Below are 144179 nucleotides of genomic sequence, written 5' to 3'. Positions count from 1 at the left end.
TGTAATGATGGATTTGTTCAGAAAAACTGCTTACAATGCCTGATATTTATTACAAACGAGCATTTGAAATTTTGTTATATCATATACATCTTGCACACACATGTGTGTGTGTGCGTGCGTGTGCGTGTGTGTGTGTGTACATAAACAAAAGAGATATCAGGGTGAGTGAGGTTCATGGCCAACCGCTTCACAGAGGCTGCGTTTATTTCAAATCAATCAACTGAATATAATTTTACAAAATATTTTCCATCACATATTGTCAACGTGAGTAACACTGTCAGTTAAATGCATCAATTCATATCATATCTGATACAAAAAAAATACGATAAGCTATGCTTTTATCCAGCCTTCTGATGTATTTGTTTTTAATCACAGCACAATGGTGTCATACAAAGATCATACATTTCAATTAAATGGCATGTAAAAAAATGACACAGTTATAACATTCCAAGCAAACCAGTAAAACAATGCTAGTTTTATTAAAAAAATGGACAGTAACAAGACTATAACAATCAGGATTGGGAGGATTACTTCAAAGAAAGTATTCCAATCCCAGGTGATCATGTATAGACAGTAATGTAATCCAAATAATCTAAAGTACATTAACATGATTACTTTTAGTTACTTTTGCATAAGTGAGTACAAAATGCACGAGTGAAGGCGAGAAAAATGAAATCCCAACAAATCTATATTTAGATATATTCATCTTGCAGGAATGAAGGAGGAAGATGGAGCACCCAATGTTCAAACCCTGAACTTCAGAACTGTGAGACAGACGAGTTAATAAACGTGGTAACGTCATAGCACATCTGTAAAAACATTCACATGATCCAGTGTGTGTCGACAATATATCCACACGTTGCACTGTGAACTCGAAAACGTTGCTGCGCTCACTTGAAAGTGGCCAAGGATCAAGTTAACAACAGGCTTCTCCCTACATTAAAATTGTAATCCTCCAGAATACTGCCTCCCCCACTTTTTAAAATGTAGTCTGATTAAAGGCTTTCTTTCACTCTAGTAGTAATACAGACATCTTTTTTTTTTACCAATCTTAATTACCTAATTCTCTTACAAGTATCCCATCAAGTAACAATATAACTTCTTTAAAATCCATTTAATGGTTACAAATATATCCTGTCTCACAACAGCATTTTTTTTCCTGTGAATTTGGATCATGTGCAAATTGGACAGTAGTTGGAGCGCTTCAGTGTTTTTGACCACATATCTGTATAAAAGATGATATGAAACCCATTAGCTGGCAGACTTTCAGATAAAAAGATTGAACTTTAATCAACTTATTACCTTGTAGCAGTTATTGAGTGTTAGTTGCGTATCATTTTGTGATGGAGTAGCGCAACGGCGCATTTTATTGCTGATCAACTAGATCTTTTGTTTGATTTTTTTGCATTGTTCGGACTCTACTCGAGACCGTATTTTTTGGGTGAAGGCACTTATATAGACGGTTTATTTGTTTATCAAGACTGAGCACTTTTGTTTTATTCCACTTTCAAGGATGGACAGTACTGATAAACAATTTATCTCTATCACTTTTTTTCCCATAAATACTTCAATGAAGTAAAGAGTTATGTTCATTATTTGACTTTTAAAGATTTTTTTTTTTTTATAAAATAAAAATAGATTTGTGATTATTGGACCCCAAGCCAAGTTCTATGCGTTCTTGACCTCGGTACTAAAGCATAAATAATTTTACAATATCAAAGTCCAAACGGTCGAAAGGCACCACATTTTCATTCTTGCAATTGCTTTTGGCAAAACTATACAAGCCGCTTGCTTAAAAATTCCCTTTCAGTAAACTACCAAATATTGGAAGATAGGAATGGACAAACAATGACTCCATGCTGTATGTATCTTGGCTCCAAAGGAGAAAACCAGTTTGTGAATGTCATCTTTGGTTTTGCAAAGCTATTTAAAGTTGTGCATCTAATAAAGGCTAATCCAATCCAATCCAATCCAATCATAGGTTCTACGGACACGCACGTTTTTACAATCCAACGTCTGATTTGATAGTCAGGTGGAGCAGGTCAAGTACTTTGTCTTCTGATTTTGGCGACAGAAGATCTTCAGACGGAGTGCAAAGGATAGTGACCCGCTAGAAAGACAGAATGTTGACTGTTTACTAATATGTGAAAAACATTTTGTGGGGACAGAATTCGTGAACTGGTTTACAATTAACAGAATTGAAAACAAAATTTTACCTGACGAAGTGTCCCGGGAGTGGTAATCAGGCTATACACCATCCATATGGGAACGTTAAGTGTGGAAGACAGAGTGAAAAACCAGCCCAGAGCATAACCCCACCACGGATATTCAATGGTGTTGTTGAACTTCAGAGGTTTGTATTTGACCAAGGAGAAGATAAATGTTCCCTGAAAAAAAATTTGCGAGCATAGAACATCTTTCACTGAACATACATTGGCTCCATCATGGCTGTTGTTTCAACATGGAACCATGAAGTGAATTGATATACAGATAAACCTAAATGTTTGTTAAAATGTGACAAATATTCATGAATTGTCCTTTTAACACATAGCTAACCAGGTGGCTAAACACAGAAACTGGAACTGTTAGCTAGTAGCATTTACTATTAAGGACTACAAAGAAAGGATACAGTACTTTCCACCTTGAAAGATTTTCCGGTATATTTCATTTATACTGCCATCTTCCTCTAGACGGTGCTATCGTCTAGTTCGTGTATTCCAAGCTATTAATTCATGAACTGTTACTGCTCATGGTTTTCATTTAGCAAGGGAGTGAATAATTCGTGACACTCAATGTTTTAATTTATTTATTTAATATTGTTATAGTTAAACTCGTCATATCTATTTTAAAAAGGGTACACTTTTGCTGAGAATAGTTTATGATTGAGTAAGACCATTTTGAAACAGTTGAGGCAAGTGCACACCAGTATTTGGCTACAGTCAGCGGAGTTGCTTCAGATTGGGTTTCAATTAGTTGTCATCTAATTTAAATTTAGCTTTTCTCTTTCAAATTTTTGTGGCAGGTTTTTCTTTCGGGGTGAGCAGGAATCATATTTCTGACACATGGGATCAGATTTAATTCAATCAAATATAACGTTAATGACTAATGTTTATCAAAAGTGTAAGCAATTTGTATTGGGTACATTGTTTTTGCATATGTTTTATTTCAGTGGAGGTGAGGAGGTTGACAATGGTTGCTAACTGAATATTGTGACTGTTTTGGAAGATAACAGAGGAAAAAACGTCAAGAAAACAATATCACCTGGAGACATTATTTTCAACCCGTCGAGCAAAATCATTGCATCTCAAAACATGCCAAACTACAGCAGGCTGTTTTCATCAACTATCTTCAAATAAAGGTCGGTGGAATGACAATAAAGTTAATCTTCAACTGAGTCAACTATTATTTCCTGAAGTAGAGCCTGCATGTCAGATTGAATGTTTACTCACCATGCAGATTACCGGGGTGACATATTTCAAGAGGTGTTTAATTATTGGTAAAGGCCGGTATCCAATCATGTTCTCGATGTTGCCATAGAAACGGTCTGCTCCTGTGATCACATGGCGAAGGGATGGTGAGCAAGTTTGAATGAAGAGTGCAAGAGCTATTGAAACGTGAAATCTACAGACCATAAACCCATCCAATACACACGGACTGAAGTATGGCAAAGAGAAGCAGAGTCATCCCGCTGCAGGCGTAATAGTCAAACACCTGAAAGATGTACAATCCTCCCTATGCATGAAAGAAGAATCACCTTTAGAATAAACACATCTCAGGATACATGAACTGTTTGGAGGAAGCGTAATTTAGCCTTACTTCAGTGACCATTGTCAGGCCGACGAAGAAACAGACGATACTGATAAGCAGGAGAAGTAGTTTGCGTCTATGGCCGACGTGGAAGAAGGAAGGTTTCAGGTCACAAATAGCAGTTGCAAGTGCTTCCAGACCAACAAACTGAAGGAGAGAAATTTTAGGTTACTTAATGTTCACATTTGCAGACACTTTGATGATTTCTTTGATCTGTTCACAACTGATGTCCCCAGACCACTCGGCCCTGATGCACATGCTGATGTTAGGTTCACTTGCAAAACAAATGAGTTCAAACACAAAAGTTATGCTTTTACAAAAACAATTAAACTTGATTGATTATCATTATAAGTGAGGTATTTAAGGTTTTTAATGACAATACGCTTATTGTTGAGATTTAAATGCACCAAATCTGACCTGGGTTTGTTCTTATCACCCCATTAGCATATGTGACTAGCAATGAAAAAGTGCCCAACCTGACTGTCCAATCCAAGGAGGATAATCATGATGAAAAAGAAAATGGCCCAAATCTGTGGAAACGGCATCATAGCCACGGCTCGCGGGTAAGCGATAAAAGCCAGGCCGGGACCTGCGGGGAAAAAAAACAGTCCTTTTGTTTGAGTGTCGACGTAACAGCATCCGCTGTTACCGCATTCACTCACAGGTACAATGTGTGTCATCTTACCCGATTCCGCTACTTTGGATATTTCTGTGTTCTGTTCATAAGCCATGAATCCGAGAACCGAAAAGATGGCAAAACCGGCCACAAAACTGGTCCCGCTGTTCAGGAGGCACAAATAGAGGCAGTCTCTAAAAAGAGCAAAAAGCAAAACAACATGCTGAAAATCATGTTTTGTGGACATGGAGAACAGAGGAAGCATTAATAACCCGCATGCGAAGGGCCGTTGAAGAACGGAGTCGGTGACCCCTGAAGCATGTTTTTAGAACTTGGGGAAGATCAATCAAAGAGAATCTACAGACACACAAAGAAAATATAGAAACTTAAATTCGGTGCCCAGATTCGAACCCTAAAACTAAAAATAGCATTGCAGAGATGCTCGCCGCCAGACTCAAGTACGTACAGACGTGGATAACTTTGGTCATCAAGGGCTGGTATGCTAGATGCTTAATGTCTCCTTACTCCAACATTGATGATGCATGTGAAATTACTCACATAAAATGAGGGTTATTTCGCTATGACATTTGTGGAAAATGTCAAATGTTCACACTACAAATATGTCGTATGATGAAAGAACATTTATGTAGAAGGATGAATGTTGATTTCTTCAACTCAAACAATTCATTGTAACTAAAATTGACAACCATGGTGACTATACAGTAATCCACGGGTGTCAAAGTCAAGGCCCGGCCGGGGGCCAAATCCGGCCCGCCACATCATTTTTTTCCGCCCACGAAACCAAATCAAACGTGTGAAATTTCATGATGCTTGCTAAAATCCTAACCAACATTTAATATTTTTGGATGTAAACCACAATAACAGTCATTATTCTTGACATAAGCTTTGAAAACTAGTTATTCATTAAGTTGTTCTGCGCTCTATATGTAATATGTGGAGGGGATTCAACATTCTAATGGCTTCCTCAAATTCATAACGGCCCTCGAGAGGAAACCATAACTACAATGTGGTCCGCGGCAAAAAATTACTTTCACACCCCTGCAGTAATCCCTTGTTTTTCATGGTTAATTGGGATCAGGATCACCCGCGATAGACAAAAATCCACGAAGTAAGGTTCGTGAACCAATCAAGCTACAGCCATGTACAAAACCTCTGAGTCATTTGAATTTGTTTTCCTCAACAGTCTTTTTTCGTTGCAATGCATCATACGATAATCAAACCGCGAAGTAGTGAGGGATTACTGTACTCACAGAATTTAAATGCAAAACTGTGTTTCTGTGTGATTAGTCTGATTGGCCCTTTTTGCTCAAAGCTGCTTAGTTTTGTTGTTTTTTTTCTTCTTTCACAAAAGAAATCTGTTGCTCTGTTGCCAACCCCCAGAAAAACAGAAGACCCATTCATACTGAAATGCTTTTGATAGGCCGTAAGAACAAATGACAATTGAATTAATTTCCTAGAATGACTCTAAAACTGACGCGACTGGTCTTTTTGCATTGTTTTTCTATACTTTCCTGTGGCTCCTCTGGTTGTTGTTATTGGCTGTTTTCGCTTTTTTCCCATTTCCCTGTTTCCTCTGTGGCATTGTCTTGCTTTTGCAAATTGGGTCATGTTCTGTGGACAGTGCTCTATTGTTGTTTTTTTGTTGCAAAGTTAAGTACGTTCATGCAATAGAACAGCGGCGTGGGTTCACGGAGCGTTTACTTAAACCGCTATGCTAATGTGCAAGGCTTGAAAAAGCCTTTATGATCGCATAGCATTAAGTAAAAGGGTTTTCTGTCAACTTACTTGTAGCAGTTATTGTTATATTTGTTATAACTGCCGAGCGCCATCAAACAGCCAATGCAAATAGCATATGAATAAAATATTTGTGTGCCAGCGTCCATCCAGACCTGAAAGGGAAGGACATCATGAGATATGTGAAAGGAAAATACTCAATAATGGATTCAGTGGAAAATGCTAGTTTGTTTATTTATTTATTAACAGGGAGAAAACAAATGCAGGGTAAGCGCAGTGAGAGAGAATGCAAGTAAACTGAAAAAAAAAAAACAAACGTACTGAATGTTACAACTAAAGTGATTGAAAATTCTGGCCCTTATGAAATTAATTATAAAAGCAAAAACTCAAAATGGGCAGCACAGTGCACTCGTGGTAAGCACTCCTGCCTCTCAGTCAAAAATATTCTGGGTTCTGATCATAGCTGTGGCTGTTTGCATGTTGTCCCGCTCATTCTGTGGCTTTTCTCTTGGTAACCGCCACCCTAATTTTGATAAGCTCTGTCGAAAATACATGTGTAAAAATGAGAAGGTTTCTTCTCATCGATGGACCACTCCTGTACGACTGAGAGCTTACACAGATGTGTAAAAATTCAAAATTCCAACATGAAATGCAACAATCGGTTTATAGCTTTGGTCGTTTGTAAATCAGATTTGAAAAACAAATAAGGGGGGAAAAAATCAGCCTTTACTCTCTGCTACCCTTCAAACCAATCAAAATTCACTTTTAGCTTTGTCATTTATGGTGACTGTGTCTTGATGTTTTACGTCGCATCAAGTTAAATAGATTCAGAGGCTCATACCTGCGGATCAGTGAGGCGAGATGCGTCCGGGTAGAGGTAAAATTTGACCCCATCTATGGCCCCGGGCAGCGTCAGTCCACGGACAAGCAGCACAGCCAACATCACATACGGAAATGTGGCTGTGAAGTACACAACCTGTACAAACAAGTACTCATTCACCATCTTTAGAGTTCAGTATCTATTATTATTTTTTGTGCTCAACATTATCCTAGTCAGTAAAAACCACAAACATACCCCCCGCCCAAAACTAATGACTTGTACACCCGCTTCCATTTAGCAATATGTACAAGTAGAGAAGGAAAACTAGACGATCACACGATGAACGCACATGATGAAAGTGAAAGGAATAATAAGACTGAGTTGTGATGCAAAACTCTCCCCCGGCAGCAGACAGACAGAAAGACATACAGACAGAGATCTACATTGTACCTTTCCTGTGGACTTTACACCTTTCCACACGCAAAAGTAACAGATGATCCAAGACAAAAGTAGACACAAAGCTAACTCCCATCGAACAATGCCCAACTCTTCTACACTTCCGGTCAGGTTCAGAACTCTTCTCCTGTGGATTGTATTTCCATTAACATCAAACACTTTTATTTTGAGATTTTTCTTGTTCTTTTCATTAAACTATTGAACTTACTCCCAAAACTCCCTCACTGGTGATGTTGCATTTTCGGCCACAGTCCAGTTGAGAGCACGTCGTTCACTGAACTCCACACACGTGTCTGGTGCAAAGAGAGGCCGCTTACAGCGTGGATTCAAATATTTTATAATATGAAATCAAAAGTGATATAAAAAAGTGAAATAAATCAAAATCACTCCAAGGTGCCAATTGGTGTCCTTCATTATTGTTGTTCTGTAACACAAGTGTCAAAAAGTCAGCAGTTTTTCTTCCAGATTCTGGAAGAAAAAATGTGAAGACTATCTGGATGATAGAAACATTTTTGGGGTGGCATTATCCTGCCGGTTTGCAGCTAATTCATAAAAAATGACCAAATGGCAGGTTGACCAATTATGTAACTTGAACAATGATTAATATCATTCATGATCATGAAGTTCAAAATATTTTTTTGTGTGAAATGGGGAAGTCTGAGGGGCATCTTATGGTGATATTAACTCAAATAAAAAAATAATGCCTATAGGAATGTTGCAACATTAGAGTTTATGGAAATGATCTAATGCTAAATACGAACACTGTGCAACGAGAATAGTGATGCTGAGAATGCTAATAGAAGCACCAAAAACAAGCGTATGTTCCATAATGCACAGTAAGTTCATTTCCAGAATTTGAAGTGGAAGTGGATGAGAATTCACAATTTCATTGAAGAGATCTTTTCCATGCTTTGGTTGGCGCTTCTGTTTTGGTAACAAATGACTGCTGAGCTGGAGACTTAACTCTTTAATGTCCCTGAATGGCGATGATAGCACCAACAGTATGCACTTGGGTATTCAGTCGGTATTCAAAGCGAATTTGAGGAGATTCGCTCTGTTTCAAGTGAAAGAGATTGAGACATGACATTAAAAAAATAACACAAAACAATACAACACCAAATACTGCATGTATTTTATTTTTTGCTCACGTTAGATTTATTTTTCCTATTTTGATTAGAAGGAAAATAATATATATATATATATATATATATATATATATATATATATATATATATATATATATATATATATATATATATATATATATATATATATATATATATATATATATATATATATATATATATATATATCATATAAGTAAGTCTCGTAATATCGATATAACCGGGACTATCGATATATCCGACCCTGTTTGCATGTAATTTTCTCCGTGCGTGCATAGAAATAGTATCGATATAACCGGGACTATCGATATATCCGATATCGATATAACGAGACTTTACTATATATATATATATATATATATATATACACATATATGTGTGTGTGTGTGTGTGTATGTGTGTGAGTGATCCAAACAACAATAAAAAATTAATGGATTAAATAGCAAATAAAAAAATACAAATCAAAATATATTGTTGTAAAACTACTGGAATTAATTAAAAGTTCGCATTTTCATGAACTGCAATCTGCATTGTTGTTTCGACATCCATGTTACTCTCTACCATTGCCGTAAATGCTATTTTGTGGATGACACTAGCCAAAAAACAGTCTGTTATTGTTGTGAGAGTTAGATTAACCTGTATGCAATATACTTATAATTTTAGTGTATCAAGATAATAGTTTCTTAGTGTGCACGAATTACAAGCCATCTTTGCTGGTCACCCAAAAGTGTGTGTGTTACATACCTGTGTTCCAGCTGTTTTGGCAGCTAGCCCACGGAAGCTCAGAGCTGAAGGAAGAGAAGAGGTACAAGAATGCCCAGGCCAATATGATGATGTAATAGATGCTGGAGTATAAAACTACCACCTGACTTCCATAACCCATTCCTAAGAGATTGGAGAGGAAAAAAAAAACGGAGAAAATGTTGACATTCCAAATTGGCACTCCAAGTGTCTCTTTATTCATTGATTGATGACGCAGAACCAGGAGCAACTGGGTTTGGTATCTTGCTCCAGGACACTTGCGATTAAACCCACAACCTTTGGGTTGAGTCACCCGCACTACGACTGAAGATATGCCGCCATCGGTTGGGGTTCATAAAAAATGCATGGCTTTATTCAAAATGGGGTGTCATAATGTTAAAAAAAAGGCAACAGAAGGCAATTTGTGTGGAACCTAACGTTAAAACATGAAAACTGGGTTGCATTCGTTGTAAATCCTAAAACAAACATCGCTACTAAATAAAATTCTGCTTTTATGAGTTCAATGGAACATCTTAGATTTCTCAGGGTGCAAATAAACAACTTTGTGGACAGAGATGATAGAGCAGATAAATCCAAATATTCTCACTTGATCGATTTTGCCCTACTAATTTCCTGTTTGGCCTGCAAGAGCAATACTGATTGGATGATACAGTCCGTATGTTTGCGGGTGACTTTTGATTGGATGATACTGGCCTATGTTGGCCGTTATTGTCGAAACAGGGAAACGGCCCCTTTTGAATCAGCCCGCTCGGTCATTGGCTCAAAGCTAATGACTTGAGCAAATGATCGAGCAATAAAATGGCGTAAAGAAAAATGACGATTTTTTTTTTTACACTTCAGGACGAATGTGCCGAAGGATTCGCCTTTGTGGAGGGAACAAGTTCCTTTGTGTGTCTAATTTACAAGGACTTTACAACGACACAATACAACATCGATGAAACGGTTGAATGTCAGTGACACTTGGACTCGCCCCATGCTACGATCGCAAGATTTAGCAGAGATGAAGCGTGCAAGCTACTGAGCAGTGTGCAAACCAGCCAACAATAACTTCTCACCTGAACCCAGCAAGCCGGCTTTCATTCCGGTACTTTTGCTGGATTTTTAGCAATCGAAAGGAACCGAAAACAATTTACATTAACGGTGAGTATTACCATAAGATTATTTTAAAGAACACATTCAGACGCGTGTGATACTGTGATTTGTTGATAATCCTCTCAAAATAGAAAGAATCACACACGGTTCTTGTGAAGGTTGTTATTATGCGGCCACAATGCAATTTGGTGACTCGTGAGTGAATATTTACCTCCGAAAAGTGGACATATTTGCCTCCAGCAAGTAATGGAGCCCTGTTTAGTGTACTGGCCGAGAGCAGTCTCCAGCAGAAACAGCGGGATGCCACATGTAAAAAGGAAGAGCACGTAAGGGATAAAGAACACCCCTGGTGGGACAAAAAGAGAGACGTATGTTATTCTATATTCCATATAAAAACAACACAAATAATAAATGTGCAACAGACAGGAGCCCCTCCCACAGCCCGTAATGGGATATGAAATGATTAAAGTCCCTGAAAAAAGTATTCTAAATTTGAATGAATGATTTAGAATTGATGCACACAATACTCTATGTAACTGTTATTGCAATTCAAAGCATCCCAGTAGTTTCTGGCTTTTTATTTTTCTTTATTAACATTTTTTTCTTTGTTGAAATTTAATTTCCATACTCACCACCTCCATTTTTGTAGCACAGGTAAGGAAACCGCCACACGTTTCCAAGTCCAATGATTTGTCCCGCAACTGCTAGGAGGAACTCCATTTTGTTGGACCACTGTCCTCTTGGAACAACAGTGGGACCCACCGAGGTGGTTTCCCTGCTCGCCTTGAACTTGACCTCTTGGTCATTTGGCTTTTCCATGGCACTGCAACAATGTCCCACGGTTAAGATGAGCGGAAGCAAGGCAATCTTTACATTGCGTCTTTTTGCCAAATGTTGGCTATTTTTTACATTTTGCAGGATTGTTTTAGAGCTTTTCAATTTCATTGGTGGTAGCAGGGAGTGATGATCTGAATGGACTAAATCTGGATGATCTGGCTGGACTAAAAGGCTGACTATTCGAAGCTTGGAAATTGAGAATGCGCAAACTTTTGGGAATTCAAAACATTCAAAAGGCCAAAGATGCAAGTAATGCAGTTCAGCATGCATGCGGTACTAGTTGAAAGAAAATAATAATAATAATAATAAAAACACACATTCAACAACTGACAGAACTGGAGCTGGACACATGATAGAGCGTTATAAATATGCTGAAGTACGGTTAGATAAGTGGAAGCAGCTGAGCATGAGGTCAGAAAACTCGAGGGAATAGAAATGACGGCAAATAGCAGCTGACACATGGAAAGCAAAGAGTCCAGCAGCTTTCAGGAAACTGGAACAGGGGCTAAAATCAAACAGCAATTACAGTCTGATGTTCACTAGAAGTAATAAATGACACCTGTATACATATTAAATGAATGTGCACTATAACAATTTAATACGCTTGAAACTTAATTTGTTTTGTTGCTCGTGCTAAAATACTGATTGTTGGCTCCACTGTTTGGCACGTGATTTTCCCAGCTTGAATTTTAACAGCTCTGCTCCAGAATGAACGTTTTTTTTTGTCTTGTTTAGCTGAGAGATGACTAATGCACAGTGTTGTGAGGTAGTTTTGATACTTGCTTTTGGAGAACAGTGACTTCGGTTGAGCCATGGAAATGAAACTTTTTCACACTGTGAACATAACGAGCGCAGTCTTTCTACCGTTGGATTGCATCGCCAGTGGGTCAAGCTGCTCGGCAACAGAGGGACTCTTTCCTCAATGTTGCTTTTGTGTGGCTACTTTGGCTTTAGTGTGGGAGTGTGGCAAATTATCTTGCAAATATGTGCGCGACGATGACAATGCACTGAATGATGTATTTACCACAGTGACCTCATAAGCTACAACAACTAGGTCAGCGGTGGCCTCATAAAGAATACGTGACATCAAATGTGGCTATACCATTGAGGGGTGGGTCAATGTAATGGGATTTAAGGCCTTAGTGTGGCTAAAGTGGTATGAAAAATCAATGAATTAATAAAAAAGCCAATTCCCAATTATTAAAAAAACACATAAACCATCACATTATATTTTACTATTATCATTTCTTAGTGACGATAGTTGTCCATGTTAAATGATTTGTTACAGCTTCTGCTGTTGTTAAAGCGCTGTATAAATAAATATAGTAAGCCCGCAATGCCTTATCTTTTATACTGGGTAGCCTTATTGACACTGCAAGTAAATTCTAATCTCGGCACAACTTCTGTTTCTTATTAAACTGTTTATTCTGCAATAATTGTATTGGCACTTATTCAACATGAAGTACAATTAAAATTAGAAAGCACAACTAACAAGCTGAGAGATTTCCCCTCAGGCTCAACCAAATGCCTCTCATGGTGCATTTGCATGTCAATCATGAAATCTTCCTTACTTGTAACCGGTGAAAAATGTCTCCATACACATCACCATCCCATCATTAGTGTACATTATCATTTTGAAAAGCGGCTGTTTGGATTCCATTTCGGTGCTAATGAAGATGACTACACTACATAGAAAAAATACAACACTTGTTTTACTCATTGTTAAACCGCGACTATGTTAAAGTGTAGTGTCTGGTGTACCATTTTTTTAAAACATTTACATCATTTGATTGGACTCACTTGAACTTGGGTCTTTAATTCTGAGTAAAAAATAAATAAATCTGGGATTATGAATATTAAAGCCTATTTCATAAATGTGGCTTTTAGTTAATTTATTATTCTAGAGCTTTGTTAAGAAATACATTTTTAGTTTATGGTTTTACAGTGGATTTGTACCATATTTTCCACATTAAAAGGTACACTGGATTATGAGGCTCACCCTCAATGTATTCTGCAATATTTTTCATCTATTGGACGCACCACATTAAAAGAAGCAATCGACAATGCAGCCACTAAATGGAGCTACGCTCAAGGAAATGCCAACAGTACGCTACAAGATTCTACACAACACTACAATCGGATTTATATGGCAAAGATCAGATGTCAGCCAAATTTATTTAGCAAAACAGCGACACAACACCGTTCACTGAAAGGACAACCGACGTCTCCGGACAAGTTGTGTCCATAATTTGTAAAATGGCTTCAAATGACTTCTACTGAGCGTATTTTACAAAGGTTCCACCGCATATAGCTATATTTTACGTTTTAAGACTCGCACTGAATATTCCGGAAGTCTTGTTTTTGAGTTGGTGACAACTCCTCACCCTATGTCAATGAAGGAACGCCCCTGACTGAAAAAAGAACACGTTGTAGCAGTCCTTCCATCACGTCAATGCATTTTGCTATACTTGTTTGGTCTGAAAACTTCGTATTGCACCAAAAAGAGGCAGAAGAGGGTGACAAAGCTCCGTGTAAGGAATTAATCAGCCTGTGGAAACGGGCTGATTAATTCCTTACAGGGAGCTTTGTCGCCATTTTCTGCCTCTCTTTTAGTGCTAAATCCCCCCCTATTTCCTCAAAATGGCACGGAATAAATTATTTAATTGATTGCAAACATTTATGCTTTCCTCTTCAGAACTGTTTGAATCATATTCATAACTGGATGAGTAATAAGAAAGCATCTTCTCCGAATCTGAAGCCATTGTTTTGATTCTCGAGCAAGGCAAGACATCTTGGCGTGACATCACTAACAAGGGGGCGGGACCTTCTGAAACTGGCCACTTCCGGGTTCAAGTTGAAGTACTTTTTGGACACTTTAAGTCATTTTTATTGGTGTTTTGCATTTGACTAAAAATATCATCCTGCGTGTTTCGGTATTTTAGATGCTATAAAACGTTTTTCTGATGTCAGTTAGGAAACAAAAAAGTAGTGTCGGTTATCCTTTAAGTTTGAATGGTGTGTTATAAGCATGTCCCTAGAAAGGAGCCATTTTGGGTTTGACTTATTAGCATAATGACCATCCATAAGGTGCATTGGATTTTAAGGCACACTGTCAGCTTTTAAGTAAATGTAATGCTTTTTGGTGTGCCTTTTAGTGCGGAAAACACTCTCAGCACTTTAACTTATTCGAACAAAATGTTTCAGAAATACAGTGAGACCTCAACTTACGAACTTAATTGGTTCCCAGACAGAGTGTGTAAGGTGAAAAGTGTGTATCTAAAAAAAAAATTCCCATAAGAAACCATTAAAATGGGAATAATCCGTTCCCGTGTTTCCATAAAATATACTTTTCAACTAAATAAATCTTAAAACTACACACAACATAGCTTATTCTATGTATAATAAATGTGCTATTGTATTGTAATGAAAGCAATACACTGCATTGTATCATAAAGTCACTTTATTTACATTTGTGATGGTCATTGATGGCTTGATGGAATGGTGTTGGAGGTTGAAGGTCAAAGGGAATTGCTGTTTGGAAAGAGAGGCACATTACATGAGGACTGTAATTAAAGAAATAAACTGTGCTGTAAAATAAAGTTTTATTTACCTTTTTGATGGTCGTTGATGGCTTATGGAAGGAGAATCACCTTCCATAAGGACTGTTGGTAAGTTAACCTCTGGTGTGGCTTCTCTTTTTTTCTTTGGAGACTCCTCTTCATTTTTGCTGATTAAAAACCTCTTAATTGACACCTGTTGCTTTCTGACTTGTAAGGTCTTACGAAGCTGAGGCATCACATTATCGTTCATCATGTTGATGATTGTCATAGCCACAGTCTTTTCTGGATGGAACTGCACATAATTCCACTTTGACAACATTGCCTTTATGAGCTCACTTGATGCTGCAGCCATCTCGTCCTCCTCGCCCTCAGATGTTCTCGAACCATCCGTTACTGGCTTTAAAATCCTCAATAAGCGCCGAACTTCCAGGTTGCCGCATGCCGATATCGGCGTGAATTAGCCGTGCTTTCTCGCATAAAATAGCTTTACTCACGCTGTCGCCGGATAGCTGCTTTTCGTTAATCCAAATTAACAGAAGATTTTCAACTTCTTTGCCCGAGACTGTCGCTTTGTGAGCACAGAAAAACCTTTTGCAACAGACGCCCCTTTGATGGCTTCTCTGTTCCAGAGAATGGTAGCAATGGTTGACTTAGCATAGCCGTGCTCGGCCACTAAATCACACAAACGCACACCTCGTTCGTGTTTTTCAATTATCTCCTTCTTCTCAGCGACGGTGATTTTATTTTGTGTCTTCTTGGGCTGAACATGAGCCTGTGGTGGTTTTTTTTCGGTCCCGTCATCGGCAGATTGACGTGTGCATTCAATGAGAGGGAGTGTGGAAAATAGCGCCGGCTGGAGCGCTGTTCGGTCGTGTGCTTCCGCCGAAGATCACTCCGCCAGCCGTGGTGGGTATTATGAAAATAGTGCTTATGATAAGGTTTAATTTTCATAAATTTGACGTTTGTAAGATAAGGTGTTTGTAAGTTGAGGTCTCACTGTATATATTTTTTTCCGTCAAAATATAACTTCCTAATCGGCTTCAGATAAACAATAATCTATTTAACTCGAGGCTGCTTGTGAAGGAAAATCAATGTGGCTTTTATTTGGTCCACAGAGACTCGGATCTTTTACCCATCGCTGCTCCTTTTAAAAGAAAAAAAATAATACAAATACAGAAAGTTGTCACATCTGGGCACTGCTTTGTTGAGATATCAAAGTGTGCGCCACAGGATTGCAGAGGCAACAGTTTGTCGCAGCTGTGATCCAAAAGGGCAGCTTGAAAAGAACTTTCTCAGAGCAAGCATTTTAATCAGCCGCCTATGCTGTTGACACTTGGCGAGGAGGACGCGACATCCCCTGCTGAGCAGACCCAAAAAAGGACGTTGCAGACACACTTTGAGATGAGAGATGAGTTTCCCTACTTCAGCAGTCGTATCTTTCAGTTCACATTCACAGGGATCACATCCAAAAACCATTTTTGGTATTGTGTTATCATCTTGGTATCATCTTGACGTAATGCACTTAATAATAAACATTAATTATAAACAACAATGTTGGAGTGGGACAAGTATGGTGCGCAGGCCACAAATAGAAACGTCCTTTAATCCGCTCCAGGAGCATGTACATTGTCAAGGGTCCTGTGATATTTAGGAATTTATTGAGCTGTGTGCCCTGAAACTGGTTAGTTAACCCATTTACGCTGAGCGTGTTCATATGAACACAGATAAATTCATTTTCAAATGCATGAATGTTGTTTGAATTATATATAATTATATTATTGTTAAAGGGCAACCGACATCTCCGGACAAGTTGTGTCCATAATTTGTAAAATGGCTTCAAATGACTTCTACTGAGCGTATTTTAATAAGATTCCACCGCATATAGCTATATTTTACGATTTAAGACTCGCTCTGAATATTCCGGAAGTCTTGATTTTGAGTTGGTGACGAGTCCGTACGTGACGTCATGAAAGGACCGCCCCCTGACCGTAAAAAAGACGCGTTGTAGCGTCCTTCCATCACGTCAATGTATTTTGCTGTACATGTTTGGTGTTTGGAGAACCGTGTTGCACCCAAAAGCCGCCAGAAGAGGGAGTCCAAGATCCATATAAGGAATTTATCAGCCTGTGGAAGCGGAGATGGCCACTGAAGGTCGCCATTTTGTGCCTCTTTTCTGATGATCCATTGTTGCCCCCATGTTGCCTCAAAATGGCATGGAATAAATTCTTTAATCGATTGCAAACATGTACGCTTTCCTCTTCAGAACTATTTGAATCATATTCATAACTGGATGTGTAACAAGAAAGCATATTCTCCGAATCTAAAGCCATTGTTTTGATTCTCCAGCAATGCAAGCCGTCTTGGCGTGACGTCACAAACTGGGGGCGGGACTTTCTGAAAATGCCCAATTCGCAGCTCAATTTTTTGTAGATTTTGAACACTTTAAGTCATTTTTATTGGTGTTTTGCATTTGACAAAAAATATCATACTGCATGTTTTGGGTATTTTAGATGCTATCAAACGCTTTTCCGATGTCAGTTAAAAAACAAAAAAGTGACGTCCGTTGTCCTTTAAGTGTATACTGCGTTCGAACCTATTTGAGACTGTTTTAATTTAGATTTTTTTTAAACTGAATTTGTGTTCATATGAACACTATCGCCGTAAATGGGTTAAGATTAATATGTTTTGAATTTGTTTTAATCAATTTACATCATTACCCCAAAAATAAAAGTGAGATTGACAACTTCAAATAAACCACTAGGTGTGCTCATGTCTGGTTTAATGTGCCAAAAATTAGTCACCAAAACTTTGTTTTCTTTGATTTGGAGCAACCTAAATTAATTCATTCACTGCCATTTCAGAATTTATTCGGAAATTGAAAATATGACCTAGAGCGCCATTCCCAAATTCGTTCAGGTTTTGGGTTTTCTTGCTTTGGTGCCGATAAAGCACTGGTCAGAGGTCTCGCAATGTTTTTTTTTCCTTCCACAATGATGAAATGATGAAAGAAGAGAGTCTAAGGTTTCTTACACTGCAATGAATGTTTGTGTCGTACTAAAACTCAATATTCTGTAGGTCTTAGAATTTCAGTGACAATGACACAAACCTTGGCATCTGCAGTGGACACATTTTTGCACATCTGGCAGTGAAAGAGTTAAAGACTATTTGTGATAAGATTTTCTTTGTAAGTCTTCATTTAGTGGACACTTGGTTAGATACAGAAGAACAAACGTGTGTTAGGGTTATGAATGTGCCGATGCTCCATACACATTTCCGCTAAATTTGTTTTGACAGTTTTGAAAGGCCTTTTTAAAAAATAATTTGACAATTATCCAGTCAAATACTTTTCATGACTGAATTACTGTTTTAGTAAATAATCTGCAGGATTAGCAAAAAAGACTCGCTATTGCCTCCAAATGAGTAACTCTGTGTCCCTGTCACTGGTCATGAATTAAAGTTTTCTGTGTGGGTGAAAAACAAGCCAAACAAGAGTCAACAGAGTCTGTCAATACGATGGTCCACTAAGCACGGCAGTCTGTCATCGGGTCTGTATTTCGACCCGCTCATAAATTGGACTTCAAAAACTTGGCATGGCCTGGGATGCTTGGCGCATGCGGTTGGCAAAATGATCCCAATTTTCTCCGACTGTCAAATCACATACGCTATACACAGATGAACAGCTGTTGATCATCTTAGAATAGCATCACTACATCATATTCCAGTGTAGCCAGGAATAAAATATTAATGCCCACCAATCATTACATTTGTACTTTAATCAACGCAACTCTTTCCACAGCAAAGCTTTGTTGCATTCTGTTTGCCGACACATACCGGAGTATGTCCAGCATACTAAAAGGCTCACCAAAAGAATGCACAGGGTGAGATGTTATTTTCAACAAGTGAAATAACTGCTCCCGCTACTGAGTAATCTGTGACCTTTGGCCTACATAATGAGGCAACAAGTGGCAAGAATAAGTGCACAACCACACAAAAGCCCAGCTGCTCCTTAAAACACCCACATTCCTGTCCAAAAATAATGAGAGCAGTGCAAACACATCACACAGAAAAGAACAAAGCATGTGGCCTGAATGAAAAGTCGTTGTTAGTACCTGAAAACGGCGCTCGCAACGTCAACAATCTGTAGTTGCCGGTGGCACTTCATTCATCCTGAGGTGGCCTTTATCTGAGTGAAAAGTAGGTGTAACTGTGAACAGGGGCAAGCCAGTCGGGTGCGCCTTGCACATGTGATTCAGAGAGAAAGCAAGATGGACTGGTTGGGAGACACGAGGAGGGGACAGGGGGGTGGGCATGGTTGTGTTTCAGAGGCTAGACATGAAGGCGGGATCTATTTGACAAGGTCGCATGGTCACAGGAGGGAGCTGGTTTACTTTCTAACCACTTTGGCAGAACTCGTGTATCATTCAACGAGAAATCAAAAAAAACCCAAACATAAGCGAAAAATAAGGAAACTACCACCATGTTATGTTGTCCTTTACAAAGACACGCTACAAAATAATTAAATCCAATGTTAAACAGTGGCTTGAGATACTGCATATTTTACACAAGTGTCAATCATGCAAATTGTTATGGAGTAGAAGGGGCCACAAACAAATCCAATACAATACATATTGATTTATATCGTACTTAACAACAGCTAAAGCTGTAACAAAGCGCTTAACACTGACAACTACACTATGCAGGAAGTAAAGCAGTCAAATAAAAGTAATGAGGTATTCGTTGCATATTACGCAAATAGTTGTGACCATGACATTGAACAGCTGAATTGCAAAAATGTGATGATGGAGAATAATTATGCAACACAAAGCTTTGCATGAAATGGCACAAATTCTCTTCCTATGCGTCATTTACTTAACTCCCGAGTTACAATCTGGGGCCACACAATGATTGAATAATAAAAGAAGAATTAATAATTTTAAATATAACCGTAAAGGACCACAAACAAGAAGAGAAAAACTACAGAATTTGCACTTGATGCCTGCGCCACTGTCAACAAATACTGGCACAACTTTGCGCCGTCTTGTGGACATTTAGAGAATTTCAGACATCGAAACGTCCCTTTGACACATTTTCAGCAAATGAGATTATGACTGTGTAATGTATATATTGTTCTGTATTGTACGTAACTGTCCCCTTTATATTGTGTGATTTATGTATATGTATTTATCAGTGTATGTAGCAGCACATAGGGCCTGTTGTACGAGACAAGTTTTTCCTACCGTAGACCAAATATAAGTCATCTTTTATTTTTATATTCACATTCATTCATTCTCACTCTTTTTAGATCAAGGGTACAAGTATGTCACTGAAAAAAATATTGTGGCACACCACTGTGGTAATAGCTGTGATGTTTTTCTTCTGAAAGCGCTTGACCGGATGTGAGAGCGCAACTGCCAGAGTTAGGTATTCAATAAACTGTTGCCTGCCCCAAAAAAGTGAAGAAAAAAAGGATTGTTGACTATTCAGACTTCTGCTGTTTACAATATTTGCCTCAACAAATATGCCAGTGTTTATTGCTATGTTTTCATGTAAAGTTTTCTAAAGACTTGACATTTTTCATCTGGAAAGGGAGATGTGGTAATAGCTGTCATGCTTTTATACTGATATTGCCTGACCGAATGTGAGACCACGACTGCTAGCTCGAAACAACTGAATCTTGTTTACTCACACTACACTACGACAACCACTATCTGAAAATGTGAAAAAAAAAAAATTCTTAAGAAAAAAAAGTTTTTCTTAACATTAAAGAACATTATAACATTACAAATTGAATAGGAATCAAACATGAAATATTTTATAATCTTTCATATTTATTGTCACTCAGTGTGATAAATAGTTTGGATGGCCACCAATCTGATATCCTCCTAGCAATCGATGAAAAACACAAAGATCTTACTGCAGTACTTCTCACTCTATCTATTTTTTAGTTTTTACAGCAGTCAGGTTATTTCTTGAGCTGCTTTGGGTCCAAACATCTCCTTTACAATGTCTTAGCAGGCGATAAATATGAATTGCTCTGCCACTTGGACTTTTTTTTTTATTCAGGTGATTTAGTTCTATGACATAAGTTGGTTTCGGGCTCTTTCGTTTGCATTTGTGGTCGCTTGTTATTCCGCGTCTTCACGGAGCCGAACAACATATTCCACAGTTTTTGTTTTGAAGTGAATTGGATTGGATTGGATTTGCCTTTATTAGTCTCGCAGTGGAGAAATTTACATTTCACAGCACAGAACACAGAAGGATGTTTTGTTTGGAAATGGTGGCTTTTTAAGGACCATAGCGCTATTATTGGACAACTTTTCACCACATACCAAGCACCGTTACATGTTTGGTAAAAGTGAATCAAGACAGCTTTTGCTGTATTGCTTCGTGCCATGAACTTTGCTTTTCTTGAAGCACAAGGCAATTCGCTTGTTACGACTGCTACCTAGCGTGTGGAAGAATGCTCCACAATGACTCTGCCAGCAGATACATGTTGGCCACACAGTCATACAAATTGGCACACCCAACAATATCTTGTGGCACACTGGTGTGCGGGAGTACAGGGTTTGAAAAATACTGCCTTATCTAAACCGCTTCAAACTGACAGGGGTCTCGGGCGTGCTAGAGCCGATCCAAGATGTCCTCAGGCGAGGGGTGGGGCACACTTCGAATGACTGTTGTAAAAAAAGTAAAACGGCTGCAGTGGGTCTTAAAGTGTTTTGACTATTCAATTCATGTGGTTCCTGAGAATTAAAGTTGAAACGCCTGTTTTATGAATTTATTTGAAACGGTAATAATAATAATAATACATCATTGACAAATGCTCCCTCAGCTATTCACACTTCATTTATGTAACACATAAAATACATCTCCGGTTTCTGCTTAGGAGTCACCCATTTTTTAAGAAATGTTCAGTTGTCTATTGGCGATCTATTGGCTGGGTAGCTAGCTTTTCATCTATTTCAGTAACAGTGAATCTTGTTCCGTACACAAGAGTTGATGCGTGTCATCGTACACAGACTGACCTTTGAAAGGCAGCAGCGTTGGGATTAGAGACCAAGTGAAAGGAGCAATCTTATCTGGTAACTGCATTGCAGTGGTGACTCTTGTCTATTTTTTGGGAGTTAATTGCAGGTTATAAAACCACTCAATGCAAATTGATTGCCCAAAATGTTTTCTGGGTATACATAGAGGATAATGCACAGTGGTGCCTTGAGATGTGAGTGACTTGACTTCTGAATTATCTGTGATATGAGCCATCATTAGACCCGATTTTAGGTCCATCTTGTGAGTGTAAATCTGACATACAAACATGGTTTAGTGGCAGTGAACTCAAGTCAATTCATTCATTTATTTTCTGATTTGCTTTTTCTTACACGGGTCACGGGGGGGTGGGGGTGCCTATACCAGCTCTCTTATACAATTGAGTGCTTTTTTAAAATTGCCCATTGAAAATACAAAAATTGATTCTGCCAAAGTGGTAAGAAAGTAAATCAGCTCCTAACTGTCACCAGATAGGAGCTGGAGTTAATGAACAGTACCTTCAAAGCTTTTATTTTGCTTTTCTGCAGTTTTGCGAAACGATTCGGGCTCTTGGGGGTTTCAGATTTCATCAGGAAGCCCAGACAAAATACAGTCATGAGAATATATGAAGACAATATGATATTGAGAGGTGGAGAGTTACACCTCCATGCAAATCCCGGAAACAAAGAAATTAACATGTCATCTGACTGGAGAACGTTGGCAGTGATGAGGTGAGACCAGAACCACCACATTGCTTTTTTTGTTGTGATGGCAGCAACACAAATACTAGAGACAACAGTTCCACTTTAGATGTTACACGTGTCCTCTGAAGGGGTGCTAAAAGTGTGTATCACAATATGATATACCCTCAATGGCTGACTACATTTTTGCTTGTATGTATGTGTTTGAACTGACCCCAAAAAAAAAAATCACAGTGAGGAATAAATTCCCTAACAACTGCCATGGCAGGGACATCATCAGAAAATCATCTTTTGCGAGATTATTTTTTATAACAACAACGATAAACGAATTAACAGAACCACACAAAGCAGAAATCATAATTTTCTTAGTTTGAGTATGTTGATGATACTTTGATTGGCAAACAAGAGTAAAAAAAACACGAATTTTGCAAGGTCAAATATTTTTGTTGCCTCCAATCAATATAAAAAAGTGTTTATGAAAGCACATTTGTTTTTTTTGTTCTTTCACATTGGCAATTCCCCTATTTAGCATAATGTCAATATGGTTGGGACTCTCTGCCTCAGGAGGCAGCCCTGTTTGGAATACACCTGTTTGCATTCCGAAAGGGTTATTTCACCAACTTTTACAGTAATGACCAACTGCTAATTTTCAAAAAAACCTAAAGGCAAAATAAAGGTTGAGTAATACAGTAGATGGGGATTTCATACAGGAGACATTCTACAGACTGTGGCATATACTGTATTCAACATCCCACACTAATATGAGTTGGGTTTGCATTCTGTGGAATAATAATATAATTCTTTTTTTTTTCTTCCAAGCACACAGACCTAATAAAGATAACCAATACTGTATTGAAAATGGAGGGAAATTTCCTGTTGGAAAACTGGTCATATTGCAGCTCCATGTTGATTTGCAAAGTGTCCGAATAGCATAGCACTGAAGTTTGACATGTTCTCTGCGCTGTGGTTCTCTTCGTGATGAGATGATTTCCTTTCATACGCCGTGCAAAAATGTCTGAAAGTTTTCTTCTTGATTTAATGCATTCCTCGATGCAGGACACAATTCTTTTGCTGGTGTGCACAGAATTTTCAGTCTCTGTGGGGACAAAAGAAACACCTGTTCTTCTCAATTGCCTTACCTGGACAAATAAAAGTCACATGTTCATTTACATGTTTTTCTTTTTAAAGAAAAATTGTAAAAGTAGTACTAAACTTGTCCTGTGGGGAGAATTAACTGCCAGACATGTGGAAAAATGTGTCCACTCCTGTGCCAGCGTTTTTGTCATTGTCACTCGAATTCCAGGACCCAGAGAATGAGTTTTAGGACTACATAAACATTCAATGCAGTGTAAGAAACCTTAGACTCTTTTCTTTCAGCAGAAAAAAATGTTATTTACTAAATTATATGGGTCTGAAGTTATATGAGCTTGAAATGAGGGTGACTGTCCAAAATACAATGCATTACATGCATATTGTTTGATATAGGGCTTTAACAACAGCTGAAGCTGGAACAAAGTACCAACATCGAAAAAAGGGAAATGGTGCCCCCTTGTGGAAGGGAAAACATTGCCAGGGGTCTGACCAGGGCTTTATTGGCACCCAATCAAGAAAAAAACGAAACCCTAACTAATTCGGTAAGAGCGCTCTACGTTATATTTTCAATTCTCAAGTAAATTTGTGAATGGCAGTGAATGATATAAGATTGGTGCATGTAGAAAAACGTAGGGACAAAAATAATAGCTTGAACAGGGGTCACCAGTCTTTTGTGTTCTGATTCATATAAAGGCTTACCAGTTTGACACACAACTTTAAAATACCATATTTGCTCTTATTGCTTTTAAACATATGTTAATTAATTACAATCTTTGCAAACACACTAATCCAGGTAGACGGTTGTCACACATGTCAACATTGATTTAACTAAATAGGGGGAAAAACATACCAATATACAATAGTCAATTTATCGTAAGTGTCTGAAAGTGGTCATAAATAATCATTTCAACATTTCACGTAAATCATAATGTCACATTTTAGAAGAACAATTTTCAGCACAGGCCTTCAGGCGACTCATGTCATTCAATCTGCAGGCAGCATGACGGTAAAAGCTTACCCGTTGACATATCTCAGGAATTTGTTTGCTCACGCCTTCCACATTTTTATTGTGGTGAATGACTTTGGAAATACGCGACACAAACACAATTCACATGAATAAATAATTTAGAGAAATCCAACGATCAAGTCGATGTTGGCTTTGGTAAAAAAAAAAGGGGGTACTGGCCAGATTATCGATTGGGGCATGTGAACACGGATTCATTTTGTTCTTCCCGTGCTCGAGCAATCCATTTCTGGCTTCGTATGCCTTCTCTTCTTCGACAACGATACAACAGCCATTTTTTATTTTATTTTTTGTTTCCCGAACAAGGTCTGTTACCTGTCTTAGAGTTCCAGGAGTGACGCTGATACTATAGAGCATCCTCAACAGCACCATGATGGGTGTCGACAGAGAGAGGAATCCCCCAATGGCATAGCCCCACCACGGATATTCATAAGTGTTGTTGAACTTAAGCGGTGTGTATCGCACCATAGCAAATACCAAAGTGCACTAAAAAAACCAGAAGATGAAAGGTCTGTGTAAGCTCTCAGTCGTACAGGAGTGGTCCATCGATGAGAAGGTTTCTTCAGCCGTCATCTGTACAAAAGTGAAGGTTTCGGACGTTTCGCCTCCTATCCAAGAGGCTTCGTCAGCGAACTAAAGTCTGACTGGTCGTATCGGCCCCATTTATATATCCCTAATGTCCAGACCTGGTGGCGCCGGACACAGCTATGATAGGTCCCTACTCTCAGGTTGGGGGGGGGGGGGCGCGGGATTCCCAGTGGGGCCACAGGGGGAATCCCGCGCCCCCAACCTGAGAGTGGCCGAAATGGGGCCGATACGACCAGTCAGACTTTAGTTCGCTGACGAAGCCTCTTGGATAGGAGGCGAAACGTCCGAAACCTTCACTTTTGTACAGATGACGGCTGAAGAAACCTTCTCATCGACAGAAGATGAAAGATATGCAAAAGAATGTACAAATGGGAACATTTTCATGCGTGTAATGTTGGCATTAATTGCCATATTCCACTCTGAACTATATGTATAAATTACTTTCCAGTCGTTACAATGGCAATTTTAAAATCTGGTTTTCATAATTTCATCCATTATCTGTACTGCGTAATCCTCACTAAAGTCGCAGGGGGTGCTGGAGCCTATCTCAGCCGCCTTTGAGCACTCGGCAGGAGACACCCTGAATTGGTTGCCAGCCAGGGTAAACAGAGACAAACAACCATCCACTCTCACACCTAGGGTCAATTTTGGAGTGTTAAAATCAGCCTGCCATGCATGTGGGAGGAAACTGGATGACCCGGAGAAAACCCACACTGGCAAACTCCACTCACGACCTCTTGAACTGCACTGTGAAGCCGGTGTGCTAACTACCATAATAATTTCACAACAATGTTTGTAATTTGGTCATATTAATGAATTAGAGATCAGGTTCATGTCATGATCTGGTTGGCGACCAACGGGGGGCATTGTCGGCCCCGCCTGCACCTGCACAGGTGCTGGTCGTCCCGATCAGATTGGCGACCAATGGGTAGCGACGTCAGCCCTGCCTGCAGCCTCGCAGGTGCTAGTCGTTATAATCACTGTCACTTAAAAGGACACCCGGCACGACCATCCGGTGTCGGTTCATTGTTTGCTGCTTGTTTGCTGCATGCATTGTGTATGTGTTTGTTTAACCTTGGCGGACTTTTACTCTTGGTCTTCTTTTACTACTTTGTATTTTTTCTGTTCAGATGATTTTGATGGTTTTACATTTTGTTCCTGCTGACCTTTATTTTAATACAATTTGTCAAACAACCTCCTGCTCCCTCCTGCCTGCTTCTTGGTATCCGCACCCGCCATCACCACCTCGCAAAACGTGACAGTTCAGCAAGAGGTGGAATTGTTTTTCTGTCATGTCTAAGATAGAAATTATAATGCGTGGTAAAATGCGTATCACACAAGTTTCCCGCAGTCACATTTAAAACAGAAAATGAAAATATCCTCAAAACGTAATGAACTCGACTGGAAAAAAACGTAAATACATTTTCAAGGAATATACACCCATTAAAATTTGCTGTTTGTTCAGTGTGCATGATTAATTTGCAAGCGTAGCTGGCTTCAGACTCCAAAAATGTGTAGTTACTCAGGACAAAAATAAGTCCTTCTTTCAGAAACAATCGGAGATACCCACCGCCAGTTGAAAAAAAAAATCACAGAGAAATAAAAACGAATACACATTGATAAGTTTAATTCATCACACTTTCACAACCTGTCAGAGTGTTCAGAAAATATTTTCTTTGTCTGTTGGCAACTTGTACAGTATCTACGATAACTTTAGTCTTAACTTCTGCCCAGTCAACGAAAAAAGACAGACCTCGAAAAAAAATTCTGTTTTATCACGTGTTGGGACAAGATTTCAGTGTCGAAAGAAGCCTACCTTCTTTGCTAATACTTACAGTGCAAATAACCGGGGCCAAGTACTTCCAGCAATATTTCATAAAAGGCCGCGGATGATAGCCAATCATGTCCTTTATGTTATCATACAGACGGTCTGCCCCTTCAGGAATGATAACCTTTATTAGTGTTGTGTCTTCAGAAATGTGCGAAAATCCCATGTGAGTTCAGCCAATGCTCACGGTGAGTCAAATCAAGAGTGCATACCATAAAACCATCCGATGCAGACCGACTCGAGAATGGCAAAAAAGAGAAGAGTCATTCCATTGCAGCAGTAATGGTCAAACAGCTGGAAAACATATAGGCCTCCCTGAAAAATAAAGTTCAAAACAACAATACCATCACTGCATTTGAATCTCTTTTTTCACATATTTCATGAAAGTTGGTTGCTCACCTCTGTAACCATGAAAAGACCACCAAAGAAGCTTACAACTCCGATACCAAGAAGGAGGATTTTACGTCGACGTTTATTTACAAACATGGAAGGGACCGTGTCAACTATGTTTGTGATCAGTGCCTCCACGTTTAAAAACTATAGTGAGAAGACAGATATTTTTGGGTGTTTGTTTGTAATTGTACATTTTATTTCAATCTGTTTGTCATTTAAACTTGTCTTACCGCAGAATCGATTCCTAAAGAGATGATCATTGAAAAAAAGCAAACGGCCCAAATTTGAGGAAAAGGCATCAATGCCACAGCACGAGGGTAAGCGATGAATGCCAGACCCGGACCTGAAGAAAAAAAAAGGTACTTATTGTTACTTGACAGCTAAAAAGCTTCAAATTCTAAATCTATTGCCAAGTGTGTTGCATCCATACCCGATTCAGCCACCATGGATATGTCCACATTGTGCTCCTTGGCCATAAAGCCAAGGACAGAAAAAACTGCAAATCCGGACACAACGCTGGTTGACGCATTCAGCAGGCACAAATAAAAGCAGTCCCTATTGGGCAAATACAACATAATTGATCAACTGTTTTTGCAAAAGTCTCTACAGCGTTGAAAACCATCCACCCATATGGATCTTGCTTGAAAATTATCTGTTAATGGTTTGATAGGAATGTTGCCTTTGTGGAGAGAACAGGTTCTGCTGTATGTCTAATTTGTAATTTCACAATACCATTGATGTAACAGTCGAGTGACCGTGGCACTTTGACATGGTCCATGGTACCTTCGCATCAAAATACTCTCCCAGAGATAGCAGAAAGCAAGCGTGGAAGCCATCAGAATCAGAAAGAATCAGAGAGCCTTTGATTGTCCCACAATGGGGAAATTTGCAGTTCACAGCAGCAATTTGAAAGGGGTTGGGGGTGGGGGAATCAAACAGTGTGCAAGCAAGCTAACAGGAACTTCGCGTCTGAACCCAGCAAGCTGATTTTTATTCCAATAGTTTTGCTGGATTATAGTATTATCACAACATTATTTTAAAGTATACATTCATCAGCTTGTTATACTGACATTTGTACCTGTAAGAGTTGTTGGTGAACTTGTTGTAGCTACTTAAAGTTGTCAGAATCCCAAGGGTGATTCCATGTGAGAACAGGATCTGACTGCTGGCATCCAGCCAAACCTGTCACAGAGGTAGTTTCAATTTGTAAGTGAGCAAACCCCGTCATTGACAAATAGACAGGAGGCAACTTTATGTTACCATAGGATCGCTGAGCCGGGACACATCTGGGTAAAGGTAGAACTTGATTCCTTCTTTGGCACCGGGCAAAGTCAGACCACGAACAAGCAACACCACCAGCATGACATATGGGAATGTGGCAGTGAAGTAGACCACCTACATTTAACCAAAAACAAATTCCTGAAATCCTTTTTTTTTCAGACATGCATTGTGAATACCGCCCCCCAAAAAATACAAATAAGCAGATGCTACATGACAAAACATAAATATCATGAAAGATGTCACAATGGTCTAGATCAGTGGTTCTTAACCTGCGTTCAATTGAACCTATGAGATTTGGTGAATCGGACTCAGGTGTTCGACAGAGCGAAAACACACGCGACTCAACATGTCAATTAGTTCTCAAACTCCAGTCCATTCCAGAATGACCACATGTAATGAAACATACTGAAGCAGATCATGGCACATTTCCTTCAAATACTGGGCTTCAGGGAAACTTTCCAACATGATAGCAACCTGAAAAATTTCCCAGACCACATCTGCCTTGCTCAAAAAGGTAAAGGTGATAAACTCGCCATGCATGTCACCAGACTAAAACCCAATCGTGTATCTCAGCAAAAATTACATTTATCATTTTTTTATACAGTTCTCGTGAATTACATTAAATGATCAGTTTTATGTTCTCGTCTTGGTTAATCGCCAACAAGTGTTTTAAGGGATACACACTGTATGGCAAAAGGCTTGGGGGTACACGACAAAGAAAAGATAGGAACCACTGTTTCCAGAGAGTTTCTGTACTTTGTGTGCAGAATTTGAACATGCTGAATCTTCATTTTGTTTTACTCGACCTATGGTGCACGGTTCACGTTGCCATTGGGGCACTCTTTTTTTGGCAGTGAATGATTTTTATCTACAGTTTCATGAATAAATGATCTCAAAAATGTGTGAAGTGTACTAACTTGGGATGTACAGTATCTAATACATTACCTTCCCAGTGGTCTGCACTCCATTCCAAATAAAGAATACACATAATAGCCAGGAAAGAAGAAGACAAAGGGCCAACTCCCATCGGACGTTTCCCATATGTTCAATTCCACTTGAGAGTCCCAAAATTCTCCTCCTGGCGCAGAGATCAATCAGAAACATTCACCAAAAGACATACTCGACCTTCACGTGATGCTATACTTACTCCCAATACTCCACAACCGAAGATGTACCATTTTCAAACTCTTGCAGTGTTTGATTGGGTCTGTACTCAAAACATGTGTCTTTATTTGCGAAGTGAACAAATACAAAAGACAAATGAGGGCAATCGATCAGTATTAGCTTTCAAAAACCGGTTCTCTGTACCTGTGTTCCAAGTGTTGAGACATTTGGCCCAGGGCAGCTCGGATGAGAAGGATGCGAACAAGTAGCGGAAGGCCCAAGCCAATACGATGATATAATACAGCACTAGGTACAAAAGAACCAGCTGGCTTCCATATCCTATGCCTGGGTAAAGTATATGATGAGTAAACAGATGTTAAGATGGTGAAAGGGTATTCAAATCATTGGAAATGGAGCACACATTGCATTGGCACTGGACAAGGGGGGGATATCTTTAGATCACAGCAAATTCGATGAAAAGGTTTCTTCAGCCGTCATCTGTACTTCTTTGAAGGCGTCGGACGTTTTGGTCGTCATTCGATGAGCTTTGTCAGTAAAATAAATATGTGCCGGTAATTATGGCCCTATGTATCACCCTAATGGACAGATATGGCGGTGCCAGACCTCTGCTCTGATAGGTCCCTACTCTCAGGTTTGGGGAGCAGTGGACTACTCCCTGAACACAATCTGATGGATGGATTGATGGATTTGCCTTTATTAGTCTCGCAGTGGAGAAATTTACATTTCTGATGACCACTTTTCCCCAGTCTGATCACCTGTAATGTTCTATACCGGGCTTCGATTGCCTCAAATCAGATGGGCTTCAGGGAGTAGTCCACTGCTCCCCCCAACCTTAGAGCAGGACCTATCAGAGCAGAGGTCTGGCACCGCCACCTCTGTCCATTAGGGATATATATATAGGGCCAGAGTTACCAGCACAACTTTAGTTCCCTGACGAACCTTTTCGGATGAGGAGTGAAACAGTGAAACCGATGACGGCTGAAGAAACCTTTTCCTAGATGGACCACACCTAAATGACTGAGACCTACACATAGGTATCACAGCAAACTGCAGATTGAGTCTATCGACTGTTTGACCCTTAAAATTACTGATTCATTGATTGACCTTCAAAAAGAGGACAGATTGCTTTCCAGCATCTTATTCCGCCCTGCTTGGTGTACTGGCCCAATGATGTCTCCAGAAAGAAGAGTGGCACACCATACGTGAAGAAGAACAACAAATAGGGTATGAAGAAGACTCCTTGAAAACAAAAATGACCTGTTATTGGTTTGGGGGCAGTTCTAACGAGAGAGACAATGTTTACAAAGTGAATTTTCGCAAAATAGAGTACAAAAACAGACACAACAGTATTGCAAGAAAAATCCAAAGAACAATAACAGCAATTTTAAATTCAATCAGTGAGTAGGACACAAAAAACACATCATCTCTTTGCTCATCATCTTTTCTTTTTCTTTTAGTATATATCAAAACCAGAAATTTTAGCTTCTATTTGTTTACCTCCGCCATTTTTGTAACAAAGGTATGGGAATCTCCAGATATTTCCCAGGCCGATGATACCTCCTGCTGTAGCCAAGAAGAATTCCGCTTTCCTGGACCACTGCGCTCTCTGATGGACTTTGGGCGCAGCCTCTGCATTGGTCCTGTCATTCGTCGTGTTCAATTGCATGGCCTCCATTTGGACCAACCTGAACAAATAGTTCGGAGGTGAGGGGCTTCACCAAAAGTTGTCTTTTTCAGAGCAATGAAGTTGAATGAAAGGATCGCTAAAAGGCAATTAAAACCACGGGATACCTCACAATTTAACAAATAAGCAAGGCTAACAAGAATGAAAACCCTCCACTTAAAAGTTATAATCATTTTAGTGCAGATTTGTTGACAAAATGTTGTTTTTCATACTAATATATAATTGTATTCTTATTGTCTGATTTAATTCATTTTTCACATTGTCAATATCATCTTGACTATGAACTGAATCAAAGGTACTGATCACATTGTAAAGCACGTTTTTCACAGCTAAAAAGTGGGATGTAAAACATCAAATCCAGTTGTGTATAATATAATAATGACTGATTTTTGACTTCTTTTTTAAGTTTATTCAATGATTTTGAATGATACGTTTAAAAAATACACAAAAAAATGTGAGTTTTAAGTGCAATTCAATGATTCTACATTGTGGACCTTATTGTAAAAATCACAAGATAAACACAACTATTTTCATACAACAAAATAAGCAATTAGAATTATTAATTGATCCAAATACACTGAACAAAAGTATCCACTATTGATTAAATTCAACACTTGCCAATTTTAAGATTTGCTTGCGTTTAAAGTCGCACCATGAGTGTACAAAGTACACAATAAATAACCTGCTCTGCCGCAATGCTGCGGAAGCTGGTGGAAATTAGAGACTCTTAGGGCCTCAACAAAATAATTAATTAAAAACATCTAAATCAAGAATAAACAATAAGCAAAGGTGTGTTTCTGCAATAGGGGCTAATTTGTGGAATAATCTCAGAACTGAGATGAGAAAAGTGTGAATCCCTTGCTCTTTAATTTTTTTTTGTACTTGCCTTTTACTTTCTACCAAATTTACATGATCTATTTACATGTTAATAGGAAGTTGACCTACCATGGCAAATCGTTAAGTTTTTACTTGCAGAGAAACTTCATAAATGATTATAAAGTTATTATTCTGGCATTACTTTACAAAGTAACAGCAAAAGTGATGACATGATCAAAAACATTATTAATGCACATTTTAACTTAGTATTTTTTACGACTGGGATTATAAGTTTTTCTGTTTTTTTCATTTTGCTCTCAGATGAATATATGTCAGTACAAATCCTCAGCAAACCGACATTTTAATTATACTGTACGAAAAAAAAAATACTTGATTGTCTATTCAGATGCAATAAGAGGCTTCTAAATTAATTTCCTTTGTCTGATTCCCAATTTGCCCTTGTTTATTTTCTCAACTATCAGGTTTCATAATAGTAGTAATAATAATAATAATAATAACAAATTAATCATAATAACAACAACTGAGATTTATTCAATAAGGATTTTGTTCCGAAACCGATGTAATGTTTTTCCAAATGCGAGGTAAAATTTGTATTGTGCAAGCAACATAAGAACACAATATGAAAAAAATAACCCCTAATGATGCACAAGAAAAAAATTAAGGAGTGACATTTAAACATTCCAAGTCAAACTATGTTCACGATTAGCATTCCGGATGCAAAATTGTTGAAATCAGTTTCACAAGACAATGATGTTACATACCTCTATCCTTGGCACCGAAATGTTTCAGTCTGCTTTCATTCAAGTTTTTCATAAATATAGAGGCATGTAAGTAGGTGTGACCCAACTCACTTTTGTTCTCCAAGGCAATTAAAGTAGCCCAACTTGCTACCATGCAAATTAAATCAACAAGGATGTGGCAAAACTGATGCTTGAATTCATTGATGATGAAAATCGTTAATACAGCGCCTATCGCAATGTGTCCTGATGCGCAAAAAAATAAACATAAAATTTAAAAAGCCCTTTTCAGTACTTGCAAAATGTGTGGCAGGTTAATGAAAAATTCTAAATTGGCCCTTGTTACAAGTATGAGCGCGGGTGGTTGTTTGCTTATGTGTAACTTGCGATTGGCTGGCGACTTCACTTTGTTTTTAAGCACCACTCTATCACACAGCAGTGGCTGGAAATGTTAGCATTGTCTTCTCTATCTGGAAAACCTCTGGTAAAGTTATCATTGACCAATTGGAAAACATCATAATGTAGTGGTGTTTTGGCCTCCATCTGTACTCTTGGAGTAGCGCTATTAAATCAACACAAACATGTATTTGCTTATGCAGCTCGCCACAGATACAGTGTGCTATCTCTGACCAGTATGCGCTTATCACTAGCAGCTAATGATACTATGGGGGTGGTTATAGAGATGGCTCGGTCCCCCCAGGTTCTGGGTACATTATATTGCTTTTTCCCATGCGATGCCTTCAGGTGAAGCTCGCATTCGAGGTGGATGTAAACTGGCAGTCAGCCATGTTGTTTGTCCTTGGGGTAATAAGGTAATGTGTATTTGTTGTTTGCATTCTGCTGTGGCTGACTGAGTGTTAAGAGTTGAGTATATAAATGATTCTCTTGGCTACGGTAGTATTCATATTATTTGTGCCAAGCAACGTTAGGACAATATATATCGTAAATAAAAGGATGTAGCCATAGAATCCTCATCCGTGCTTGAACAGAACAGGCGCGGATGCGGCCATAGATCGAAGCATGGAAGAATGGTAAATGGCTCCCTCTGGTGGAGGTTCAAGAGTGCTACATTGAAATACAGAAATGTACTGTGTTATCAGTAAGCATCAGTGACGTGCAGTCAGTGGAGGCAGGTGAGGCAGTGTCTCACCTGTCATCATGGAAAACTGTCATGGAAATATCAAATGAAAAAATAAATTAAACAGTTAGATGTATTTAGTGATTTGTACTTTAAAGTTCTTGTCCATTTAACTTCACCGTTTTAGGATTTTTTTCAAATTCGCTGAATTTTCACATTTACCGTTCAAATACGAAGTAGAGACGAGCGGTGACGTCATTGATGACGTCAGTGCCTCACCAGCCCCTCACCGCACGTCACTGGTAAGCATGTCATTCAAACCAGCATTTATAATAATAATAATACATTTAATTTCTAAGTATTTATAACCATGAACTTGATTTATTAGTTTATTTACCATATATTTTTCAATATTAACTTTGATACATTTTGTGTGTATTTAAACAGAACAAATATGCATACAGAAAGTGTTTCAACCAAATAATATCCTTTTGTGTCAATGACTCATCCACATGTCATTGGGTAGTTTGAGATCACACAGGAAACGGATAAGAAGTGATAAAATGACTAAATATTTTCAAAGAAACTCTAAATAGTGTTTTAGTGCGAGCCTTTCAAACGGAGAAGGCCCAACTGTCAATGTCATGTTATTTTAACATTGCTTGACACACAACATATGCATGTTACCGTAGCCCAAGAGAATCATTTACATACTTAACACATAACAGTCAGCCAAAGTAGTATGCAAACAAAAAAATGAACGTACCGCAAACACCCTATTACCCCAAGGGTAAAAAAAAAAAAAAAAAACTTAGATAACTAATATTTCACATTAGCCTCAAACACTAGTTTCACCCGAAGGCATCGCATGGTCAAGCAACATCATGGAAATTATGAAGAGAGCTGAGGTGCACCAAAAGGAAAGTTCACACTCTCCAGAGAAAATGGACAAGCATTTGGAGCAGTTGACCACAGATGGAGGCCAAAAGACTCCGACACACACACTATGATAATTTCCAATCGGCCAAAGACCATTGTGGTCAACGATCACCAAGTTATCAAAGTCAGCTTTATTGTCAAATATGCTAATATGCATGACATACAGCACAGATGAATTATTCTATCAGATAAGAGGTTCCGCACTGTTGTACAACCACATTATTTAATCTGTTTATTTTTACCTGACCTCTATATCATACAATATAAGAAATAATATTGTATAATAATAATAAATATAATAATAAATAATATAATAATAAGAGTTGCCTTGATTATACTGGTCGCATTAAGGACGGGAAAACGTTTTCAGATTATTTATCTAATAGCCCTTGAACATAGGTGAGTGCTCTTTTTTTTAATTTACTGTCTGAGCTGGAACTATCGAGTTTCACCAGAAATGAAGGCTGTTGTATTATAGGTGAATTTGTCTGGGCCACTTGGGATTAGAGCACAAATCCTGTCAGGATTGAAAGAGGATCTGTCAAGACTGGCTGGAGAGAAAGTGATTACTTATTTAACGTTTACATCAGTGCGACACAGTGACCTACAAAGCATTTTAAAGGACAACCGACGTCACTTTTTTGTTTCCTAACTGACATCAAAAAAACGTTTTATAGCATCTAAAATACCCAAAACACGCAGTATGATATTTTTATTCAATTGCAAAACACCAATAAAAATGACTTAAAGTGTCCAAAATCTGCAAAAAAATTGAGCTGCGAATTGGGCATTTTCAGAAAGTCCCTCCCCCAGTTCTTGACGTCACGCCAAGACGTCTTGCCTTGCTCGAGAATCAAAACAATGGCTTCAGATTCGGATAATATGCTTTCTTGTTACACATCCAGTTATGAATATGATTCAAAAAGTTCTGAAGAGGAGAGCATACATGTTTGCAATTGATTAAAGAATGTATTCCGTGCCATTTTGATGCAACATTGGGGGGAAATGGATCACCAAAAAAGAGGCAGAAAATAGCGTACCAACCTCCTGTGAGGAATTAATCAGCCCGTTTCCACAGGCCGATAAATTCCTTATATGGAGCTTGGTGGCCCTCTTCTGGCTCTTTTTGGTGCAACATGATGTTTTCAGACCAAACACGCACAGCAAATGCATTGATGTGATGGAAGGACTGCTACAATGTGTCCTTTTTTTCGGTCAGGGGCGTTCCTTCAGTGACGTCACGTACGGACTCATCACCAACTCAAAAACAAGACTTCCGGAATATTCAGCGCAAGTCTTAAAACGTAAAATATAGCTATATGCGGTGGAATCTTTGTAAAATACACTCGGTAGAAGTCATTTGAAGCCATTTTACAAATTATGGACACAACTTGTCCGGAGACGTCGGTTGTCCTTTAATGTGTAATTGTAGCCTAATCAAAAAGGGTCTCTTAATTGTCATAGTTGATAAAGTTGTAAACTCTGGACAAGATGGAAGCATCTCCAGTTCATGCCAGTCAAGGGTGTCATGTGCACCTGAAATATTCTGTTTTATCTGAATGACTATAGCGATACATACATTCAGCACCTCTATATAATCATTTACAGGAAAACAAATAAACTAAAATGAAAACACATCTCATTCAGCATTCAGACAATAAAAACATTTTAAACCACGAACAAAGGTGATTAACAATTCGTATTTCCGGTTAGTTATATGACACCTCCTCTTTCTGACCTACTGAAAGCTTAGGGCCGCCATCCATTGGCTGTAGCTACACTGCTTCCTGCCACACGCACACAAAACACACACACACGCCCGCACTCTCCGCTGTGGCTGACTAATCTCATTTAAGTGATGTGACTTAACGTGTGACTTCTCACCTGCTGCAAGCTTATGAGAAGCTCAAAGTTTGTCTATCAATCTCATTTACAGATCAGTACTAAACTGATGGCCCACTTACCCAAATCATTATGATCACGTATGTATATATGTACAGTCGGATGTCATTAAAACACATCTCGAGGGAGAGAACAGATCTGTACTATATCGATATTCATTGAACAATGTCCAGTAAAATGGCTGCCAACTACGATCGACCAGTCAATCTCCAAGGCACTGTTGGTCGATCGCATGACAAGATGATGTGACGTTGTCATGAACTGACGCTATATCAATAAAGTTGAGTTAAAAAATTACACATCAGCCTATCAGCCATCCCTTCACTTGATTGACACGCCGGACAACCAATCAGATGACATCTCATTATTAGGCACATTCAACGACCCTGAACGTTGCAAAGTTAACAGGCTAGTCGTTAGTTACATGCTAATTTATTTCCTCTTAAAGGACAACCGACATCTCCGAACAAGTTGTGTCCATAATTTGTAAAATGGCTTCAAATGACTTCTTCTGAGCGTATTTTACAAAGATTCCACCGCATATAGCTATATTTTACGTTTTAAGACTCGCACTGAATATTCCGGAAGTCTTGTTTTTGAGTTGGTGACGAGTCCGTACGTGAAGTCACTGAAGGAACGCCCCTGACCGAAAAAAAGGACACATTGTAGCAGTCCTTCCATCACGTCAATGCATTTTGCTGTGCTTGTTTGGTGTGAGAACGTCGTGTTGCACCAAAAAGAGCCAGAAGAGGGCCACCAAGCTCCATATAAGGAATTTATCAGCCTGTGGAAACGGGCCGATTAATTCCTCACACGAGGTTGGTACGCCATTTTCTGCCTCTTTTTTGGTGATCCATTTCCCCCCAATGTTGCATCAAAATGGCACGGAATACATTCTTTAATCGATTGCAAACATGTATGCTCTCCTCTTCAGAACTACTTTAATCATATTCATAACTGGATGTGTAACAAGAAAGCATATTCTCCGAATCTGAAGCCATTGTTTTGATTCTCGAGCAAGGCAAGACGTCTTGGCGTGACGTCACAAACTGGAAGCGGGACTTTCTGAAAATGCCCAATTCGCAGCTCAATTTTTTGCAGATTTTGCACACTTTAAGTCATTTTTATTGGTGTTTTGCATTTGAATAAAAATATCATACTGCGTGTTTAGGGTATTTTAGATGCTATAAAACGTTTTTCTAATGTCAGTTAGGAAACAAAAATGTGATGTCGGTTGTCCTTTAAACGTAAGATAAGGTATAAAAATGAATGGGGAAGCTTGGCCAAGTAAGAAGAAAAAAAAACCTATCATGTTCATACGGAATGAGAGGAGGACTTTTTTTCCACGGTGACATTTTCAAAGTGTGTTTGTATCGTCTGCCGGTTATCAGAGTGAACACAGGTACAGTAAAGTCTCGTTATATCGATATTCAAAGGAGTCCGAAAAAATATCGATATAACCGGGACTATCGATATATCCGATATCGATATAACGAGACTTTACTGTAATTGCAAAAAATTATGTTGTGCTGTGCAACATATGCGATTATACATCAACATAAGTTGCAAGAATCCTCAATATATTTCTCAATAAATATAATGGGGAGATCATTTTGACTTGGTCATTTCAAAAGTAGCTCCCAGGCTGAAGAAGTGTGCGTGCCCCTGATCTATAGAGTGCCACACATGGTGTTTTTGTGTGTGACCACAATATATTCAAATCAACTGTATTTTTTTTAGCACAGTCATATCCCCCTTTGACCCGATAAGCTGTTGACTGTAGTAACCGCTATCCCTGAAAGGGTTAAAAAAAACTACAGCTGCTTACAATAAGCGATTCTTGATGATGGACTCGCTTTCCACGTCCTTGGAGTTTACCTACAGCCCTTTCAGTCATACTACTGCATCCATCCCCATTGCCTATTGCCCTGCCCCTCCAAAGGTGTCTCTACGGTGCTGTTCTGTGCCGTCACGGGCAAGTGGATATCTTTGACCTGTGACCTGCTACGTCGCTGCTGTAATCACATTTGAAGGAGATGCCAATTGAGGTGGACAGGAGTCACCTCTAATGTGTGCACAGACGTCCAGCAATGAACCGACACCCTACTAAATGCTTTGCAATTGCGTACAAGGTGTGAATCCAATTTGTGAGGATTGAAGATTAGGAAGGCTTGCTCGTGACAATTTCTGGACTCTAAGCAGATGACCACAAGCTCCTTGCTGTGGAAATCCCACTGGTAGGTATTGTCATACTTATGGAATCTGGTTAACAGATGGCTTCCTGTGTGCATGACTTTTTTTCAAAATGTATTTTACGCAGGGCAATATGACTCCGGAAGGCTTTGATTTGCTCATAATGGTTATTTACCTTGATTCGACACATGTTTACATCATAAATCAAAATGACAAGAAAAGTAATAGTGGATCTGTTGTGCGATAACCAAAATACTGAAATACAGTAAAGTCTCGTTATATCGATATTCAAGGGAGTCCGAAAAAATATCGATATAACCGGGACTATCGATATATCCGACCCTGTTTGCATGTAATTTTCTCCGTGCATGCATAGAAATAGTATCGATATAACCGGGACTATCGATATATCCGATATCGATATAACGAGACTTTACTGTACCTAAAATTGAAATAGAACATCAGTAACGACAATAAAAATTAACATTTTCTTTCAAAGAAACTAAAGCAAGCTGGAACAATTTCATGTTTGCAAAATCGACTAAAACTAACCCCGTCATATTGAAAATGTACTTCACTTTTCGTCTTCGTCAAGAAATCTCATACATGAGCTTGTGTGGTTCATTTTGATTGTTTTGAATGTAAGTCACCCCCATTTTTTATTACAGTCACATGATCTATGCACCTCCACTGTGATGAACACAGCAGTATGAGTTAATTAGCAAAATCCACTTCATTTTTTAGCCATCTCAAGTGGTGGCCATTTCGCAACTTTTTGTCAAATCAAAATGACATCACAATCTCCGCGTAAACAACCAATCGGAGTTCAGCTTCAGAATACAGGTGAGTAGTGATTGGATGGATTTTATGGCTGAACTCATATTGCCTAAAATGCAATATTAAAGTAGAGTGCTGCCGATAGTTCATTGAGTTGGGGTGCATAGAATTGATTTTTGTTTTATCAATTACCATTAGATGTAATACAGTAAAGTCTCGTTATATCGATATCGGATATATCGATAGTCCCGGTTATATCGATACTATTTCTATGCAGGCATGGAGAAAATTACATGCAAACAGGGTCGGATATATCGATAGTCCCGGTTATATCGATATTTTTTCGGACTCCCTTGAATATCCATATAACGAGACTTTACTGTATATTAGAATAGAGTAAGACAGTGATTTCACGAGACGGTTGCAGCCCATTTGAAAGTTTTTTTGTCTATGCCTTGTTACTTCTGTCTTTTAAAAGTCATTGAATGCTGACAATTGTGAAGCCTTTACTCGCGACTGTGTCCTCAATTGCTTCAATTCTTCTGATATGATGTAGATTTTCACCTTGTAATTCATATTTTTGGGTTGACAAGCAGTCAACCTTTTTCTTGCTTGTTGCCTTTTTTTGTTCTTGCCTTTGCCATTATTCATTTGTCATATTTTGCGAGGGTTGCGTTTTTATTTAAAAAAAAATCGAAGACTACTGTCTCTGTCTACGGTTGTGAAATCCTTATTTTGTCCGGAATCTTTCTGGACACCTGACACCTTGTTGTGTTGTCAGTGTGAGTTGGGTCATTGTTTTCTGGAAATAGCTAAACAAAAATGTTTTTTTTTAATTTATTCTACTGCTGCCATCATGTTACATTATCAATAATGACCATTGAGCCCATTCCAGAAGCAGATATAGGAGCTCAGTCATTCCATCCATCCATCCACCCAATACACCTAATCCACCCAATCCATCCATCATATATCTATATAAACATCATTGGTACAATATAATCTTATTGTAAGTGTTGCACTGTTGAATGTTTTAGTCAATGAGCATAGCCCCTGAACGTACTGTACACACTTTATATCAGCTTTGTGCTCAACTAAAATAGGCCCAGATTTCACAGCAAGTAAGATTATTTCAATACATACAGTATAGGTTTCCTGCGTGAAATACTGCATTTGCCTCTGCTCAGTAAAAGTTGGGAAACACGGGCGTAGACTCATAAATGGATTAACCTGATCACACTTCCTCTTCAAGTCACACGAGAGACAGCCACAGTGACTTCTGGATGCCAAGATGTGGAAGTGATAATCTGGAATTATGTCAGGAAGATCAAACCCCTGTGTTTAATCCCTTATATGTTGGTAAACCCATGTAACATGGAAAATCACATTTTTGACTCAACACAAATGTTAGATTTTGTAGCTGTTGCTAATTTTGCGGTCTGAATATCCATGCGCTATCCATTGCAAAACAAGTACAGGTAGTATATTATGGATTTTAATGTGTATGGTGCGTGATACACACAAATGCTGTTTAAGGAAAGCAAAGATTACAGGAGTGTCCGATTGTATGAAGATCGTTTTGGCGAAAGTCGCATTTGCTGTCTATGCTACATAAGTCAGTCGCTGGGGGGACTGATTTACACGCTGGGGGGACTGACCCCATCTGATTTACATAAGTAAGCCAGATGGCGAGGGGGGGGGGGGGCATCTCAACACGCCTGTAATAATTGTAATTAAATTAAGCCGGTAGGTAACCTAACCTAATTAAGATGCAAACTTTAAAGGCATTTGACATTGAATGTCAACGTTGAGACGTGAAGTTCTCAGGAAGGTGACTGTTTACAGCGTAGAAATGTTAGTTTTAAATACAGTGATTATTAGGACGGTTGGTTGCCTGTTTTCTCTGGGTATTCTACTTTCCTCCCACATTTACGAAAGATGCATGGCAAGCTGATTGAAGCTGATTCTTAATGTCCTCCGCCTACTGCCCTAAGACACCTGGGAGGAGCTCCAGCAGCCCCCGCGACCCTTGTGAGGATAAATGTATTGGAGAATTGATGGATGGTTTGTTGCCTTATGTCTCACTATAAACTTCCATAAAAGCAAAATCTAAAACTGAGTTTAGGTGAGACAAAAGAAATAAAGGGCCATATGTACAGTGGACTTACGATTGTGTTTGATTGGACCATTATAATTGTTTTTGCTGTTCACCCAATTGTCATACAGCACAGTTGTCAAAGTCAAGGCCAAATCTGGTCCTTTACAGTATTTTATTCAGCCTGCGAAAGTATATTGAACTTGTAAAAATCCATGATGCTTGCTAAAGTCCAAACTAAAATTTCAAATTGTCCCATGTAAACCACAATAACAGTCATTTTTCTTGATTTGAGATTTGAAAACTAGTTATTCATTAATTTGTTGTGCGTCCTGTATGTAATATGTGGCGGAGATGAAACATTCTAATGGTTTCCCCAAATTCATAACTGCCCCGAGAGGAAACTGTAACTACAATGTGGCCCGTGGCAAAAACTGACTTTGACATCCCAGTCATACAATATTTAGGTTACAAGTACACCTTCAAACTATGTGTGCATACTAATCATACTTAATCAATGAAACAGACGATTAGAAGACAGTGATGGGTTAATGCGAGCTCTGTGAGGATACGCTGTTAATTTATTTGCAGAAAAAGTCACATATGAGTAATGATAAAAGTTAAATAAGGTTCATGTTCATAAAAAAAAGAATTAATGTTGACATGTGTCATAGGAAATGAAATATTGCCCCGCTTAAGTAAAGTAGTAGTGTGCGACGGTTGGCCGAGAGTTAAAGACGTGACCCTCATAGCCTTCACTATGCCTTCGGCAAAGTGAATAATCGGTCAGACTTGATCTATACACTGCCCCTCAATCTTTCTGTAATCTAATTTGACAGATTTGAGGATTTTCTTGAGGGGCTATAAAACGACACCTAGGACGGCATAAGCCGCCGTAGTGGGTTTGGCTTTCAACACCAATTGAGACCACACGCTATCCGAGCTTGGACGGACAGAAGCTCCCACAAACCAACTTCACAACTATGGGTTGGGAAGGACAATTTGAGCCGAATGGCACAGAGGGCAAGAATTTCTACATCCCCATGTCCAACAGGACCGGGATTGTTAGAAGTCCCTTTGAATACCAGCAGTATTACTTGGCGGACCCAATTTGGTTCAAGCTTCTGGCTTTTTACATGTTCTTCCTGATCTGCACGGGAACCCCTATCAACGGGCTGACATTGTTGGTCACGGCTCAGAACAAGAAACTTCGGCAACCTCTCAATTACATCCTGGTCAACTTGGCTGTGGCTGGTCTCATCATGTGCGCCTTTGGGTTCACCATCACAATCACGTCCGCTGTCAATGGCTACTTCATTCTGGGAGCCACGGCCTGTGCAGTAGAGGGATTCATGGCCACGCTCGGAGGTAAGATCAGTTTGGGTGCAATGTGCTTATAGCGGTGGTCAAAGATCAATTGCTAAGCAAACTTTCCTGCAGGTCAAGTCGCTCTTTGGTCTTTGGTTGTGTTGGCTGTGGAGAGATACATTGTCGTCTGCAAACCTATGGGAAGCTTCAAGTTCACTGGCACCCATGCTGCTGCTGGAGTTTTCTTCACCTGGGTCATGGCTTTTGCATGTGCTGCTCCCCCGCTGGCTGGCTGGTCCAGGTAGACCGATTTCCATTCATCCAAGCGAATCCCGCAATGTGTTTTATTTTTTCAGCGTCTCAGTTAAAAAGCCTCTTTGACATAGACCGTCAATGGTGGCCAATGTGCGTTGAAGGTTAATAGGCAGGGTATGCTCTGAACTAACTGCCATTCACTTAGAATTGAGAGCTTCAGATTTTAGCCCTTACATGGTTGGCTTTTGGACCGCGGATGCTAAATGAGATTATTCAATTCCGCACAGATTTTCTCCAAATTATAATCTTTTTGCAGTGCTAACCGCTGATCTCAGTAGCCTAATACAATATGTCAACTCTTCCACAGATATCTCCCTGAGGGGTTGCAGTGCTCCTGCGGACCAGACTACTACACTTTGGCTCCAGGCTACAACAACGAATCTTATGTCATGTACTTGTTTCTGGTCCATTTCGTCGTTCCCGTCTTCCTTATTTTCTTCACTTACGGCAGCCTTGTGCTTACAGTCAAAGCTGTAAGTAGTACATTGCATTTCAATTGGCCATCTAATAAGCAAACAAACATTCGTTGAACGTGGGTCTTTAACAACATCTCTGATTTGCTTGAAGGCTGCAGCACAGCAGCAGGAGTCTGCCTCCACCCAAAAAGCTGAGAAGGAAGTGACACGTATGTGTGTCCTCATGGTCTTTGGCTTCCTGGTCGCTTGGACCCCATATGCCAGCTTCGCCGCCTGGATCTTCATGAATAAGGGAGCGTATTTCTCGGCCCTGACAGCTGCTATCCCCGCCTTCTTTGCAAAGAGTTCGGCCCTTTACAACCCTGTCATCTATGTGCTGATGAACAAACAGGTTGGTGCATAATTTTACGTCCTGATCGTATGAACATTGCTACTTCAGTTCTTTCAACTCTTCCTTTGACTCTTTACTCCAGTTCCGTAACTGCATGCTGAGCACTATTGGGATGGGCGGAATGGTGGAGGATGAGACTTCAGTCTCTACCAGCAAGACAGAAGTGTCTTCTGTGTCTTAAATATGATGACACCTCAAAATCCATGGACATTTTCCTTGTTTATTGCAGCCAGATTTTGAAACGATCCAACCCAAAAAACAAAAAACAAAAAAAACCAACTTGGACTTTTGCCAAATGGAATTACGGAAAATAAATGAAGTCTGGACTAAACCCACTAATGAATATCAACTCAACTGTCAATATGTAAATACAAAAAACAGCGCAAGACCGCTACCAAAGTACTGCAGAAGTTGTGCTTTGTGTTGTTCTTCTCTGTGTGTGTTTGTGTGTGCATCAGTGTGCGCGAATGAACTGTGAACTCGCATAACACAGTGTGAAGGCACTTAAAAAAAGCGTGACAATCAAGTTCGAACCTGCTGCACTACGACCGCAATCGCAAACCTATTTTCATGTAATTATGTTTAACTGGGCTACCGGTGGGGTTATTTTTATGTATTTCACAAAAAAAGAAGACAAAAAAAACATAGGCTGGAGTAAATAAATGCATGCATGAAAAGATTTGTATGTTCCTTTGACTCTTGATTTGGAGACGTTTGTTTTTATTCTTTCGATTAGTAGAAACACAAGATTCCATTAAGGTTTAGATTCAAGTTCCAATGTACGTTTGCATCTAGCAAGGACAACCGACATCACTTTTTTGTTTCCTAACTGACATCAGAAAAACTTTTATAGCATCTAAAATGCCCAAAACACACAGTATGATATTTTTAGTCCAATGCAAAACACCAATAAAAATGACTTACAGTGTCTAAAAAGTACATCAATTTGAAACCGGAAGTGGCCAGTTTCAGAAGGTCCCGCCCCCTTGTTCGTGGTGTCATGCCAAGACGTCTTGCCTTGCTCGAGAATCGAAACAATGGCTTCAGATTCGGAAAAGATGCTTTGTTGTTACTCATCCAGTTATGAATATGATTCAAATAGTTCTGAAGAGGAAAGCATACATGTTTGCAATCGATTAAATAATTTATTCCGGTCATTTTGATGCATCTGGAGAGAAATGTACGGACACACTCTTTAGTACTCACAGTACCCAAAAAAAGGCAGAAGATGATGACAAAGGAATTGTCTCCTGGCAAGTTTTGTCAGCGAATATCAAATACACTATAGAAGTCTTGATGCAACACACAACGATTCACCATCGCGTTATTTATGTGTTTTCCTTCGAATTTCGCCATCAACACTAATCAACACAAAGTTTTCAGACCAAACAAAGTCCCGCAAAATGCATTGAGGTAATGCAAGGTATGTCCTTTCTCAGTCAGGGGCGTTCCTTCAATGACGTAGGGTGAGGACTCGTTACCAACTCAAAAACAAGACTTCCGGAATATTCAGCGCAAGTCTTAAAACGTAAAAAATAGCTATATGTGGTGGAATCTTTGTAAAATACGCTCAGTAGAAGTCATTTGAAGCGATTTTACAAATTATGGACACAACTTGTCCGGAGACGTCGGTTGTCCTTTGAGCTCCAATACGAAGCACAACCACATTGAATTTTGCAATGTAATGAACCAGCTTCATATTTTCCTCCCCAAACAAATACAGTCTTAGTGTCCATCTATTGAAATTAGGTATCATTTTTCGTTGACAGAATGGTCCAATTTTGAGTTTAATATAAACATAAAAGACGTAAAATTGCAGGATGTGCGAAACACATCGAGGAGAATAAAACTCTACAGCCAGAGTCTACATACTCAAAATCATTTTCCCACTGAGCAAAATGCATGAATAAATTATGAAATAACAACACTAAGGCTGTGACATCATACCGCCGATCTCAGTGACTCTGGCGTGCCGTCACTATCACATTTTTTTCATGGCCACACACACAAATGACACAATGAAGTGCACACTCAGTTCCCCCAAAAGGGTTTTCACCAGAGCGCACCGTGACAGCCGCTGAGGTGATCAAACAGTTTAATCACACATGCACTGCTTACCACCTCGTTAAGTTATATGGTAAGCCAGAGAGTAGGTCAATAATTGATAAAGTCCCTTCATGAATCCTCTAGTCACCACACGAGAGTCTAGTGTCAACCAAAAGCTATTCTAGGAGTGGATGCAAAAACAATTTCTTGTCTTGGATTGAGTCAACGGATTATCTTGAATTTAAATGAGCTACTGCCATAAAAGCAAAATCTAAAACGAGGTTTAGGATAGACAAAAGAAAAAAAAAGTCCATACGCACATTGGACTTATGATTGTGATTAATTGGACAGTTATGAATGTAGTTGTTGTTTACCCAATTGTCACACAGCACAGGTGTCAAAGTAAAGGCCCGGGGGCCAAATTCGACCCACCACAGCAAATCAAACATGTCAAGTGCCATGATGCTTGCTAAAGTCTTCACCAAAATTTCAAATCGTGGTATGTAAACCAGACCGAAAAGAATGTCAGAGTGGTGCAAGACATGAATCATGACTGTAAGACAGTTGTGAGGTGTGCTGTCAGTGTGATGGAGGAATTCAAGGTGGAGGTGGGACTCCACCAGGGGTCAGCTCTGAGCCCCTTCTTATTCGCTATGGTGATGGACAGGCTGACGGACAATATTAGACAAGATTCTCCTTGAAGTATGATGTTTGCAGATGACATTGTGATCTGTAGCGAGAACAGGGGACAGGAGGGGGAGAAACTGGAGATGTGGAGGTCTGCCCTGGAAAGAAGAGGAATGAAGAACAGTCGCAGCAAGACAGAATATATGTGTGAATGAGAGGGATCCAAGTGCAAGAGTGATGATACAGGGAGAAGAGATAAAGAATGTGGATGATTTTAAATACTTGGGGTCAACTGTCCAGAACAATGTAGAGTGTGGAAAAGAGGTGAAGAAGCGTGTCCAGGCCGGCTGGAACGGCCAGAGAAAAATGTCAGGTGTGATAGAAGGGTTTCAGATAGGATGAAAGGAAAACTGTATAAAACGGTGGTGAAACCCGCCATGGTCTTTGGACTGGAGATAGTGCCACTGAAGAAAAGACGAGAAGCAGAGCTGGAGGTAGCAGAGCTGAAGATGTCGAGGTTTTCTTTGGGAGTGACCAGGTTGGATAGAATCAGGAATGAGTACATTAGAGGGACAACTCATATTAGAGGCTTTGCAGAGAAAGTCGGAGAGGACAGACTGAGATGGTTTGGACATGTCCAGAGGAGAGAGAGTGACTATATTGGGAGAAGGATGCTGAGTCTTGAACCGCCAGGCAGGAGACCGAGAGGAAGACCGAAGAGGAGGTTTATGGATGTTATCAAAGATGACATGAAGGTCGCTGGTGTGAGAGAAGAGGATGCACAAAACCAGGTGAGATGGAGGACACTGATTGGCTGTGGCGACCCCTGAAGGGAAAAGCCAAAAGGAAAAGAAGTATGTAAACCACAATAACAGTCATTTTTCTTGACTTGAGATTTGAAAACTAGTTCTTCATTAATTTGTTGTGCATTCTGTATGTAATATGTGGCAGAGATGAAAATACTAATTGTGTCCCCAAATTCATAAACTGTAACTGGAACTACTGAGTTTGACACCCCAGGCAAATAGTATTTAGGTTACAAGCAGATAAATACACACACTTTCAAAATATGTGTGCATATCAATCATATACGTAATCAATAAAGTGGACGATCAAAAGAGAGTGATGGGTTAATGCGAGCTCTGTGAAGATATGTCGTTCATTGGCAAAGTGAATAATTGGTCCGACTTGATCTGTACACTGCCTTTCAATCCTCTTGTAATCTAATTTGACCGATTTGAGGATCTATTCAAGGGGGTATAAAACACCACCGCGGATGGCATAATCCGCCAGAGTGGTTTTGGCTTTCAACACCAATTGAGACCACACGCTATCCGAGCTTGGACGGACAGAAGCTCCCACAAACCAACTTCACAACTATGGGTTGGGAAGGACAATTTGAGCCGAATGGCACCGAGGGCAAGAACTTCTACATCCCCATGTCCAACAGGACCGGGATTGTTAGAAGTCCCTTTGAATACCAGCAGTATTACTTAGCGGACCCAATTTGGTTCAAGCTTCTGGCTTTTTACATGTTCTTCCTGATCTGCACGGGAACCCCTATCAACGGGCTGACATTGTTGGTCACGGCTCAGAACAAGAAACTTCGGCAACCTCTCAATTACATCCTGGTCAACTTGGCTGTGGCTGGTCTCATCATGTGCGCCTTTGGGTTCACCATCACAATCACGTCCGCTGTCAATGGCTACTTCATTCTGGGAGCCACGGCCTGTGCAGTAGAGGGATTCATGGCCACGCTCGGAGGTAAGATGAGTTTGGGTGTAATGTGCTTCTAGCGGCGGTCAAAGATCAATTGCTAAGCAAACCTTCCCACAGGTGAAGTCGCTCTTTGGTCTTTGGTTGTGTTGGCTGTGGAGAGATACATTGTCGTCTGCAAACCTATGGGAAGCTTCAAGTTCACTGGCACCCATGCTGCTGCTGGAGTTTTCTTCACCTGGGTCATGGCTTTTGCATGTGCCGCTCCCCCGCTGGCTGGCTGGTCCAGGTAGACCGATTTCAATGCATCCAAGCGAATCCCGCAATGTGTTTTACTCTTTCAGGGTCTTAGTTAAAAAGCCTCTTTGACATAGAACCGTCAATGGTGTTCAATGTGCGTTGAAGGTCAACAGGCAGGGTATGCTCTGAACTGACTGCCATTCATTTAGAATTGAGAGCTTCAGATTTTAGCCCTTACATGGTTGGTTTTTGGACCCCAGACGCTAAATGAGATCATTCAATCCCGCACATTTTGTCTCCAAATTATTATCTTCTTGCAGTGCTAACCGCTGATCAAGATGATTACATCTCAGTAGCCTAATACAATATGTCAACTCTTCCACAGATATCTGCCTGAGGGTATGCAATGCTCCTGCGGACCAGACTACTACACTTTGGCTCCAGGCTACAACAACGAATCTTATGTCATGTACATGTTTGTGGTCCATTTCTTCATTCCCGTCTTCCTTATTTTCTTCACTTATGGCAGCCTTGTGCTTACAGTCAAAGCTGTAAGTAGTCCATTGCAATTTTATCGCACATCTGTTAAGCAAACAAAAAAATCGTTGAACGTGGTTCTTTAACAACATCTCTGATTTGCTTCAAGGCTGCAGCACAGCAGCAGGAGTCTGCCTCCACCCAAAAAGCTGAGAAGGAAGTGACACGTATGTGCGTCCTCATGGTCTTTGGCTTCCTGGTTGCTTGGGTCCCATATGCCACCTTTGCCGCTTGGATCTTCATGAACAAGGGAGCTTATTTCTCGGCCCTGACAGCTGCTATCCCCGCCTTCTTTGCAAAGAGTTCGGCCCTTTACAACCCTGTCATCTATGTGCTGATGAACAAACAGGTTGGTGCATAATTTTACATCCTGATCGTATGAACATTGCTACTTCAGTTCTTTCAACTCTTCCTTTGACTCTTTACTCCAGTTCCGTAACTGCATGCTGAGCACTATTGGAATGGGCGGCATGGTGGAGGATGAGACTTCAGTCTCTACCAGCAAGACAGAAGTGTCTTCTGTGTCTTAAATATAATGACACCTCAAAATCCATGGACATTTTCTTTCTTGACTGCATCCAGATTTTGAAACAATCCCACAAAAAAAAACTTGGACTTTTGCCAAATGGAAAATAAATGAAGTCTGGACTAAACCCACTAATGAATATCAACTTAACTGTCAATATGTAAATACAAAAAACAGCGCAAGACCGCTACCAGAGTACTGCAGAAGTTGTGCTTTGTGTTGTTCGTCTCTGTGTGTTTTTGTGTGTGCATCGGTGTGTGCGAATGAACTGTGACTCGCATAACACAGTGTGTAGGCATTTTAAAAAAAAGCATGACAATCAAGTTCGAAGCTGCTGCACCACGACCACACTTGCAAACCTATTTTCATGTAATTATGTTTCACTGGGTTACCGGTGCGGTTATTTTTATGTATTTCACAAAAAAAGAAGACAAAAAAAACATAGGATGGAATAAATAAAGGCATGCATGAAAAGATAAAAGATGTGTATATTCCTTTGACTCTTGATTTGGAGACGTTTTTTTTTTATTCTTTCGATTAGTAGAAACACAAGATTAAGGTTTAGATTCAAGTTCCAACATACGTTTGCATGTATTTTAAGCACCATGACAGCCGCTGAGGTGATCAAACAGTTTAATCGCAGATGTACTGCTTACCACCTCGTTAAATTGAATGGTAAACTAGAGAGTAGGTCAATTATTGATAAAGTCCCTTCAAGAATCTTTTAGTCACCACACATGAGTCTAGTGTAAACCAAAAGCTATTCTAGAAGTGGATGCAAAAACAATTTCTTGTCTTGGATTGAGTCAACGGATTATCTTTAATTTAAATGAGCTACCGTTTTAACCATGTCGATTCATTTCATTCAAAATGATTTCAGGCAGAAATTACATTGACTTTTAACCCAAATTCTAAACCCATTTCATGGAGTTGTGTCAAAATGTCAACTTTATAAAGAAAACAATAATGTGGACTTTTTATTGACAGGTCAAAAATGATCATTCAATGACCATCTTTTCTGGACTATAAAGCGCACTGGACTATAACGCGCACCTTCAAAGGGTGACATATTTTTCAATGTTTCCATATATAAAATACCCAAATTACAAGGTGACCTTCAACGAATGACATATTTCAAAACTTTCTCCATTAATAAGGCACGCTAGATTATACAAAATTATAAGGTGCATAGTCATCTTTTGAATAAAAAATGAAGGCTTTTAGAATGCGCCTTATATTGCGGAAAATACACTAAATGTTTACTGTTGGGGACCAATTGGTTTGCTCGTTCACCTCACAGTACAGAGGTCCAGGAATGAAACTTGGGCTATGGCCATGATGGTGGATTTTCCATGTTCTCACCGTGCATGTGTGGGGTTTCTCCAAGTATTCATACGGAGTCGGTTAATTGACCAGTGTTTGTCCTGAGATGTGATTTTGAGTGTGAATGGTTGTTTGTTCAATGTGGGCGTCTATTCCAGCTGTCTATTGCCCGAAGATTAATGGGATAAGCTCAAGAACACCCAAAACCCCCGTGAGGAAAAAGAGGGAAAAAAAGATTGAATTAATTGATGGATATTGTGAAAATAACAGTGGTGGTTGGAGTTTTGCAGCGGATTGGAAGTGCAATGGCGCATCCTGTTTAACGCTGTACTGCTCTCTGGAGGCGATCTTTAGTTTAGTGTCAGCTGGATAATGTTTTAACCACCAATTAAGTGCTGTACTCTTCTCTACCCAAATGCCCCCCATAAAAAAACAACATATGGTATTTTCTGGTATATAAGATGCACCTAAAAGCATTGCTTTCCTTCCAAAAGATGACCCTGCACCTTGCATATAAGGTCCTTATATGCATTGCACCTTATATGTGAAGTAATACACACAACAGGTCTCCCAACTACTGTCAGCAGCCACATTCCCCCATAGAAGAAGCAGTGCTTAACCTCAGCCTCTATACTGCAGCACCTTATAATGTGGGTTTGCCTTATATTTGGAAAACTTGTATCTCTTTAAATATTATATTTTGAAAACTTTTTTCAATCATTGAAGGTGCGCCTAATACTGTAGTTTGGTGTGCCTTATATATAGAAAAGGTTTGAAAATACACAAATTATTGGGTGTGCGCCTTATACTCCTTTTTCTTTCCCTTTCGGCTTTTTACCTTGACGGGGTCGCCACAGCAAATCAGTGTCCTCCATCTTGAGAGGTTTGATCCGCATGTTTGTTTTGGCCATGCTTTTACGTCGGATGCCCTTCCTGACACAACCCTCTGTATTTATCCGGGCTAAATTATGACGTGACTATAAAGTGACCTTGAGTTTTGAAAGGTGCTTATAAATGAAATGTATTATTATTATTATTATTATTATTACTACTACTAACCTGTTGTTGCTCAATATTACTTCACATATAAGATGAACCGCCATATAAGGTGCATTTTTGGAAGGAAATCAAGGCATTTGGGTTTACCTTATACACCAGAAAATTGAGACGATCATTTTGTTAGTATACATTCTTAAAATGTTAATTTTATCCTCTGACTTAGAAAATAAGCTGCAATACACTTAGGGGCCGTTTGAGATCCAACTCTTGCTTCACTGTCGGTGTGTCCGATTTTATGAGAATTGCTTGTTCAATATAATTTCCCGTTTAGAGGTTTTACGCCATGTTGTTTTAAAAAATGGCATTTAACACTGCTTGAAACACTCCCATAACCAACGTAAGACGCAAGCTTGTAACACATTAGCTCTCGTATTCATGGTACGATACAAAATGCAGCGTGATATCTACCCTGTGATGCAACCCTTTATTTTCTTCACACATCCTGATCCTAATTATCAGGTTAAGAGCACATGCACTATAATTTACGATTGAAGAGAGGCGCCCCCGGACACCTGCGTGCCATTAACAATAGTGTGATGAAAAGCACCCGCTGAGAGGAGCCTCACTTCTCCCCGTCATTTAACTACTTGGACTAGATAGAAGACTGTTGCCTGCTGAGGCCTTAATAACAAAGTGCATGTAATTCCAGGCAGATGTTCACCGTGAACAACAGCCTTGGATGGCCTTCACTGATTATCTGCACAAATGGAAACCTTTGTAGCCTCTCTTAAACATAAACGGCAGTTAAAGAGAAGTCATCATTCTATCTGACAGATAAAGAATCTAGTGATGAATACATTTTTATTACGAACCTTATTCAATCTTCTCCCTTGTAACAAGTACCATCTCGTTATAAAGGTTTTGGGTAATGGTTGTAAAATAATGACATGTATCATGTTCAATTTATACTTAGAGGAGATTTGGAGGAAAAATGGCATGCCTTAACATTGAGAATTGGAGCATTGAACGAGAATCTCTTTTTTTGTCTTGTCTATTAAAACTAAAATAATTGACAAGCCATTAGTGGGAGCTTTAAATATGACCACGTATTACGTTCTCAGAATGGGATGAGACAGCCACCAGGAGGGACAATCCTCCTGGTCTTTGCAATGGAGATAATCCCGGTACGCCGCATGGTACACACTTTAATGTTCTCCCCAAGAACGTCAAATTCATTTAGCATTCTATTTCAAAATAAAACAACCTCCGAATAGTCAAGACTGGTTTGTGCAATACAGTAATTTAGTAAGGATTGTACATTGCTCCATTACGGTGACCTTACACTGCGTTTCTTTACAAAATAAGCAATCTATTAGCTATCTGGCTGGCTGTTAGCTCTCTGGTTGGCTGACTATCTATTAGCTTGCTAGCTATTTGAGTCAGGAAACATAGTAGCCTTCTAGATAGCTAGCTATCTATTAGATATCTAATCGCTTGCTAGCTTTCTATCTATTTAAGTTATAACGGGTTCAGTGAACGCTGGCACATGTGGCTGCCGCTACTCACCCCCGGAAAAACTTTTCCTGTGACTAAAGTAACCTAGAGAATTATGAAAGGCGCTTATAAATGTAATGTATTATTATTTTATTTTATTATTTTATTATTTTTTTATTTTATTATTCTTATTATTATCATCAGCTAAATAAATAAATAGGTTTGCATAATACTTTAATTGAGTAAGGTGTGTACATGGGAAGTAAATAAATAACTAAATAGATAAATAAATAAATATCGGACCCGTTTCTCACCAAATCTCTTTTCCTAACTGTCTCATTTTGCGTTTCTGAACTTATGTTTGCTGAGTTAACTCAGGCATTTCACAATGGGTGGTATTTCAAGATGCTGATTGGACAGCATGATTATTGCATAGGAGTGTCTTTGGCTGCCAACAGAAATTGCCGTTTTAAATACAAAAGTAGTCAAACTGCACATTTGAGCGTGCACGTTCAATGTGGGCGGAACAAATTCATACCTCTGCAATCTAATTTACAACAGGTTATTTTATTACAGACAATGGCATTTTGAGTGTTCAATTACCTGTTGTAAATTAGATGAGACAGTATGAATTTAACACAACTAATACCTCTGCAATATTTAGTCCCTCTCATGAAATGATTATGATTGGCCTTTGTGTACATAAAAAAAACTAGTAAATATGTAAAATAATCTTTTATTTATGCTTTTAATTCAAATCCAGCCAAGGCAATATCGCAACATTAAATTTTAACGACCCAAGATGGCGCAGCTGTCAGCAAGTGCTCTCACGAGCCTTGCTTGCTTGTTTTTTTTTTGTTGTTTTTGTGTGTGTGGTTTTTTTTTTTGTCATTTTGAGTTGTTGTGCCACGTGTGGAACGGATACGTGTTATTTTTCAGCATTTTTGGCCAGTTTCAGTGGGGCAATTAAATACCAATTAAAATTGTATTCTAAATTTTGTTTTTTCCGAAATGGTTGTCTGTTTATTTGTAGCGAAACAAATGAATGGATTAAAAGAAAAAGATGAGACATACTGCAGTGACAGGAATAATATCTGTTATTTATTCTTCCATAATTTTGTTATACATCTGTACAAATCAAACAATAACACATTTCAATACCAGACAAATATAATAACATATAATCTATGCACATGATCTGACCCTTCAGTACTACCACACACATTTTCCATTTCTTCACACCTCTTCTTGATTTGGGGTGTGTTGTTTGGATTTCAATCATAATGGCCAGTAAATATGACGTCAAAAATTTGCAATGTATGAAAACACACCATTTTACTGTCATACAAGTGTCAAATGAATCAAGTTAACGTCAAGCAAAATGACTTGTCATCGTGAATCGATCTTCGACTCCATTGACATGACTGGCTGGCCAAGGTAGGTTTGCGGTAAGCCCTGGCTCATTTGTGATTGATTGAAGCTGGCTTGCCGGTACACCCGCATCCCTAAATCTTCTTTTGTTTGGTTGATGTTGTTATGTGTGGATGGCTGAGGAGCAAATATTTCCTCTTGAATTTCAAAGCTGCTCTCGCTGTAGAGTCGCTGACGCATTTCTCGTTTCCCCGAACTGCTCCTGGTGGGATACCTGTGGCCCATCTTGTACCAGCCCGTCTCTTTAAAGACAAACCAAATGTTTCCAGCCCAAAGGATGACGTTGATAAAACCGAAAACCTAGGATGAGAAAATTAAAAGAATTAATTTTAGTAGGGCTGATGCTAAGAATCAAACATAGATATTTATGCTATGTCTATTAAATACAACCCTGCGATTGGCTGGCAACCAATTCAGGGTGTCCCCCGCCTAGTGCCCAAAGACAGCTGGGATGGGATCCAGCACTCACTGTGACCTTCGTTAGGACAAAAGGTTTAGATCACAGGTATCAAAGTCAAAGCCCGGGGGCCAAATCCGGCCCGCCACATCATTTTCTTTGGCCCGCGAAAGCAAATCAAACTTGTAAAATTCCATGATGCTTGCTAAAATCCTAACCAAAATTTCATATTTTTGGATGTAAGCCACAATAACAGTCATTATTCTTCACTTTAGATTTGAAAACTAATTATTCATTAATTTGTTGTGCGCTTTATATGTAAAATGTGGAGGGGATTAAACATTCTAATGGCTTCCCCAAATTCATAACGGCCCTCGAGAGGAAACCAGAACTACAATGTGGCCCGCAGCAAAAAATGACTTTGACACCCCTGTTTTGGATGGGTGGCAAACCATGATCTGCCAGTTGCTCTCAGTCTCCTCTTCCTCGTTTGCGTCACCTGCTCCCTGATTGTTTTGCCGTCACCTGTAATGAATTTTCTGATCAAGCTGTTTATATATTCCCCTGGTGTGGTTTGTCTCATTGCCAGTTTGTCAACTCTACCCAGGTCATGTTCCAACACTTGTTTTGTGCCATAGTCTTTTGAACCTAGTCGTATTCATCTATTTAGGTATTTGTTTGTGTGTTTATTTGTTTGTTTGTTTGTTTACTTATTTACTTATTGACTTATGTTCTTATTTACTCATGTTCTTATTTACGTATTTACTTATTTACTTATTTATTTGCTTACTTACTTACTTATGCCACCTCACGCCTGTAGTAACTCTGCGCAATCATTTTGGCTTTCACAAGCACAAAACTTCGTCTATATTAAATGTTTTTGCCCTCTACAATTTGAGTCTAACCCACCTGTCCCTAATTCTTGACATTTTTTCATAGTACATGTATGCAATCCATATACTGTATATGCAAATTGCTGATTTATTTCAACCCACCACAGATGTGTTGAGCCGAGACCAGTGAGGTTCTTGGGCAGCTGTGCATTTGTTCTCCTGAGCCGAGCAGGCAGGGATGAGCAGCACCACCTTGGTAGTCTTGGTAGCCATCTTGATATCACAGAGCGCTTTGGCCCAACAACAACTACTGATGAACCACATGAGGGAGAAGATCACTGTCACCACAAAGTCCTAGAAACCGGAAGGAAGAGGAGAAAACCCGGGATGATTTAATCCAACAACTCCTCGACTCGCGACGTGAGACACTGGAAAATCACTGACCACAGGTGGGCCTCTGTTGTTTTTCAAGTATTTGTTCTGGTAAAAGACGTAGACAACAGTTGCCAGTAGAGAGTAAAGGAACGTGATTACACCCACGGTGACAAAAAACTGAGCGGAGGAAGAAAAGTCCCCATCCAGGAAGAGAATTTCCTCCCTCTTTGTTTCACATAGCGGAGCCCTGAAATGCACTTGTTGTAACCTGTCAAGAGAAAATGCAGATTGCGATAGGATGATGAGTTCATTTTACAAAGCCATATTGTTCCCGTTTGTACATTGTACAGATTGTTGACTTTATTTCACCTTTGCCCCTTCACAATCCACATGTAGTGGGGGCGTAAAGACACCCGTGACACAAATGTGGACAATAACGATAGAAAATGGGTGGATGGGTTTTTTACTTAAAATTTACTGTGCACTCAGAAACATTTGAATGCTAGAAAGTCATGAAACAAAAAGTGATGACGTCACTTTTCCCCTCAAGTTGAACTGTTCACTCATTCCCAAATTTATTCTGGAATTGAAAAATGTGACGTGGAGCGCCCATTCCTGAATTTGTTCGGGTTTTGTTTTTTCTTGTGGGAGTTTCCGATTAATAATAATAATAATAATAATAATAATAATAATAATAATAATAATAATAATAATAATAATAATAATAATAATAATAGGGCGGCCCGGTAGTCGAGTGGTTAGCACACCGGCTTCACAGTGCAGAGGTCGCTGGTTCGCGTCCCAGTCCGGCCTCCCTGTGTGGAGTTTGCATGTTCTCCCCGGACCCGCGTGGGTTTACTCCGGGTCCTCCGGTTTCCTCCCACACACCAAAAACATGCATGGCAGGCAGATTGACCACTCCAAATTGTCCCTAGGTGTGAGTGTGAGAGTGACTGTTGTACGTCTTTGTGTGCCCTGCGATTGGCTGGCAACCAATTCAGGGTGTCCCCCGCCTCGTGCCCGAAGACAGCTGAGATAGGCTCCAGCAACCCCCGTGAAAATGAGATGAGATAATAATAATAATAATAATACATTTAATAAGCGCCTTTCAAAACTCTCAAGGACACTTTACAGTCACAGGATATTTTTTTCTGCGGGTAAGCAGCGGCAGCCACACGCGCCAGCGTTCACTCAACTCGGAAGTAACATGAAGTAAAAAAATAAATTAAAAATATAATAAAAATAATATGACAACACAAAGATGTTTTTTCAGTTCCACAAGGGGGGAGCATTTCCATGTTTTGCATGTTTGCGCTTCATTCCAGTTTCAGCTGTTGTTAAAGCAATTTATAAACCAATATGTATGTATTGCATTGTATTTTGGACAGCTGCCCTCATTTCAAGCTCATAACTCCTGACACATAAAATTAAAGAATTAACTTTTTTTGATGAAAGAAGATAGTCTAAGGTTTCTTACGCTGCATTAAGTGTCTACATAATCCTAAAACGCAGTGTATTCTGTGTGTCCTGGAATTTGAATGAAATGACAAAAACAGTGGCACTGGAGTGGACACATTTTTCGTCTGGCAGTGAACGAGTTAATAAGCTTCCAATTATATTGCGCACTTGAAGCTGCGGTGCTGCCTCTGCCATGTTCTAAACATTATTTTTGTCAAAAGATGTTCCCGTTTTAGTTAATTTTAACGTGTGTACATGTACATGTATGAACCTTTAGATGGGTTCTTAGTTTCCTTGTTTGAAAACAAATGGAAAAATTGTTTCCAGGAAAGGTATATTCGCGTGCTCATGCTCGCCCAAGACATTGTGCTCCACTTTTGTGGAAATTAGCTTACCTCATTTGTGATTTGGAGGCAGGAAGCCGGTGCCATTTTAAAGGGCCCTTTTGTCTCAGACGTTTCATGGCATCATTAGACCAAAATGCACTCTGAGCCACATCAGTCAAAATTGTAACCTTAAGTGGTCCCCTTTGGACGCGCTAGAATGTTTCCACTATTGATCTTGTCTAGAGACGTGCACCCACAATGCTTTGGGCCTGTTTGCTCAAAAGCCGCTTTATTTCGTGACAAGATGTAGAGATCATCTCTTTGCTGCTCATACGACGCTTGTCTTCTTCAAGAAAAAAAAGTATCTAATTGAACCAACTGTTCATGGAAGTTTGTCAGAAATTCCCAAAGGGTGTCCTTTATATTGCAAACTTATCTGAAGCTCATGGTGACTCCATTTATACGTGTACTTCTTCAACTTATTAATAATGCAACACTTTCCCCATCCACAAGTTGTTCTGAAACAGCTTGTGGATGGCTTGAAACAGAAATAGCTCGGCAACCTATTTAAAGGCTTCGAAGAAGAGAAAGTGAAGGCACTCAAAATATTGACATGTAAAATGTTGAAAACAATACACAGCCTGTCTCCATAACAATATTGAAAAAAGTTGGTATAAATATGGAACATTATTCAAAGACTTCTTTTCATTAAAAAAAACGTGTCATGGTGTACCTGAATGGATAGCCAAATTCAACGTTAATGCTCCTGTTACTCTGTCTACTGTCTGCACAGTCCACTTTAACCCGCAGGTGCCCATAGTAGCCGCCGCATGTTGCAAATGCACAAATGGCAAAAATCTGAAGGAAAAGGAAGATGAGAAGCAGTCATGTGAGGACAAAAGCATTCACTGGGAAAGACTATCAAGGGACGCGTCAGAGCCAGCGTGGCATATTGTGTAATGTATCCGCCATCAATAACCCACGCGACTGATTATTACAATTTCTAATTGGTTTGAAGACAAAAGCTGAATAATTTAAAGGTGGGAAGTGCTGCTCACTGTGCACTAGAGGGTGGTCGCAGCAGTGCAGCCTGATTCATTTTCACTTCAAAGGTTTCTACAGCTGCAGCTTGACAATATCGCTCGCTTCTATAAGATTCAAAATACGAAAATACATGCACTATAAAAATGAAGACGTTTTATGTAGCTGTACACCGGAAACAAAAATATTTTAATCAAAATTCACACTCTTACCTCAGTATTCAATTTTAAGTGCTTGAACTTAAACCCATTTACTGTACAAGTAAAATGAATGAAATGAATTACCCGGAGAGAAAAAAAAACCCACACAAATCAAAGAGGATGATACTTACCGGGGCAAATATGACCATACACATTTAAAAATCCCAGATATGTGTGTCCAAAGTCCGCTCTGTGTCTGCACTGTTTGTTATCAGGCTGAGATGTGGACAATAAGAGGAGAGAAACCAGCAGAGGGGAGGGCTCACATGAGGTACGCTAACTTCCCAAAGGAGGAGTCAGATGTACAGTATTTTAGATCAAATGTGAAACATTGCACACATTTACAGCATATTGATCTCAGCTGTTGAACACTTCTTGAAACTTAAAATGTATATTTTTTCCTACTTTCCCTAGAGAATATAGAGGGATAGGCATATCTTTCCTAAAAAATTTTAACTGAAAAGTTCTTGATACACAAACCGTATAAAATCTGCCCGAGTAAATATTACCTTTATTAAATACTTTATATTTGGATAGTGTGACCTAATGATATTAATTTACAAATTCCAATTTGTTTAGTCTCTAAATTGCATGTTTTGAGGGTCTAGAAATGTGGAAATTTCATCATTATCAAAGCAAAATAAATAGCATGAAGGGGCTGCGTACCGGCATGTAACTGTTTCGTAGACGGGACTGATACTTTTAATCAAGATTGCTTCCCTCACGTTAGAAAAGCAATGAGTCTAGTTTATTGGGTGGAGCAGATCCAAAAAAAAAATCTAATTTCAAGTACAGTACTGTATGCCGGTACAAAAATTGAATTGTTTTGCTGACCTCCTCTGGTTCGAAGCGTGCATTACATGTTTGACTTGCTCCAATGTTTTTATACGTTTACGTTCCCGTTTGTTAAAATCCCATTGATGTTGATACATGCAGCATTTGAGATGAATTAAAGGATCATTCAAAATATCCACTTATGAAACATTTACAAAGTTGCCATTAAAAGTCATTCACTGCCAGACGTGCAAAAATGTGTCCACTCCAGTGCCAGGGTTTTTGTCATTTTCACTCGAATTCTAGGACCCACAGAATATTGGGTTTTAGGACTACATAAACATTCAATGAAGCGTAAGAAAAATTTGACTCTCTTCTTTCATCAAGAAAAAACTGTTAATTCCTAAATTATATGGGTCTGAGTTTGTATGAGCTTGAAATGAGGGTAGCTGTCCAAAATATAATGCAATATATACATATTAGTTTATAGAGCGCTTTAACAACAGCTGAAGCTGCAACAAAGCGCTAACATGGAAAAAAGGGAAATGCTGCCCCCTGTGGAAGGGCAAAACAACATTGCCAGAGGCCGTGGCCAGGGCTTTATCGGCACCCAAACAAGAAAAAAACCAAACCCGAACAAATTTGGGAATGGCGCTTTACTTCATATTTTCAATCCCCCCAAAAAAATTGTGAATTGCAGTGAATGAGTTAAATACAGACACGAGATGGTGTTTTTTTTAATGCTGTGATATGTTCTTCTTTACCTTTTGGCTTTTCCCTTCATTGTTAGTTCAAAAAAAGCACATGATGTTAAATCATAATAAAGGGTTCTAATGCACAATCTTTGGTACCTGGGCTTTCATTGGACACTTACTTAAATATTAACATCAGCTTATGGCGTACTATTATTATAATTTTATATTTGAGCATCATATTATTTTCATGTTAATATTAGATATATTGCATTCTCTTGTTTAATAATGTCTTAGTCATGTTTTTATGTTGATAACTTCTGATTAACTGCTTCAGTCAGGTAAAGCAAAAAGTGTTTTTTTTTGTGCTAAGAGTGTCTTTTCGATTGTGCTGCAATGCAAATGTCCTTTCAAAAAAGCTGAGTTCAAATGGTGAAATTTTGCTGTGTCCTAAGTTAGAGCCATCCATTCAAAAATGACAAACCCATCTACTCCGAATCATAAAAAGAAATGCATATTGGTGTAATGGAAGCAGGACAGCCAAAAGAAATGCAACAAAATGAAGAAAACAGACACTTGGGAATAAATTAATACAATTCGGATTTTAAAATTGGGGAATTAGATCAGCATCTCCGATCAGACATGGACTTGCTGGGCTAAGGGGTCCACCAATGCCGAAAATTAATTTCTAAAAACAAATTTCCTCCATGATGGGCTTCTGTGATGGGTCGATCCAAAAGAGGGCAGCACCATATCATCTATAAAACCTCGTCCACAGTCCGAAGCAGTAAACCCTTCTTCCACCCCAGTGTGCACGTGCCAATTGTGCTCCCTTGAAATCGCACGGACATTATGTTACATATTTTAAGGTACAGTATACTTGAGCATGGTTGCCTTCAGCCACGAGTGTTGAGATGTTGCATCAAGAATTGTAGTTGTTGGATGGTGGTGGTGGTGTAAGGGCTTGGGGCAGCTTCTGCCATGGTAAAGTGGCGACGCTTCACCCTCTTGTTGCATTATTGATGAATCTTCTTCTAGCATCAGCTTTCTGCTCCATCTGTAAAATTGGGGGAGTAAACAAGCTTAAATCTGGTGGTTCTTTCTTTTATGACAGTCCCCAAACATATCAAAGATGTGTGGTATCTGTAATTTTGTCTATGAACTTGATCAGCAAAGCAATATGGTTTTATGTAAATCATAGAAGGGCAACTGATATGAGTTCAACTCATATTTATCGCTGTTAAATGTCAAAGGGAGTTCAACATTAGAAAAAAAAGAAGCACAGCCACTGAAAGTGCCCTTCTTGTACGAAGGGCCATGATGTTGAATTACCTTTTTTATTTCTGGAGCAATATGTGGAGGACTGCGTTATGTAAAAGGATTTGTCTGAAAAATGGCCTCCTCCTTGCAGCAACAAGACAATTACTGCTGTTGAAGGCACTGCAGTCTCAGCTTCTCTAAACCTCAGCCTTCATACTTACTTAGGCACACACGCACACACACACTCACACACACACACACACACACACACACACACACACACACACACACACACACACACACACACACACACACACACACACGCATGTTAGTTTTGCCAGTGTATGGCGTCATGTTGCTGTCTGAGAAGTGCAAGGACCTGCAACACTGACAATGACACTGACCTTATTCCGTCAATCTCACATTTAAAAAAAAACTCAGCATTTAAATAATTCAAAGATATCCTCCTGAGAAACTACAAGCCTCTTCCCTTGAAGAGTGTGTGTGTGTCTGTGTGTTCTCTTCTTTTCACTTTGTACAATTTCTCTTGGCTGGACTACTTCTTGTTTATGGACGTGGATGCTGGGTTTTACAACCAATCAGATTTCAGCCCCTATATGCTGCCATGTAGATTTGGATTTGTCCAAGGCCTTCGGAATCCGTAGAGCTGGACAATTAATCAGCTTCATCATTATCGGCGCTGTCGGGCCCCGCCTGCAGCTACGCATGTATTGTTCATTTTAAACAGTGGCAGTTAAAAGGACTTCCTGCAAGTCCATTCAGTATCGGGTCATTGTTTCACACTGTCAGTTTTTTTTGTCATGTTTTAATCAGGGTTTTGTTTGCTACTTTGGACCTTTTTGTTCTGATGTCTTTATTGTTTCATGTTTTGTTCCTGTTGTATTTATTGAATACAATTTGTCAAATACATCCTGTCCCTCTGTCTGTCAGTCAAATTGAGGACATCTAATTTTCATTTCCTCAGAACTTCGAACGTCATTTTCGTGGCTATGAAACAACAATGATATATATACACACACTCTTGACGATAAAAGGATTGCATGGCTCTCTTTCCTATCCTCTCAATCAATTTAAAAAAATGCTGAATGTCCAAAAAAGATAAAGTGATGGTGGGCGAGGCAAGTCATGAATATATTAACATGCAGTTATTGTGTGATATTTCTGTCTTGTCACAATGTTTGCCTTGTCACGTATATCTCGCACACATGTCAACGCTCCAACGACCCCAGCAAGCCATCACACAAAATTCAAACGTATGCTTTCCATCCATAATCTGACAATCCAGTTGCTTGTTGCTTTGATAAATACTCTATAGTGACTCATTTATCTCTTTCAGGATGAAATAACTCGGAGAGACTGTCATGGAGGAATTCAAGTGAATACTAAAGCCATGCAAGACTCTGCCACGGGTCTTAATAATTGATTCATAGCGTTAGGGGTGAGAGAAAGTTCAAATCTTTGATACGGTCGCGGCTCATTAATATTAGCGCAAATCTCAAGAAGCAGCCGATTTATTATCCACATTTTAATCTTTGCTGCCACTTTTACCCCTCTTTACATTAATATCTACTTTACATACAGTATGTGCTGTATCTGCAAGATGGAAGCAGCATTTCTATGGATGAAATTATCATATTTGTAAAAGTGCTTTCTTACTGTCAAATAGCCCTCGGTCACAGGGTTCAACGTGAACGTCACTCCCTGCTTAGAATAGATACAATCAAAATAGTTAATAAATGCAATTATTTTGTGAGGCCAGGGTTGATGGCAGCCTCAATGTTCATCTCAGGCAAAATTGTGTGTTCTTGTACCATACAGAACATCAAGATTTAATGTGTATACATACTCACTCTCGTTGACGTATAGGCGCTGGACTGAGTACACGATTTAATTATTTATTTTTAAAAGGTTTGGAGAATGCCAGATCTCCCCATGGGACTTCAATAGTGCAGTCGCGCAAGACCGACCAAAGGGGATTAGTCTTACCCCTGTAGGAAAAAACAATTTATGTATGTAGCTTTAAAACCATGGAGGAAATAAAATCAACCAGGAGAGCTTATGTAAAGCACAGACAGGCGGGACTAAATTAAGAGCAGTGGAAGTGTGTTATGAAAGTGCGGGAACCTCCAGGGACTCTACCGGTCAGCTGTGCAAAGAACATGTGGAGCAGCAGTCAGCTCGTCCAGCTGTCACCTTCACTTGAGTCTTAACGCAGAAGTGGGCTGGTCTTCAGTGCACGCTGAGTTTGATTTGATTTGAGTCTTGAGTGTGTGTGTGTGTGTTATTTCTTGGGGTATCCTGACCTGGAAGGGGAGGAGAACACACACACAGGGATCTCTGAGATCATCAACATTAATATTTTCATCATTGTAAAAAAGGATGGGAGGTTTTTGTGTTGTCAAAGTCATCAGAACATTAAGGTCCAAAGTAGCAAACAAACCCTGACTAAAACAGGACAAGACAAAAAAAAAAACCTGACAGGGTGAAACAAACAATGACCCGACACTGGATGGTCGTGCCCGGGAGTCCTTTTAACTGCCACTGATTAAAAAGACCAACACCTGTGCAGCTGCAGGCTTGTTTCTAATTACATATCATGCAGCAAGCGTGTTTCTTCTCTCGAGAAACTGTTAGCGAAGGAACTTCTGCCATCAAAATAGCTTCATCTTCAGAAGTGATGGATGCCTATAAACTGTGCATTTAAGTGGCCGTTTGGTCAATTTGTTACAGAAGTCTTAATTTCTCTTTACTTTTTGTTCCATCTATTGGCCTCTCTATTTCTTCTTGCAAACCAATGTTAGATGGGAGACTCTGACTGTCTAACACATTTCCGCCACATCTGATGGAGTACTTGGACCGGTAGTTGGGGACCACTTCTTTACACCATCGGGAGAACAAGGTATGCGCTTCTGTCATCTTAGCTCTCGCAGGCTGACACGTTGTCACTTTAATCATATCATCCGAGCCGCAGGTCGTGTCAGGAAGCAAGACACTGAAAGCGCGGCGGCTTTTCTGTACTCTTACCTCATCCTATATTTGACTGTGCAGAAATAAGATCACCGTGTTGGATGATCTTCAGCTGATTCACATAGTTTCAAGGAGTAGCAACGTCACATCACAAGAAAAGCCCTGAGGCATGAATGTATATTATACAAAAAACATTGGCCTTTTAAAATGTGTCTTCATAAACAGTGCAGGGTATCATCGACAAGTTACAAACCAAATACATTAAAAAAAACCAAAGAAACAAAGAACTAAGACTGACGTAGGTTAAATAAGTTACAAATGACTAATTTATCATTGTCTTAGTTGTTTTAATGTATGACAGTGATATATAGTGATAGACGGAGAAACCAAATGTATTTTTTCCATGGCAGATAATAAAATAAACCTCTGTCTCCTATCATAAAACAGAATGAGTCATGACCACCCATATGAAGTTTGCAGTCCCGGATTTCAGCCAGAGTAAGTAGATTTGTACGTAAATTGATTCTAAATCATTTTTAACTCATCCCTCATGCTTTTGTACATTTTTTGTTTTGTAATGTGATGTTTTTTTTCTTTTGTAAAATAAAGATTGGGGAAGACTGTTTTTTTTTTATTTTTATTTTGTTATGCTTAGAATATCTTGTTTTCTATCCTTTCACTCCCACCCCAACCCCATCCCTCTTCAATTGCTGCTGTGGACTGCAAATTTCCCCATTGCGGGACGAATAAAGGTATTCTGATTCTGATTCTGATTCTGATTTAGATTGTGCTGAAATAGCCATGGCCACCTTTTTGACATTTATCATGTTCAATGGTAAGATTGGTGCTGTTGGATAGTGTGCGGCTGGATGGATGCATGGCTTGAGGAGTTGCGTATGTGGAACTGTCGTGGCTTGGAATTGAAGCAGATTTACGTGGGACAGGAGATGTGAGACAGTCTCTTTTCATCCATGGATGCGACAGCTTCGTGTTTGCTTTCAACATTTAGCTTGTAGCTGACGTGCACATTTCACCATGACGTCCCCGATCTACTGGTGAAAAGGACGCTGTCTTCTTTCATCTAAATCTGTTTCTTCCCACAAAGAGGGTGCAGAAAGTACTTAAGATTGAATGACTGGGTCTTTTGTGTTGTGCCACATTATTTGTTATTTAGTTTTTTTGTTGTTGTTTTGACTTCAAGATGGCGGCTGCCTTTACAACAGCTCCTGTATTTTGTTTCTTCCTTTCCTTTCCTCTTACTTTCATCACTTTGCTGTTGTGAAATGTATCCAATGTCATATGAAACATGCAGTTTGGTCTATACAGGTCCGCATTAGGATTATATGTTGTGTCGGGGGATGTCAGCCAAAGAGGTTAATATTAAAGAGGTTAATATCCCGCTTCTGATTTTTTTATTTTTATTTTTATTTTTTTTTTATGGCCACTCTCATGGCCCCAGAATAGATTTCAGCATTCACAGTACAGTACTGCATTCAGTGCGGTGCACTGCGCTGACTCTTCACCGACGTGACCGTCAAAGCATTTTCAAGCACGGCAGCCATTTTAGGTGTACGCTGCTGCCTCCAGGAAGCCGAGACGAGCATCACTCTCTCCTCTCCGTTCAGGACCCGGGACAAATTCACAAAGCGCATGCGCCGAGAGGAAAACGTGGAGCAACATCGCCTGCTTTTACACCCCCCTGCCCCACTCACCCCCGGTTTATGCCCCTCCCCTCCTTCCCCCTCTCGCATCCGCAGCAGGGACTGGCCAATAAAAGAGAGAAAACACGTAAGCATCGACGCGGGCTCGTCGCAAGCGGAGGATGCTCAGTGGGAAGCGGCAGTCATCCCTCAGCACCGCTCGCACCGTTCACTTCTTCCCGAGGAAGACGAGTGCAACCTGGGCCTCTCCACCGACCCGACCCGAACTCCCATTCACACTGCGGTCACACTCGAGGTGAGGAGGGCGGGGAGGAGCTAATTCGGAAAGTCAGGCTCCTTAGTCAGAAGGTCATCGCCTCAAGAGAAAGATGTTGGATCCGTCGTCCAGCGAGGAGGAGTCTGACGGGATAGTGGAGGAGGAAAGCAAAGAAGTCATGGCCCCCCAGGCCGGATCCCGCATCTCCCCGAGTCGGACCAGCGAAAGCTCCGGAGGACTTGCGCCCAGCAGCGGCCGCAGCAGCGCTCGACCGACTAGCCCGAGCCCGTCGGCCGCCAGCGAAGAGAAAGACGATCTGGAGAAGCTGCAGCGAGAGGAAGAAGAACGCAAGAAGAAGCTGCAGCTTTATGTGTTTGTCATGCGATGCATCGCATATCCGTTCAACGCCAAGCAGCCCACAGACATGGCGAGGCGACAACAGAAGGTAAGCCCCCCCCCCCCCCCTTTCTCACTCTCCTCCTCTTCTTTCTCCTCCGCTGTGCAAGGGCATCGTTAAAAAGCACATGCTGCTGCTACGCCTCCTCTTTCACATCGCAGATGTTGTCATTGATGACCTACATAAGATACAGTACGGATGTGTGTTGGCGGGGGGATGAGGGAGGGATACTGGGTAACAGCAGGGAATACAGCACACCTCCAGTTTGTTTTTGGTGCAAGAAAAAAATTCACAGAGCATGAGTGAGAGCAGGATGATGAAGCGCTCCAGGTAGTAGAAAGGGAGGACACATGGTGCAGAGCTATACAGAGAAGAGTGTTGCACTCTTGTCTGTGCTCCTCCGTGAGGTCACTTGTACAGCCCAGAAAAGCACATTAAGTGTGCAAGGGAGTGCAAGCACCAGACAAAAGCATTTTGAATTAAGATTTGTTGCCCTCAGCAAAGGTGAAAATAGCAACGAATAAATCGGTTTGGCCTCCCAAGGTGACTTTTAGACTTGGACCAATTGAGCTTTTTTCTTAACTCATTCACTGCCAGACGTGCAAAAATGTGCCCACTCCATTGCTAGGGTTTTTGTCATTGTCACTCGAATTCCAGGACCCACAGAATATTGAGTTTTAGGACTACATAAACATTCAATGCAGCGTTAAAAACCTTGGATTCACTTCTTTCATCAGAAAAAAAGCTAATCCCTAAATTATAATGGTATGGATTTATATGAGCTTGAAATCAGCTGTCCAAAATACAATGGAATACATTCATATTGGTTTATATAGCGCTTTAATAATAGTAATAATAATAATAATAATAATAATAATAATAATAATAATAATACATTTATAAGTGCCTTTCAAAACTCTCAAAGTCACTTTACAGTCACAGCGTTCGCTCAACTCGGAAGTAACTAAAATAGAAAGCTAGCTAGTTAACCAATAGATATCTAATAGCTAGCGAGATAGCTGGACAGCTTTATAGCTAATAGACAGCTAGCTAGATAGCCAGCCAGCCAGCTAGATATCGAATAGCTAGCTACCGAGATAGCTATCTAGTTAGCTGGATAGCTAGATAAATAAATCAAGAAATATTCACAATTAATGCTGATTTCACAAAATGCTTTAACAACAACCAAAGTTGGAATAAAGCGCTTACATGCAAAAAAGGAAAATGCTGCCTCCTTGTGGAAGGGAAAAACATTGCCAGAGGCCATGGCCAGCGCTTTATCGGCACCCAAACAAGAAAAAAACAAAACCGAAACAAATTTGGGAATGGCGCTCTATTTCATACTTGTAATTCCCAAATACATTTTTGAATGGCAGTGAATGAGTTAAGATTCAGCACACTCCTATGGCAACTTATTCTACATGCATTTAAATCTCTAAATGCTTTTTTGAAAAAAAAAAAAAAAATCCACATTTTTGAACCGATCATCACATGGTTTTAGGTTGCAGCTGCGTCTGTGATGTTTGGCATCCTCGGACCATTCTATTTAAAGTCACCACACTTTTTTTGCTCCCGCTGACCTTCACACAATATATACGGAATGGAAAATCCAATCTTTTGAATGAAATATATCAATCTGTGGGAAAAGCTTTCATCTCTCGTCAAGTATTTTCCATATTGTAAACAACGACACCGAAATGGCAATTGTGGCTCTTTGTTTATATTTATCCCACAGTCTTCTTTTAGAAACTGTATGGTCAATATTTTCCGCTGACTCGTGTTCAAGTGTATGTGGGAGGCTAAACCACAGTTAGTTTTCACATTTATTATTATTATTATTATTGTAGTCCCATTTGACAGAGGTTACCGACAGGCTAATGCATGCTTAGTGATGCACTTTTATATCTGGAAGCTCCGACAGCCTCAGTCCTTTGGGCTGCGGTTGAGCAAATAGCTGAACAAATAATTCAATGTGCAAATCAACCAGACCAGAAAGTCAGTCGACAGTCAGACTGCACAATTTCATTCGATCCACATTTCAACCAATGTATTATTCATGAGGAGTAATAGTCTTTGTGCAAAAATGAATGGGATAAAGCTCGCAAAGTTTCGGAAAATGTCAAAAATATAAAAAGGAGAATAATTGCATGGAATTCTGTGACAATCTCGGTATCAAAGTGTAAGTCAATTATGTACCGTCGCATTGTTAAGCGGTCTTTTCAATGCAATTCAGTACTTGTCCAAAAGTAGCTCTCTTGCCTCGCATGTTCTTAAAAGCACATTCCTCACAGTGTAGTCCATTCAGCCTATTACATTAAGGCTACTATGGCTTAGTCACAGAAATATGATGAAGCAATTCATTGGTAATGAAACGACTCAAAGCCAAAACAAAACATATGGAGCGGCTCCATGGTAATCTGTTATTATAGAGGGTCTGGCACACAGGCAGTAAGCAGTGATGGACTATCACAGAGAAACAGACCGGGCTTCAAAGGACGTCAGCCCCACTGCTGCGTCTTCAACATGCCGCCGTAACCTTGTGGAAGGACGACGTGCATAAAAGCGGAGAATTGGACTTTCCGAGGGCGGCGGAAAATATATTTCCTCAGCGTAACTGAAGGGCGTCTTCCTGTAAGCTGCAGTGTAACACTGCTGCTGTTCAAATGGGACCTATTTTATCTGGTAACGCATGCTTTACGTTCAAGCTTAATTGTCTCGGGACACGCTTAAACAAATTGGACAATTTAGACCAAAGGATGCTGGGAGTAAATGATTGAGGTTATCGATGGACATAGATTAGGTTGCTGATTAATGTGATTGCGTGGCCATTATTTTACCCCTGCCGGTGAGAGTGCAACATTTTTCATTAACATTAGGAAGCTCGGTGGAATTGAACAATGTCTACCTAATAATAAAAAAATAGCAATCATTGCTCGTCACATGAAGCATCGTAATAACGACATCATGACATGAATGCCCTTTGCGAAGCGTATTGTTTGCAAGCACAATGAGTGCGGAATCAGCTTTGGTCCTGTAGGACGTTGTCGTGATGTCACTGGAAAAATGTTTCAATGAAGGAGCAGGTTTCTGGAGTGAGATTGAAATCGATCAAGAAAGAACAAGGCAAGAAATCTTTTTTTTTTTTTTGGGGGGGGGACTACTGAGCAGTAAACAGTTTACAAATTAACTGTTTATGAATGTTGCAGATGATGGATGACGTTGAAGGTCAAGATGAGTTTCAATCTAGATCGCAACTACGTCAATATTGGATATACTGATTCCTGCAGTATTATTGAACTTTTTGCAAGAATGGTGATTTTGAGATCTGTTGTTATTTTATTGTTTTTTTACGTAACGCGTTATAACTGAGATTAGAGGTCAGATTTTTAGTCGGTGGTTTTGATGTGACGGTGCATGTAGGAATGAATGTTGTAATGCGGCATCCTGGAGGAGATGACAGGCTTATAGGAGATGTCAGAGACCAGCGTGAAGGTCAATCACTCTCACGTCACCAAACGTCTCTCGGCTCACACACTGCCCGAGTCTTCATTGCAGGTGATGAATATCCCAGCAGCCTCAACTGTATATATTATACATTTGTTATATATTTGTAGCATTCTAGCGTACATACATACATCCCAAACAGTGATACCTCGGCTTACGAACTCAATTGGTTCCCAGAAAGTGTGTGTAAGGCAAAAAAGTTTGTCTGCCTAACATTTATTTCGCATAAGAAACCATAAAAATGAGAAGACGTTACCAGGTCCCCATTAAACACAATTTTATTCTAAATAAGCCTTAAAACTACACAACATATACCTTATTTTATGTATAATAAATGTGCTATTGTATTGTCATTAAAGAAATAAACTGTACCGGTTAATAAGGTTGTTTTATTTAACTTTGGGATGGTCGTTGATGTAGTTACCTCTTGATGATATCAAGTGAAGTTGCCGTGCTTTCTCGGCGATATTACCCTCACTCACACCCTCACTCACCCCTGCTAGCTGATTTTCGTTAATCCAAATCGACAGAAGGTTTTCAACCTCTTCTATTGCCTGAGACCGTGGCTTCGGCAACACTGAAACACTCTGAGCCACATGTAGCAATGGTCGACTTAGCATACTGGTACTGGGACGCTAAGTTGCACAAACGCACACCTCGTTCGTGTTTTTCGGTGACCTCCTTCTTCTGCTCGACCGTAATTTTCTTTTATCCTCTTCAGTTTAACACGAGCCTGTGGTGGGGTCTTTTTCGGTCCCATAATAGCAAAAGTACCCCACTCGATACCAAACCACGTCTGCACTAAAAGAAGGTGTGGAAAACAAGTCTGTTCGACCGTGTGGTTTGGTGTTCATCCGCCGAAAACTAGTCGGCCAGCCACTGTGGCGCTGTGTGGTAGTTCATATGCCAAGATTATATTCTCACAAATTTAATGTTTGTAAGGCGAAAAGTTCGTGAGCTAAAGCGTTCGTAAGACGAGGTATCATTGTATACGTATAAGGCGCACTTGCGTATGAGGCGCAGAGTCATCTTTTGAAGAAAATGAAGGCTTTTGGGTGCGCCATATACACCAGAAAATACGGTATATATGTTCCTTACTATTGTCCGGGTTCAATTTTCATATTTTTCAATTTTCATTTTTTTTCAACTATTATTTTCAAACTGCATCTTTAATTAAAACTAAACTATGACATACTTCAAAAAGATCAATACAGTAAAATGTATTGAAAAATAATAATCAACTGTAAGACCGATGTCAAAGTCAAAGTCAGTTTTATTGTCAAATATGCTAATATGCATGACATACACAAATGAACAAATGGCAAATCGTCTCGGACCCAGCGTGCAAGGCACTTATAATGACTTTAACAAACATAATAAACACGAAAACGGCAATTTGCCGGGAGCGAGAGGGGAGCCGCTGCGTGTCTTGTCTGACTCCTCTGAACAGCATAAATCATTCATAGTATCTGCTCCATGCGACACAAACCAAAGTGGCACAGGAAAGGATTGACACATCTCCGCCTTGTTTGTCGACTAAATATGCTCGATCAATCAGAAATATGGATGATCACCATCATACACTCATCCAAACCTACCCCATGTGTACTGTATATTTTTAATGTCAACGTGAGTGGTCAATATGTTCGAATAGCTTTTGCTTAAAGGACAACCAACGTCTCTGGACAAGTTGTGTCCATAATTCGTAAAATGGCTTCAAATGACTTCTACTGAGCGTATTTTACAAAGATTCCACGGCATATAGCTATATTTTACGTTTTAAGACTCGCGCTGAATATTCCGGAAGTCCTGTTTTTGAGTTGGTGATGAGTCCTCACCCTACGTTACTGAAGGAACGCTCCTGACCGAAAAAAGGACACATTGTAGCAATAGTCAATGCATTTTGCTGTACTTGTTTGGTCTGAGAACTTCGTGTTGCATCAAAAAGAGGCAGAAGAGGGCGACAAAGCTTCGTGTAAGGAATTAATCAGCCTGTGGAAACGGGCTGATTAATTCCTTACACGGAGCTCTGTCGCCACTTTCTGCCTCTTTTTTAGTGCTACATTTTCCCTCCTTATTGGCTCAAAATGGCACAGAATAAATTATTTAATCGATTGCAAACATGTATGCTTTCCTCTTCAGAACTATTTTGAATCATATTCATAACTGGATGAGTAACAAGAAAGCATATTCTCCGAATCTGAAGCCATTGTTTTGATTCTCCTGCAAGGCAAGACGTCTTGGGGTGACGCCACGAACAAGGGGGCGGGACCTTCTGAAACTGGCCACTGCCTGGTTCATTTTTTGCGGATTTTGGACACTTTAAGTCATTTTTAATTGGTGTTTTGCATTTGACTAAAAATATCATACTGCATGTTTTGGGTATTTTAGATGCTATAAAAAGTTTTTCTGATGTCAGTTAGGAAACAAAAAAGTGATGTCGGTTGTCCTTAAAAGTGTTCTAACAACACCAATGATACTATTCAATTTTGTATGTTAGCATTAAGCTGGTGGAAGACAAATTTGTGTTGTTTAAAATGCAGACTCTCAGACTCATCTGCTCATGAGAGTCATAGATGACAGTTCACTGTATGAATACATCACAAATAATTTTCCGATTTGGTTTCCTCTCCCTTGTACGATTTGTTATTCCCGGAAGTTGGACTGACCTCATCATCTCCTAATAGAGTGCCTCTTGGCTCAGCATTTTCTAAAAGCATTCGGCCTCTCTGAGCATGTGAATGTGAAGTGGAGTGAATTCAAATCAGTGCTATTTGGATGAAGGTTGCCTCATCAATGATTCGCTACGTTGTGTTGATATGATGAAAGTCACAACGTAACAAACGTCAAAGTCCCTTTAAAACTATGGTACAAACCGCTTTCTTCAGTTGGGGGAGACAAAAAACAGCAGGGCATGGAGGGGGCGTCAATTTGCTAGTAACATTTAGAACGCTTCACGGCAGCGATGGCGAGTCACTGCGGCTTAAGATGGCTGGAACCATGGCAGGAATCAGCGCAGTCCCACTTTCGCCCCTCCAGCATTTTATTTGATGTTCTAAAATATATTTCTGACTTATTTTCTCACGTTATTGATTGGTCAAGCCTCGCTTTGTCCTTGCCGCATAGATAGCATTACTTTTTGTTTTTTTAAGCAAAAAAATAGAGAAACATTTCAAGAAATGCTGCCGACTTTTGACAGGAATTTCAAATTGCCTAAATAGAAGTTACATTTCCCAAACAGTTATTTCAACCTTATACAACAAAGTTAAATAGGACCTTCCGAGTGGTCTAGGACATCTTATTCTGTTTCTGTTCTGCCAGGACAGATGTGTGGTTGTATGTGTTATGTTTGCATTCAATGTTTAGCTTGTAGTAGACATGCACATTCCACCATGATGTCCCTGATCCACTGCTGAAAAGGACGCTTTGATCCTCCCCTCTTTCATCTAGAACTGCTTCATGTCACAAAGAGGGTACAGAAAGTGCTGAAGAATGAATGACTCTCTGTGTCTTTGTGTTGTCATATTTGTTATTGAGTTTTTTTTCCTTTTCACTTTGTTACTTCCGGGTTAAGTGAACGCTGGCTCGTGTGGCTGCCCTTGCTCACCCGCAGAAAAAAATATCCTGTGACTGTAAAGTGTCCTTGAGAGTTTTGAAAGGCGCTTATAAATGAAATGTATTATTATTATTATTATTATTATTATTATTATTATTATTATTATATTTAAGTGCAGATTTTTTTAAGGAGCCTACTTGTTTTTTTTCTTCAGATTTTTTCTTCATATATTCATTATTATTATTATCATTAGTAGTAGTACGTATTATTATTATTAGTAGTAGTCGTATTATTGTTAGTATCACAGTAAAGTCTCGTTATATCGATATTCTCGGGAGTCGGAAAAAATATCGATATAACCGGACTATCGATATATCCGATCCTGCGGGCATGTAATTTTCTCCTTGAGTTCATAGAAATAGTATCGTAATAAGCACTACTATTGATATAACCTATATCGATATAACGAGACTTTACTGTATTAGTATTATTATCATCATCATATCAGTGGGAAAAGAAACCCAAAAAATCTATAAAATACATCATCTATGTTATTGTGACCCGAAAGGAACAATGCTTTAAAGGCTCCTACAAATGCAATATTTATATTCTTTTTCAAATGATAAATTATATAGGGTTGGTGAAGCGCTTTATATTCACCATAAGATTATTTGTCAAACAATGTGAGCGCCATGGAGTGATATGCCACCTGACCACAAAAATTTTCTATTTTGTGATTTAAATGTCACCCCTCCCATTCAAGGCTCATACACTGTTAATGAGAAGTGATTCTTATATTTTATGACTGCTAATAGAATAATACATTACTAAAAAATGGCGGTGAATTCATCATGCTGTGATAATTTGGCTTTTACGGACTAATGCAACTTAATACCAGGTTCACCATGCAATTACATTCTCTTGCTTCTTGCATAAGAACTTTTTCACAAGAAAAAAAATGATGAATTTGAATTTGAACATGTATAGGAGGTTGCTGGGGGCATCACAGTGCGCGACTCGTGAGCACATCAGCTTCACAGTGCAAAGGTACAGGGCTCTATTCTTCATTCGGCCTCACAATGTGGAGATTACATGTTCTCTCCATGCCCGTGTATATGTTTTCCGGGCACTCCTGTTTCCTCTCATGTTCCCAAAACATGCACCACAGATTAATGCAACACTCTAAATTATCCCTGGGTGTGATAATGAGTTCAAACGACTATTTGATTCTGTGTGCAATGCTATTGGCTGGCAAATGGTTCCGGGTGTCCCCCCGCCTACTGCCTGAAGACTGCTGGGATAGGCTCCAGCACGCCTGCAACTCTAAGCGGATTAGAAAATGGATGGATGGAAGGATGGATGGTGCTCCGAAAGAGTCGCTCGAGAGAGCGAGTCAGTAAAAAAGGGAGCTCATGTGGAATGATTTGCATTATTGGGTAAGAGCTTTAAATTGAGTTCTGACTGCAAAAGGGCATCACAATAAAAGAGGCTTTGCAGTCAAGGTCAAAAGTGGGTTTTAAATGATTTAGCATCATTAGTGAATAGCGACGGATTGTTCATCTGCGCTTGGAGAGTGTTAGCCTAAAAGCAGCAGAAATTAATCTTTTACGTCCAGTTTGTTTAAGTACGACTCATTGTCATACAAATATTTTCCTTCTAACTCTGCCAGCGGTAGATGAAGTTTTGCCTTCATGATTCAGGTGATAAAACAGCAGGAGCTGATGAAGTGAACACACCGAGATACTTTTGTTAGTAGAAAAACAGCAATTGAAATGAAAATGTTCCCCCGGGAGCTTTTGCAGGACAATTTAGGATTTGGTGTATCTCTTTTCATCCGCCGGCCTCAATGCTGCATCCCACAATGTGACGTTCGCCTTGCACTGGTTGATTTCTATTTCCGTTGCGCACGTGTTAATTAAACCTTTGTGTCGCAGCAGAGGCCACGTGTTCCTGAATGTTAGACGTCGACTGCAATGTTTTTTTTTGTTCTCCCTGCCCAACCTTGACAAGAATACTGTTTCATGATTGAGCTAATCCATAAAGCTTAAAGGACAACCGACCTCTCTGGCCAAATTGTGTCCATAATTTCTAAAATGGCTTCAAATGACTTCTACTGAGCTTATTCCACCGCATATAGCTATATTTTACGTTTTAAGACTCGCGCTGAATATTCCGGAAGTCTTGTTTTTGAGTTGGTGACGAGTCCGTATGTTACGTCACTGGAGGAACGCCCCTGACCGAAAAAAGGACACATTGTAGCAGTCCTTCCATCACGTCAATGCATTTGGCTGTACTTGGCTGGGATGAAAACTTCGTGTACCACCACAAAAGAGGCAGAAGTGGGCGACACGGTTCTCAGACCAAACATGTACAGCAAAATACATTGACGTGATGGAAGGACGCTACAATGCGTCTTTGTTACGGTCAGGGGGTGGTCCTTTCATGACGTCACGTACAGCCTCGTCACCAACTCAAAAACAAGACTTCCTGAATATTCAGGGCGAGTCTTAAAACGTAAAATATAGCTATATGCGGTGGAATCTTATTAAAATACGCTCAGTAGAAGTCATTTGAAGCCATTTTACAAATTATGGACACAACTTGTCCGGAGACGTCGGTTGTCCTTTAAGGTGAGTTCTTATGTCCGTCCTGAACTGATTAATCCGCACTCCTGTCAATCTTCCTCTAGAAATTGTGATTGTATACATAACCTAATCCCGTGTTCTTAGTATAGATTGTAAACAAAGAGAGGGAAAACCGCACCGTGACGGATGTGTGATGCCATGGCAACATGCCGCTGGAAATGTACAATATGTTGCGTGAGTTGTACAAGACCACCGCAAGCATTTTGCATACTCATTTAGAAGAAATACAAAAGCCACTTGTGAATTTAGTGGCAGATGGATTCATAGGAAGCCTTGCGGCTTCTTTTGAGTTCCATATGCACAAATCGGATACACATTGTTGTTCGTCTCTGTGTGGCTTGATATTGGATGACAATCAGTTCAAGGTGTCCCTCATCTACTGCAGGGATGCATCTGGGCCGCGCCCTTCTGCCATTTACGCATTTTCACAGCCACTAGTGCAACACATTAGCACACACAACAGCAGTACTTCCATCACGTCAATGCTTGTTTGGTCTGAAAACTCGTGTTGCACTTTAACACACTTTAAGTCATTTTTATTGGTGTTTTGCATTTGAATAAAAATGTCATACTGCGTGTTTTGGGTATTTTAGATGCTATAAAACGTTTTTCTGATGTCAGTTAAGAAACAAAAAAGTGACGTCGGTTGTCCTTTAAATCGGGCACCATCAATTTTAGAATTTGGCCCCCTTTTCAGACACAAGGGGCCAAACTGGGCCCCCTTTTTAAATTTACCAGATGCATTCTTGCTACAGCTGAAGATGGCTGACTGTGAAATGTAAATTTCTCCACTGCAAGATGAATAAAGGTACATCCAATCCAATCCAATAGGCCCCAACACCGATAGATGAAATGTAATAAAGTTCAGTTCAGAATTTTAGTTCAGCGTTTAGTTCAGAATTTACTTAGTTTTTTTTCAGTATTTTCAAGACATTTCTCTGAACTTTTTTGAAAAGCTTTTCTCGAACGCGCATGCATCTTTCAGTCACATACAGAAAGCGGGTGTCTGCAAAGTAATTGAGTGCTGATCCTAATCATGATTGGTCTTGGATGAAGTCTGCCCTTGACTCGAAGGCATTCGCGCAACGTTGTGGCATGCAAATTATAAGATATGAAAGACATCATTTATCTGCAACCTGCATTCTTTATGAATTCCATCTTTTCAATGATGATTCTCTGTAAAAAAAATGTTAAAAAGGGACACGACTGCGTGTGCGTGTCAACAAGATGTTTGCACTTCTAATTTATCTATGACATCAACGTGCAAAATCAGACTTCAGTTTGAAGCCCCCTCCCGACATAAAACATGAGCTTTAATGTGATTGTTTAATTTTGTACATTGCCCCATCCTACTTTTAAGAGGATAGGCACATTTTTGCAACTCCATGATCTCAATTTTTTATACAGGTTAATTATCACATTATTGGTTGAAAAACACTCTTAAACCATGTGCGTGTTTTATTGTTTACTCTTTTTTGTTTTAACATTTTCTGTGCAATAATCTCCCATATTTTCCGGTGTATAAGGGGCACCTAAAACCTTCATTTTCTTCTAAAGATGACACTGCGCCTTATACGCAGGTGCGCCTTATGTGAAGTAATATTGAGCCAAAATGGATGTCGCAACTACTGTCAGCAGCCACCAACTCCATTTGCCCCTTGTAGAAGAAGTTGTGCATAACTACAGTTTCTACTGTAGCACATTTTAATGTGGTGTGCCTTATATTTGGAAAACTTTGATATATTTCTATATTATAAAAACTATTTCCTTATAGTTCGGTGCGCCTTATATATGGAAAAAAATGGGGGTGCGGCTTATACTCGGGTGTGCCTTATACATGGGAACATATGGTAATTGTAACATGTATTTGTTTCATATTTTGATGCTTTAGAAAACATTTATGTCAGAATGTTTTTTGGGGGGCGGGAACTTGGAACAGATTGGGGCAAGGGTGTCAAACAAATTTTTTGCCACTGTCCACATTGTAGTTATGGTTTTCCTCTCAAGGGCGATATGAATTTGGGGAAGCAATTAGAATGTTTAACTCCCTCCACATATTACATTTAGAGAGCACGGCAAATTAATGAATCACTAGTTTTCACATTTGAAGTAATAAATGATGATTATTGTTGTTTACATGGGACAATTTGAATGTTTGGTTCAGAGTTTAGCAAGCATCGTGGAACTTGACGTGATTGATTTGCTTTCGCGGGCCGAATAAAATAATGTGGCGGACAAGATTTGGCCCCTGGGCCTTGGCTTTGACACCTGTGGATTAGGGCATTTACTCTACATGGAAAATGCATCTCCCTTTACAAACTTTTCTCATAAAGATTTTTTTTCCACAAATAATTAATTTCTAGTTGTATTAAGATCATCCTGTCTACCTGATATCTAATTTAAAACACACTGTCTGTAAGATAAGATTCTGTTTTAAATTTAATAATTAATTTCGTAAGTATGAAATACCACTGTCCTGTAAATATTTGAAATCACTCCATTACGGCTCATTGTTAAAAGCAACCTCTTGATGTCCTTCCCCCAGACACTTTTGATCGCTTTGTTTTGCCATGACCTTTTCAAAGTGCCCTGCTGATCTCAGTCTGTCGACCATGGAAAGTTCACATGTCCATGTCATTTATGTCATAGTTGTGTAAGAGCTCATTTTCTGCTCGCTAACTGGATGACTGAAGACCACGGCCGAGCGGGGGGTGGGTGCTGTGAGGGAGTGGGTGGTGTGATAATGGATGTCTGCGATGTGAAACGGCTTAGCTGGTGGTGAACACGATGTTCTCTTGTGAGCTTCGGCAACGCCATAACTTGTGGTATGACAACAGAGTGGAGAATGCGGACACGCGACCTGCTTACCGTGTGTCTGCAGAGCACACACCTGGCTGTTCGCTGACCCTGATGAGTGGCGTTTACTCACATAATGCTTTGTTTGTGTGTCTTTTGCAGCAAATGAATGTGAACGCAGAGGGGAAAGAATAGATTGAGCACCTGTCTTTGCGTTTCTGTAGTTCTGTGACCACAATGGCTTGATGGCAGTGGGTTTTGTTGTATTTGACTTTGTGCAGCTGCCTTGTACTGATGCCGTTTGTTCTCATCCCTTGTGTGGTTTGTGACTGATTCACTTTGTGTTGAAAACCAAGAAAGGAATAGAAGGCAGCTGGAAAGTGAGCAATAATGAGGATGAAGAAACACTATCCAAATTAACTTCTTTTGAAAATGTATAGTTTTCTGACCAAAAAGTTTCATTCAGGTTGTACCGTATTTTACAGTGTATGAGGCTCACCGGAGTAGAAGACGCACCCTTATGAATGGTGTATTTTCAAACATTTTCCATTTATAAGGCGCACCGCAGTATAAGGAGCACCTTCAATGAATGAAAAAAGTTATCAAATAAAAAATTGTAAGGCGCTACAGTGTAGGCCGTGGTTCCTTTACAGAGGGAAATGGAGTCCGGGGCTGCTGACAGTAGTTAAGAGACTCCTTTGTGGCTCAATGTAACTTCACATAAAAGGCACAGGGTCATCCTTTGAAGAAAATCATGGCTTTTGGGCGAGCCTTATACACTGTAAAATATGGCAATTTCAAAGCTGCTAGCAAGATCTGAACGCGGCTTCACTTCATCTCACTCGTGTGTAAGCGGGGAAGCAACATTGCAAACATGCTTCCGGTTTGATGTTTTTTTTTTTTTTTTTGGGGGGGGGATAGACTATAGAGACTACAAACATGAGCAAAGTGAGCAATTTACCTGATGACCAAATGAGAATGGTCACACGGGTATTTGCAGCTACCTGTATGCCATCCTTCATCTTTAAATAGTCTTTGCTTTTTCAACATAACACAGCAAACTCTTTTAAATTACCTTTATGGAGGCAACCGTTTCAATACAACTCTTGTTTTAAACCTCATTCAGACATATTGAATGTTGCGCTGAATAATTAATCTCGCTGTGGATATTGACTTTTGTCTTCAGCATATATTATGAGGCAGTAGTTTTAGATGAAGTTGCCGTGTATCATTTATTGACTTTTCTCGAAGGTTTGATGGTTCTATTTCCCACCCAGGTTCCTGCTGTCTCGTCGGTCCTTAATTAATTTTATTGTCGAATTAAATCTGCACATACTTCTGTGAAAACAGCACACAAATAAATAAAACTTGATGGTATACCAACTAAACCACAGCCTCTTAATTTAGGAAATCGGCGTCAACTTTCAATATGATGTATCTTCAAGAAGAAGGTTACTACAGTGATCCCTCGTTACTTCACAGTTCACTTATCGCGGTTTCAGTGCATCGCAGATTTTTTTTTTCATGGAAAAAAGCGTTCAGAATGTAAAAAAATGCTGAATAACTCAGAGGTTTTGTACAATGTCACCCAATGACCGGACGGTGTCTAATGGTTTTCAGCCATGTGGATTGGCTGCACATCTTGTCAGCCCCACCCAGCAACCTCCTCTGTGTTATTATTATATAACTGTTCTTCGCGGTTCTTCACCTGGCATATTCGAGGAAAAGGTTTCTTCAGCCGTCATCTGTACTTCTTTGAAGGTGTCGGACGTTTCGCTCCTCATCTGAAGAGCTTCACCAGCACAACTTTTGTTCGCTGACGAAGCTCTTCGGAAGAAGAACCAAACGTCTGACACCTTCAAAGAAGTACAGATGACAGCTGAAGAAACCTTTTCCTCGTTGGACTACTCCTGTACGACGGAGAGCCTACACATCATGTGGGTTATTATTATATAACTTGACTGTGGATTTTCGGCCATCGCGGGCGGTCCTGGTCCCCATTAACCACTAAAAACAAGGGATTACTGTATAACTCCAGTGTAAGTATGATTCAACATACGACACCCTGGCTAGTTTGTACGCTTTAGTCATTTAGATAAGTTACACACCTGTGAAAGCACTGCAAGGACAACTATGTCATGCACAATATAACAGATAAATTGATAAGCACCTCAGGTGGGATTAAGGCACATGGAACAGTGCACCGTTCAATTTAATTTCCTAAAAAAATCTGATGTAGATGTCGCAGAAAATAAGCGCCACTTTTGGCTGCTGAATCTCCCACTTAAAACATGGCCTGAAATTACATGCACGTACATTATCGACTGTACCTGTGGATAATTGAATTCAAATGTGACTACATTTTCAAAATAGTTCATGGCGACTCACATAATCAAAGCTGCATCTGGGCGAAGGAATCCAGACAAGTCATTTTGTAGAGTCATAAAGTTTCCAGGCATAATGCCCTTGGCTGGCTTCTCTATTGATACTCGGGGGGTGATTAATGTTTACTTCACTGCTGCAAATGAATCATTGCGCCCTGCCCGCTGCAATCTTGATAACAGCCATAGAGAGAGAATCAATATGCGCCAAGTAGGGAAAATATGTCTTGGGAATGTGGAATCAGATGAAAACGTAGGCGCTTTCCCTCGATCATCAATATGGTCACTAATCAGTCCAGCTCCCCAATCAGCAGTCTTTCGCTTTTGTACAGGCGATGTTTGATCATGTTGCTGCAGAGATTAATAGTCTGTCACCGGCCAAGTCAGAAAAGGGCCAAATTAAAGATTAAATGAAAGGAAAAAAAGTTTCATATTTTAAGGATTTATTTTAATGTCATATACACAGCCCGCGGAGAAAGTCAAAGCGACTAACTACGTTGGCTGACTGCTGAATGACTCTTATGACTCATATTAAGTCACTTTGGGAATTTGCTCAAAATATGTTTACCTTAGTTTCGAAGCCAACAATCATTGACCAGCAATCTGCTGCCTCACCCAGTTTATAGCAACATTTCTCACCCATTGCATCCTTTTAAACAGCGGCGAATGCCAGTTCCACATATGCGGAGTGAAAATGCATATTTCCGGTTCAATCCATCCAAATATCATTTTGGAACCCCAAATGTGATCCAATCTGGTATGTGATTATACCGCAGTGTGTGTTGTTGGCAGAACATTGCCTGCATCATACTTTAATAGTGTCGTTGCGGCACACAGTGTGAATTTACCGTGAATATTACCTCGAGCCCTATAGATTAATCAGCGGATATTTCCTCTTTTAAATTCTAATTTTATTCTTTAAAAAATGTGAATTGAATTGTAATATATTTGATTCATCTCTGAATGAAATCATAACGAGCCTTCTTAGTGGAATTTACTAATTCACTGCCATTCACGAATTTATTACGGGAATTGAAAATATGATGCAGAGCGCCATTCCCGAATTTGTTCGGGTTGTGTTTTTTTCTTGCTTGGGTGACAAAAAAGCGCTGGCCAGACCTCTGGCAATGTTCTTCCCTTCCACAAGGGGCATCATTTGCCTTTTTTTTCCATGTTAGCGCTTTGTTCCAGCTTCGGCTGTTGTTAAAGGGCTATATAAACCAATATGTATGTATTACATTGTATTTTGGGCAACCACCTTCATTTCAAGCTCATATAACTCCAGACCCACATAGTTTAGGCATTAACTCCTTTTTTTCTTTTTTTTCTGATGAAAGAAGAGAGTCTAAAGTTTCTTACACTGCATTGAATATTTATGTAGTCCTAAAACTCAATATTCTGTGGGTCCTGCAATTCGAGTGAAAATGACAAAAACCCTGGCGCTGGAGTGGGCACATTTTTGCACGTCTGGCAGTGAATGAGTTAACCAGTAGTGAGTGGAAATCTTAATTTTGATTAAATTGACTGGCGGCCAGTCCAGGGTGTCCATTTGGCCTGTTAGCTGGGCGACTGGCTTCAGCTCACTTGTGGCAATAATAGGAGTGAACAGTCTAGAAAATGAATGGATGGAGTTGTTAGTATTATGGCAGTGGCTCCCAAAAAAATCCATCCTATGATTAACTTTGGTGCTGACGGATTATGGGTCATTTTCATTTCCATTTTTTGATGTTATTATTTTTATTAATATTATTTTCAACCAGACCGGTACGTGGGTGGTGACAGGCACGTAGATGTTATCGAGATTGCCTCACAGGCACATGGTATGGAATGCTTTTCCATCTTCCTCCCACACCAAAGTCTGTCACATACTAACACGCACACACACACACACACACGTACACATTCGCACGCATATACGCACGCTGGCTCTTGTGCTTGTATGGTATACACAACAGCTTGAAGTGTAGACGCTATTTGTCATAGGGAGATGGTCGCTCTATTGACTTTTGGGTCACTGACTCTGTTAACGTGTGTGAAATCAATTCAAGGACATTTCGACTATGAATGAGGTCACACAAAGGGGAGAAGAGATCAGAGGCGCATATTATTTTAATTAGGTTCTTTATGCATCTATAAAATATGTTAGCATTGAAGCAAAAGTTAAGTGCTTGAATTCATTTCACCACTCTTTAATTAATATTATTTTAGCAAGTGAATTATGTAATAGGCGGCCTGGTGGTCAACGGGTTAGTGCATCGTTCTCACAGTGTGGAGTTTGCATGTTCTCCCAGTGCTTGCGTGGGTTTTCTCCAGGTCCTGCTGTTTCCTCCCACATTCTAAAAACATGCATGACAGATTCATGGAACACTCAAATTGTCCCGAGGCATGAGTGTGAGGGCGGATGCTTGTTCAGCTGTGTGTGTGCCATGCGATTGGCTGGCACGCAGTTCATAGTGTGCCCTGCCTATTACCCATAGACAGCTGGGATAGAATTCAGCATGTGCCACAGCCATTGTGAGAATACATGGATCAGAAGATGGATGGATGGATGGATGGATGGATTATGTAGCATGTTGCTATTATCAAATATGTGAATCTCTTTTTACTCCAAGCCGTCCAATGTTTATGTAATCAAGGCACATTTTTCATATGAAGAAAATGACCGCCACCAAATAATAATATCACAAAAGTATGTCTCTGAAATTATTTATCATTTATCATAACAATTCTCTCTTCTGTCAATAGCCATAAGTGGATCAACTGGAAAGTGAAAGCTACTTCTCAGGACTGATATGCACAAGGGCTACATGTTTTATAGACAATGTTTACACTTTCAAATGACTTTTAAAACATTATTGAAGATTACAAAGTCCCAGCACCCGTGAACTATTTTTAATTTTATGTGATCATTGATTGCAACTTTACGTACCTTGCATGTTTGTGACCGCTGGGTTAATTCTACCTTCTACCACCTGGCGGAAGAGTGTTTCATTGTTCTGCCTTCCACTATACATTTCTGGCATATAGAGGACTAAAGATATGTAGCTTGTAGTAAATACTTAGCACTAATCATTTTTTGACCAATTATCATATTTTCCGGTGTATACGCGCCACAAAACCTTTACTTTTCTTAAAAAGATGACCTTGCGCCTTATATGCAGGGGCGCCTTAGATGTGAAATAATATTGAGCCACACCAGGTCTCGAAACTACTCTCAGCAGCCATTTCCCCCTGTAAAAGTTGTGTGTAACTCCATGTTCTACAGTAGCGCCTTATAATGTGGTGTGCCTTATATTTGGAAAACTTTTATATATTTAGATATTATATTTGGAAAACTTTTTGCATTCATTGAATATGCGCCTTATAGTCCAGTGCGCCTTATACATGGAAAAAGTTGAAAGTCCACCATTCATTGGGGGTGCGCCTTATACACTGCAAAATACGGTAAGTGAGATTAGCTGCCTTCCTGTAATTGTTCCTGAAATAACTTCCTGACATAAATTTGTCTGCTGCTACAAGTAAAAACAAATCTCACAAAGCTAATGTGAAGTTTGGTTCAACATTAATAAAGAATTTCATTTCCAGAACAAACAGACAACTTGTTCGTAGAACAAAGTTAAGAAAAGATGAATAAATGCCAGTAAGATTCTATTTCTGGGATGTCAGTGTACTGCGCTCATGTTTCTGGACGGTGACATACAATATCCGTTGAAGCAACTCTCAGCTCAAGGTGGTGTTAAGGTGGGATCAGAGTGGAAGAAGTGTGCAACATTTGGAGTTTTATTTATGAAGGATGATAAAAATAAAAAATAAAAGATTTTAAGATTGACTGCTGATGACTGTGGCCGCGCGGCTGCCGGCTTTACATCACAGCGGGGCCGTAAAGCAAAGCTCTCGATTTAACACTAAATCTTTCTTCCCCGCTAGTACCTAAGGTCATGACCTTCGCCTGGTGCCTGAAAGAAGGAGATTGCGGATCCAATCAACCAAGACGGCCTGTTTTGCTATCTCTCTGGGTGATATTTGTTGGCTGCAGAGAGATTTGGTAGCGTGTCATTGAGCTTTTTCTACTTTATGGCGGGAGCTGCTTCTTGGTGAATTTTGTACAATAGCTGCTGTCTTGAAAGCTGCAGACTGGCAGAGCTCGTCAATCGATAGTTGGTGGATTCCATCCCCCAGTGCTCAGCCTCATTGAGACTAAATTCCTGGTCTCGCAGAACATGTCAAAAGTGTGCGGATAGCATTTTTTCAACTCATTTGGATCACGTTTTTTTTAATCTCGCCTTAAAAGCCGCCTTGTACTTTGTGTATCCTTGCCCGAACAGATAACAAAGCAGCAGCTTCAGCAGACCAAGGATCGCTTCCAGGCCTTCCTGAACGGCGACACTCAAATTGTGGCCGACGAAGCCTTCATCAACGCCGTGCAAAGCTACTATGAGGTACCAGTACTCCATAATCACAGCAGAGCGTGCTCAATCACAGCCCCCCCCCACCACACCACACAAAGTAGAGACCGGGTGACTTTCTGAATTCATCACTGACTCAATGCATTTCCACATACATTTCTACTGATTGGCAAAAAAATGTGGCGAGCTGAAGCAATTTGCCTCTCAATGAGTCGAGCCGTATGGTTTTTGGCCGATAACGTCCCCCCCAATCCTGCCCACCACCCATGCAGAACTGCTCCACTTTCCATGTCAAAAAGCTGAAATCCACGCGGCTGAGTGACAAAATGGTGGCTGAGGTTTCTCACTGCGCAGATTATGAGTCAGACCATGTGGCTGACACAGCCGTCTTTCCAAGCCTCACCCTCTTCCCTCATCCACATAATGAAACAAGTCATTATTATTACTGTGCATGCTGGAGACATGACAGATCGCGGATATTAAAGGTCAATTCTTTAATGGAAAAAAAACAAGCAAAGTCATCATGCAAAAACTGCAGATAAATCCTTTGACAGCTTGTAGATGGCCATGGAGGTTAATTATAGCTTCACCTCCACGTGAAGGGCGGATGTAATGTGCTATACTGTAGGTTCATGTAAATGAGGGTGAAGGATACATACCGTAGATAGCATACATACATGCATACAAACTGTACATACATGAGCAAGTGGGGAAAAAAAAACAAGCGGACAATTGAGCGTCCAATGTCATCCAGCCAATCACAATACTTATATGAATACAGTGATACCTCATCTTACAAACGCTTTAGCTCACGAAGTTTTCGCTTCACGAAAATAAAATTTGCGGGTTTATGATCTTGGCTAACGAACTAGTTTTCGGCGGACGAACCAAACCACACAGTGCCACGGTGGCTGCCGGAGTAGTTTTCTTTGACGGCAGAAATGGTTTGTTATCGAGTGGAGTACTTTTGCTATTATGGGACAGAAAAAGACCCCCACCACAGGCTAGTGTTAAGCGGAAGAGGACACAAAAGAAAATTACCGTCGAGCAGAAGAAGGAGATCATCAAAAACCACGAACTAGGTGTGCGTTTGTGTGTCTTAGCGTCCCAGTTCCAGTACGCTAAGTCGACCATTGCTATGTGTCTAAGCAACAGTCTCAGGCAATAGAAGAGATTGAAAAACTTCTGTTGATTTGGATTAACGAAAAGCAGCTAACAGGGGACAGTGTGAGTGAGGGTATCACAGAGAAAGCATGGCACCTTCACTCAGATATCATCAAGAGGCAACTACACCAACGACCATCACAAAGGTAAATAAAAGTACTTTATTTTACAGTACAGTTTATTTCATTAATCACAATACATTGCATGTTTATTATACATAAAATAAAGTACATGTATATGTTCTGTAGTTTCATTTAGAAAAAAAATATTATATTTTTATGGGGACCTGGGAACGGATTATTTTCATTTTTAATGGTTTCTTATGGAAAATAAAGGTTCAGCAGACAAACTTTTCACCTCACACACACGTTCTAGGAACCAATTAAGTTTGTGAGCTGATGTATCACTGTACATAGAAGATAGTTGCCATGGGTTAAGAAGACAATTTGCACAAGGCTATCCCAGTACAACGTACACATTGCCCATTGAATCAAATCAAAATGTTACGCCAAAAACAAAGACATGACAACTTTTGATGGAAGAGAAGAGATTTACGAAGCAAAGAGACAGAAAAGGTTGTGCCACTTACATTGTGCATTGAGTTTGTGATTCAATCGACTGCTTACGGTTGCATGAAAGTCACTCCTATTCAAATGCCTGTTTTTGTCAGATTGAGAAAAATATATACTCCATGACAAAACATTGATTTTTTTTCACCATTGACTCATTCAGTGCCAGACATGCAAAAACGTGTCCACCCCATTGCCAAGGTTTTTGTTATTTTCACTCAAATTGCAGGACTCACAGAATATTGAGGTTGAAGACGACATAAACATTCACTGCAGCATAAGAAACCTTAGACTCTCCTCTTTTATCAGAAAAAATAGTTAATTCCTAAATGATATGTGTCTGGAGTTATATGAGACCGAAATTGGGGCGGCTGTACAAAATACAATACTTATATATTGATTTATATAGCACTTTAACTACAGCTGAAGCTTGAACAAAGCGCTAACATGGACAAAATACCACACAAATTCTGTCCCTCTCGTAGTAGGAAAAACATTGCTAGAGGTCTGACCAGCGCTTTATCGGTACCCTCGCCCGCAAGAAAAACTAAAACCCAAACAAATTCGGGAATGTCGGTCCACGTCATATTTTTAATTCCCGAATAAATTCGGGAATGGCGGTGAATGAGTTAATGCTTATTTATAATCTGCAAAACACAATTGAGGGAGGAAACAATGTTTTCCATAAGGGTAAGGGGATTATGTCAATTTTCTCATATTCATATTGTAATTTAGACACTTGAACATCTTCGGTGTTTAGTCCTACTGGGTTTAAAAAAACTAAACTCAACAAAGAAAGGTTCATCCATTTCCTATAGTGTGGAGATGCACTGCAGTTGTGTGGTATTTTAGAATGATGCTAACCTGATACCGCTGCGCCAGACAAGCACAAGATTACCAACATGCCGTCATTATGATTCAGCACCGTTCGCTTCCTTTACAAAATATGACCGTCGTAAAAAGACTGAATTTTTCATGACGCGTTTTTGGATTGGAGCGTAATGGACTGTGCAACTGCACTCACTCATGGGCTGCTACTGTGCACAAAATAAATAAATAAAAAACAGGATGTGGAGTACAATCATCATGTGTTACGCTTTTCCATCACAAAGTGAATTGCTCCTGGTAATTGACAAAATTCAGTGGGTATTGGTGTTCTATTTTACTGCACGAATGAGTGGGAGACACGAACTAATTAAATCATTGATTTTACTAAAGACTTCTAGGCCTTTAAAAGCCTCTCTCAGTATGAATCAATGCTATCGAAGCTCTCTTGTTCATATATGGCCGCCGTGTCCCTTTTCAGCCACATCGGACGCTGAGAACAAAATGTGACAGACTGAATGATAAAGCGGTGGGCTTCATTGTTAACTTGGTGCTGTCATCTTGTTCTATCACTGTCAGTCTGTCATTAGTCGGCGGCCTCGTTGCTTCAGGTCCCCGCGTGTCCTCTATAAAATCGGGTTACTAGAATAACTCCCGGTAAATGTACAATGTTGAGTTCGTGGATGTCAATCTCATTATTAACGTGAGTCATCTCGTAGATCAGATTTCTCACAGAGGGTGAGCATATACTATTAGCTTTCAAATGATTGTTATTATATGATGATATAAATATTCAAATTCCAAAATTTTAAACTCATTCACTGCCAGACGATGTGCAAAAATGTGTCCACCCCAGTGCCAGGGTTTTTGTCATTTATACTCAAATTCCAGGACACACAGAACGTGGACTTTTAGGACGATACAAACATTCAATGCAGCGTTAGAAACCTTAGATCACAGGTGTCAAAGTCAAGGCCCGGGGACCAAATCTGGCCCGCCACATCATTTTATTCGGCGCGCGAAGGCAAATCAAACCGGTGAAATTCTATGATGCTTGCTAAAGTCTGAACCGAAATTTCAATTCGTCCCATGTAAACCACAATAACAGTCATTATTTTTTGACTTCAGATTTGAAAACTGGTTATTTATCAATTTGCTGTGCTCTATATGTAATATGTGGAGGGGATTAAACATTCTAATGGGTTCCCCAAATTCATAACGGCCCTCGAGAGGAAACCGTAACTACAAAGTGGCCCGCGGCAAAAATGACTTTGACACCCCTCCCTTAGACTCGCTTCTTTCATCAGAAATAAAAGAATTAATTCCTAAATTATATGGGTTAATTCCTAAATGATATGGGTCTGAAGTTATGTGAGCTCGAAATGAGGGTGGCAGTCCAAAATGCAATGCAATACATACATATTGGTTTATAGAGCGCTTTAACAACAGCTGAAGCTGGAACCAAGCGCTAACATGGAAAAAGGGAAATGCTGGCCCCCGTGGAAGGAAAAAAACATTGCCAAAGGTCTGGCCACCGCTTTATCTGCACCCACTGCAAGAAAAAACAAAACTAAAAAAAATTGAAATGGAACTCCACGTCATATTTTAAATTTCCGAATAAGTTTGTGAATGGCAGTGAATGAGATAATGGCAGAATTTTAAACCAGAAGTAATGGACATTTTTGGTATGCAAATATTTAGGTAGACAGCTATTGTTAGCTTTATGTTGAAAGAGGAGCAAAAAACTGTTTGTAATAATACAGTAAAGTCTTGTTATATCAATATTCAAGGGAGTCCGAAAAAATATCGATATAACCGGGACTATCGATATATCCGACCCTGTTTGCATGTAATTTTCTCCGTGCGTGCATAGAAATAGTATCGATATAACCGGGACTATCGATATATCCGATATCGATATAACGAGACTTTACTGTAGTTAAAAAAGTCGAGAGTTTCGGCCAAAAGGAAAAAAACCAAGGGAGAAACACAAAGTTGACACTTTATGTTCTTTCGTGGGTGACAATTTATGATGACATGACTTTGATCTGGCCTGCGGGGGAGGTCTGGAATATGATATCTGTGTTGTAGAAGATCAAAGTGTGTCCTCCTAGTTATCCTTCATTATCTCTTCATTATTCACATGTCCAAGTGGGTGAAAGCACAATTAAAAGTGTCATGTTGCAAAAATAGCTAAGCTAGTAGATTGCAATGTACCATGAAACACTTTGACAATTGTCGCATGAAATGGATTTTGATGAAAAAAAACAAACTATTTTTAGAGACAAAAGGATACACGCGGGGAAAAAAAAGGTTGGATTCCAACCCAGGAGCAATGTAATGACTATACACTCCGGTATTCAGCTCACTACCGTAACCATTAATCCTGCATACTTATCTGCTGTCTCTTCCAACCAAGGTTTTCTTAAAGAGCGACCGTGTGGCTAAAATGGTCCAGAGCGGCGGCTTCTCGGCGAGCGACTTCAGGGATGTGTTCAAGAGGCACATCGAGAAGCGCGTGCGCAGCCTCCCGGAGATCGACGGCCTGAGCAAGGAGACGGTTCTCAGCTCCTGGATGGCTAAATTTGACACCATCTCCCGCGGCGATGAGGATCCGCGCAAGGCGCAACAGCGTATGACCGCCAGCGCCGCCTCCGAACTGATCCTCAGCAAGGACCAACTGTATGAGATGTTCCAGAATATCTTGGGTATCAAGAAATTTGAGCACCAGCTTCTTTACCAAGCTTGCCAGGTACGTTGAAGTTCCATTTATAACGGCATGGTGTATAAGGTGCACCGGAGTATAAGGAATGAATGGTGTATTTTCAAACATTTTCAATATATAAGGCACACCGCAGTATGCGGCGGACCTTCAATTAATGAAATAATATTCCAAATGACAAAAAAAAAATCCAAATTTAAGAAGGCACACCACATAATAAGTCGCTACAGTAGAGGCTAAGGTTACACACTACTTCTTCGACAGGGGGAAACGGAGTCGGTGTCCGCTGACAGTAGTTGCGAGACCTGTTGTGGCTCAATATAACTTTGTATAGAAGGCACACCTGCGTATTCAAGCGCAGGGTCATCTTTTGATGAAAATCAAGGCTTTTGGATGCACCTTATATACCCGAAAATACGGTAGTTCATTTCCCCACATTCATAAACACATAAATGCTGTCTGGCGTGGTATACCTTGAGAAGAACCCATCGCACATCTTTTTGAGTAACAGTGTTGGTGATACATTAGACCTTATCTCAATTTCAACATCAGCGACATCTACTCAAGAAAATTTTACTCTGTAGTTTTCAGTAGTCTTTTAAGAAGAGTCGAGACTGTCGTACCATGGTTGCAAAAGGCGGTGGGACCAACATCCCCTTGATATTTCATTTTATATTACACATCTGTAAAGTGTTTATACTGTATGTGTATAAAAACAATATGGTGACCTCACACTTGCTTACCTGGAAAGACCGTAGGTCGTCATTTGACCGCCTGGGGCAAACCCAGTCATGGGGCCCACCAAATCTGTTTCTATGATTTGACAGTTTTTGTCACAATAGTTAAATAACCATTTTTATGAGTTCCCATTGTCCCATCCACTGAATATTTTTCAACCAAACATTTTGAACAGTGGACTTCAGAAACAAAAATAAGTATGAATTTGAGAAGATTCGCCTTTTTCCTGAACTAAATTAAGCCTTTACATTCTTTGAAAGACTTATTATCTCACAGTTCAATCACATTGATGATTTTTATTGTAACTGACAGGAATATTAATCAACCTTTAATCTATACATATTATTTCATAGGTACATATTATCCATTTTGAACAGTCTATGTGATGAAAATGATCACTCTCGCTTGCTCTCCATTGTATTGTCCTTGGCTGACATTGACGGCAGTATTTAGTCCATAAAAGCGTCTCGTGTTTGCTGTTGGTGTGGACGGTTTTGCACTTTTGTGAAAAACGCTTTTGTCGTCATTTGAAAAAATGACAACTACATTGCATTGTAGGAGAACTATTTGAATCCCAAGATCTTATAATCAATCGGATTGAACTGTTGAGATTGGATGGCAACCGGTTCAGAGTGTTCATCGCCTACTACTGGCACACTGCTGGGATCGGCTCCGGCACGCCCGCGATGTTCGTGAGGATATGCAGATTTGAAAATGGATGGATGGATGCAAGCAAGTTTCCTTTTTTTTTTCAAATTGTCCTCTGTACATAAACCGTTTGAGAAATGTCATGAAACGCTCGCTTTTCCTGTCACGCTTTGATATTGTAGCACACAATATATAATAATGCATCCTTGAAATTGACCCTTCACAAGCTTCAAAACTGTTTTGACGAGTTTAATAATCAGACTAGCGTCTGTCATTGCTATCGCATCTTGGACTCATGACACTAAAATGCTACTAACCACTTTGAAGAGCCATAAAATTGGTACCATGAACCATGAAAGCTCTCACAATTTGTTAGCTTAAGTGCTATCTTACGCAATGTTTGTACAGACTTTGCCACACATTAAAAAACATGGCATTGTTTATTTGATGACATGTTAGAAGACAAAGGTCCCTCTTTACATTTAGCGCCAACATTTATTAGCTTAGCCTCTCGCTTCTGGTCATGTCTTTGTAGCACACCCACGCTTGTTTACGACTGGTGATTTGTGTCTGCATGGCTGCATTCAAAGTAGACTGCAAATCACTTTTGAGGGAGCCCTAGAGCAAATTATAATAATAACAAAACCCTTTCTGCTGCTTTTGCTTGCCAACTACCTGTATCTGGTAATGTCCAATTCTTCACCCTGGTGGTTGAGTGCTGGTAGATATGTTGAGATTACAGACTGGGAGCGTGTGTCACATATAACTCTCTTACCCTGATGTCGTTCCTGCTTTTCGGCTCCTCTGCGGCAATGTTAAAAGCAGCGCTAATGTATTCCTTCTTCAGCAGCCGATTAAAAGTCTTATCACGGCTGTATTTAGAAGAAACCTCTGGCGCTCTTGCATATGTTTATTTAATGCATCAAAACCTACCTCTTGATAACGCCAGCAAGTCAATGAGGCTTAAAAGTTTGTAAATCAATAGGAATGTCCTTCTATGAGAATCGTCTTTACTGAAGAAATCAAACAAATGGAGATCAATACAAGCTCTGTTCCTCAGTGGGCTTCATTAACTTGATGTTTCTAATGCTGTGCTGTGAGCCATTTCCATAACCTCTTTTCGAACGCCTTTGAAGATGCTCAACCTAGTTTGGAAGCGTTACCAGCAAAGTTGATAGTATGAGGTCAGAAATCTGCATCCAGAACATCCGCAAAAGCTCTACAGAGTAACACCGGAACCAGTCAATATCAAAAAGCTGCAGTAGTTAACAAAGTTGATTCACACCTGGAAGTACTTCCCATTCCCAATTGTTATAATTGATAAATCGTACACAATTTATATTAACTCATTCACTGCCAATCCCAAATTTATTTGGGAATTGAAAAAAATGATGTGGAGCGCCATGACTGATTTTGTTCAGGTTTTGGGAGGGTAGCGATAAAGCAATGGTCAAACCTCTGGCAATGCTTTTTTCCCTTCCACGAGGGTGCAGCGTTTTTCTTTTTTATGTTCACGCTTTGTTCCAGCTTCAGCTCTATAAATAAGCGCTCTATAAATCAATATGTGTGTATTTTATGTTGTACAGGTGCCCCCATTTCAAGCTCAGACAACTCCATACCTATATAACTTAACTCTTTTTTTTCTGATGAAAGAAGAGATTGAAAGGTTTTTTTTAACGCTGCGTTGAATGTTTCTGTAGTCCTACAACTGAATATTCTCTGGATCCTGTAATTTGAGTGAAAATGACAAAAACCCTTGCACTGGAGTGGACACATTTTTGCACATCGTCTGGCAGTGAATGAGTTAAAAAAGACATTTAAAAGTCGTCTTTCTAGATGCTTACTCCAGCTTTTTATTCTATTTATTTATTTACGTTTAGGTGGCCATTCTTAATCCATTTGAAGGCGTAATGAATATATTACAGCCGTCTAATGACGTCTTTCAGCACCCCCTCAGTAAGCAACCAGTCACTATCAATTGTCCCTGCCTGCTAAATGATAAAATCCCCACTAGGAGGCAATTCCGTCAGCGGGTCTCACAGCTGCTGAGATTTAATGGAACGGTTTCGTAAATTGTATGGGATTCAGGGGCCATCATGGGTTTATTATCATTGGGGATTTACTTTTTTTTTCTTTGCACGAAAATAGCAAAGTGGAAAGAGCTGTCTGGATTTCTGCAGGATGCTGAAAATGACTGGACTAGTGTGATCACTGGCTGTTACGCTATTTGTGGCCTCTTTTCCTTTTTCCTGTGTTGCATTGCCACCAAGGACACCTTAACATAGCCTGAAATATACACAATACTTACTGGACACAACACACCAGATACGTCATTGTAGGCTGTCAGTCGTACAGAAGTGGTCCATTGAGGAAAAGAAAGAAAATAGATGGTTTGAAAGAGGATTGAAAGAAGCCATGTTTGTAAAACAGCAAAACCCTTCACTAAATCGCCATGGTGGTTTAAGGTTTAATTTAGACCATGCTTACAACAGACTTCTTAGGTTGTTACCACGCAGGCTTCGTCATGCTAATCATACCAGAGCTAATGAGGCAATCAGAGCCAGGGAAAAATCTGACACCTTCAAAGTACAAATGACGGCCGAAGAAACCATTTCCTCAACATAAGTATGAGGTACATAGTATCTTTATGATGGCAGTTGTAAAATCACACCGGATCTATCTGCCGTTTGTCATATTCACCCTTTAAAATACTAACCTCTAACATTACTTACAAAAAGAAGCAATAGATTAACATCACAGACAATTAAAGGTTAGCTGATTATAATAATGGAAGGGGGAAAAAAGCAGAATGAAAGATGTTTCCTTTTTCCGGCACTTCCTACAAATTAATAAAATACATCACAAATGACATGAGTGTTGTTGGCAAATTATCTCGCCGCACATAAAACCTAAAAAAAAAATCACTGAAATAATACTCCACTTTTACTACTACTAGCAGGGATGGCAATCTGGTACCAGTAGGCTCTTTTTCTCCCCATTGAGTATTTTCACGTGCAAACTCATCAGCGGCTTTTAAGTGTTTTAATAATCCATATTTATGCTCTCACTTCCTCAGCGGAATATTTCCCCATTCTTAAAGTGATTAAATGAGTCAGACCTGAGAGCCATTGTGAGGCCCTGGCTTGTTAAAATCAGCCATTCGCATCACACGCATACACACATACACACACAGCTCGACATCACTTTCCTCTTTTGCTGGAGGAGACATCACATAGAAAGGAAATAGCAACGTCACCCCATAACTGGCATTGTTGCTGTAATGAAACAAAGTAAACGCAACTCAAATAAAAAGATATAGGAAGAAATAGTCCCTAATGGTAAGATCACATTTTTTTGTCCCAAAATTCTGCATCTTCTTTGTCACTTCACAAGAGAATCTCCTTTTCCCACCACAGACACACATACACGCACACAAATTGCAGGTCTAAATATAGAGCAGATGCTTGAACTCATTCTAGTGTCATTCAGCTCTCAATCTGCCCTTTGTTGTGCACATGAAAACGCCTGTGGCTGCCCTAGCTGTCTGCTGCTAAGGTCCGTGTATTCATCTGGGGCAGGGGATGGAGGGGTAGGAGGCCTCGAGCATCAGTCGAGTGAGTTCCTGATCTCGTGCCTTCACTTCCTTACCTTGAACCTGCTGTTCGCACTGCAACTGCAGCGTCGACCCATAAACGGACCTTTTAATGGCTCTTGTTTGTCGAAATCTTGTTCTGTTAGGCCCGCGAGCATGCTGACATGCATGACCTTTTAGGAGATGGTGGTCCGCAAAGATTGAGGCGTTGAGAGATCAGCAGCGGGTGCTTGTTGCTTCGGGCAGGCACTGATATCCAAGTTTGACCCGCTGCTTTACTTTCATCATCTGCGAGGACTATTTTTCTACTTTTCATAGTCATGCAGGAAATGTCGTTTTGTTTTTTTGCCACCAATCAAGATGCTGTTGTTTTAATTGCCGTTCCAAAATGGGACGCACCAGCATATGCTGACGGTCCTACAGCCATTAGCCAGTCCTAAAACTCAATATTCTATGAGTCCTGCAATTTGAGTGAAAATGATGTATGTAGTGGGGCCGCAAACTCACCCGTGACCCGAAAGTGGACAATCACGATACAATATGGATAGACTTGTGTTTTACATGAATTTTACTTTGCCCCCAGGAACATTTGAATGCTAGAAAGTCATGAAACAAAAAGTGATTGCATCACTTTAGCCCTCAAGTTAAACTGTTTACTCATTCCTGAATTTATTCTGGAATTGAAAAATGTGATGTGGAGCGCCATTCCTGAATGTGTTTGGGTTTTGGTTTTTCTTGCGGTGGGGTGCCGATAAAGCGCTGGTCAGACCACTGGCAATGTTTTTTTCCTTCCACAAGGGGACGACATTTCCCCTTTTTCCATGTTAGTGCTTATATTTATAATATTCCATTGCATTTTGGACAGCCGCCCTCATTTCAAGCTCATATAACTCCAGACCTATATCATTTAGGAATTAACTCTTTTTTTTCTGATGAAAGAAGAGAGTCTAAGGTTTCTTACGCTGCATTAAATGTTAACGCAGTCCTAAAACTCAATAGTCTGTGGGTCCTGGAATTTGAGTGATAATGACCAAATCCCTGGCATTGAAGTGGACACATTTTTCACATCGTGTGGCAGTGAAAGAGTTAATAATACTGAGAGCACTAAGTGTCACTATATGCATTAATCTTGGTTTTAATCTCACGGAGGTACGGACTCCAAAATTTTTGTCAGATGAATTGATTGTTTCTGTTTTTACTGTTTGAGTCAGTATTGAACCGTTCGTTCTTGCTCCGTAAAACAAATGTCAGTATTTCAAGCACAGACGTCATTCTACATAAAGTGCAAAGTAGGCTCCTCACTAACAAAGACACAAATGTGAGACAGTGTTTTTTTTCCAGTATTGGATTGAAATATATTTGCCGTTATTAGTCTCGCAGTATAGTTGAGTATATTCAGGCAGAAAAGCGGCGGGTCAGGTGGTTGTTTTCGAGTGTTTTGGAGAACGGACATGACGAAGAAGACTACCAGGCAGGATACTTGGTCTCTTGTCCAACAGTACTCTGTGCCGCCAGTGCAAGTGCAGACATTTTCCTGCAGCTGGTGGAAGCATCTGATTACGTGCTCTACTAAACAACAACTCTGTGTTATGCAGCAGTGCGCTCCTTCGCTGGCCTGCGCTGTCTACACACTTGAGAGCTGACACTCACTCTCCTCTGTTGGACATCTCACCTGACAGACATGATGTCACCGTGTAAACACGTGAAGAGCCACAAGATTTGTTTCCCAGCCCCCCCCCCCCCAGAAGTCTGCACACAATCACATCTGGCAAGAGTGAGAAGAAGTGAAGCATGAAAACGTAGATTCAGGCAGCAAGAAAGACATCAAACCTCTTTCCTCTATTTCGCCGCGTCAGCTAATTCCAGATTCCTATTCATTATTGATGAGCGGGAGGCATGAATTTATGTCCTTTTCATTCCTCCAGGGCCAAATCTTGCAGCTTCTCTTAACCTCGTTCAGCCGTTGAGTGCCACCGCTCTGTTTTTCATCGCAGTCAAAACATATTTCTTGTTTTCTAAGCTTGACTCTCATGATCCTATTTTACGCCAGCTGCCTCTCGAATCAACAAGAAATATAACCACACTGTCTTTCGCTGGTCTCTATGGCAATGGCAGCGTGGTGCATAGGGGACAGTGAGGGAGTTTCTTTTCATTGTCATTTGTTCAATTCAAGCCGGCCGTCGCGACGTTCTGATTTGATGACAGCCACTTGCAACAATCAAGCCAGTTATCCAATCAGTCATCACAGTTTCCACGACCACATTGTTTCAATCACTCTCTTATGTGATCTTATGTGGTCTTTGGTAACTGCGGCCTCAAATGGGTTGTCATGGGGGTACTTCACCTTGTTCCAGCAGTCATTTTGAGTGTAGAATTACTTTCTGCTTGAACAAAATGTGTATGCACTAGTGACGTTCCATTCTGTTAATAGATTTATATGGTCTTTTGGAGAATTGTATCTTCACTATTAGTAACCAAGGTCATTTCACTGATTTTTGTTTGGAGTTGTGTGTACAATAGTGATGGTTTGTGTAAATTTGCCCCATGGGGTAACCTTATACTAAAATTGTGTGTTCAATTTACTCCATTTTATTTCATTGCATTAGTAAATGAAGTTTCATTCATTTTCGTTTGTGTCTGCAAGACTGTATTATACATTCTTCTAGTGGCCAACATGGCACACCAGAAAGGGTAACGCAACTAACGTAAATACAGCATTAAATGATGATACACAAAAGATTTTGTTCTTTACTATTTATGCATTTATTTGACTTCATTTTTGTATTTATTTATGCATGTATTTATTTTTCAGAATCTGAATCAGAAACCCTTGAACTAATTCACTGCCGGTCATGAATTTATTCGGTAATTGAAAATATGACATAGAGCGCCATTCCAGAATTAGTTCGTTTTTTTGTCTTGCTTGGGAGCCGATAAAGCCCTAGCCAGACTTCTGATAATGTTTTTCCTATCCACAATGGGGCATAATTTCCCTTTTTCCAAGTGAGCGCTTTGTTACAGTTTATATAAGCTGTTGTTAGAGCGCTATATATAACAAATATGTATGCATTGCATTGTATTTTGGACAGCCGCCCTCATTTGAAGCTAATATAACTCCAGACCCATATAATTTAGAAAATAACTATTTTTTTAATTATAAAAGAGGAGAATCTAAGGTATCTTACGCTGCATTGAATGTTTATGTAGTCCCAAGACTCAATATTCTATGGGTCCTGGAATTCACGTGACAATGACAAAAACCCTGGCACTGGAGTGGACAAACTTTTGCACATGTCTGGCAGTGAATGAGTTAATAGTCCCACAGTGGGGAAATTTACAATTTATAGCAACAAAATTTAAAAGCGTAGGGTGAGGGTCAAAAACAAAAAAAAAAACTGACAGAAGACTGAACTGTACAACTGCCCAAAATATTTCAGAAAAAGAACTACACATAGTGCAAAGTATACAAATACAGTATAAAGCATATGATATATGTAACTGTATTTACTCTACAATATGATGTATGTAACTGTATTTATTTATTTATTCATTTATGTGTTAGCAATGTATTTTGCAGTGTTATTTTACTAAACTGACCTCCATGACATATTTTTTGACTATAACATCCATGAATTTTCCCATATATATTTTTTTTCTGTAGCTGGACAACTTGGACGAGCAGGCTGCACAGATAAGAAGAGAACTGGATGGTCGTCTTCAGATGGCCGACCAGATTGCGCGGGTGAGTTTGATGCTGCGAGGGGATTAGCCTTCGTTACATAGCTACCATATTGGTCGAAAAGGTGTGAGTCTACCACCCACGGAAAGCAGCACTGTGCTCTTTCAAGAAAAATTATACATATTTAAACACTCTTTAGGGATGATTCTCCAATTCAAGAAGATTCCAAGGACTGTAATAATAAAAATAAAATAAATCTACCTTGATAATTATGTTCAGATTTAAGCCTCTAGCAAGGCGGCAAATTTAATGAAATTTAATGAAAAAAATTAAATACATTTGGCACTAAAACACATTTTCTGACTCTTCAGGGAGGCAGGTTCCCCAAGTTTGTGTCCAAAGACATGGAAGCTATGTACATCGAGGAGCTCAAGTCTTCAGTCAACCAACTGATGGCCAATCTGGAGAGCATGCCTGTGTCGAAGGGTGGAGAGTTCAAGCTCCAGAAGCTGAAGCGAGGCCACAACACCTCCATCATCGACATGGGCCAGGAGGATGAAAACACTCTGTCCAAGTCGGACGTGGTCCTATCCTTCACTTTAGAGGTAAAGTCATGGCTCTACTGACATGGTGTGCATGGAGGTGATCCGTTAAAGGTCACCTTCCAAACAACAACAACAACAACAACAACAACAACAGCAGCAACAACAAAATGTCAACCTCTGGTCAGTGAAATGGTTTAAGCTTTTGGGAGATTCCCCGATTGAGTTTCATGTTCCATACGTTAACCCTCATATTATGTTAAGGGGTCAACCCATTTCCATTTTTGTGTTGACTAAAGGACTGGATATCCTTTTCTTAAAAACAGTTCAAAAATATCCCAATGGGATATAAAATATGTTGTGATGCTCAAGTATGTTTATAACATCTCATGATGTCACCTTTTATTTTACTGTTTTGTGTGGATTTTTACATACGGATAAAAATGACCCATAACATAATCAATGTGATATTTTTTCCCCCAACATAATATGTTGATTAAAATACTTTATGGTTGGATTCCTATTAGTGGTGAAGTGACCAGAGGGTTCCGGACAAAATTGAATGCTAAAAACACAAAACACAAATAAAAAATTAACAATATATTTATTGATAGAAAAATTACATGAGTCTGGCAACGTAAAAACAAGGAATTTGAAACACCGAAAGCTCCAAATTCCATCCTGAAATGAAATGAAATGAAACAGTTGGGAGTTTTTTTGAAATCCACTCCTTCCATGGATTGAAATGACAAACAAATATGTTGTCCACAGAATCTTAGCATATGCATGGCCTACAAATATTGTCAAAAAAAGGCTTGCCGTTTGCAACCTTCAAACCAGGCTCGCCTTCACTGATGGTGTTATATTGTTATCGGCCTTCAAATGCAGCTCCCAAATTGGTAAATGGCTTGTGTGTAAATTCCACGCATTCACCGATCATTTCATCTCCGCTGACTCAACCTAGAAAGCAAGATGCGCCCAGGATGAACCACCAATCAATATTACAGTAAAGTCTCGTTATATCGATATTCAAGGGAGTCGGAAAAAATATCGATATAACCGGGACTATCGATATATCCGACCCTGTTTGCATGTAATTTTCTCCGTGCGTGCATAGAAATAGTATCGATATAACCGGGACTATCGATATATCCGATATCGATATAACGAGACTTTACTGTATATAAAACCGAGGTGTAAAAAAACATTTTTGCAATGTAGCAGAAGTGCAGCTGTCTGAATCAGAATCCACTAAGACGCCTCATCTGCGTCCAGACTAAGTTTAGAAACAGACAACAGGCCTCTTCAGACTGCTGAACAGATGCCGCGTGAATAACAGACTGACACTCGACATAGATCACCTTTACCTGCTCTTTAACGGCAGGTATGAGTCATCTTGTGATCAGCTTCTCTGTGTGTGAGCAAGCTACCGACTCGGAACAGGGAGTTGGCACAACTCGGTCTTCATGATGCAGAGCTAGCGAGTGCGCCGTGTGTGAGGTGCCACACTTTTTGTCTGCAGCTCAATGCTAAATGTTAAAGGCGCATCGTTGTGATCCATTCTGCAAGACATGAAAGCAGACTAGATTGAGACTATCACAGCTTCCTCGAGTCTGCCACTTTCAACACATCAAGTTTAAATGTGATTTGTGCCATGTTTCAGTTTGCGAACAACTGGTGGCCCTTAGGGCCTGCAAGTGCATGGGTGTTGGTCGTTTTAATCGGGGGCAGTTAAAAGGACTTCAGGCACGAACATTCAGTGTCGGGTCATTGTTTGTTTCACCCTGTCACGTTTGTTTCGTCTTGTCATGTTTTCCTCACGGTTTTGTTTGCTACTTTGGACATTTTTATTCTGATGACTTTTTTGTTTGAGATTTTGTTCCTTTTGACTTCATTTAATACAATTTCTCAAATACACCCTGCTCCTTCCCACTGCCTACATTTTTGGGAAATGTAGAAGGAAACCTGAGTACACCTTTGCACTGTGATGTGAATGTGCTAACTTGTTCACGATTCATTTTTATTCACCGAGAAGTGAACTAAATGTCAAAGAAGACTAGAAATTACTTAATTTATTGTTCAACAGATTGCAATTATATTTAGTGTTGCTAAATTAATACCTAACCTCCTTGTTATATGAATACATTATTTCGGAGAGAATTGTGTCACAAGACTTTATGACTCCAGTCGGAGAGGCACGCGTCTTGATTTACTCTTTACTTGGTGTTTGCTTGTCCCAGGTGACCTGTCATGCTTACTTTTTGTCTCTCGCTGCAATAACTCTCTCCTTTGTTTCGGGTGTATTTTCGCTCTCTGCTGGTGCATAATACTGCTCGTAAACAAACAAATAACAACAATAAAAACCACCCCAGCGATGGTCATAAATTCCAAATTTTGGTCATAATCATATTTCCCGTCGCCAGGCCGGCTTAGAACGTGTGCTGCATACAAACAGTGAATGCTTTGATGGCAGGAGTTGTTGTGATTAAAAATTGGAAAGCCTTTTTGGCTCTGATCGTCCTTTGACGTCGCCTGTTGCTATTTTTAGCCACATCATCTTAGCGCTGTTATACACCAGCAAGATTTTTATAATAATAATAATAATAATACATTTCATTTATAAGCGCCTTTCAATCCTCTCAAGGTCAGTTTACAGTCACAAGATAAGTTTTTCTTTTGGTGAGCAGCGGCAGCCACACGCACCAGCGTTCCCTCAACCCGGAAGTAACTTACATAGACAGAAAGTGAGCTAGCTAGCTAACAGATAGCTAATATATTTTTAACGTGTCACATGCTTACAGGTGGTGATCATGGAGGTGCAGGGGCTGAAGTCTCTGGCCCCCAACAGGATTGTCTACTGCACCATGGAAGTAGAGGGTGGAGAGAAGCTCCAGACTGACCAAGCGGAAGCATCTAAGCCAACGTAAGCAAAACAGCATCGTATGATGCACTTTGGAAAGCTCTAAATGATCCGGCCACTATTGTGATGTGCAGTTAGCTACCTCGCATGCATGGGAAAGCCGGATGAGCCAGGTGTATTTTTTTCCCTAGAATATTGATGAGTACTTTGTGCTGGAGTGGCGGCTTTAGAGCACTTCATTGACATGGCGTGGAACAGAGATGTAATGTGAAGTTACACTGATGTATTAGCGGCTATTAATAAAAGATGTGTTTAGGTTAATTTGAGAAAGATGCAGTGGTATTTGATTGATGGTTCAGAAGATCATAGTTGTATTATTTTCTTTAAATGACCAGTGGAATGTGTCAAGCGGACACTTCTAAGATGTTTGTCTTTTTTTTTTTTACTCATTTATAGCCGAATGTGCAAAAATGTGTCCACTCCAATGCCAGGGCTTTTGTCACTTTGCGTCAAATTGCAGGACCCACATAAGAGTTTTAAGAGATTCAATGCAGTGTAAGAAACCTTAGACTATCTTCTTTCATCGGAAAATTAATTAGTTAATTCTCAAATTATATGGGTCTGGAGTTATATGCGCTTGAAATGAGGGTGGCTGTCCAAAATACAATGCAATACATACAGTACATATTGGTTTATATTGCGCTTTAACAACAGCTGAAGGTGTAACAAAGTGCTAACGTGGTAAAAAGGGAAATGCTGCCCCCTCATGGAAGGGAAAAAACATTGCCAGTGGTCTGACCAGCTCTTTATCGTCACCCCTCTGCAAGAAAAACCAAAACGCGAACAAATTCGGGAATGATGCTTTGTCATGTTTACAATTTGCGAATAAATTCGGGAATGGCAGTGAATGAGTTAATGAGAAAGTACAAAAATATTCACCTGTTGTCTCATAATGAACATCTTTTCTTCCCTTGACCTGGTCTTGAGCACGGCGTTGTTTTTACGTGGCGGGAGAAAAAGGCCCTGTGCGAGCATGTTATTCATTAATGAAAATCAGATTAGACCAAAAAAGTGACAACATCCAAAGAAAGATTTTAGAAATTTGCCTTGTCAACGACAAAATGCACGAGGTTTGCAGAGGATTACAATCTGTTTTCCCTTTAAACCAAAGATGGAGATGAGCTATTTTGCGTACATCTTTGGCATCTTCCGCTGATACAGCCACTAAGTCACTCTGTGTGACAAAGTGGGCGTTGATTGTGATCGTCAAATCTTGGCAAGTTCCGCTTTTAAGCTGTCTGGCAAAAATAAACAGCATAATACATTTCACGCCAGCATCAGGGAGATGGAGTATTCGAGTGTATGTGTGTGTCTATAAACAATAAAGCTGTCTGATATCTTTTTACATTTTTATTGTGCAATTAACGTTGCAGATTGATGGCGACGACATCAAAAAATAGAGCGCCCCTTTTTATTAATTTGATTGCCAAGCAACTCCTTTTCCCGTTTGATTTATTTGAGAAAAGGGAGAGGAAACGAAAAGTGAAACATTCCACCATTCCCCTAGTAAATAAGGTTCCAAGGTGATGGACTTTCCAGTGTTGTGCAATGTCACGGAAACTGACCTGTGGAGTCATCTGCGTTGTGTCTTTCAGCTGGGGGACCCAAGGGGACTTCACCACCACACATCCTCTGCCTGCTGTCAAGGTGAAACTGTTCACAGAGAGCACCGGCGTGCTGGCACTGGAGGACAAAGAGCTGGGCAGGGTAATGCATTGGTCTGTCTGAAAACTATCATAAAAATCATGCGGAAAGATGAAGATGGCTGCTCTTTTGTTTTTTGTTACGTCGTCTTTACAACTGCTGAAAAAGGAAAGCTTGCGATGCAGTCCCCAGTCACGCTTCACAAACTGCATATATGTGTATTAGGGATCAACAGACTTTTAAAATGCAGACAGTACTCAGTGACCCCGCAGGCCCATCCCAGTAATGCTTTATAACACTAATTCAATGTCTTTAACCTCTCCTCTGATATGCCATTGGAATTTAAAAGGTGCCTATTTTTAAGATACAATACAATACAATACAATACAAGACAATACATATTGATTTATACAGGGCTTTAATAATAATAATAATAATAATAATAATAATAATAATAATAATAATAATAATAATAATAATAATAATAATAATAATATTTAAAAATCAATTCATTGGATCTTCAAGAGAAGCCTGAATTTCGGAGAGCAAGTGAAGGGTTTCCAGAGGAGGAGGAGGGTTGTGCTCCCTATTACGAGTTCCAGTTAAGAGGTGATTGGCGGCGTTTTGGACAGCTGAAGCTGCAACAAAACCCTTAACATGAACAGGTATCATATACAGACAATCCCCTACTTACAAACGTTTGAGTTACGTACAATGGTACATCCGAACATTTTGTAGTAACATATGTCGTATTCTCTCCAGTTGTCCATGTGCATCTGTATAAAGCATATATTTTATTCAGTGTTTATTTTTCAGCACAAACCAATACAGGTTACTCATACAAGCCTTAATCATACTTATATAAACCTTAAACATACTTATATAAGCCTTAAATATACATTCCATACAAAGTATAGCACAGAAGCAAATTACGAACAAATTCACCTTACGAACGACCGTTCGGAACGTATCTAGTTTGTAAGTTGGGGAGGGTCTGTACAGGAAATAAAGCAGTCACAAAGTTAGTAGAAAGCACCAGGGAGTGAAGCGAGGCCATAAAGCTCTCTAATGCACCAAAGAAAGATGAGACAACAGCGGCGGGAAGCTTTGTCCCGTTTGTCTGCTTCCATTCCCTTTGATTCTGTCACTGAAAGAATGAGTCAAATGCATCGCGAAGTCCACGAGTAACCTGAAACAAACCCAAAACGTTTTTTTCAGATCTTGGTTTTTGATTTGCTTGATATGTAGGTTGTCCTCCACCCAACTCCGAACAGCCCCAAGCAGTCCGAGCTCCATAAGATGACTTTGACCAAGGCTTGCCCTGACCAAGACCTCAGGATCAAACTGGCCATTCGCATGGACAAACCCCAAAACATGAAACACTGCGGGTAAGTAGGCTTGTGGGGGGTTTAATGCCTTTTTGTGAGGCATCTTAACTCTTTAGGCTCGTTTGTTGGTACGTATTGGAGGGAAAAATACTCGACGGTTCACAACACCCTCTGGTGGACACTAGAATGATTTGTTTTCTTTCTGCTTGAATGTTATAAATATGTTGTAATGCCGCAAATGTGTTATATACTGCAAAGCGAGCATCTTGAGGGATTCAAATCACAATGATAATAATAGCCTTAATGAGGTTCTTCTTTTGCTTTTGTGTCTTTGTATGTGCTGAATCTTTTGGCAGGTATCTGTGGGCTTTTGGGAAGAATGTTTGGAAGCGCTGGAAGAAACGTTTCTTTGTTCTTGTGCAAGTGAGTTTTTCATATTGAGGTTTATCCAGAGCCACAACACGAATTTTTTAAAATAAATATAATTCTAACTTTTTAACCTACCAAACTGTTCATGGAATAAAAACAAAAATACTTTTTTTAGATTTGTGTCATGAAAGTCAAACTTTGTCTTGGGAATATTTTTTAACACGGATTTATGAAGAAGTTTAGAATAAAAAAACAACACTTTTTTTTTTGTAAAATTAGCGCACTCGCTATTTAAAATACTCAAATGGCCTCCCACTCTTAAACCATTTTCTCTGAGTGCATTCATATGAACACAGATGAATTCATTAAAAAAATTAAAATCAAATCAAAACATAGCATCAAATCGATTCAAACAGAGTATATCATTGACAATAATATAATTAACAATAATTAATGTGGCAAACAACAACATTAATGTATTTGCAAATGAATTTATCTGTGTTCATATGAACATGCGCGTTGTAAATGGGTTAATATAAAGTGCTTACATTATAAGTGATTCAAAATCACTGAAGCGTAATTTCAATGACTTCATTTTATTCCCCAAAAACAGTACGTTTATATCTGTATTGTATTTGATATTTTCCGTGCAGTTGTGCTTACACATATTTTAAAAAGTCTGACTGTATATTCACAAATTAAGGAGAAACTCTTAACTTACTTTTGCACTGAAATTACAAATCAATCCATCCATCACCCAAAATCCGTTCTCCACTTGTGAATTGAACTGCATGTTTGTGTGTGATTGACACGACATTTTGCACTCGGTTCCCTAGGTGAGTCAGTACACATTCGCCATGTGCAGCTACAGAGAGAAGAAATCCGAACCACAGGAGCTTCTCCAGCTGGATGGCTACACTGTGGACTACAGCGACCCGCAGGCAGGTGAGTTGGCATCAATACACCCAAAGTAGCCCTTTTTACCCTCTTTAATTTAAAGCATCTGAGTTGTTCCTCCTGTGCCAGGCTTGGATGGCGGAAGGGCTTTCTTCAATGCGGTGAAGGAAGGCGACACCGTGATCTTCGCCAGCGATGACGAGCAGGACCGCATCCTGTGGGTCCAAGCCATGTATCGGGCCACCGGCCAGTCCCACAAGCCCGTCCCGCCCACTCAGGTCCAGAAACTAAATTCCAAAGGAGGTGCCTCGGCTCAAATGGACGCTCCCATCTCTCAGTTCTGTAAGTAGTCCGAAGCGCGTCACGCTGAGGTAGACCATAGGTAGTTTCCATGTGAATGTCTCACACTCACTCGTGCGCGCCATGCTTGCGCTCACAAACCTGGTGGTAACAAATAAGCACAAATGTACGCACCTACACACATGCCTTGACCTGTCATGGATTGCACCAGCACTCAATCACTCCGCCGACTCCCAAAGGTGCCAACCCAACATCAACTCACAAGCAACATAAGGAAAGATGTGGTCATAGTTGTGTGAAACCACAACAGCGATCTGACATGAAATCTGAACATTCAAGGCTGCTGGGGTGGAATTCAAGCTGACGTCAGCGTGACCTGCTGAAGTTCCAAACCGTAGGCATGTTTTATTCACTAAATGGTGGCCAGATGTGTTTTATACACTCATACCCATTACACTCTTAAGCAACCCACATCAGGTAGAAAAGTGAAGGTAAGAATGCAGTCGTGTGGCATCTGTCCCCAATTTTTGATTTTATAATTTTTGTCTCTTGTTTCCCCTTATGGCTCTTTTCAAATGAATCCACATTTACCGCAAATTGTTTTCATTAAACAATTATTAACGCCTCATTCTTGATTGGCTATGCAATTGTAATAATACTGGAAATTCATCTGTGTAAGCTCTCAGTCGTACAGGAGTGGTCCATAGATGAAAAGGTTTCTTCAGCCGTTATCTGTACTTCTTTGAAGGTGTCGGATGTTTCGCTCCTCATCCGACAAGCTTCGTCAGTGAAGTAAAGTTGTGCCGGTAGCTCTGTCTGATTATGTTCTATATGTTGTATGAATGATCGCCCCATTCGCTCGGGTATCATCTCGTCAGCATGACTTAGATCGTCACAATGTAGGCTTAGTCATGCTGATGAGGTGATGCCAGTGCGAATGGGGCAATCAGAGACATTCATAGACATAATCAGACAGGACAAAAAAGTAATCAGATTACATTCATGGAATAGTCCACTGCTCCCCCCAACCTTAGGGCAGGGAGCTATCAAGCAGAGGTCTGGCACATATATATATATGAAGTTCGCTAACAAAGCTTTTCGGATTGAGGAGCGACACTTCTGACACCTAAAGATGATGGCTGAAGTAACCTTTTCAATACTGGAAATTGCGCTTTAGTAATAGATCCTGCTATTCAGAATAAAATAAGGAAGTCCTGTGTGAATCGTTTCAATTTATTGAAAAAAAAAAAAAAAAACAGTCTTTAACCCCAATTTCAAGAAAACTAAAGAAATTCACAATAAACCCCCACTGGTACATCATTCTCTTTATAATCACATCATTACATTCAGATTGACCTAAATTGGCTCAGCTCCTCCGAACGCTAGCACGTAAATTCTGTGTTGTTTCTTCATTCGTTTCTTCGTCCAGTATGTGATCATTCGTGTGGTTAGTTGACTCCTCTGACGCCAGCTAGCGCCATTCAAAGCTTCACCGCGGTGACCCGACCTCAGCGGTCCCTCGACCGCCCCGCCCCTGAAACATTGTGGCACACTGCCCAAAACATGTTTCACCCCATGGTGGTCTTGAATGGCACTGAGAGCATCATATACGTTGCCCTCCTGACTCAGCTGCAGTGCTAAAAAAAAACAGTCCTGGGAAGGTTCTGATTGGACTTTTTGGAAATGGAGAGTCATTTTTTTTCCTTTTCGTTGAGGTGTCTTATATAAGCAATGTAGGTAATAGTCACGAATAAAAAAAAAAAAAGATACAATACTTAAAAAAAATCAGCAAGATCCAAATAAAGCAACAATGCAGCGTAAGACATTTTAGATTCTCTTCTTTCATCAGAAAAAAGAGTTAATTCACAAGTTATATGGATCTGTAGTTATATGAGCTTGAAATGAGGGTGGCTGTCCAAAATTCAATACAATACATACATATTGGTTTATATAGCGCTTTATCTGAAGCTAGACACAGTGCTAACACGGAAAAAAAACAATAATTCTGCCCCCTTGTGGAAGCGAAAGCATTGCCTGAGGTCTGACCAAAGTTTTATTGGCACCCCAGCAAGAAAAACCAAAACCTGAACAAATTCGGGAATGGCGTCTATGTCATATTCTTAATTCCTGAATAAATTTGTGAATGGCAGTGAAGGAGTTAAAGAATGAAAATGATGGTCATTCAACTTGTCACTGCGTCCTCATCACTTTTTGTATGAAGAGACGTTCGAATGTAGAGGTACCACTGTAAATAGTCCAAATGGCTAATATCTCTAAACCTAATGACATCTCTCAAACACAGGTAAGCTTTTCGCAACCTTCCATTTCACAAGTATGTATCGTCACTTCAAGAAAAATGGCCTGTCAGTACCTTATCAATAGCTCACTACTCCTGCTGGCTCTGAAATGAACAACCAAATACTCCAGTGGAGTGACGGGGATGCTAAACTTCCTCCTCTATTGCCTCAGCGTCCTTTGTCACACGTCGTCTTGTCACATGTATTCACAAGCCACGAGGTCTCTCGTGTCGGTATCGGTGGTTGTTTTGTTGTTGTTGTTATTATTGTTGTTGTTTTGTTTTTGTTTTTTTCTCAGTTGTGTTTTCTTCTTCATGCTTTGCCTGTCTACCCTTCTTCAGTAATGCCGCTAGCTGCTCGGTCAGTCAGGGTCTCTCGTGATTGCTCTCCTCCAGCCTTGTTGCTAGTCTTTATGTTCTGGTTTGTCCCTTCTTACCCTGCTGTCTTCTAGCTGGACTCAAGGGTAAGTGCTTCCCTGTAGCCGGCACAGCTCAGATAATCCCCGCCGATTATCTGACAAATGCAACGCTTTTCTCTCTCTCTCTCTCTCTCTCTCTCTCTCTCTCTCTCTCTCTCTCTCTCTCTCTCTCTCTCTCTCTCTCTCTCTCTCTCATCTTCTTCTGCTTCTTCTTCATGTCTCGCTTCATGTCTTTAGATCTTAGTTGAGAACGTTTTCTTTCCTTTTTTGACAACCTCCACTTGAGGATCAAATTCTAGAAGCATCCATTCGTGCCAGTATAGGATGCATGTCTCTAAGAACGTATTTTTTTATGTTTATTTTTGGCTTAGTATTTGGTTAGCGTGGATATGGTAGTTGTTCCTGCATAATTGCCTTCTCTCTTTGCTCACATTGGTAACACGATCCCTCAAGAGTAAAGCAATTCGATGACTAGATTGGCCTGAAATATTCATTATTGATGAGAATTGAAAGAGCTGGAAACAAACCTGGAAGATTCGTTCTATGTGGAATTCATTCGATGTACGCGAGTGAGTGGAGTCAATGTGTGACATTGCTGACATGCTTTACTATAGAGGGCTCAATTTGCTCCAAGATGTTTATTTTTTTTTTTGCTTCGCCTTGCCTTGACGAGAGTTGGCAAATATGCATGCGGAGTATTCTGAATGCCAAAGACATAGGAGTAGCCATTGCCGCCCCTTCTTACGATGAAATACTCCGGAACTCCCCACCCCTTTGTCCCCCTTCCCCATCTCCCCACTCCTCCCGCAGGAGACGGGCCTGTAGACGTCAAGGCAAGTCCAGTGGTCCACCTCCAGAAAGCCGATATCCCAAATAGCATTTGGTTTGCCTGAATATGAAGACACTTTTATTGTGTGTCTGATGGTTTCTAACAATACAGGAGATTCCATTCATCTCCCGCCCCCCAACCCCTCCCATCTCCCAGAGAATGGTAGAGTTCTGCCTACATGTTGGCTTCATGCTATTTATCCATACTTGCACCGAAATGCTACCCTCTTAGACTTCTTTGGTAGTGACATGCCTGTTAGTCTGCTCGGTAGATGACCATAAACACACTGCACTACATTCAACTATTGTCAACTTGCAAATGCGTAGAGAGAGAAAAAGAGAATTTCAAAACAAGAGGGAATGCAATTTAAAAGAACAAACCCGAACGTGGGACTGCATGACGTTTCAAATTTCACACGGCCTCCTTGTCCAAGCATGTTCTCATTTTATTGAAAATGTACTCACTTATATTCTAGCCATTACTCTTTGCGAGATGGAATTGTGCCTTGGTGTTGATCACACTTACTTGTGATGTCCTCGCTTACTTGTGACTCAAAAGACAGAAAGGCCAAGTGCTTTTTGCTCACACTTGGAAATGTCGTCACACTCGCTCATCATGTGCGATATTGCCTCTTGGTAACTGGGCCACGGGTAACTTTCTCCTTGTGGTCTTCCTTCCCCCCCCTTCTCTTTTGTCTTATTGTCCACTTCTTGGTTGTCTTTTCAATCCTAACTTCTGTCACTGTCCTCCATCTTCACTTTGTGCCGTCACACTCCATTCGTCTTCTCCTTTCCACATCAGTTCACTTGTCCGAACACTCGTGCACATTTTGACCGGTTTACCCACCCATTTCCCCAAGATAAAAGGCTAACTCTTACCTTCTGTAGTCATTAGAGAGTGCCTCAGAATGCCAATCGCCCATATCGAACCGCATCCCCCCTTCAGCCTTTCCCACCCGGAAGTTGACAAATGTATGGCCCAGCCACTAAATCAACCCCCCACACCCCTCCAAGGCTATCATCACCTTGTCTGTGTGTCGCAGGTCTGACACCTGTCACTAACACAAAAGACACCACGACCATAACACCTATTTGAGGTCACAGCCACTTCATTCCGTGCCCCTGCACAATTCCATGAGATCATATCCTAGAACCTTATGCAGTTTTATGAGATACAAGAGTAGCTCTGAGATGAATAAACTCCAAACCGACTTCTTTTAATGCCTACGTAAACGGGGAAAAAAATCTTGGCCCATTCCCACATGATTTTGTTTGGATTGCTACATAATATAGTTGCGCTTATAAATCTCTGCCCATCCCTCCCTTGTGGAGATTTCGTATTTTCATCTTCTTGAGGTGCTCAATATGCACCTACAGTAAGTTTATTGATGACCAGTGCACTTAGCCTCTCACCCAGACTCAGTTGGGAGAGGCTCCAACTCACCCATAATCCTCAACTCTGATGAATATATCCAGAGAAATTAAGGATAGCCAAAAATGCCCCCCATTACAATGCTCAAAAATGAGAAATGACAACATGTACCAAAATACAATGAGTTAGCTCTCAGCCCATGCGCACCAAGTTCTGTGGAAATTGCTTACACATTGCTTTCTTTGTTTTTCCAATTTGCAACTTCCAAGACATTCACAATGAACAGAATGACTTTTTCATTGCTTTCAGTCCAGAGCAAACTGCTCATTTGATGATTCAGTGACTGAAATGGAGAAAATTTAAAATAAAGTTCTAGATCCACTGCTAAGACATTGCAAAAGTAATATTGCTGGTATGACAAATATTTCTGTAAAATACCTTTTTAAAATTGTTTTTTAAAACGCCTTTTGTATCTCAACCCATTATATTGTGCAACTTCACCGAATGTTGTGCTGTGGCCTTTCACTGATATTAGAGCACTAGGAATGCGACAGGATTTCAATGAAAGGTTTAATACTCGGTCATCCGCCTCGTTCCTTTCACTTTTTCTCAAACAATCTCCTCATTGACTTTGACACTGAAGAGATTGATAGCAAAAGTACAACCATGGCACTTCCTCTGCGGCATCCAGATTTGATCGAGCAAAGTCTATAGCACTTGTAGCACACGAATGGGTGTCAAACATCTATTAGGAATGGCAGAATCTATTGATGACATTGACAGAAACCGCCAGGGACTGTAACGCCGCAAAGACACATGCATGCGCACACAATGTCGCTCCTAGCGTAGCTTGAGCTCCCCCATTGAGAACGTCAGATCTCTTTACGCTGTCAGACACAATGCAAGTTGACAATGTAAGCTGTTAATGTTTATAATTTGCCCTTAGAAGAACCCCACATCCCTTCACCAGCAAGAAGAATTAAGACATTCCCTGAAGTTTCTGTATTATGACCATGAATTAGCATGCGCTTAACTGACATCCTCTCCTCTCAACCGTGTGCTTCTTCCTGTGCTGTTGGCTGGATAGATGCTGACAGGGCTCAGAAACATGGCATGGATGAGTTTATCTCGGCTAACCCCTGTAGCTTTGACCACGCCTCGCTTTTTGAGATGGTGCACCGGCTCACTTTGGACCACAGGCTCAACGACACCTTCTGCTGCCTGGTGAGCTCCTCGCCGAATGGTTTTCAGAGAATTGTGTGTTACTGACTGCCGTTTGTGTCGCGCAGGGATGGTTCAGCCCGGGCCAGGTGTTTGTTTTGGATGAATACTGTGCCAGGAACGGAGTCCGAGGTTGCCACAGGCATTTGGGTTACCTGCGCGACCTGCTGGAGCGGGCGGAGAGTGGCGCCATTATCGACCCCACTCTGCTGCACTACAGCTTTGCGTTTTGTGCCTCCCATGTGCACGGGAACAGGTGTGCACAACCCCCCTTTTTTGTTTTATTGCCTTACAGGTACACCGTTTGCTTATAACAAACAAATGAAAAAAACAGTTGCTCACCTGTTGTACCACTAGAATGAAGAAACATTCATTGCATCCGTACTTTTATGTCGATACATCTCTTATTTATTTACTTATTTTTGTTGTTGATTTATTTTATTGTTGTCTTTTAATTTTGATTCATGCCTTGGCTATATAGAGGACTGTCATGTGTTTTTTCTGTCAGTTATTTTGACATTTGTGGTGTGAAAAACACCCTTTTCACACTGCACTTAGCATGCCACAGCATGCCACCAAGAAAAAGCATTGAATTTGTATCGAGTAAGGGAATTTCCATGGTGCCGGCAAGCTGACACAGCTTTAAAAAATTTTGATTAGTGAATGGCGATTCAATCACGGCGGCCCACTGAATCAGTGTTTAGTGCGTCGACCTTGCAGTACAGACATACAGGGTTCAATTCTGTCTACGGCTTCCCTATGTGGAGTTTGCATGTTCTCACGTGCCTGCATTGGTTTTGCATTGCAAAAACATGCATGGCAGATTAATGGAAAACTCAAAATCGTTCCAAGGTGTGAGCACAGATGTTTGTTTGTCTGTGTGTGCCCTGCAATTGACTAGCAACTGGTTCAGGGTGTCCCCCATCTACTGCTCCATGACAGCTGGGCTAGGCTACAGCAACCTCCGCGACCCTTTTGAGGAAGGATAAAGCGGAATCGGAAAATGGATGAGTGGATGGATTCCATGATGTCAGACAATCACCTCCAATTGGAGAGGGCTTTAGACTTGCAGTCCTGAATGGTAACGTCATGGGGACAGTGGAGAAAGCTTCAAATCGTTACTGTATCTCAGTATCTCAAGTGGTCATGGTATAACTGTCACTCACCGGCAAAATTAAAGTTACATTTTTAAAAGTTAAATTAAAGTGGAAGTTGACACATGCTTTACTTTCGTGGGTCCTGTGACGCATTATTGCTCGCCGCATCTGTCCACTGGACTGTGAGTTAGAAACCCCCGCCGAACAGTAGGGATAATGAATCTTTACAATAAATCTATCACACTTTCCTCAGCCATATACATTTACATTTTATCGTGTGTTTATATTTGGTACTCACTGTGTGCGACTATATGCATATCGTGCAATGAGCTAAATAATTGTTGAAGTAGCCATTACCTATGAGACAATGCAACTTTCCCCCCTTACCCTGGTCCTAAAAATAGATGATAGGAAACACATGACAGCTCCTGAAATGCAGTCGCTGTATTTGTTTTAAATTTGTGTTGTTAACCATTTGCATGTTTCCACATGTTTCCTTGTTTTTTCCTTTGTGCTCTTTTCTTTCTATCTTCTGTTGCCGTAGTTTCTTACTGTCCTTATTATTCATCCTCCTATGCGTCCATTAAAGTCAGAGAGGGCCACAGTTACTGGGGGCCGCTTGGCTACGAGGCCCTAATGAGCCCAAAGAGCTCCCAAAGGCCAAATGCTGACACTGGCTCTAAACGAGCACACATCATATTCAAGTTTAGAAAGAGAAAGGATTCCAAAGTCTCTCAAGAGTCCAACAGGTGAGACATTGTCATCAGAGGTGCGCAGAGTCATACTCCAGTAACAGTCTTGTGGCATTGTCAAAATGTAAAACTACAAAGTAGTCCTCCGTGTCAGTACCTGTGTAAGATTTATGATTCTGTGGGGTAAAAAAAACATTCAGGTACTAAACCAGTGAGTAATACCTTTTATTTATTCTTTGAATCAGAGAACGATGGTTGAATCGACAAAAATGAATTTGCCATGTCAGATATTTCCTGCCATTATCACCGACAACAGTGACGTTTATTTTTTACAAAAAAATGAGGCCAATGGGTTGAAGATCAATGATCCTAGTGCAGCAAAATTACTTGAATAAAAGTAACACATTATGTTGGTGTAAAACGATCCTGTTAAATACAATTTATCATATAGATTCCTTGACTAATTCACTGCCAGACGATATGCAAAAATGTGTCCACTCCTGTGCCAGCATTTTTGTGTTTTTCACTCAAATTACAGGACCCACAGAATATTGAGTTGTAGGACAACATAAACATTCAAAACAGCATTAGAAACCATAGACTATCTTCTTTCATCAAAAAAAAAGTTAATTCCTAAGTTATATGAGTCTGGAGATATTTGTGCTTGAAATGGGGGCAGCTGTACAAAATACCATTTAATACATACATACAGATTTATATAGCGCTTTAACAAAAGCTGAAGCTGTAACAAAACACTAACATGGACAAAAGGCAAATGCCACCCGCTCGTGGAATGGAAAAAACATTGCCAGAGGTCTGACCAGCGCTTTATCTGCACCCCCTGCAAGAAAAAAAAAACCTAAATAAATTCGGGAATGGCAGCGAGTTAATTGCATCAATGTTTATATCAACTTATACTTCTCGCTGCTGATTATCATGTTTTTAAATATTGGTAGAAGTGAAGTCGCAGTTCGGCTCGAGAAGATGCCCTCAGAGGCTTTTCATTTGTACCGCAGCGAGTGTGCGGCTTCGCTATTTTGTCCCTTCAAATGTGTTGATGTGATCCTCACAGACCAGACGGGTTGAGCACCGTCAAAGTGGACGAGAAGGAGCGATTTGAAGACATCAAAGAACGGTTGCGTGTCATATTGGAAAACCAGATTGTAAATTTCAGGTGACACACACACACACACACACACACTAATACACACTAATATGTCCCACTTAACTCCACTTTCAAAATCGATATGATCATCTTTTCTTATCCACTCCGTGCAGATATTGTTTCCCCTTTGGCCGTCCGGAAGGTGCACTGAAGGCCACGTTATCTTTGCTGGAGAGGGTTGGTATACATTTGAAAAACATGTTTATATTTAGTTGGACTACTTAACTGTGGAACTGTCGCGGTTTGGAATTGAAGCGGATTTACGTGGGACAGGAGATGTGAGACAATCTCTTTTTGTCAATGCTAGCTTCTAGTGGTAGGTGAAAAAAGTACAGATCAGTTGTGTTTAACTTTTAAATTCAACCCATTTGTATTTAATCTTCAAAAAATGTAATATATTTTTTTTTTTCAAGATTTTTTTTTGGGGATTTCCCGCTTGGCAAAGAACAGTTGACACCGCGCAATTCTATGGACTACTATAAATAAACTAATTACAGTAATATTATATGAGAGTTGATAATGTAAATGTGAGAATTCCAAGTGTTTTTCTTCGAGGGCTGAATGCAGAAAAATTGAAGGCTATAAGGGACATTTTATTTAACCTTAACCTAAAAATTTAAACACAGCTAAACCAATCAAACAATTATTTATTGCATTAATATGTGCAGTTTTTTCAAACACCTCTTAAAGGTGATAAGGTAAACCATTTTTTGGACAGACACAAATAGTGGAAGAAAACGTTTTTAGTTCGGATACTGAAATATCACTAAGGTGGACCGCAAATTGTACTCGGTGGGCAATGTTAAAAAAGGGAACACTCTGTTTGTGATTCCTCAGCCATACTTTGACCCTCCCTTTGTTAGATGATGAAAGTATACCAAATAAAATGCCCACAAAGTGTTAATTGTCACCTGCTTCTCTTTAATTTTGATGCTCAGGTCCTGATGAAGGACATTGTGACACCAGTCCCTCCAGAAGAAGTTAAAGGGGTTATCCGCAGATGTTTGGAGCAGGCTGCTAACCTGAACTACCAACGGATTAAAGACTATGCTAAAATTGAAGGTAACCAAAATAACTTCTCTTTGGGTAGAATATGACCATAAATTATGTACAGAATGGGATGTTTTTTTTTATCACAAAATGAATTAAAATGGCCAAGTTCCAGTACGAATTTGAATTATATTGTTTCTTTTCATAGTTACCTAATTCATGTGATTCAATTATGGCCTGAAAGGGGAAGTGATTCCATTTATTGATTTTGTTATTTTTTACACAGATATGTATTAAGCAGCCTCACTGGTCTTAACACGGCATTTTGATTCATATTATTGTGGAATAATCAGTTTCACCTGTTTTGTCCTACTCGGGACTACCATACTACTACTACTACCATATTTGCTAGTAGCTATAGACTGATAATTACATGATAGTTTCTCAGGGCTCGTGTTTCATAAACTGAAAATCTTCTGTGTTATATTTAATGTGGGAATGCATAAAATGCACTTTTATAGCTATCCGAACCAAAAACGTCTTTCTTTGTGCAGTTTGTTTTATATGGAGCAGTATATTTTATTTTGTAGCCAGCCGGCACGCACGCAAACACACACACAAATACTACAGGACACATTATTGTAAAAGAGTCAAATGTTTTACCTATAATTCTTATCTTTAAAATCTATTTTATTCATGATACAACTTTTTATTAAGTGGCCAATTATATTGGAATTGGATTCTGCCTCTTAAAATCCATGTCAGCAGCCCTAACTTTTTCTCTGCGATACAAACTGCAATGAAAACGCAGCCTGCTCATCAGCAGTTTAAATGAGCAAGAAAAGACAACAAGACAATCCAATTGTCTTGACGCCTTCTTTTGTCCCAGATGATGTGTTTGTTCTTGTTCTCTCTCAGTGCAATAACTCTATCCTTTGTTTCAGGCTCGATTTAGCTCTGTGCTGTTCTGTAGCTCAACTTACCCTTTTGTGTAGAGGTGTGTGTGTGAATAAAAATGCATTCAACTCCCACAAAATAAATAAATTGATTAAAAGGCCTCGGAATGCGTCGAAGCTGATCTGTCATTGTGGCGACTCCTCAACATTGTGGACATGACGGTGGTCCATTCTGAGTCATCGTTCCAAAAGGACTCCCACTGCTGTAGTGTTTACTAACACCCCCAATCACCATCCTCAAATCCCGCTCAACCTCCCCTGAACACCCCCTCTGCCTCAAAACAACAGCAGCTCTCCTATCACCTCTGTCTCCTGCTGTCCTCCCTGTCGACCCTGCTTACTTCTCCTCACTCACGCGGTCGCTTTACACTCTTCCTGGGTGACGTTCAGTAAAGTGGCTTCCCAAGCAAACGGGATGCTGGGATTGATGGGCTGCAAGCCAGCATCTGCCACCTTGCATGTGCTTTCAGACGTCATCTTGATCCACTCGCGGGCTCTTTGCGTGGCATAGACACTGTCGAGTGTGGCGACGGGCGTTGGGTGCTTGTGGTTGAAGAAATAAGCAGCAAAGTGGCAACATCAGCAACCAAGTGGTGATGCGATCCCCGATTGGCATGTCGATATCGCCCAAATCTCTGTATGAACAGTGTATGAAAATACAGGAAGTAACACAACACTAAAATTTGCTAGGAATTTGCTAGTGGGGGGATCCACTCCAGTGCTATTGAAAATAAATAGATGAATCTTTCGTTCAAGGTTTCACTCGGGAACTGCTGAAAGTGAATAAGACGAAGATAAAGGCAGTCATTTTGTTACTTCATTTATGTAGATTATTTGTCATTATATTTCAGACCTATACTGTAATTTAACCGTATTTCACAAAGTAATTCAAGTAATGGGAACCCGGGATAGCGTAAAAGCCGAGCCAGCTATCAAGGGTTGAATCAAATAAATCAAATGAACTACTCGAGCTGGATCTTCAATGTGGCTAATCGCTAATCACGTTTTTGCAAGTGGATGAATTTCCAGAGGACTTTTGACTCACACGTCTGCTGTGTCGATAGATTGTAACACTATCGAGCGGCAAAATGTCTTGCCAGCAAGAATAGATTTGTGCGGGTCTGACAATGTGAAAATAAGTAGCCTTTGCTAGCATTTCCATCCTCTTCTATATAGGACTCGTGGCGAGGCACAAAGTAAAACTTGATGCTACAGCTTGTTGAAATATTCATTTAGAAACGAGACCAGTAACACATTTACTTACTCATAGTCTATTTTGAATTAGAGTAAATGCACGAGTGAAATAGGAACAGTCAAAGTGAGAAATTTAGAAGAAACTGGTGAATTGGTCCTCCTGTTTTAGAAGACACTAAACCACGGATGTCAAACTCCTTTTTTTGCCACGGCACACTTTGAAGTTACGGTTTCCTCTTGATGACCGTTATGAATTTGTGGAAACCATTACAATGTTTCATCCCCTCAACATATTACAAACAGAAGGCACAATAAATTAATGAATAACTATTTTTAAATCTGAAGTCAAGAATAATGACTATTATTGTGGTTTACATACGACAATTTGAATTTTTGGTTTGGACTTTAGCAAGCATCATGGATCTTGACATTCTTGATTTGCTTTCGCGGGCCGAATAAAATGATGTGGTGGGTCAGATTTGGACCCGAGCCTTGATTTTGACACATGCGCGATAAACCATATAGCACTATATTTGATCGGTCAACTCGTCAGAAATAAAAACTGCACAGGAAGGCCTCCCACAAATTTTTTTAAATGTATTAGTTTTTGTTATTTGCTCTTTTCATGGTGTATTGAAATATCCAGATGTGAAACAGAACAGGACTTGAATAAATAATTCTGTTTCCACTAGTCCCCCCATTTGTAATTTTTTTTGGTTACTTTCAACACAATTGTTTGTGCTTCTCCTGAAGTACTTAGTGCAAGTACTCTTGCCACTTCCGGCAATACCCAAACAAAATCGAAGCCTCCAGTCGCCTACTTGGTTTGCGTTGCCTGCTATCAGCCCTCATTTCACCCAGTGTGCACCAATGCTGCTTTATGCCTCGAAAACAACTGCTCAGCGCGCTAAAAAGATATTAAGGAGACAGCCTTACTATCTTACTCTGCTATGTCAGCGGACCTCCGAGTGTCCTCCTTTTTCCCCCTTTTCAATTGCCTCAAGAACATTTGACTCCCAGTCTCACCCAGACAGCCATCCTCTCATCCGCTTCCAGCGTTCGCTCGTCTGACCCCAGCCTCTTGCATGCCCCGATCCTTTTTTTTTTTTGTAGGGAAAAAGAAGGAAATGTTTGAACACCCTGTCTTCTGCTTGGCATCTCAAGTGATGGATTTAACCATCCGTGAGTACCTTCATCCAAAACCCTCCTCTCATCTCATACCCTGCTTGCTTCCCCTTTATTATTATTTTTTTTTTACTATCTGTGCCTTTATGTGTGAGACTGAGTGTCCAAAAACGCAGTCGGGAGGTCCGAGCAGCACCACAGAATCCGTCGGCGTCCGCTTTGTTTTATTAGAACTATGTGCTCGGGTGGATATGAATGCAAAGTCTGGTCTGTGAGCTTCTTTTGGTTTCACTGCACATTACTTTGACTTGAATGCATTTTTACATTGCTGACATATCTCCTCCAGTCATGTGGTCTGATCATTTTTTGTCAGTGATGTTCGGTGCCCACAGGTAGCCTTGTGACAACTGTGATAGTCCTTATGGGAGGACATGTTTTCTATGGAAGCGCTTTAGACGTTGGTTTGTCCTAATTTGACTTTTCGTCAGCTGCTCTGTGTGTCCTGTCCGATCCTGCCAGACGTCTGTGTGTCTTCCCGGGCTTTTTGTCTGTTTCGTTAATAAACATCTTACCGCTTTTGTCATTCGCAGGTCACGTTACGTTACAGCGTCTCTGTTTTGATTATGTGTTTGTGACGTATGTCTGTTGCCTAGATCCTCTGTTGCTGGAGCCGAACACCCTATTTTCAGACAGGAGCAAGAAAATCCTTAAACGTCCCTCTGTTAGTGTGAAAAAGACTTCAAAAAGGCTCCAATGCTAAACGTCTTTTTATCTTCTCTTTCCCCTTTTTTGTGCTCAAGTTGAGAAAGGTCAAAAGGATCAGAAGGATCCAGGTGACTCATGAACACATGTTTAGTTTTTGGTTCAGACACACGTATACATACACGCACACACACACACACACACGCACTAATAATCATAACCTCCCACTTGCTAACACGATAAGCTGTTGCAATGTAATGAAAACCATCCGACGTGTTTGGACTTGATCTCGGATATACATGCCAACTTGATCATTGTACTCTAAATAACAATTCATTTTCCCGCAACCAGATGTTCAGATAGGGCCATTGACAAATACTATAGTAGTAGTTGTGTGTTTTGTGTATGTGCGTGCACGTGTATGTGTTTTCATTGGAGTTAACGTGTGACCATTCAAAAGGATGTGCATCATTTCACTGTTGTCATGCTATCCACTTGTTCAGTAATTAATAAGCATCTGCTTTGGAACTGTTCGTAACATGTAAAAAGAAAATGCTTGTGGGGAGTTTGAGGGTGAGAAAATGCGTCCATGTAGAAGATAAAATAAATATTGATATTTGGATTGGATTAGCCTTTGTTAGTCTCACAGTGGAGAAATGTACATTTCACAGCTGCAAGGCTATGAAAGGAAGATCAGAATCAGAATCAGATTACCTTTATTCGTCCCGCAATGGGGAAATTTGCAGTCCACAGCAGCAATTGAAGAGGGATGGGGTTGGGGTGGGAGTGAAAGGATAGAAAACAAGATATTCTAAGCATAACAAAATAAAAATGTCAACTGTATACTGTGCAAATGTAGATGTGCAAAAACCGTTCTATAAACAAGACTGTACATAGTGCAGAATCAAGAGATGCATTTAGATATATTGCAACAACCCATATTTACAAGTGTCCAGTTTTTTTTTTTTTTTTTTTTTTTTTTTTTCACATGTGATCATTGGGAATTGTGAAGCCTGACAGCAGTCGGTAGGAAGATGAAAGGAAAGAAAGAAGTAGAAAAACAAAATACAGTGTTGTTGTCAAGGCAGCCATTCTTGCGGTGCCATCTTGAAGTCAAAAGAACTAAAAACTTAAATAACAAATAATATGGCAACACAAAGACCCAGACAGTGATTCAATCATAAGCACCCTCTTTGTTGTATGAAGCAGTTCTAGATGAAAGAGGAGAGGATCAAAGCATCCTTTTCACCAGTAGATCAGGGATGTCATAGTGAAATGTGTACATCTGCTACAAGCTAAATGTTGAAAGCAAACACAAAGTTGTAGCATCCATTGACGAAAAGAGATCGACTCACATGTCCCACGTAAATCTACTTCAATTCCATTCTCTTTTCTTCTCGATATCGATTTCCAGAATTGTTTATGGAGTCTCGGTCACGTAATACCATTTTATTTTATTTATTTTATTAAAAATTCATGTCTAAATCAGCTCCAAATATAGACGCTTCATCAATACACCCGTTCTTTGTGCGTTTTCTTTTTTTGTGTAAAATTGCACTTCCATCTATGTGTCGGCTTCGCATCTGCCTGACAGCCTGTCAACATCACATTTTCCTTTCTGTCCTGCAGCCCTTTACATGCACTGAACGTGAGAACTGCCTGCTATTTGTGATAACTATCACAGTGCAAGTGCTTACTTTACTGTCCTGAAAAAGTCTTAAGGAAATCATAGTCACAGAACAATCCCTGCAACTCCTTTTAACTTTTTCTGTTCCATACTTCACTAACCACCCTTTGGTCGCCCTAATATGTTCGTTTATTTTCCTCAGAGAATGCAGGCCGCTTAGTCACCCCTGCAAAAAAGCTGGAGGAGACCATTCGCCTGGCGGAGTTAGTCATTGAGGTCCTTCAACAGAACCAGGAGCACCATGCCGAGGTGGGTGATCAGATGCACGTGCTCTAATCTCCCCATGCTTATCTTCTCGACTGAGGGTCTTAGATGTAGAACGAATCTCCTATAAATAAAACTGCCTTTTATCGTCCCACAATGGGGACATTTGCAGTCCACAGCAACAATTTGAGAGGGGTTGGGGGGTGAAAAGATAAAAACAAGATATTCTAAGCATAATAAAAAATGTCACAAGACTGAGGTGTATACTCTAACTGTGCAAGACTGTTTCATAAAAAATGTACAATAGTGCAGGTATAAAAGAAAAGCACATTGATATATGTAGCTGTATTGCATCAACATAAGGTTGATGTGCTATTTACAGTACAAGAGTCCATGTATTTTTTTAATCATTTAATAATGTGATTATTAAGAAGCCTGACAGCAGTCGGTAGGAACGAGCGGCGGTATCTCCTTCTTGCAGCGCGGGTGTAACAGTCTCTGGCTGAAGGAGCTACCCAGAGCTGTCAGAGTGGGCGTCAATGTGTTGCTAACCTTCTTTCCACTCTTCTGTATGTGGCATTGATTGTGGGGAAAAAATACATTTGGACATCCCACCTGAAAGCACAATAATGACAATTAAAAGTCGCATTTCCGGGCGTTCAGAACGACGTTATTAGCATTTGGCGACGCTTCTGCAAGGTTGCGTCACCGCCGAAGTGTGATCCTTTCCCAGTATGCGGATCTAGCAGATTTATTGTATCTCTCTGAATATGCTTGACAGGCGGCCGTCACGAGCTCTGCAGATCAATCGGTACAGTATTTCGATTTTTTTTACCCCCCCCCCCCCCCACCTTCCCTATCACGCACAAACCCAACCCACCGCCCCTTTTGTATGGCATGCGTGCCACCATGGCAAGAAGCAGCTTCTTTGTAGCTGAGGCTACGGTGACAGGTGGGCTCGGTAACAAAGCCAATACGAGGAGCTTGCACCACATGACTGTGATCATAACGCATGTTCATCGGGCCATAAAGAGCTTTCCTTGCTCTCCCAACAGCATGCTGAACCGGTATGAACGAGTATGCTCCATGTGAACCCCCTGACTTTGATCCACCATAGATGTGTTCCTTATCCATTTGACGATTAATGTCCGCTCTTGTCCAAGCATCCCAACTAAGCTCCTCCTTATCCATCACCTCCTTCTGCTGTCTAAGTTGACCACACTCACACACCAAAAGCTCCCTCTAAAAAAAAAAAAGATTTTTTTTTCATTTTCCTATGTTCTCCCTTGTGATTGATGCCTGTCATGCAGGGAAAAGAGGTGTGTAATAACAATGAATGCGTCATGTGCATGTCCCCTCAGGACTGATTGCATTGACGAAGCACCTTTAGAGAAGTGAGCATTGCCAGAGAATTTAAGGGCCACAATTCACTCTTGAACAATGATAGCAAAGGTTGGCTGGGGCTCTACCTTACGACCATTTTTGGAAACTTGAGTCCCCTTTTCTTGTATCTCCTTGGAGAAAAGCTTCATTTCTCTCACTAGTCCCCTTTTTTAGCCTTCAGCGTTAGGTAAGTGGACAGGTAAGTATTGTAGAACTGCCAATTACAGTGGCTGGGCCACATTGGGATGTCTCGAAGTATTGCAGTGTATTTTGTAAAGATTTCAAGGGCTCTTAGAAGCCTGAATGGATCTGGTCCGCCTTTGCTTATCGCAAATGCGATGCAAGCGAAGGATGCGAGGTCATGAGTGGCATTCACTTTGGATTTTTGGAGGTGTATCTCATTTTTTTTTAGCTTGGCAGAAAAGCAGGCAGGGAAGCGGCACATCAGCATGAGTAAAAGCGTGAAATAGGCCAGAAAAATTTGGAGGGATTCGGAAGGCCTTCAAAACGCAGCACACATACCGGGACTGAGCATGTTGTTTGACGAGCATGGGGCATCTCGCTAACTCTCTGCTACTGAGAGGTGTTGCTTGTGTTTTGTCCTATAAAGACTAATTAACCATGAATCCGCTCATAGGATAACGCAATGCTGCGGTGCACTTTAACATGACTGCAAATTACAATCACGACAATATGTCTTACCTCACAAGTTGGCGTGTCAGTGTTTGCAATTTCGCCCGTTTTTCTACATACTGTACTGTATATATTATAATTTTAGGTTATTTGTAGAAAAACTCACCTATTTGCTGTTTTTGTGCTCAGGCCAAAGAAGTATCTAATGGAAATTTATTGCATTAGTGGCATATTGTGGTGCTAATCCAGACTACAATTGTTATGTATTTTGTCAGAAGGTTTGCCGTTATCACAGGAAGTGCTTCATACAAAACTATCTGAAATTTCCACTAACAACCCTGGCTAAAGTTTGCTCCTATTAAAGATGTTTCTGGGTCACTCGATCCCAATGTATCACTTCAATAAACTCCTTTGACAAAAATTATGAACGTTAATACTTTGGCGCCATTATATGGACGCTTAAAGGACAACCGACGTCTCTGGACAAGTTGTGTCCATAATTTGTAAAATGGCTTCAAATGACTTCTACTGAGCGTATTTTACAAAGCTTCCACCACATATAGCTATATTTTACGTTTTAAGACTCTCGCTGAATATTCCGGAAGTCTTGTTTTTGAGTTGGTGACGAGTCCTCACCCTACGTCAATGTAGGAACGCCCCTCAGCGAGAAAGGACATACCTTGCATCACCTCAATGCATTTTGCAATATTTTGTTTGGTCTGAAAACTTGGTGTTGATCCGTGTTGATGGCGAAATTAGAAGGAAACACATAAATAACGCGATGGTGAATCCTTATGTGTGGCACCGAGCATCTATTTGACATTCACTGACAAAAAGTGTAAGGAATTAATCAGCACGTTTCCACGGAGCTTTCCATGGAGCTTTGTCGCCCTCTTTTGTAATAAATGTTTTTTCTCCCCCGATGAGGTTTCCTACGCTGCAGTGAATGTTTATGCAGTGCTAAAACTCAACATTCTGTGGATCCTGCAACTTCAGTGAAAATGACAAAAACCCTGGAGTGGATTTTATTTCAAATTACAACCACACACTATTCAGTTTATGGAAGACCATTCACCAGAGTTTCAGCGGGAGAAAACATTGTTGTAGTGGAGGGACTCCGTAGGACGCATCCTTTTGGGTCACCCTCCCGAAAGAGGACTCTGTAAAAGTGATTGACAACTTTGTCAGACGAGTACAGGTTTGCTTGCAATGAAATGGTGGACATTTGGAACACATCTTGGGGAAGCCATACATTGACTAAAAATTAACAGAAATAGGTGAAACTCTGGTGAATGGTCTTCCATGAAATGAATAATGTGTGGTTGTAATTTGAAATAAAGAGCTTTTTTAATCAAAGCCACAATTGAAATGTTCATGGGTCCGCATCTTTTTGTGTCACCCTGTAGTTGAATTTGTGATGAACAAAGTGATTTGGCACAGGTTCACAGAATACCTCATGCAAAATATCCCTTTGTGTCGCCACGCTCTGGTTGTTTTAAAACTTCTTTGGTTACATTTTTGAACTCGTAAATGCGTCAAACGTTGAAGAAAATTAAAGAACATCAATGAACATGTTAATAGACCAGAATCTGAGAAGTTTCCTTCTTCGCAAGCGATTGTCCCTCATTGCCTCTCTCTTTCTCCCGCCCACCTCATGTCCCATTTCACCTGCTTTTCGTTTTCTCTTGCTCTTTCTGCAGGCGTTTGCGTGGTGGACCGACCTCATGGTGGAGCACGCCGAAAACTTCTTAGCACTCTACGCCATCGACATGGACGCCGCTTTGGAGATCCAGTCGCCCGAGAGCTGGGACAGTTTCCCGCTTTTCCAACTTCTCAACGATTTCCTCCGAACAGACTGTAAGAGAGAGAGACATCGAGAGACATAGAGAGAGAGAGAGAGAGAGAGAGAGAGAGAGAGAGAGAGAGAGAGAGAGAGAGAGAGAGAGAGAGAGAGAGAGAGAGAGAGAGAGAGAGAGAGAGAGAGAGAGCGACTTCTTTTGAAAATGTCTCATCGATTTTACTTCTGAATGTCTTCTTCCGCTCATCCTCTTGTCTGTAGATCATCTGTGCAACGGAAAATTCCACAAGCACCTTCAGGATCTGTACGCTCCTCTGGTGGTTAGATATGTGGATCTGATGGAGTCCTCCATCGCACAGTCAATTCACAAGGGCTTTGAGCGGGAGTCCTGGGAACCTGTAAAGTAAGGAGCCTCTGTCTTCGTTGCTCATCTCTCGGATTACATCACTTTTTTTCGGAACAAGCCATGCGTGGGCTAATATGCCCACGCAAAAAAAAAGGAAAAGGTTATTAACTGTGAGAATAGTTTGACACCTGTGACTAATGTATGTGTCTGAGCCATTTCTCTGCAGCATGTTGGTGCCAAGCTGATGTCTAATATTTCTTTTTGCTTTGTTTTGTTTTATGTACACTAACCTTCATAATTTGTGCTTTTTGACATATTGCCCCCCCCCCCAAAAAAAAAACAAATAAGGCCTCCAGTATGTCGCTGTTGTTTATCATTTGTTGTGGCTTTCACAGTTTCAATTCTGTGTTTGGATTTTGATAGAGATTAGTCATATCTCTGACAGATTTTATAAAAGCCTTAAAGTAAAGCAAAATGTGTTTTTTTTGTTTGTTTGCGATGGTAAGACATGTATTAGCTTTTTCTTTTGTGTTTTTTTTTCCTCTAATATGTGAGTCCAGCTGTAAGTCTACTCATCTGTGTTGTTTTCAAATCTTTACGTTGAGTGATGAATGTCACACAGCTTTCTGCTACACCCACGCCATTGTTATGTTCTTTTTGTTCTTGTTGTTTCTTTTTGTCTGTCTCCTCTGCAGGAGTTTAACAAGTAATCTGCCCAATGTGAATCTACCAAATGTCAACCTCCAAATTCCCAAAGTACCAAATCTGCCAGTTCCAGTAGCGGGACTATCAGTTAACCTTCCACAAATGCCTAGCTTTTCAACCCCGTCGTGGATGGCTGCTATATATGACTCTGAGTGTGTATTCAACTAGTTTATTTCAGCTTTCCTTAGCAAAACGGAGAATGCCTTGGTATGAAGATGCACACATTGAAGAATGTATGGAGAAAAAAAATATTTTTTAAGCAGCACTAAAGACCTACTTGTAATCAATTTTTATGCACCAGGGCTCGACATGGTGGCGTACGCTAATCTGGTTTGTTGCACTGTGTGTTGTTGACACAGTTGTACCATTGTAGCTTCAATAACACTGTCAAAAAAACAAAACCATTTTTTTGTTTTAAACCAGGCATCATGCTTTGGAAGTCGTACCAGATTGGTATCATTTTATGTATTATTAATATGATAAGAAGGGAATATGCTGCATGAAATTAATTAACTTAGAATCGAAAGTAAAGGATGACTATCAGTATGGCTATCTAGCTCGCAATCTAGCTAGCTATCTTGCTGGCTATCTCACTGCCTAACAAGCTAGAAAATAGTTATATTTGCTATCTATTTGCGATCTATTAGCCATCTAGCTAGCTTGCTATCTAACTGGCTAGCTATTAGCTATCTAAATAGCTAGATAGCGAGCTTTCTATCTATTTGAGTTTTTCCAGCTTGAGTGAAAGTTGGCGTGAGTGGCTGTTGCTGCTCACCCACAAAAAAACATACCCTGTGAAAGGCGCTTGTAAATGAAATGTATTATTTTTATTATTACAATCATAAAAATAATTTTCAGAGATGACCAATCTTTGTTCTTTAAAAAGTTTGTTTCTTAAGAGTTTTCATTGAATATTTTGGCCTTCCAATTTTCAGAAATCACTATATACAAAAACAACAAATGACAAATTATCCATTACTAATCATTGTGCCAAAACCGGAAAATGATGGTATAAGACAGAAAAAAAATCCACCTGGCAAAGAGATTATTGAAATGAAACACCATTTTGTATATCCGAGCCTTATACACCAAAAAATACAGTTTTCAGTAAAGTAACTAAGTCTCAAGATAACAATGGCAAAACTGCCAATCAGGAGCGTTTGCAAACATAAGGAGTGCTGCCATCACTTTAGTGGTGTCCCGGCTGGTCCAACATTTAGGCTCACCATGACTCCAGAATTGATGCTACTCTCATTTTTACAGTTTTTGAAGTTCCTGTCAAATTATTAAGATATTTCTCCTTTAAAGGACAATAAATTTGGGAATGGCAGTGAATGAGTTAATGTTTTTCATTCTTTGCACACAGTCTTAAAGGACAACCGACGTCACTTTTTTGTTTCCTAACTGACATCACAAAAACGTTTCATAGCATCTAAAATACCCAAAACACGCAGTATGATATTTTTAATCAAATGCAAAACACCAATAAAAATGACTCAAAGTGTCCAAAATCTGCAAAAAAATTGAGTTGCGAATTGGGCATTTTCAGAAAGTTCCGCCCCCAGTTCGTGACGTCACGCCAAGACGTCTTGCATTGCTGGAGAATCAAAACAATGGCTTTAGATTCGGACAAACAAGCATTGACGTGATGGAAGGACTGCTACAATGTGTCCTTTTTTTCGGTCAGGGGCGTTCCTTCAGTGACATCACGTACGGACTCGTCACCAACTCAAAAACAAGACTTCCGGAATATTCAGCACAAGTCTTAAAACATGAAATATAGCTATATGCGGTAGGATCTTTGTAAAATACACTCAGTAGAAGTCATTTGAAGCCATTTTACAAATTATGGACACAACTTGTCCGGAGACGTCGGTTGGCCTTTAATGTCATATAACCTGATTACTTATTGTCTGACTCATGTCAAAACAGTTCATGTTCATGCCAAGGATTCTCTGACAATAGTGGAGGTCATCTGTCTCATCATGCATGCCGTTGAGTTTGCGATGTGATGACACAGTTGTAGGATTCAACCCCCCCTACCCACCCTCACCCGAGAGAAGTCACGTATATACTGTACATTTCTGCATGCAGTATATACACGCTGAATGTTTCCCTGAGGCTGCGGCTACTGTCGTGATTCAGGATGCAAAAAACGATACCAAAGCATTAGAAATTATTTACAAAACCAGACACACACACACACACACACGTTAGTTTTTGTGGTATTATGACCTTGACCGCCTCGCCGGGAGTCTGATTGGGTGAGGCAATGGAGTGGGCGGGTCTAAAAAAGTTTATAGTAATATTTTTCACCGTCCATCCCGGCAACACTTGCCCAACAGACTCCACCGGGGCTGGCTCAAGAAGGTCTGCATGGTGTGTCTGGTTGTTCTTCTGGAGGCCCCCGGCACCTTGGGGACATCGATGCTGAGAGGGGACGTAACCATTTGGAAGAATCAGACCACAAATTGGCATCTCAGATGTCCTCTCTCATGCCACCATTCCCTTTGTGACTCAATGCTACAGCTGCAGTAATTTGAACCTGCATGTGGCCACCTCACACCCCTGATCAATAATCATACCGGAAAGGAGGATTATTGATTGATTACTGTATAGTTCTCGCTCCTCTCCACCCGTATGCTAGACTGTCTACACCACCTATGACGGATGAGACACTGTATGTCCAAAACAGTCAAATGACTTCTCAGGTGGCGAGGAGCAACACCCCCTTAACACCTCCCTCTTTCCCTGACCTTTCACCTCCCTCATCAGCCTCTGGCATTATCTTTGACCTGTATGCGTTTTCTTCAATGACAGCAACGGCTCCGGCACATCCGAGGACCTGTTCTGGAAGCTGGACGCCCTTCAGACCTTCATCCGGGACCTGCACTGGCCCGAGGAGGAGTTTGCCAAACATCTGGAGAGTCGCATCAAGCTCATGTCGAGCAACATGATCGAGAACTGCGTCAAGCGGTATGTGGCCTTGCTCGGACTGTGTTGAAAGTAGATGATGGATACAGTCGGTGGTATAGAGCCAGACATGTTTGGAAACTTGCCTTGGCTACCCCATGTTTAAATTAGATTTGTTGTGAGCGTGACTTGTTATTTTATTTTAACTATTGCTTTTTAACACATCCACTGCCAGACGTGCAAAAATGTGTCCACTCCAGTGCCAGGGTTTTTGTCATCGTCACTGAAATTGCAGGACCTACAGAATATTGACTTTTAGGACTACATAAATATTCCATGCAGCGTAAGACACCCTAGGCTCTCTTCTTTCATGAGGAAAAAAAGAGTTAAATTATATGAGTCTTGAGTTATATGGCCTTGAAATGAGGGCGGCTGTCCAAAATACAATGCAATACATCCATATTGGTTTATGTAGCGCTTTAACAACAGTTGAAGCTGGAACAAAGCGCTAAGATGGAAAAAAAGAGATGCTGCCCCCTTGTGGAAAAGAAAAAAACATTGCTAGAGGCCATAGCCTGCGCTTTATCGGCACCTAAGCATGAAAAAAAATGTGAATGCCGCTCATCGTCATATTTTAAATTCCTGATTAAATTCTGGAATGGCAGTGAATGAATTGAATTTGTGTTGACTGATTTTTTTAAAACCACATTTGTGAATTTTTGCTTTAATGGTTGCAAATGAAGCGGTAAAAATATGAATGATAATAAATGCCATTGATATCACGCAGTTTGATCAATTTCCTCTTTGTCTTCCAAACAGCACCAGGATGGCGTTTGAGTCCAAAGTGGCAAAGAGCAGCAAGTCGACAGATTTCCGCATTTCTCCGACATTATGCACCATGTTCAATGTGATGGTGGACGCGAAAGACCAGTCGGCCAAACTGTGTGCCATGGAAATGGGGCAGGAGGCGAACAAAGAAAAAAACAAAGTAAATCAGTGTTTTTAATTTAAACGGGGTACATATGTCCTAATATTTAGCAAGTATTCTCTTGCTGCTCTTTATAAAATGTGTCAGAATCAAGATGATCAACACAGCGTGTCACACTACATGTAATGATCAAATCAAATATTTGTTGTAGTACCAAGACTGAACTGGCGGTGGCAGCATGGTGCCGCAAGACCTTCAAACGTCCAGAAACTCACCGTGGAAGTTACTCAAATAGATAGAATGCCAGCTATCTAGCTAATAGAAAGCAAATAGCCAGCTAGCTAGAAAGCTAGCCAGCTATATAGCTAATAGATATACATATAGATAGCTCGCCAGTCAGCCAGAAAGACAGCGAGATAGCTAGCGAGCCAACTATATAGTTAGCTAGCTAATGAATAGCAAATAGATAGCAAATAGCTAGCTAGCTTTTAGTCCTCTTCATCCAAATGTCAAAAGTAGATGTGAAGATGTGATTTGCTTCAAAAATCGTTTTTTACAAACACATGTTGTCATTTTTATTGAAGTTTGTGAGTTGTCAAACATGTTATATAAACTCAACACAATGAGTTGACGTTTTATTTGCGATAAAACGAAATGTCAGATTCTCCGACCGTGATATTGGTGCTAAGCACATATGAGGAATTGAGATTTTAACTTTGGAACAGGTTTAATATTTAAGATTGTTGGACCCAATATTTTCTGAGTAGTGTGGAAAGGAAAACTCGCTCTTAATACACTGAACAACCAACATAGTCACTTGCATCAGGAAGGAGAACTTACTGAATAATTGATGTGTGTACCCCACGTTGATCACAATGTTCCACAAGACAAACCGATAACTTGATTGATGGTTTCTCTTTGCAGAAACAGTTCCACTCTCAAATCGATGAACTGATTGAGGAAAGTGTACGGGACATGATTCAGCTCTTGGTTGCAAAGGTACGAGGATCTCATGTTGCATCAACGACATACATACGCATGTCATTGGGTTGATCACACGTACATTGGGTTGATCAAATCATTGATTTGTGGTATTTTGCTTAGTTTGTCGCCATTTTGGAGGGAGTTTTGGCAAAGATATCCAGATACGATGAAGGCACGCTGTTCTCCTCCTTCCTCTCGTTCACGGTGAGAGTAACCTTCCTTTTGGTATGCTTAAAAGGCTGTATTTTCTGGTATATAAGGTGCACCGGAGTATAAGGCGCACCCTCAATGAATGCCAATGGTGTATTTTCAAACTTTTTCCACATATAAGGCGCACTGGAGTATAAGGCCCACCTTCAATAAATGAAAACAGTTTTCCAAATATAATATACAGTATAAATAAATACACGTTTTCCAAATACAAACAATGCCCGCCACATTATAAGGTGCTACTGCATACCTGCCACCTACTCCGAGTACGGTTTTCGTTATCCCATTCCGGGTTACGGTGTATTAATGAAAGTTATGGTTTCCAATAAAAACAATAAGTCAAAAATCATTAAAATAGTACATACCCAACGTTCTTTCAAAACATGAGATCGCTCAGTATCGTATCTAAATATTTCATAATATTACGTACTTCACATATAAGGTGCACCTGCATATAAGGCGCAGGGTCATCTTTTAAAGAAAAGCAAGGCTTTTGGGTGTGCATTATACACTGGAAAATACGTATTCATTAATAGCTAGAAAAAGATTTGAAATTGGACATTAAATGTTTTGTTACTTTATGCTATACAGTGGAATTATTCCAATGTACTGAATGATCTCTTATATGTTTATGTTACCCCTAAAATTGTCCCTATTAAAAAAAACAGTAATAATGTTAACATAAATAAATCTGTGTCAGCATCATAGGACTATTTAACTCTTAAAGTGATTTTTCTTTTTCTTTTTCCAGTACTAATCTCCATAAAAGTTGATATTCATGTTTTACTTTTACGGGACGGATCCTTCATGCGTTCTTTGCATCCGACTGTTCTAAAAATGGCACCTTTTGTTTCTTTGGTTCCATTTTTTTCCCAGGTGAAAGCTGCCTCTAAGTACGTGGACGTACCTGTAAGTTACACTTTCCCCTTCACGAGACGCCCACGCGTTGCCTTTTTTTTTAGCCCTCTCGCTTCTCCGCAGTAAATCAGCCGGCCGTATGTTTATGTTGCAGAAACCCGGCATGGACGTGGCCGACGGCTACGTGACCTTTGTCCGTCACTCTCAGGACATGCTGCGTGATAAGGTCAATGAGGAGGTGTATATAGAAAGGTTATTTGATGTAAGTAAGATGCCGTCTCCTCCGCTCAAGCAGAGAGGGGGCCCTACAGAATGTGGCAAAACAACAGGGCAGATGGGGATAAGTCCCATTTATTATTTTAAAGGGGAACGGGGCTTTTGTTTTTAATTTCTTTGCGAGCAGGAAAAGTGTTTCTTCCTGTCCTTTCTGTCCTCTTCTCTCTTTCTCTTTTCAAGCTCAGCTGCTGCCCTCTGCATTCCGGTCTGCATTGCCACAGTGCTTTTGGGCCTTTGTCTATTAAAAAAAAAAGCAAAAAAAAAACAAGCTTCTATTTACAAAGAGTCCGTAAAAGCATCTCCGCCCACCCCCCCAAGTAAAGGATTATATGAAGCAGTGCTCTCTCAAAATAACATACAGTGCATGCTTAGTGAACATCAAGCACTCCTCAGGAAAGACACATGAGGAGCCTTTAGCGGAAAATGCAAAATTATAATGGCGGTGGGCTCCCGGGCAGGTTTTCATGTGTTGGAGGGTGACGAGAGCACTGTCTTAGCCCGACATAATCCTTATCCCGACTGGATACATTGACAGCAATGTGTCCTTCATGTGTGGTTTTCAACGACACATATTTCCGTGTTGCGCGTGTGTGTATGTGCGAGCGTACGTGTGCGTGTTTGCTTCCACGTCATTGCGAATTGTCAAGACGTACGTCTCTGCCGCGGCGTGTCGGCCTTTGTGAGGAAGTGAGTTGGGTTGACACGCGGGTGTTTTGTATGGGAGCCAGATGAAACTATTTTTGTTTGTTTTTGAGTTGTGTATGTTTTTTTTTTTTTGGAGTGGCTTTGCTTTAGTGTGTGTGTGAAGGCTCCTCCCTTGTCTGCGTCCTCACTTCCTTCCGGTGTCCTATGTGCCCCCCCCACTTCCCCCAGATGAATCATGTTCTAGTTCCTCTCAAGTTGTAGCCGTGTTCTTAAAATGACATGTTTGCTTTATTTTGGGTTACTTTTCTTTTTGCTTCTCATCGTAATGCATTTTTGCATGTATGTCAACGCCATCCTTCTATGTTGCACTGGCTCTACTGGATCTCTCTGATTTCAACCCTTTTGGTCTCTTCTTATTAACACCATTCCTGCTTCTTCCTCCTCCAGTGTAAAAAAAATGCAGTGGCTTTATTGACGAGATGTAAATCGAATCTATTTTTACAGCAGTTCCAAATTTTGATGAGAGAGCTTTATGTCAATAAAGAAGCTATTTCGATCCACTGCGGCATCCGAAACGGTGCCGTTTGAAAAAATAAAAAAATAAGGGAATTGAAACTTTCAAAGGCTGCTAAGTGCATGCCAGAGCAACGGGGGGCGCTGTAATCATTTTATCAGAATTGTAACCAAAGTCATACTTTAAAAGTCCCACTGCAGTGGTAGTTGTAGTGAAAAAGGCTGAAACTTTCACACTTAACTCATTCACTGCCATTCACACATTTATTCGGGAATTAAAAATATGACGTAGAGTGCCATTACCGAATTAGTTCAGGTTTTGTTTTTTTTCTTGCTTGGGTGCCGATCAAGCCTCAGACCTCTGGCAATGTTTTTTACCTTGACTTGACTTTGACTTTGAAGGGGGTAGAATTGCCCTTCTTAGTGGAATTTACTAATTCACTGCCATTCACGAATTTATTACGGGAATTGAAAATATGATGCAGAGCGCCATTCCCGAATTTGTTCGGGTTGTGTTTTTTTTCTTGCTTGGGTGACAAAAAAGCGCTGGCCAGACCTCTGGCAATGTTCTTCCCTTCCACAAGGGGCATCATTTGCCTTTTTTTTCCATGTCAGCGCTTTGTTCCAGCTTCAGCTGTTGTTAAAGTGCCATATAAACCAATGTGTACAGTATTGCATTGTATTTTGGACAGCTGCCCTCATTTCAAGCTCATATAACTAGAGACCCATATAATTTAGGAATTAACTATTTTTTCTTGATGAAAGACGAGAATCTAAATTTTATTACACTGCATTGAATGTTTGTGCAGTCCTCAAACTGAATATTCTGTGGGTCCTGCAATTTGAGTGAAAATGACAAAAACCCTGGCACGGAGTTGGACACATTTTTGCACGTCCTGCAGTGAATGAGTTGAATTTGTCTTTTTTTCTTTTTCTTTAAAGTGTTAACATGAGAGAAATTTTCTGCGCCAAGTTAAAATTGAGCTTCTTACAATGAAAAGATCCTCATCCCCAATTTTGCCTCTACTACTACTATCTTCTCCACGCGACTCGCTGTCATCATTTCACCAAGTGCTATAGAAAATGAATGGCTGCACATTACAATAAATCAAATCTGATTTTCTGATTACATTCAATATTATACGACAACTGACATCAATTGTTGCCGGGTAGATTTTCCAAGATTGAACATGTGGGGGCGGAACTGCTGTAAAAATTAGTAGTGGTCACATCAATACAGCCTCTGGCTAGTGGAGAAAAAAAGTGGCACTTATCTCGAATGTTAAGTTGTTTTCTCACATTATGTTGGTTGGCATGTTTTTTTTGGAGTCAAATAATCTTCCTGTGTACATCTTCTAGCATGACCCTCTTCCTCCGACTTGTGGCTCATTTTGCACACGTGCTACCGTAGGCCAGTTTCTTCCTCAGCACGCACACACCTGTGCCAGGTCTGCATGCTCTGCACGCTCGACTCGACTGTCAAGTGGAAAGGCATCTGCATCAACATAAACCGGAATCCGCTCCCTTGCGCCCCCCATCCCCTTCCTTGAGTAAAAAAAAAACCCTCCATCCATTCACCTTAGCAAATTCCGATAAAAGCTCACCAGAGGATACGTGGAGTCCTTTTCATTCTGACCCAATGAAAGCTTTCAAAGTTGTCACAGGTCTTGATTTAACTCCGTGTGATTGCTGTAGCCTTGAATGCAAACCTAGCGTGGGACAAAGCAAAGAGAAGTTACACAACATTAGCACCCCTTCAACCGCGTCTGGTAACCGCCCCCTTCTTTTTTTCCTCTCTTGCCGGTAAAACCTCCGCTTACATTTGTTTTATCTCCAAGTCCTCCGAGGTCACATTTCCATTAAAACCGACACAGCGTTTTTATGTGGCGCAGTGAACACATTCATTCATTCCGCCCTTATTGCCAGTTTCAAACCCCAGCTGCTTCTTTTGCACTTTTTTTTGTGTGCACATGTCAATCTTCAGCGTCTAAGAAATGAATGGACCACTTAGCACAATTAATTCTTAAATATCTCCCAAAGTCAGGAATGCCAAGTAAGCATGTATTTTAATTCATCTAAAGGGCCAATTTGCTTATTATGACGATGAGTGTGCACTTCTCGGGTTTGGTCATGACGGGCATTGAAAACAGCGCGGCGGTGACTCATGCCCATAAACAGAGTGATTGGCCAACACACATAATTAAGCAGCTCGGTGCAAGCAAGTTTTTTTGCACCAATAGGGAAACGTTTTGAGGCGCCACAATTCTGCTTTTCGTAAAGCGTGTGTGTGTGTGTGTGTGTGCGTGTGTGTGTGTGTGTGTGGGGGGGGGGGGGGGTGCGTGCGTGTGTGCATGTTCTCTTCCAACAAGTTGATTTTCTTTCTTCATAGATGCAATCCCAATGATTGAACAAACGTGCCAATTTGGGGCTGTCTGTCCACTTGTCGAAAAAAGTTGCATCACAGCATTTTCTGCCATGACTCATTTGAGATGTGCTTCACGCCAAATAAGCTCGTACACAAAATAAAACTCATGATGTGTGAATTTGTTTTTGAGCCGTAAAAAGTTAGATAGATAGATAGATAGATAGATAGATAGATAGATAGATAGATAGATAGATAGATAGATAGATAGATAGATAGATAGATAGATAGATAGATAGATAGATAGATAGATAGATAGATAGATAGATAGTGAGCTAGCGAACTAGCTATCTAAAAACAACTTACATAAGGCAACTTTATTTATTTATTGTTGGTGTTAGTGAATATGAGAAGTTTTGGTCGTGTAGTTTCGTCGTCATACTTGTAATCGTCTCTCTTTATTTTCACAAGCTGAACCTTTTCATGTCGGAATCCTACTGAGGCCCTCTGTCAAGGCATACGGGCATACGGACACACACGTGACAGCAAACCATTATTTTTCCCGCCACCTCGTGTTAAGGTGTGCAATGTGTGTGTGTCCTTGCTGGAGAGTGTTGCTGTTTATGTCTTTCAGCAATGGTACACTGCCACCATGAACCTGCTGGGCACTTGGCTCACCGAACGTATGGACCAGCAGCTGCACGTCTACCAGCTCAAGATCCTCATCAGGATCACCAAGGTGACGTAGAAGAAGGAGCAGGGACACATTCGAAAAGACTCAATAATGGCTTTGTCCTGAAATAACCTTGGTTCTCTGTGTCCCCCTGGCAGAAAAAATATCGAGACTTCCGCCTGCAGGGCGTACTGGACTCGACCCTGAACAGCAAGATGTACGACACGGTGCGCAACAGGCTGACTTTAGAGGAAGCCACGGCTTCGGTGAGGGAAGGAGGCATGCAGGGCATCTCCATGAAGGACAGCGACGAAGAGGACGAAGAGGACGACTAGAGGCCCCGCCCCTAATCACATTTTTGACTTTAGCCTGGTTAACCGATGCATGTATCAAACTCAGATAGCCACTCAAGGACCTCTTTGTCAGCTCGAAATGCATATGAAGGAACTATAAATGAATAATAATAAGAATAATTATGGGGAAAAAAAAACGTACTTATACTGAGGAAATACGAGAAATGTGTTGAGAAAAAAAATGGCAGTTTAGCTGTGTCATAATAAAGATAGCACCAATTCATTCATTTCAAAATTAAGTTCCATGTGTTACTAAGCAATATGGAGAAGCATTTGTTTGAGTGAGAATAAATAGTGCGTGCGTGTGTGCGTGCGTGTCCCCGTCCCTCCGTCCGTCCGATGCAAACTACGTATGTATATGGCGCTCCTTTGTCGTACTCTCCGTTCATTCATGCTACATTGTCGTGTGTGTATGTGTAGAGCCTTTCTTTGTCTGTTTCGGGAGTGACAAACAAATACCCCCTCTGTCTTTTGTTGACACGTGTTTGTTGACCTTTGACCTTCAGCTTCAGCACGAAGGGCGTTCAAGAGATGCAATACTCTCCATTCTCCCTCCGTTTTGATAACTCGGGAGATTCTATTTTTATTTTCGCATTCCAAGAGGGGGAAGGGGGGGTGGATCAAGATGTCTTGAAAACAGGTTCTATTTTAATTGATTTCCATTTTTACAGAGGAAAAAAAACATTTTTTTTTTTATGAATGACAAAAAAAGTTGGTCTGTGTTGTGTAACTAACTGTGTGGAATGAGATATCTGGCTTGGGTCTCACCGTTGTTCTGTATATATGATATAAATATATATATATAAATATAAAATGCTGTACATTGCATTCTGAGCCATCGCTTGCATGCTTGTGGGTTCTAACAAATTTCAAACACTTATTTTTGTTCTCCGGTTTTCTGTGTCATCTAGCTGGTGGATTCATTCTTGCTTTTTTCCTTTTTTTTGCCTTCTGAACGGCAACAGTTGTAATATGCAAGAGCTGTGGCCGCCTAATAAAAATTATTGTACATGTGTCACTCAGGCCTTCTTATTCGATTAGTGGATTATAGTGAGATGAGGAGGTTCAAAGAAAGATGATAGGTTGATGCAATTTGGGGGAAATGAATACTACTAAAGACAACCTGACAAAAAAAGACAAATCATTTACATTTTTATTTTTCTACCCTGTATGTGACCATTAACCTATCTAGAAAAAGTGGAAATACAAATAATTGTGATAATGTTGCACAAGTGTGCACACCCTCCTATACAGCTTAACGCAGGGTTTTTGTCATTGTCGCTCAAATTCCAGGACCCACAGAATATTGAGTTTTAGGACAACATAATTCAATTCAGGGTAGGAAACCTTAGACTCTCTTCTTTCATCAGAAAAAAATGAGTTAATTCCTAAATTATATGGGTCTGAAGGTATCTGAGCTTGAAATGGGGGCGGCTGTCCTAAATATGATGTGATACATACATGTTGGTTAATATAGGGCTGTAACAACTGAAGCTGAAGCTGGAACAAAGCGCCAGCATGGAAATGCCGCCCCCTTGTGGAATGAAAAAAAAAACATTACCAGAGACGCTTTATTGGCACCCAAACAAGAAAAAAAAAGACCCAATTCGGGAACCTCCGGGCCGTGGACCGGTACCGGTCCGTGGGTCATTTGGTACCGGGCCGCGCAGAAAGAATTGATAATTTACATAAAATGAAAAAGTACCAGATTAGATCTGTCTATGACTTACTCTTGACGCATGTCAAAATGCTTGTAAAGGTCACGTGATACATACCACTAAAATTAGCCCACCGTAAGCGAGCAAAATGAGTAAAAAACAAACGTGAAAATATTGTCTGACATTAAACCGGTCCGTGGCGCAAAAATGTTGGGGACCACTGCTCTATGACATATTTTCTATTGGCAAATAAATTTGTGAATGGCAGCAAATGAGTTAATATGGCGTGCCCCACAACCTCCATCGATGGGAGCTTTCATGATACCACAATGCAACATCTACTGTGGCAGAAAATGGATGATGAAACTTCACCACATCTGCCCAAATGGGAATTTGTTTTATTGATATTAAATTGACAGAAGTTTACAACAATTGTGAAAATACCATCTACTTCGGTAAACAGGTAAGTTTGAGCAGAAACAAAAGCCTTGAATCGTTTATACCTGAGATTCTACTCCTCAAAAATTGTGAAAGAGAAACATTTGTAAAATGAGCATTTATGAACGAAAAGCACATTACTGGAGTGAAAATACAAATTGAAAACTGAGGATGTTTGATTCCACTGTTTTTCAGACCATTACCAATAATAATAATAATAATAAATTTAATTTCTAAGCGCAAGCGCCTTTCAAAACTCTCAAGGACACTTTACAGTCATGGGATTTAAAGGACAACCGACGTCACTTTTTTGTTTTCTAACTGACACCAGCAAAACGTTTTATAGCATCTAAAATACCTAAAACACGCAGTATGATATTTTTAGTCAAATGCAAAACACCAATAAAATGACTTAGTGTCTATAAAGTATTTGAAACCGGAAGTGGCCAGTTTCAGAAGGTCTCGCCCCCATGTTCGTGGTGTCACGGCAAGACATCTTGCCATGCTCGAGAATCAAAACAATGGATTCAGATTCGGAGAATATGCTTTCTTGTTACTCATCCAGTTATGAATATGATTCAAATAGTTCTGAAGAAGAAAGCATACATGTTTGCAATCGATGAAATAATTTATTCCGTGTCATTTTGAGGCATCAGGGGTGGGAAATGTTGCACCCTTTTTGGGTGCAACAAACCTGGCAAACCTTACCTGGCAAAAAAAGCCAGGTAAGGAATTAATCAGCCCGTTTCCACAGGGTGATTAATTCCTTACATGGAGCTTTGTCGCCCTCTTCTGCCTCTTTTTGGTCCTACACGATGTTTTCAGACCAAAGTACAGCAAAATGCATTGACGTGATGGAAGGACTGCTACAATGTGTCCTTTTTTCGGTCAGGGGCGTTCCTTCAGTGACATCACGTACGGACTCGTCAGCAACTCAAAAACAAGACTTCCGGAATATTCAGCGCGCGTCTTAAAACGTAAAATACAGCTATATGCGGTGGAATTTTTGTAAAATACGCCCAGTAGAAGTCATTTGGAGCCATTTTACAAATTATGGACACAACTTGTCCGGAGACGTCGGTTGTCCTTTAATGTTAGTGATTTTTTAAAGTGCTTTTTTTGGTAAATAAAAAGCCAGAAAGCAGCTAAAGCGTGGACCTTTTAATGTTTCATATAT

The 144179-nt window shown here is 40.1% G+C and overlaps 6 protein-coding genes across 12 annotated transcripts; 3 read left to right on the top strand and 3 right to left on the bottom strand.

The window, feature by feature from the left end:
* Positions 1–166: 166 nt before the first annotated feature.
* On the bottom strand, positions 167–19088 carry LOC148890366 (sodium- and chloride-dependent GABA transporter 2-like). The gene is made up of 15 exons (XM_089010251.1): positions 18939–19088; positions 11065–11255; positions 10644–10778; positions 9323–9463; positions 7663–7747; positions 7449–7581; positions 7020–7154; positions 6230–6333; positions 4493–4617; positions 4284–4396; positions 3817–3954; positions 3630–3732; positions 3450–3550; positions 2217–2387; positions 167–2110 (listed from the first exon to the last, which is right to left on the bottom strand). Exons 1-15 carry the CDS (start codon positions 18989–18991, stop codon positions 2003–2005), a joined length of 1836 nt encoding a protein of 611 aa, XP_088866377.1. The 5' UTR covers positions 18992–19088; the 3' UTR covers positions 167–2002.
* A 4375-nt stretch (positions 19089–23463) lies between these two features.
* LOC148890365 (sodium- and chloride-dependent GABA transporter 2-like) lies at positions 23464–31559 on the bottom strand. The gene is made up of 14 exons (XM_089011300.1): positions 31382–31559; positions 30989–31123; positions 30068–30208; positions 29907–29985; positions 29705–29837; positions 28739–28873; positions 28557–28660; positions 27909–28033; positions 27709–27821; positions 27485–27622; positions 27298–27400; positions 27093–27193; positions 24985–25155; positions 23464–23649 (listed from the first exon to the last, which is right to left on the bottom strand). Exons 1-14 carry the CDS (start codon positions 31557–31559, stop codon positions 23548–23550), a joined length of 1758 nt encoding a protein of 585 aa, XP_088867426.1. The 3' UTR covers positions 23464–23547.
* Positions 31560–43011: 11452 nt separating this feature from the next.
* On the top strand, positions 43012–44752 carry LOC148890364 (green-sensitive opsin-like). The gene is made up of 5 exons (XM_089010492.1): positions 43012–43494; positions 43567–43735; positions 44057–44222; positions 44317–44556; positions 44639–44752. Exons 1-5 carry the CDS (start codon positions 43110–43112, stop codon positions 44735–44737), a joined length of 1059 nt encoding a protein of 352 aa, XP_088866618.1. The 5' UTR covers positions 43012–43109; the 3' UTR covers positions 44738–44752.
* A 3776-nt stretch (positions 44753–48528) lies between these two features.
* On the top strand, positions 48529–50729 carry LOC148890363 (green-sensitive opsin-like). Its single transcript, XM_089010404.1, has 5 exons — positions 48529–48993; positions 49066–49234; positions 49571–49736; positions 49832–50071; positions 50154–50729. Exons 1-5 carry the CDS (start codon positions 48609–48611, stop codon positions 50250–50252), a joined length of 1059 nt encoding a protein of 352 aa, XP_088866530.1. The 5' UTR covers positions 48529–48608; the 3' UTR covers positions 50253–50729.
* A 4433-nt stretch (positions 50730–55162) lies between these two features.
* Positions 55163–60341, bottom strand: synprb (synaptoporin b). Its single transcript, XM_089010405.1, has 5 exons — positions 60257–60341; positions 59618–59742; positions 57170–57368; positions 56888–57079; positions 55163–55795 (listed from the first exon to the last, which is right to left on the bottom strand). Exons 1-5 carry the CDS (start codon positions 60278–60280, stop codon positions 55454–55456), a joined length of 882 nt encoding a protein of 293 aa, XP_088866531.1. The 5' UTR covers positions 60281–60341; the 3' UTR covers positions 55163–55453.
* A 7232-nt stretch (positions 60342–67573) lies between these two features.
* cadpsb (calcium dependent secretion activator b) lies at positions 67574–141924 on the top strand. Of its 7 annotated transcripts, XM_089009477.1 has the most exons (31): positions 67574–68201; positions 87361–87474; positions 92419–92751; positions 101361–101441; positions 101750–101983; positions 104722–104843; positions 106436–106547; positions 107733–107872; positions 108169–108235; positions 109018–109126; positions 109208–109420; positions 115381–115517; positions 115583–115770; positions 117205–117360; positions 118376–118477; positions 118582–118645; positions 119407–119530; positions 123534–123566; positions 125265–125371; positions 126108–126137; positions 129043–129199; positions 129402–129543; positions 130182–130343; positions 133012–133167; positions 133924–134092; positions 134957–135031; positions 135137–135220; positions 136103–136135; positions 136239–136346; positions 140515–140619; positions 140712–141924. In XM_089009477.1, the coding sequence occupies exons 1-31, from the start codon at positions 67869–67871 to the stop codon at positions 140886–140888; spliced, it is 4167 nt and encodes a 1388-aa protein (XP_088865603.1). In that variant the 5' UTR covers positions 67574–67868; the 3' UTR covers positions 140889–141924. The 7 variants fall into 7 exon arrangements, with proteins under 7 accessions (XP_088865603.1, XP_088865598.1, XP_088865602.1 ...); XM_089009471.1 differs by lacking the exons at positions 117205–117360; positions 123534–123566 and adding an exon at positions 122722–122790 and having other exon boundaries at positions 67575–68201; XM_089009473.1 differs by lacking the exon at positions 117205–117360 and having other exon boundaries at positions 67576–68201.
* Positions 141925–144179: the final 2255 nt, after the last annotated feature.

The sequence above is a fragment of the Hippocampus bargibanti genome, linkage group LG12 (genome assembly GCF_051943395.1).
Source record: "Hippocampus bargibanti isolate YZ-2025 linkage group LG12, ASM5194339v1, whole genome shotgun sequence".
Classification (NCBI taxonomy): domain Eukaryota; kingdom Metazoa; phylum Chordata; class Actinopteri; order Syngnathiformes; family Syngnathidae; genus Hippocampus; species Hippocampus bargibanti.
The sequence above is the reverse complement of the archived record's forward strand: the minus strand, read 5'-3'. Positions and strand labels throughout refer to the sequence as shown.

Excerpts from the sequence above, each read along its gene's own strand:
- LOC148890363 (XM_089010404.1), top strand. The coding sequence starts at position 48,609 with ATGGGTTGGGAAGGACAATTTGAGCCGAATGGCACCGAGGGCAAGAAC. Across the intron at positions 49,737-49,831 it reads TTGTGCTTACAGTCAAAGCT|GCTGCAGCACAGCAGCAGGA; the intron begins GTAAGTAGTCCA and ends ATTTGCTTCAAG. Across the intron at positions 50,072-50,153 it reads ATGTGCTGATGAACAAACAG|TTCCGTAACTGCATGCTGAG; the intron begins GTTGGTGCATAA and ends TCTTTACTCCAG.
- synprb (XM_089010405.1), bottom strand. The coding sequence starts at position 60,280 with ATGTGTATGGTCATATTTGCCCCG. Across the intron at positions 59,743-60,256 it reads GTATGGTCATATTTGCCCCG|ATTTTTGCCATTTGTGCATT; the intron begins GTAAGTATCATC and ends CTTTTCCTTCAG. Across the intron at positions 57,080-57,169 it reads ACAACAGAGGCCCACCTGTG|GACTTTGTGGTGACAGTGAT; the intron begins GTCAGTGATTTT and ends TCCGGTTTCTAG.
- cadpsb (XM_089009477.1), top strand. The coding sequence starts at position 67,869 with ATGTTGGATCCGTCGTCCAGCGAGGAGGAGTCTGACGGGATAGTGGAG. Across the intron at positions 101,442-101,749 it reads TGGCCGACCAGATTGCGCGG|GGAGGCAGGTTCCCCAAGTT; the intron begins GTGAGTTTGATG and ends CTGACTCTTCAG. Across the intron at positions 123,567-125,264 it reads AAAGGATCAGAAGGATCCAG|AGAATGCAGGCCGCTTAGTC; the intron begins GTGACTCATGAA and ends TATTTTCCTCAG.
- LOC148890365 (XM_089011300.1), bottom strand. The coding sequence starts at position 31,559 with ATGGAGGCCATGCAATTGAACACGACGAATGACAGGACCAATGCAGAG. Across the intron at positions 27,401-27,484 it reads GTCTTTTCATGGTTACAGAG|GGAGGCCTATATGTTTTCCA; the intron begins GTGAGCAACCAA and ends TTTATTTTTCAG. Across the intron at positions 23,650-24,984 it reads CTCCTGGAACTCTAAGACAG|AGACTGAAAATTCTGTGCAC; the intron begins GTAACAGACCTT and ends TTGTCCCCACAG.
- LOC148890364 (XM_089010492.1), top strand. The coding sequence starts at position 43,110 with ATGGGTTGGGAAGGACAATTTGAGCCGAATGGCACAGAGGGCAAGAAT. Across the intron at positions 44,223-44,316 it reads TTGTGCTTACAGTCAAAGCT|GCTGCAGCACAGCAGCAGGA; the intron begins GTAAGTAGTACA and ends ATTTGCTTGAAG. Across the intron at positions 44,557-44,638 it reads ATGTGCTGATGAACAAACAG|TTCCGTAACTGCATGCTGAG; the intron begins GTTGGTGCATAA and ends TCTTTACTCCAG.
- LOC148890366 (XM_089010251.1), bottom strand. The coding sequence starts at position 18,991 with ATGAAGTGCCACCGGCAACTACAGATTGTTGACGTTGCGAGCGCCGTT. Across the intron at positions 4,397-4,492 it reads ATCCAAAGTAGCGGAATCGG|GTCCCGGCCTGGCTTTTATC; the intron begins GTAAGATGACAC and ends TTTTCCCCGCAG. Across the intron at positions 2,388-3,449 it reads TCACCCCGGTAATCTGCATG|GGAACATTTATCTTCTCCTT; the intron begins GTGAGTAAACAT and ends ATTTTTTTTCAG.